This window comes from Mya arenaria, chromosome 5, assembly GCF_026914265.1.
Source record: "Mya arenaria isolate MELC-2E11 chromosome 5, ASM2691426v1".
Classification (NCBI taxonomy): Eukaryota; Metazoa; Mollusca; class Bivalvia; order Myida; family Myidae; genus Mya; species Mya arenaria.
This window is the reverse complement of record NC_069126.1, coordinates 64,874,443-64,981,282: the sequence shown is the minus strand read 5'-3', so window position 1 is coordinate 64,981,282 and position 106,840 is coordinate 64,874,443. Positions and strand designations below refer to the sequence as shown.

The 106,840-nt window shown below is 33.0% G+C and overlaps 6 protein-coding genes and 1 long non-coding RNA gene across 9 annotated transcripts; 5 read left to right on the top strand and 2 right to left on the bottom strand.

Moving 5' to 3' along the window:
- Positions 1-4,183: 4,183 nt before the first annotated feature.
- Positions 4,184-20,515, top strand: LOC128234101 (hemicentin-1-like). Of its 2 annotated transcripts, none has more exons than XM_052948105.1 (8): positions 4,184-4,287; positions 10,231-10,566; positions 11,491-11,832; positions 12,479-12,772; positions 12,873-13,172; positions 13,349-13,630; positions 14,045-14,321; positions 14,631-14,768. In XM_052948105.1, exons 1-7 carry the CDS (start codon positions 4,233-4,235, stop codon positions 14,293-14,295), a joined length of 1,860 nt encoding a protein of 619 aa, XP_052804065.1. In that variant the 5' UTR covers positions 4,184-4,232; the 3' UTR covers positions 14,296-14,321; positions 14,631-14,768. The 2 variants fall into 2 exon arrangements, with proteins under 2 accessions (XP_052804065.1, XP_052804066.1); XM_052948106.1 differs by lacking the exons at positions 4,184-4,287; positions 10,231-10,566; positions 11,491-11,832; ... (1 more) ...; positions 12,873-13,172; positions 13,349-13,630 and adding exons at positions 15,530-15,805; positions 16,141-16,455; positions 17,046-17,204; ... (1 more) ...; positions 19,326-19,384; positions 19,593-20,515 and having other exon boundaries at positions 14,161-14,321; positions 14,631-14,915.
- Positions 20,516-32,038: 11,523 nt separating this feature from the next.
- Positions 32,039-57,825, top strand: LOC128233634 (hemicentin-2-like). Its single transcript, XM_052947401.1, has 14 exons — positions 32,039-32,156; positions 40,825-41,142; positions 41,508-41,846; positions 42,219-42,512; positions 43,114-43,413; positions 43,775-44,056; positions 44,276-44,575; positions 45,239-45,523; positions 53,145-53,429; positions 53,662-53,970; positions 55,259-55,414; positions 56,048-56,093; positions 56,218-56,273; positions 57,489-57,825. The coding sequence occupies exons 1-14, from the start codon at positions 32,096-32,098 to the stop codon at positions 57,593-57,595; spliced, it is 3,138 nt and encodes a 1,045-aa protein (XP_052803361.1). The 5' UTR covers positions 32,039-32,095; the 3' UTR covers positions 57,596-57,825.
- On the bottom strand, positions 51,043-53,235 carry LOC128233635 (uncharacterized). Its single transcript, XR_008260737.1, has 2 exons — positions 52,394-53,235; positions 51,043-51,506 (listed from the first exon to the last, which is right to left on the bottom strand). It is a non-coding gene; the product is annotated as an uncharacterized LOC128233635 (long non-coding RNA).
- A 3,169-nt stretch (positions 57,826-60,994) lies between the features above and the next one.
- Positions 60,995-75,462, top strand: LOC128235884 (neuroglian-like). Its single transcript, XM_052950670.1, has 7 exons — positions 60,995-61,068; positions 67,257-67,583; positions 70,442-70,783; positions 73,144-73,437; positions 73,555-73,854; positions 74,403-74,686; positions 75,418-75,462. Exons 1-7 carry the CDS (start codon positions 61,014-61,016, stop codon positions 75,460-75,462), a joined length of 1,647 nt encoding a protein of 548 aa, XP_052806630.1. The 5' UTR covers positions 60,995-61,013.
- A 37-nt stretch (positions 75,463-75,499) lies between these two features.
- On the top strand, positions 75,500-78,989 carry LOC128236166 (uncharacterized). The gene is made up of 5 exons (XM_052951053.1): positions 75,500-75,693; positions 75,988-76,300; positions 78,278-78,319; positions 78,473-78,531; positions 78,703-78,989. The coding sequence occupies exons 1-4, from the start codon at positions 75,538-75,540 to the stop codon at positions 78,484-78,486; spliced, it is 525 nt and encodes a 174-aa protein (XP_052807013.1). The 5' UTR covers positions 75,500-75,537; the 3' UTR covers positions 78,487-78,531; positions 78,703-78,989.
- A 16,674-nt stretch (positions 78,990-95,663) lies between these two features.
- LOC128233695 (uncharacterized) lies at positions 95,664-100,705 on the top strand. Its single transcript, XM_052947498.1, has 5 exons — positions 95,664-95,777; positions 96,758-97,063; positions 99,571-99,613; positions 99,766-99,821; positions 100,329-100,705. Exons 1-5 carry the CDS (start codon positions 95,729-95,731, stop codon positions 100,478-100,480), a joined length of 606 nt encoding a protein of 201 aa, XP_052803458.1. The 5' UTR covers positions 95,664-95,728; the 3' UTR covers positions 100,481-100,705.
- A 3,244-nt stretch (positions 100,706-103,949) lies between these two features.
- On the bottom strand, positions 103,950-106,550 carry LOC128233466 (uncharacterized). 2 transcript variants are annotated; one of them, XM_052947149.1, is made up of 3 exons: positions 106,007-106,550; positions 105,447-105,584; positions 103,950-104,357 (listed from the first exon to the last, which is right to left on the bottom strand). In XM_052947149.1, the coding sequence occupies exons 1-3, from the start codon at positions 106,155-106,157 to the stop codon at positions 104,143-104,145; spliced, it is 504 nt and encodes a 167-aa protein (XP_052803109.1). In that variant the 5' UTR covers positions 106,158-106,550; the 3' UTR covers positions 103,950-104,142. The 2 variants fall into 2 exon arrangements, with proteins under 2 accessions (XP_052803109.1, XP_052803110.1); XM_052947150.1 differs by having other exon boundaries at positions 106,025-106,550.
- Positions 106,551-106,840: the final 290 nt, after the last annotated feature.

Genomic DNA, 106,840 nt, shown 5'->3' with positions numbered 1-106,840 from the left:
TAAAGCAAATACGTAAACATTTAAATTTATCCTTATCATTTAATATACATAATCACGATAAATATTGATCGTATTATGTTTTCATATGACAAGTGCTGGAATCTGAAATTACTTTCTAATGGATCGAATACACGGTGAGGAATCACGTGACTTCAACGGGGTTCTCACATGTGTCACCACGGTTCAAAACCGATATAAACAAGCATGAAAGTGACAGTGATTCCTAAATAATATTTTTTAGAGGAAAGATAGGAACATATTTCTTAGCCTATAAAAGATCATGATCTTTTCTGCTTCTACACGTATAAAATATTTTAGATTTGCTTGTATTATAACGATGAAATCCTTGGCCAAAAATTCAACTCGACATAATTTTGTAGAACGATGCTACGCTGTGTGCGCCGTGATTTTTTTGTACTTATTTCTTAGTCATTTGTAATAGTTTAGAAATCAGACATGTGTTAATAAGTTAGTTTTGCTCTCATAACACGAATTGTTCGTTAAATGTTATTTTAGTTTTTTTCAATAAATATCGAATTTTCATGAAGTTCTGTTGTTAACGTGAATGTGATATGCGCTGTCGTTAACGTAATTTTCTTCTCATCTAGATAAAGCTGACTATGTTAAGTCGGTACCCTAACAAACTTATCATAACATGCTCAGTTTATTCTATTTTATGGTTTGTATTGCTCTCTCATTTGTGACGAAAATGTATATAACTTAAAACTCTTATTCATAGTATGAATTTACACCAATTTGATCGATTTAAAACTTCCAAATATTCAGTATCCCTCTGCAGTTTCACCAAATGTGTAAGATGGATAAAGTAAATGTATGAAGTAACAGATACACTAAAAATGGAAGGCAAAATTCACTTCAGCCAAACCCGTCTCATGAACGTTCCAAAGTTTAAGAACTTCAACGCCCAAGAAACGACAAATATTAATACGATTAAATAACAAATTCGCCATTCCTAAAGGTTAATCATAAAACTGCCCACGCACCAGTTAAATACCATGCTTCGAAAATGGTCAAAATATCTTTATCCATAAGAAATCAGGAAATAATAAGAACCACTTACAACGAAATTGACTACCATGAAAATGACCTTCTCTCGTAAGATGATAATTTGAATCTGGCATGGCATTTCGTGTAAAAAGGTTCATCCCCAACCCGAGCATAGCGTGTTATTCGGAAACAAGGTTACAACGTTTCCGGTACGGATAAAAAAAAATCCGACCCGAGAGATCGCGCGTAAGCCGATAAAGGCTTGCCGAGTTACCGGCCACGCAGCGTGCCCGAGGGTCGGATTATTCGATCCGGACCGGAAGCACATGATTGATATTTTTTCTTGCACATCTAAAATTTTAAATTTGTGGGAAAATTGTCGTAGAAAACGCTCTTTTGTAGATTTTACCAAAACGTTATGTAGCTATAAGCACGATAAGGATGTCCAGCGTGGCCAAATATGTTAATCTACTTATCTGGGGAGGGGGGGGGGGGGGGAGAAGTAGAGAGAGAGAAAGAGAGGGAGAAATTGATAGCTTTAACGCCATAGAAGAAAATATCACCAACCAGACACTTTAAGTGGAATCACAAGACTCGATAATAAGTTTCATAGTTTATTCAAATGCATAAAGGCCATAGGCTCATGAACATACATCAATAGAATTCATAATATATATAATTAAATGCACTTCTATCAATCGATCGTAGGTCACGATATATATTAATACACGTATACTTTCTTTACTAACAAGGTACTTTCGAAACAAAAATACACATAGACAATAGTCACAATACACATACAATATAATATAACCATAGTGAGGTGACAGTGGTTACAAATATCATTTAAATGAGTTATCTAACATCATTATAAATACAACAGGGACTCTAAATTAAAAAAGTTTTGTGGATAAACATTGCTAATTTGTTTTGAATAGTCTTATTAGTATTTGTAAAAGTTCAACAAATTTGGTTATATTTGGTCTATTTAAAAGTGTTGTTTATGTATGTATTTTCTCCCACCTCAGATAAGTAGATCCAATAATTAAGCAGCTTTAACATATTTAATATCATCACATTTTGAAATCTTTAACAAATAATACAGCACATTTACAATTCCTATAATTAGTAATGTCAAACAACAATGGATAATGATTATATGTATGTAAACAACAACATGCCTTTACTTATGTATCCAAACAGATATCAAAGAAATTGTTATTGCATCCATTACGTCCATAACTAAAAAGGGTTCAATTTTTACATTATAAGTGCGACGTTTTGAATCATTTCACTCGAAGGGTTTGTCTTATATCATGAAAAAAGAAATAAGTAGTTTATAATGACGTCATATACAAACACGTCACATACAAACACAATGGACCCAACCAGCAAAACGTGTATTCATTATTTCTAATATTCAATAGTTTAATGATTAATTGTACATTAAAACGTAGTTCAATCAATTCTTCACTGTTGACTTTCTTTTACCGGGGAATGATATGGAACGGAGTTGGCTGTAGTATATCTTGTCTGCCATTTGAATGTACTCATCACTGCATCAATTGAATTTATCTATCTTTTGTCAACATTTGGTGAAACAAATAACGGTTGACTCCGTCTCCTACAGAAGGACAATGGATAATTTGGACGTACCACCATAACGGCCAACCTAGAACATAAATTTAACATTTTAAATCGATCAAATGGATGGATATATATTCATTTCATAAAAGAAATATCATTTGGAAAAAAGTTTAATGTTGAATGCATTATCGTCAAAGTTAAGAGAGTAGTGCAAACTACTTATTAAATAAATTAAGCATGTTATGAGAAGAATTCACAATAACAACAGCAGATATAAAATTCACGTTAACAACAGCCTTTCTTGAAATGTCGATATTCATTAAAAGAACTAAAATGAATTTTAGAAACAATTCGTTTAATGAATGAAATGAGTAAAATCAACATTTTAACACATGTATGAGTTCTTATATATTACTAATTACTACGAAATGTATACAAAACGAAGACTCACGGCGCACACAGCGTTGCATCGTTCTACAAAATCCCGTCGATTCGAAATTTTGGCCAACGATTTGGTCATCGTTAAAATACAAGTAAATCCAAAATATTTCACACTTGTAGAAGCAGAAAATATAATAGGCTTTTATAGGCTAAGAAATATTTTCCTATATTTTCTCTCAAAAAAGTTATTTAGAAGTAACTGTCATTTTCTTGCTTGTTTACATCGGTTTTGAACCGTGGTGACACATTAGAGAAACCCCGTTGAAGTCACGTGATTCCTCGCCCTGGAATAGCGTATGCTTACCGTGCTGTTTATGTATAATTAAATACTATGTTTCATCATAACAAAGTACACACTTATTTTGATTGTAAACAACTATTATTTGCAAACCAACATGTTTGAGTCAACAACTCATTTTTCGTTTACATGTTCTTTCTTCCTGGAGCACGAGTCTTGTATGTTATATATAAGGTTCCGGTCAACCTTCTGCATTGTTTCGAATTAGCATTACTTGTTATTGGGTTATTTCAAGGAAATGGCTGAGACAGGACTCAGTAGCTCTTGGGCGGTAATTTTATGCTAATTTGAGGATCCGCGCGTCCTTTGGCTGGTCAATCGGAACACGTCGGCCATTTGGCATCGAAAACAAGCTCGGATGTATATTGATTGTATATGTCAGAATTCTTCACGAATACTGAATACTTTTTGAAATTCTAGCTGAATCATGTAGAAAAAATTATGTTAAATAAACATATAATCCTGAAACTTTGCCAATGTTATACAATTCGGTTATTTGATCGATATTTCAAACCGCGTGCATAGTTTTTTATTTTATTTGATGCACGATACATATTTTGGATATATAAGTAATTAAATAAATTATGCTACTTAATTAAATTGGTACACTTAAAACAATCATCATACGATGTATAACTCGCTAGTGTAGACTAACGATTTGTGTGTATGTACATATACGTACATTTTTAATTTGAACAGCAAAAATACTTAAATTGACAGGTCGATAAACGAATGTACTGACAACGTATGCATGCATAACGTTATCAATGAATGCAAGAGGAAGTAAATTAAAAACCGTTAGTGAGCTTAAATGAATGTAAAATATACACAAATCCTCATAAAGTTTTATTTAACCTCCCTTCGCTCTATTAAGACTATCTTTATTAACGTAACTAAAATGTATGTGACAACAGTTACGATTTTGTGTTTCTTGGCATATTTCAGGATTACTGGTGAGTCGATTTATGTGTATATTTCAGGTCGTCATGTTTCGATAGATATTATTCTAATTAAATTGAAAGACTTTCTGATCTCTTTGTTTGTATGATTAATTTATTTTAATACAATTTATGTATAATACAGTCATTGACGTTCTGCATTCAACTGTTAATAACATATCAATATGAAACCTCAGTAATAGTACTTCCTTGTACACGTATCAAAGCTATTTGTGTGTACATTGATGCCTATGATTTAAATGGGGAGATACGGTTTAAGGATTGTAATTTGCGATAAGACTAACAATACGACAAGATGACGTTTCTGGCGTCATCCTGTGTTCAATGGGTCAAGCACTGACAGGAACATAGTTTGTGTAAAGGTAAAATGTTATTTTATAAAACTAGGCTGCATTTTTATGACCGGTTACAAGAATCAATCCGAAGCAGAGAAACTAGAATTTGAATTATACTATTTTGTTTGTGAATATAAACATAAACAATCCATTTGTCTAGAAAATGACATCTGTTTCTTAAATTTGTATGCCAACTAATTCATTCATTAAAGCCGTCATTGTTTTAGCTTAAAATTCACATTTTGCGTTCGACACCAGACTTGTAAATGGGAAACAACTCAAAATATATGTTGGAAAACCTCTCGATTAAATGGAAGCGTTACTGCCCTTCCAATCCACCGAGGATATATAAGTAGGATGGTTAGATATAAAGTTTGCTGATAATGTTTCGATAAGTATTACTCAATGTTTAAAATGAATCCGAAAGAATGGCATGTCTATATTAATAATTGAATTATTACAATATATCGCTCTATTTCAATGAGTTCGTTGGCTTGTCTAAAGTGCTCTGTATTAGGATAAAAAATCTTTTTCATGAAAGTTGTCGTAGTAACCAAGTATAAAATCTAACATAATACAAATAATATATAATAACAATCTAATATATCTTATTATTTATTGTTTTAAATGCATTTCTTTGAAAGTATTGAAGTGTTTAAATCATGGGTCATGTTGACCTATGTTTTGAACATTAAATGTGTATGATATCGTTTCTAAATAAGAAAAGGATATTTGTGTTCTATGTCTTCTGCGTTGCCCATTGCCACTAAACCGGGTTTATGTTTAAACTTTTTGCTACTGAGCATGTTTCTGTAGCTTTTTGCATATATATTAAGTGTAAGATTGAATTTTATTTAACGATTGTCTTAGAGATATAGAGGAAATTTGTTTATTTCAATGTAAGATCGTATTTTATTTTACGAGTGAAATAGAGAAACTTATTTTCACGAGTGGCGAATCAATGGTTTTATAGTTTATTATTCGCTCGTTTTTAGTGAAAAGATTTTACGAACAGTTATTAATGAAGTTTTTTAAGTTAAAAAAAGAAAACACTTTTATTTTAAGCTGGGCCTGAGTACATAACCAACTTCCTACGGCGCCATTTATTAAATGAAAATTTGAAAGGTCGAATGAGTTAGCAAAACAATTGCGTATACCCATTGGATATAAACATTTTTCTTAGTTTTAGAGTGTGTCTTATGATACATGGATATTTAGTCATGTTAATGTCAGAGACCAGTCTGTTTCGCTTGAAGACAGTGTAAACAGATTTGAGAAGAAAGCTCTAAGGCTTATACTATGTCTCAATTCTGTAGGTCATTCACGCTGCTTAGGCTGGTGCGCATGTCGCGGTGACTCGAATAAATATAATCTTATAGTTGTATTGTGAAAACTATGGTATTTAAAAACAAGTTGTTTTAGTCCGTAATCAGTTAGTTAGAAGGAAGAAAGAATAAGTATAGAATAAAAAGAAGGTAAAATGAGAGGGGTGGAACAGGCACTGGTCAGATCGGAATCGGGATAAGGTTTGTTAGAATGTGTACTCAAAAACGTTTAAATTGACGTATTTAATTCTGGACGCTGTCAAAGATAAGTTTGTTCATTTGATATGAGGCTTCCTTCGATCCAAAGACTTACAGTTGGAGAGACAATTGATCAACGGTGGATAACTGACCAATCAGATGATTTCTTTGGACGCTACATAATGGACAGGTGAAGAAATAGTGAAAGGTTTCCTCAATTTCACCGCATTAACAGTTAGGACTGATAACAATAATTTTTGAGAATAGAAGTTCATTAAGATTGCTACAGTGCATACGAAACCTCGCGTGTTTAACACAGGATTTGCGGTCAACTTCAAAGTAGAAGTCAGGAACTTGATTTATGTTCTTATTAAGTTTGTATTTGAAAGAAGGCACGGATGGCGATGAACGAATTTCTTCCGGGAGTGCATTCCATGCGGATATAGTTGATGGCAGAAATGAACTCGTCAACAACTGTGATTTGCATGAAATGCTCCGAATGTTATCTGCATTTCAAAGGTTATACGAAGTAGTATCGCCAACTCTTGTTGGAATCAGTGAAGTTAGATATAGTGGTGCAAGAGAGTGAAACATCTTGTAAAATAGGATTAGTTTATGTTTACGTCGCGTTTCTTTGAGTGGTTCGATTTCAGTTTCGACGTTATAATTGGTTAAAGATACTAGTCGAGTTGCACCCTAAATGATTCTGACCGCCTCATGTTGTACTTTTTCTAAACCATTCTCATCAGCTTGCGTCAGATTATTCCAGACAACATCGGCATATTCCAACAAAGGCCTAATAAATGTGAAATACAGAAACTTAAGCAATTTACGATCAAGAACGTATTTGAATGATCGAATAAAGTGAATTCACTGCCAATATTTATACAAAACGCTACAGAAACAAGCTCAGTAGCAAAAAGTTTAATCATAAACCCGGTTTAGTGGCACTGGGCTAACGCCAAAGACATAGAACACAAAATCACAAACAAGAACATAGAAGAACAGCACAAAACTCCACAAACAGCACAGTGCACACATACTATATATATATATATATATAAATAGGTATGTGTATCAAGCCTTCTGTTTGATCGTGCCAGGAGCAGGTGCTAGAAAGAGTGACGCCCGAATGTTTATGAGTAGTAACTTTGGAAAGTTGGGTATAATTCATGAATATTGAGGGGTGCACTTGCCTATTAGCTTTTCTAGTGAATAGTAACGATTTGGTTTTCGCAGGATTAAATGTAACAAACCATCTGTCAGCCAACATATGAATCTTTTCTAGGTCATCAGTATGTTGTTGCGCGGCAAGCACGGAATCTTCTATATTTAAATACAAGGTTGTATCATCTGCGAATAGTCGTATATTTGATTGTATATCGCAAACAATGTCATTAATGTAGATAAGAAAGAGCAGAGGCCCAAGAATTGAGCCTTGAGGGACTCCAGCTGATATTGTAACCGTATCAGACATAGAACCAGAAAGAACAACACGTTGTTTACATTCGCTGACATAATCGCATAGCCATAACACTAAAGAACCGGTAATGCCACTTTCACGAAGATTATAGATTAAACCGTCATGCCATACTCGATCAAAGACTTTCGAAATATCACAAAATACTGCTCTTACTTCTTCACCTTCATCTAGAGCGAGACAAAAAGAATATTATATCGATACCAGCTGATCGACAGTGGAGTTCTTAGGAACAAAATCAGATTGAAATGGTTTTAGATAGTCGTTTGGATGCAAAACATTGAACATATACTCATGCAAAATTCTTACAAGAATCTTACTGACAACACTTAATAGGGAAAAAAGTATTAAAAAGGTCACGAAGTGGGTTAGAAATTTCAATTGCTACTAACCTCAGCACATAGCTAGCCAGTTGCTGTGTGAATTTTCCGGTCAAGTTCGTATTACTTATTACAACGCCAAACAGTTCAAAATATATTTGAACGATGAAATAACATTCTGTTATGTTCTAACAGTTGTTTTCGTCTGTAGTTTGTTTGGTATGAAACATATGTTCGAATATTTAGCTTTAAGATCAAGTAAACGTTCGAAAAACGGGATAACCATTTTTTTAATAAAAGGTAAGTTGTTAATTTCCAAATATATCTTTATTTTTACTTGTATAACTTTTTTTTTTTAAATTTTAAATATTTTTTGCCAACATTTTCGGGTTCAAAGTGAAGTGTTCTGTTTTCATCAGGGGAAAGTAACTACAATGTATTTTTAAAGTATTTCTGAAAGTTTCTGAAAGTTGATATCTGCTCTTCTTATTTTGCAATGAAAATATTAAATTGATATTTTCACTGTTGTTTCACTGATAAATCTCCATATTTCATCGGAAAGCATGAAAAAAAAAGTTTTCTATGATCTCGAGTAAAATCAAGTACCATCGTAAATTACGATCGAAATAAATAACTTTCTGTTGTTTATGCTTATTTTTGGAGTTATATTTCTATTTCAATTCAATTTTCTAAATAATCCTTCAAAAATTGCTTGCTACGCCACTACCTGTGGGACTTCCCTCACGTAAAATTAATAGTTGATGACGTAGCTGTCATTTTTTTTGTTTCGGGTTTTTGTATAAATACTTCTCGTTAGAGGTTTTTATAACATAATTTTACGCGTTTTTTAGTACAGACATTTAATGAACATTCATCAATGAACATTTATTAATACATATATTTTCCATATAACAGATAGTGCACGATTGTAATCATAATATAAACAGGATATGAATGCATGATCAAATTACTTCGCCGCTATTTACTGAATAAATTTTTTAAAGTTAGAACGTTTTACCCAAACAATTGCGGATTATTGGATTAAAAATATTGTTCTTAGTTTAAGAGTTTCTTTCATGTTTGTGTTCAGATACTGTCAGTGACCAGTCTGATTCGCTTGAAGACGGGTCGTTTTCCAGATAAAGAGTGAAGACAACGCTAGGATGTTGACGAAGTTTTGAACAAGTTTACACATTTCATTGTACTAAAGATAGCCCCCCCCCCCCACAATGTCTTGTTTATTGTTTAAAAACTGCTTATTGTTTTTAAGTCTATTTAGTATTTAAATATATTGCCTGTTAATTTAAGAATTTGTTTTGTTAATTTCGAAATTTAAATATTTCCGCGCCAATAAAAGGTGTTGACCTTAATCAAAGACTTTGTACTCTTTGTGATTATATTTATTATTGTTGACGATTTTCATTTTTTAATTGAGTGGGACCATTTCATTGATGGAAGGAAGAAACTTATTCCAAACTACTATAACAACAGTCCTAAATCTTACAAACTTAATACTCTTTTGAACTGCGAAACTAACTTGTAAAATTGACTTCATTTTGTAACATTATCCTATAACTGTTAAATTTATAATCGTTCTCCAACTACTTGTATACATTTTGTTTTCAATGTATTTTTTATCATAATAAACCTGAAACATGTACCATAATTTGATCTCAGATTAGTATAATCATGTTACACTATACAATTATGTTATTATGATTTAAAAAAAATATCATAAATTGCCATCGACTGTTTCGTTAGTGTTTAAACCAATTGTTATTACATGCATACTGTTTGCATTGGTATGTATAAAAGTTCAAAGAATGTGTTTCATGATATCAAGAGGAATTATCACGTTTTACTCATAGTATTTAAATGAAAAAAAATAACTTCTTTCTTCAAGTTCATCTTTATCATAAAAACAAAATCAGAAATATAGAGAGACGAATGACTCGCTGGAATATTTCAAGTTGAATTATTTACGAAAGTGGAATAGTGTTGTTATATCACACATATGTAAATAATTTAGAAAAAAAGTGATAGTTATTTAAAACCGGAAACAATGTATTGGATGTGATAAATATTACTTTACATTGTATGTTAATCACTTGTAAAGTTTATTTGTCGTTTCATACGTCAAAGAACTATCTAGCTTGACCATTGGTTGAACATCATTGTCAAACTCGAACACCAGTAAGTTAAAGGATATGCCTTCTGATTAATTGTTACAATACAAATTCGTTTTATATCTACTAAATATTTATTTTTATTTTTTTCAGATTGCACGGATATTTCTTTGTCTATCAAACCGCAAGTAACCTTAGAAAACAACTTGGTGTCGTTTAAATGCACCGCAGGATATGATGCAGTCGCACTTGCTATCCAGAGCAAGAAGACATCGGATGAAAAGATAGTATTATCAATTTATTTCAACAGCAGTTGTAGCATTCGTCGTGGTACCATACCTGAATTTACTTATAATTGCACTTGTGAGTATCAAACAAGAATACTGGAATGCTTCATTACAACAATATCAAGAAGGTATAATGGATTTTGGCGGTGTACAGACATTTTCGAACGCAAGTCTAGCACCTTCGTTGAATTGAGAGTGACAGGTGAGTACAAATTACAGTTCTGATAGGCTGATTCCCTTCGAATGTTTTTATTTGTGTCGGAAGCTATAACTATTCAATAACTGAGTACGATTATTATCCAAAACGTCCATACACAAACATATTTCTGTTGCTATTTTGTATGCTTTGGTTGGAAAAAATTAATTCGTATGTTAAGATAAGAATAAAATTGCAACGACTAAATCTAATTAATTGGTATAGTTATACTGAACAGATGAATATTGACCAACAATCATTATACGGCGCTTTTTGATACACAGCAAATGGATAAAGTATAATATCGTTTCAAAGGTTTCCATTACTTCTATTTGCTTTATTCTTTTCCGATGTTTTCTCTTTTTAATACTCAAAAAGATATTGAGATACATTTATTTGAACACTGATGAAATAGAAACAGAAATGCAATTGTCTGAGAATTAACCAGATCATAAGAAGCTCACGGGTAGGAAGAATTTACTAAATCTATTTTTTTTCTTCGCGTTGACATATCTTATCGAACATAAACAATTAAGACGAATGTATTCGATCGTTAGAAGCTTTTTACTAGAAAATGAGATGTACACCATTGCAATTATCCTATGTGTACCAGACTTAATGGGCATAACAATAATGCACAAGTTGAGAGTACATTATTCCCTTTGAAGTTTTGGACTGTGTTGTTTCAAGTATGACCATAGTAATGTATGTACGTTATGATATTACATATGTTCATAGATATTGCCCTTGCTCCGACAGGCATACTCATGATTAAAAAACATTTTTTATTTCTAAAAAAGGGAGCTCAATACAGTTGACATTTTCTTTACACGGATCTCTTCTTTGTTATCTAATATACGGTTATGTTTTCAGTCGATATTTCAATATTTATGTGATCCTTTACACGTATTGTATTATATGTTCTAACAGTACCAATACAAGAAGCGATCATACCATCGGATGTACAAACTGTTTTGACAGTAAACGATACCAAACAGTTAGCGCTGGAATGTGAAGCACCAAACGGGATCCCGTCTGCAAATATCAGTTGGTTCATAGACAACAAAACGCCCAATATTTCAAATGATGACACAGATATTACAGAGTTTTCGTCGGTTACGATCCAGTCTAATAATGACGGAACAACAACTGCTGAAAGCACGCTTTCTTACATTGTCAGTGCATATCAAAATGAAATGGCACTCTACTGCACGGCGAATAACACAGCTTGGGTCAAAATCTTCAGCAGAAGGATTCATCTTAATATTAGATGTAAGTCTCGTTTTAAATGATTAAATGATATACTGTATAATGTTTATACAAAATTGTAATTCAATTATTTTCATAGAATACATACTCGTAGATTAAGATTTGATAAACAAATTGGGTGATTTTAAACAGCTTTTGAATGATAATTGCTTTCTTGTGTCTGAGTGAACTACTTAAATTAGTGTTATGTACTATTTAAAAATATTTTGTAAACATTACTTTTTGTGTCATCGAGATGAGCTTAACTAAAAAATCCACAAACCCCAGATATTTAGTTTTCTTCGAACATTTTATTTTGCATTTACATAACCTTTATTTCTTTGATATTTATAAAGCTATATACAATGTACTCGACCTATTTCAAAAAATCTCTCACGTTTGTTAAAACATGTATGTGATAAAGATAAAACTTTTATGATTAGTTTGTTTACAGTTGACCCCCCCCCCCCCCTAATAATAACAATGATTCCTGAACGAGCGTACAACACCCTATAGTAAGATCAAGAGTTTCAGTTAAAAATATTTAGTGAATGTCACAAATCAAACTTGCAATTACATTAATATTCGAATCCAATTAAAACGGTCATATTTATTTAACACAGCCACCTTACAATACCTACTAAAACATTTTGTTAATTTAATGTTTCAGACAGCCCAGATAAGCATGTTTTCGTTAACAATCAAACACGTAATATAGAGTTCTACTTAATACGAAATTCCAACACAAAACAATCTTTAAAATGCCAAGTAAACGGTGGAAATCCTCTTGCAACTCTGAAGTGGCCTTGCTACGATGGTATTCAATCTGACGAGGATTTGCAATTAGGTGCAATAAGTACTGTCACTTGGATCGCTGCTGATATAACCGACTCAACATGCATCTGTTCTGCATCACATATTCTTGGATGGAAAGATCGACGAGTCGTGTATATACACGTGTATTGTAAGTTAAAATGAATTGATAATAAATGCTTTGTCTATATTTATTACGATCAAACTCAAGAAGAAATGTTATACTATTTATCGCTTTATTCTGCTTTCAGATAAACCAAATCCTCCAACGTGTACACTTGGTAATGCAAATGTGAGCAAAGGCGTTTTAAACATAACTTTAAACTCAAACGTTCGCATTACTTGTAGAAGTGATGGAAACCCGTCTCCTGAAAACTTTGTTTGGATATGGCCTACAGGCTACACATCTGAAGGAAAAACACTTTCATTAAGTCAAGTCCAATCATCACATGATGGGTTATACAAATTAAGTGTTGAGAATATCATGAAGCCTAGCATTGGAGAGATTATCAACGGACGTTCAAATACAACGTTTGACATGAATATACAATGTGAGTAACATATTGTTAGTAATAAATCATATATTTGTTCAGTATTTAAATACTTTTGATTTGCTAAATAATATTTATATTATACGATGACAATTGTTAAAAAGACCGATAGACAGATTAAGTATAATCGAAAAGAAATTTACTTCAGCGTTTGCAAACTGTTTATACATATTTAGATGGTCCTAGGCGTCTACAGTTTTATTTTCGTAAAAGTGGAAAGAACATCACATCAAGGGTCATTTATGTGATAAAAGGCGATGAAACCAGTATTGTTGCCTTTGCTGATGCACGACCGCATCCGACGTACATTTGGTTCAACTTTCAAGTGGGAGAAGAAATCTCACACGAGTTCCATTATGACACGAATATTTATTGCAATGTTTCAAATGTTTTATATCCAACGGGTTTTAATACAATTCGAAAGAGTGTTACAGAAACCTTTCAAATTCAAGTCCTGTGTAAGTATATTTTATCAATATATTTGCTTTGTATATGTCAGTGTAAAATCATATTTATGTCTATAGAAAATATAAACCACTTAACCACTGAAATTAACGATCTTAATTCTCCTTTAGATTCAGTGACAAAATAGTTTTCCGTCTATTATATAACCTTCTTTATCATTCACCTTTATTTAAAATTATATAGTAAAGTACACCAAGTGCGAATGTGAGAATTACAAAGTAAACGATACATTAAATAAATTGACATAGAATTTTGAAAACTATACATAAGCTTTGCCTTTAGATTTTAACTTTTATTTTTTTCCGTTAAGAATTAAAGAGACGTTGTTTTTTTAATAAATTTAAATGTAAGTGTCTGTTTTTGACCTTGATAATAAATATAACGTATTCACTATTGTTTTGTTACAGATCCTCCAGAAGTTCAGATTCTTAGGTTTAATACTTGCAACAGTGTGGTAGAAATTGAAGATTCGATTGTTAGCGTTGTTTTAAATCGACCCTTAAATGTGGCATGTTTTGCAAAAGCAAAGCCGGAACCATCCTATAGATGGAACAACTCACTGGCGAATGAATTGTTAATTGCACATGTGACAAAAAATAACTCGGCAACATACATTTGCTATGCAAGTTACACGATGATTACGTCGTATGGAAAATGAGACATTATTTATCCTCGATGTATTATGTAAGTACAAGTATATCATGATTATTCCTACTGTGCATTGCTAAAATAGAACTTAAAAGTATTTTATTTAAAAAATAATATAATAACATGATCCTAATCCACCGAAGAGTTTAATATTTCTTGCGCAATTACATTGCTTTTTTTAATTTCGATATAAGAATAAATATTTGTATCGACTAAAAAGAACTTAATTCTTGGTTAATTGTTATTATTAACAAATGATGCCTAAACAACTTACTTTAGATTTATTTTTAACTTATGATTTGCTCTTACCAATGTGATTATGTGGTATTGTATATTTCTTTTAAGATCCACCACAAATATCAAATGCTGAAACTAAGTTAGTGGCTATTGAAGGTTCAAACTTCAGTATTTATTGCAATGTGTCGCTAGGAAATCCAAGGGAAACCTTTATAACATGGATAAGTGATTCCGATGCGGAAGTCGAAAAAGCTGGACAGCTAATCAACTTTCTGAATATTTCTCGAACTGACGAAGGAAATTTTGCATGTATTGCAAGAAACAGAATGAAACCAACTGGCTGCGCAGAAGAAGATGGAGTCGACAAACAACAATTTTATGTCGATGTTCAGTGTAAGGCTGTTTTCTTGTAATGCACATATTTCTGAAGCACCTTAAATACTTTGAACGATGATTCGGCTTTAGGCAGACATAAGTTCGACGGTCCGATCATATTTGTGTATTTTTGCACGAACAAATGATAGCGAAAAGTGACGACAAATATGGTTTGTTCTAAATAAAAGTATGTTGCTCACTGAAATTTACAAACACATTCATTTGCTGACTACTGTCGTTATGTAATGGCTATACACGATAAATCCTTTCTTTTATTTATTATGTTCTACCTTTTGTTGATTTTATGTTCATAGAAATATAGAGATCCAACATTTGAACATATGATGCGTCTTAAAATGTATACTACAAACAAGAAACAAAACATTTCTATTGGATTTAATTAAAGCTTATTGTTCTTCACTAAGAAATTATGTTAAAAGGCTTATAGGCAATGTTCAGAATGTGATGGCATTTTATGAAAGTGCAGAGATCACAGAATTCATATACACAGTGTAAACACATAAAGGTAAAGTACCTTTTCTTTCACTAATCTCAATGAAGAAAATAATAGAGTTCATTGCAGTTTAAAACTATTAACGTAAGTTAGCTAAATGTGCTTTTTCATATTTTAGATAAAGCAAGAATACAGAGATTTGCTGCCTTATCTGCTACGGTAAATCATACGGAGGAATTAAGTTTTGTGTGTGATATAGATAGTGACCCACCTGCTAGTGTTAGTATAATGTCTACAAATGGAACGACATTGTATTTTACACGTGGAAATAATCAGCTGCGATATAGAAAGACTAGTTCGTGCTTGGATGACAACGGCAATTTCACGTGTACTTCTGAAAATAAACATAACGGCGGGTCGCCCGAAAGCAGAAATGTTACAGTTGATGTCAGATGTAAGCATTTGTTTTAATAAAATTAACATATTTTTAACAACTTCCAATTTAACAACCGGACAAAGTTAATTACGCGACATTACTATAAACGTTAACAACATTACAAACGGCATAAAACATATAGTAGTAACTTAATTGTTACAATAAAATTAAAAAGATAAAATAAAGGTAATCTAAGGTAAATATTATTTAGAGGAAGAGAGAAGTGAATGCTTTATCATTGGTTATTTTTGAATTGGCAATTAACTACACGAAGACAATGATTTGAAGCTGACACTGTTGCAACAGAGTATAATTAATTTCCAGCAATCACAGAGTGTTTTTTTTATTTATAGGTTCGCCGATATACCCCCGTAATTACTCTCCAGAGACGGTTATCAAATCACAAATTGGAGACCAGACGATACTAAATTTCAGTATATTTTCAAATCCCTTACCCACAAGTGTTATATGGACAAATCTTTCAAACAACATGCAACTTCACGCGAACACAAGTGAATCTGATAGAGTATTTATAGAAACAAGTGATGACATGCTGTCATCCGTGGTTGTCATAAAGTGTATAGAGCCCTGGGACTCTGGAAATTACTCTGTGCGTGTAAAAAACGAATTTGGAAACCTGACCGAAACATTTCACATTGTTTTAGACGGTAAGTGCAATTCACGGTATGTGTATGGATTATTTTAATAATAACATTTTGTTGAGCAAACTGTGAATGGCGTGAATGTATTCTTTAAGTGGATCAATTATCATACAAAAGCCGAATGAGTGAGAACAGTCATGAAAAGGTAGTCCCCCAAATCTAGACGTTTTATCTTTACGTTATTGTAAACATATATATGTTTATGGTTGAGATGAGTTGCGTATTTGCTTTGGTTATTATAATGGAACCATCTGCTTTTACACATTGCGAATGATGTGAATGTATTCTTTAAGAATCGATTAAATTAGAAATATCTATTTATGCCGTACCTCTTCACAACTTCACAACCAACTACAAATAAAATTACACACGTGACAGTGTTTGGTAGATTAGATATTACCAATAAGAGTGCATTTTAGTAGTTGCTTCTTTTCTTTGAATATGACTTAAATGCGGGCGATTTGTGTTCGTTGAAAATTGTCTTTTCGTGGATACAATTATGAACCAAATTACCGTACAAAAGACGAATATGTGACAACGGTTAAACGAACTTTTCATTGCAAAAATGCTCAGTTGCTTAAACATTTATAAAATAGAAACATCACCAACATCTATCAACTCTGCAAACATTGGAGGATCTGGAGGCTCTGCATTAATTGGTGGTTTTGTCAGCACTGCTTTGGTTTTGATAGCTCTCCTAATTGTGACAGTCATATACGTCTACAAGAAACGGCAGAGTTCTAAACCCAACAATGGTGAGTATATTAAATAGTCAAAATGTTTGGTATTGAAACCATGGGAAACCAATGGTTTCATCTAGAGTAGCAAACTGTATTCAATCATTAAATCTAAAATAAGAGCACTCATATTATTTATAAACCCTCTTTTTCCTTCTATGAGAGTTACGCTCACACCCTTTATTAATACGTGTTGATCGGAAGTGGTCTGTTTGTACCTTTATGTTTATGTATATTTAAATTTTGATATACCTACGTATATGGGCAAATAAAAATCGCATGATCTGTCCACGCGTCCGTTCGTACGTCATTCCATCAGGATTTTGTTCGTATCCGTTTTGCACTTTGTCATGAATGGTGCGATTTTGAAAAAAACAACAACAAAAAACTAGCACATTCTTTTAAGCACACAAAGGCGTCGCGTGCGAAACCCTCATCCCTTCTTCGAAGGTCAAGGTCACACTTAGAGTCTAATCATTATGGGATGCTGCTTATATACACAAAGAGTAAAGGCGGTCGTGTCCGTGTTGTAGCGTTCTCATGCACGGTGACGACACAAAAATACGACGTATCTTATGCAAGACCACCGTCCTTACTTTGCGGCAAGATCACTCAGAGATGCTTAATCATAGTGGAAATCTGCATATATTTGTATGTTGTATAATTAACAAACAGTATAGGTGTCGTGTCCGGTATAAAACTTTGTCATGCAAGGTTGGGCTTTCAAATAGCATATGTACGCGGCAAACAACGTAAGTCATGCGCAAGACCTCCATCACTGCGTTGAAGGTAAAGGTCCCACGGTGAGGTAATCATAATGGAATGCTGCATTTACGCAGATACAGTATAGTTGGAGTATTGCCAAATTCTTATATCGATACATGGTGATTATAAAGTGCTGATCATGTGTATGTTATTTGAAGTATTCATCTCAAAATATCAGGAATGTTTAACAACTTATGCATCTTTCTGGAAGATGATAACAATACTACTATTTTCTTTCACTTTTAAACTTTCTGACGTATGATCCTCTTTTCAGGAAATAAGTCTAAGGTTATACGAACACACATACTACTAATAAAACAGTCAGTGGTATGAGTTAAGGTGTCAAAAATTTTACCAAAACAAAAGGAAACATAAGCGATGTTTTAATGATCATAAACATGATATAAACAATGTTTCAGCAATTCAAATTATGACATGTAAAAAGAAGATTATGGTTTTTATATATGGATATTATGAGTATTAGTAGTACAATAATAATAATAATAATAATAATAATAATAATAATAATAATAATAATTATTATTATTATTATTATTATTATTATTATTATTATTATTATTATTATTATTGCGTGGACATTTAATAAATGAATAATGTCCGTGTCATGAAACGTCTCAGCTATCCGTTCTCTGTATGTTATGTCCGTCTTGTTTGCAAGTTATCAGTCCGGGTTTATTCTGTAATTCAATGCACCCAAATATTATTAAGGGTCAATACATAAATATATCAGTTTTATTTTACCAACTTTAATTAGAAAATGGATTTTGAAATATCAAAAAAATATCAACGTAAACAAAAATGTTCTACTATCATTCTATTTATTTATCAATGAAAGAACAAACAAATTAACTTCTTACATCAGCAGTACATATCTTGCGATATGAGAGCATTCTGCTTTTAGAAGCGAAATCATAGCCGGTCAAAATATGCTAAAGAGCTCCTATAAATCAATTGTTTACTCTCATATTTATCAAATTCAGACCATATCATCACTGTTTATTGTAATTGCATGTTTCAAATAATACGTTCTTGCTGACATATTACTAACATTGTTGACTTGTGTAATGGTTGCATTCATTTCCATTGTTCTTTGGTGCATCGTTTCAGATCTTCACGCCAAGAACGACAATTCTCAGCATGATGAAAACGGGTAGGCTTCTGCTGAAATTTTGAACCTGCTAACTTTTAACTCTGCTAACATATAAGTTAACACCTTATTTATATATCTTTATAAATAAGTTTATACCTAATTTATCGGGGGTAAAGTGTACGAGAGAATCATGCAAAATTAGGCTTACAATTGCCTTTGTTTGTTTAAACAATGCTATTCGTCTTGTTATGGATTAATTTCAGGTACGAGGAATTAGCTATAATAGGACGACGGACTGGCGAAAAGGAGTATTCTGAACTTGGTACGCATTGGACAACATTACGTGATTTTATCACTTTTTTGTTCATACAATCTAATCAATTGAAGAGTCCATAATTGTAACAACGTACACACATAATGGTGAAATACGATTAAACAGATTTTTATCAGCATAATCTTTGACTTACTTAAATATATTTCATTAGAATTAGATTTTATCTTAATTTTATTAGCTTTACAAATACTTTCAGATTTCCAAGAGAGAAAAGACAAAACCAATCAGAACAAACCGTCAGCTGGAAACGAAACGTATGAGAACCTTAAACTGGGCACACGATGAAGTAAAACATCATTGCAATGACATAGACATCTGCTGTTTCTATGACGAGTTTTTGCAAATATTTTGTTTGTTTGTTTATATTGATTTTGTGTTCTTAAAACTAAGTTCCACTAGCTTTACTGTGTATTGTTCAATGTATCAATTTCACTTTAATTGTGTGATCACTAAAACACCTAATTTAAACCTCATTATATAACGTGTGCTTCGTCTTCGCTTTTTACTGTTAAAACACCAATCAAACAAGCTACCTTTTGCAGTTTCCTTGCCAGAATGCTTTCCCTGATCACGGCACAAACATGTTTTTCTCCGTCGTTGACAAACATAAATATAAAAAACGTAAGTGATGATCCCTGCAGCGGTTCATGAATTTTTATGTCGATTCACAGACAATAAACCATTGTCATCTATTTGATAAATCTGTTTAATCACACAAGAGAAGGAAAAGCTCTCATACTTATTTACAAATGCATACACTATCCGTGGCGATTAGTGCATATATTTCAGAAATTGCCAAATACACGTTCAATTGACCTCATCTATGATGCCTGGATGCAAACGAGTTGACTTATTTGCTGACACATACCATAACAGAACAATGTCATATAAACATTACCTGCTTTGCTGTAATGTAACATTCTGATAATTTCCATAGATATAATCTACTGTTGGTCAATATCATCCATTATATTATGCCATAAGATGGTATACAAACACATACTCTGGTCATCTACATCAACTAACGAATAACTCTGCTGAGGTCCAAGTTTTCAGCAGACAGATCCATCTTAATATCAGTTGTTACAATAATTTTAACAAATATATTGTAATAAAAAATTGTTCCGTAGAATACATGCTACTCGTATATTTAGATCTCATTAACAAATAGGGTGATTTTTAAACTGTTTTAAATAACTTCCAATTTGTGCTATGTAATATTTATAAGCAATTCAAAAACATTTACTTATTATGTCATCGGGATGTGTTTTGTTTTCTTCGAGGCTGTGCAAATGCTTTTCCGTGCAACAAAACTTAGTTCCATATCAATCTCTATATTGAAACTGGACTTTAACCTCTAAACTTGTCTGACACATACTATTATAATATGCTACACGATGTTTTATTCTCTTACAACTTATCTTACTATATTAATTCTAACCCGAGTTTACGATACATTCTCGTACAATCTTTAGACAGTTCTGGTAAATCATATTTAGGTCGAGCTACTTCTTGCTATCGATAATTTCCGAACGAACTTCACTTCAGGAAGAATTGTATTCTTCTTCATCCTCAAAGTGTAACCGTAACAACCTTAACAAGAACAATATATCACTTCTTCAATTATACTATGAAAGTGAAAATCGTAAAGTGATTGTCATCTATGCACGGCTGCGTGTACACTGTAGTAAGTTAGATATCTCTTCTCCAAATCTGTTGCAATCGGAAATGTGGAAATGTTCTAGGAACCTTACCTCCGGACAGGTTGAGCTGAACAACTCATAAAAGGCCGAATAATGCAATAATATAGACGGCTGAAAACAGTGATAATTTGCAAACGATCGGTAATTTAGAGAGAACGAATTTTAAGATTGGCGGCCACAGGCAAGTGTGTTTCCTTTCGTGTTTGTTCCGGATATTAGCCATTTAGCAGTTTTCAATCTATAAATTGGGTCTACTGGTACGGGGTCCCCATAATGTAGCACTCATAACGAATTACTGTTACCATAACGAATAACTGCTACATATAGGAGTGCAGTGCGTTGAAAATGGACTCTAGTGCAATAACAAGTAATATGCCATCAACCGATATACTTGGCCCATCATTCCACTTGGATCGATACACATTATTTAACTAGCTGATGGTTACCATACCATGACAAGGCTTATAGTGGGGCTCGAACCTTTGACCTTCATAGTCATACGCGGACTCCGTAACAACAAGGCCACTAATGCAGTATTAGTAAAAGTGGTAATGATATCCCATCGATATGGTCACGAGATGAAGGTTAGTTAAGTGTTAATTGCAGATTGAATGTCCCTGTTAGCGATCAGAGCAATGGTAATGACCTAGATGAAATGTCATATCGGCGACCGAGTCGAATGTCTCGGCTAACAAATAACGTAAGTATAACGTTGTTTAAAAGTTGCATCATAATCAGTTTTTTTATAACTTTGTCACAACGTTGTGACAAAGTCAGTGTCTAAATAGTGTTATTACTAATTTGCACTAATTATAATTGAACTTATGAGTAATGGGATAAATAATTCATGCAAGCATATTATAATGATGAAATCCCTAGCAGAAATGTTCCACAGCTGATGTTAGTAGTAATTTCAATGTAAGGATCAATGCAAACAAATCTCTCTACCTAAAGTATTATTAAATAAAGTTCAATGGTCAAGTTTGTATCTTTATTTACAATGGTCAATGTCACCAAAGGTGGCCAATAGGGTCTGGAAGGGCTTTCATAGTAATATTTCCTGTCTGAGTTGTAATAATTTCTTTGTTTATTAGATTTATATCAGACTTAAAACAAGTGTGTGCGAGGATGCGCAGGTGCGTCGCACTTAGCATATGTGCACTCATCCCGAGGCTCAAGTTCATTTATAAGTAAGTAAGTGCTCAATTGAGCTCAATCTGTATCCGAACGTCATCTCCATTGATACGATTTGAATCTACCATCACATAATTGTAGATGCAGGAAGATGCAGATGTAGGAAGGCATAGTAAGAGATCTCTCAAATAAACGATGAAGTATTTAATCTTTTACTTTGTCCCATTCAAGCAGGTTGTGTTCAAACTTCACAAAATTGTAGAGTACCATGGGAGAGAGTGCAGCGTATACAATTTATGTTTTCAATACAAGGTCAATGTTATACTCAGTCGTCGGTAGAGCCTGCCTCGAATTTCATAAAAACGATTCATGTCTTTGGTGTTACTCCAAAAAAAATATTGATCAATTGACACCAAAACTAAATCCGAAGAGACCTTATTAGAAACACTATCAGGCTAGATGTTCATACGGACGATTTCACAAACAGATTGAGATGTAATGATTTTTGTTTACTTGCTTAAACAAAGAGGTTGCCAACTTTCAAGTTTATTTCTCAAAACACATGTCACAAGCAATAAAAGAGCCTAATAACGTTGATCGTATACAGATGAAGGTAATGTTATCATTTTACATCTTGAATATATAGATGAATACTCGTCTCATATGTAAAAAAATAAAAACATTTATATCTGTTACATCTGTAAAATTACAGACCACACCTTAATGAAGTCAAACAAATACGTACATATGGAAATGTATAGTACGTTTCATTCCCTAAATTATATTAATCAACAACATATATCGTTTTTTTCGTTCCATTGCACATGCCATATTTAAATTGTACACATTGCAAATACCCGAATAACGTTGAGCACACAATATAGTCCACACGTGTATAATGTTTAGCAACTATCTAATAACATTTCAAAGTTTTCAATGGCATCAACATAATTGTATTCCTCCCTTATAAATATAGTCACTGTATCCACTAACTTAATATTTTGTTCCATGTTGAAGGTATGAAGATGTCTTCTGTGTCATTGTAAAGGTTAACTGTTTTCTGTGTTCTGGTTCTTGGTAGGGTTTTCCTTGCTCATAGTTGGCTCACCCAAGGCTGATATAACACAATAATGCAAGTTAATTAATGTCAATTCTAAAACACAGTCATACAGACGATCAATACTGAAAGTATATTTGATTATTAAAATACTCTTTTTTTGAAAGATTTGTTTTGATTATATGTTAAATGAACATGTAGATACCACATTTATCATCATGAGTGAAAATCTTTCATCTCAGTGAAAAGTCTCCAAATGAAGACCGGCACTAAACAACAGCAGTGTATTTTATGGTCGTATTTTATGTTTTTAGAATATAATATTTCAATTTATATCTTCAAAGCAAGTATGAGATACTGTGAATAAAAACTATTTATAAGTCAGTATACACCCCTACGTACTGTATAATTGCCCTCGCTAGTACAGAATCCTTTCTAATGTCTAATATGTTGATGTCTATAATCATGGTAAAAATAAACTGTCACTTGTTTTTCGTCTTAGCCTTTTTGATTTTATTATTGTTGGTGTTGTTTGGTTGATTTAAACGTGTAGCTATGATCCGTTTCTTCTACTTGTGTTGGTATAAACATATCGTAAACATATTACAGAGGTTGCTAAACACTAATTGTACTTGTTCGTGTAGCTACCTGGTCATATAAGACGCATTGAACTTGTAATGCCGCAAATATATTGATATTGTAGAACTCCAAACGCTGTCATCAAATAAATGTTCTCGTACAAGAAGTGTTTCGCTACCTCTCTATTTTTTCTGAGTACTTGTAAGGTCGAGAATCGTTAAATCGCTTTGAATGCGCTCTCGCTTCTAACGGCCGGTATCTAATCCTAACTTTATAGCTAAAGGCTGAAAACTTATTATATGCAAAACGAGAGATGGATTTTTTTCTTTCAAAATTTTACACCATAATTTTGTAAACAGGGAACTCATAAATAGTTTTTATTACCCGTTTGAGCTTACGAAGAGCGTTTTGCATTTACTTGAATTTCACATAAACTTATATATAAGGGGACGGAAAGTACTATTATTTGGCAAATAATTTCTGACGTCGGCCGTGTACCAAGTTATCTCTATATAATCAAGAATGGCGGGAAAAACGCATGCAATTGAAACTGACACGTTGTCTTTCATTTCTAGAGCAAAGTCTAAATTAAAATAAGATGCCAAAGAGTTATGATTTATAGTTCAAGTTATGTGTGTGCTGTAGAGATAGAAGACTGAATCCCTTAGCCTATCTTAATCTACTTTATTTTGTGAATACTTAGACATAAAAATGAAACATTCATCCAATGGAGCAAAGAACAAAGAGCGCGTTAGAGAATCGTTTATTTCGATAAAGCTGAGTAATTATTTAAATCTTTGAATTTTAATCGTTCATACAATATATTCTTTTCATGAGTTTAATTATTCATTTTTTTCGACTATACACCACACGCTTTCTATTCATTTTAGTACACAATGACCAAAGGGACGTTAGGACGCTTTACTCATTTGACGTCGCTATGACAACACGGCCATATACAACGCAGTACGCGACTATAATTTTATGAAGTTAGTTTAATATAAACGACAGTGTTCTAAATAACAGCACATTCGTGTTAATTAGATCTACAAGTGCACCCAAGTTTAAAGTACTCCAAATGAAAAAAAAATTACCTTTTAAGGCCACATTGACAGTATTGTTACTCCCATTTATTATATCGACACATTCGTATGAACTACACAAATATGTGGTAAAATTGCCGACCGTCTCCAAGAGGTACTGCCTTTCTGATGACATTACAGTTTGTGGCATAGGTAATATGTCGTCACGTTTATAACAGGCGTTAGTAAGTACGCATGATATAGATAAATATCGCTCTTTCCTATACTGTATGATAGCGTTATCATTATTTTTACACGTTATCGACTGCTTTTCTGTTGTTTTTTTCGAAAAATAATATGTCTCCTCCGGTAATGTTTATACTTGCATTACAAGCTGTCATGCAGCATAGACTTATTTCAGTACGGATAATAATGGCGAAAAAAAAAGAAATAAAGGTATTTTTTTATTTTAAGAAATAACAGTCTGAATGGCAGACATCCGTCATGAGTTAGACTAGCCTTCCCCGAAAATGACGCCAAACATTTTTTCTAGTTAAGGAACTTAACTTTGACCTTTTCCTTTGATTTAATCATCCAAACATCAGTCGGTATGATTTATTGATCATAGCCAATGTGGATACTAATAGTTTAAGCTTTGGAAGTTAATGGTCAAATTTGAAATTGGGATGGCAATGCCGAAGACGCGGAGAACGACGCTGGACAATACATCCATGCTTTGCATGGATGCTTTTATCATAACAAACATGTTTTATTCGTTTATATATTAACTTGCATATCGTGTACAGCTATCACGACGGCGCATATAACCACCATCTGAAAGCAAGATGAAAAATCTGAAAATGATATACCGATATGAAAATGGAAGTATGTTTTAAAAATCGTGGAAGTTGCTTAAATCATTTAAAATGCACTCTTACTACCAAATAAGATTTACCACAATCAATAGTATTGTTTAAATATTCCAAAAGGGATTAATAAATGTCGAAAACAATTGTTCTTATGAAGCATAACGAGTTCAATATGAAAGAAATAAGCAAAAAACACAGTATTTCTACCTTATTAGACGATAGAAGGTCGCAATAAATCTATAAGCATTCACAAATCATTTCATATTTTTTGCGTGTTCAGCTATTAAATACACGGTTGCATTCTTGTTATCAGTAAGTAATATTTTCTATAAATGCATTATTTAGTAACAATGTGTGTATACCACGTGATAAAGTGCGTCATATATGCTACGTCGGAAGGCAACATTTTTCCTAAAATAAAGACTTCAATCAAAGATAACTTTTGTTTTACTACACCATTTTAAATACAACAAAGGGCAGTGTATGCCGCTTACATAGCCCCGCCATCGTGTTATTACAGAAGTTTGATAAGGTTTCATCAAAAACTTCGACAAACCGGTTTCCAAAATAATGTTTTGACAGTGCTCCATCAGACGGCCGTATTGAGAAAAGTGTTTAAATAAACTAAACTTTCAAACAAAATCTGGTTAAAGACCGAAAACGGGGATCCGTAAGCGGCGTAGACTGTGCTGTATTTCATTTAAAATGATGAAGAAATAGTGACGTTATCTCTGTTTTAAGTCTTCATCCGAAGTAAAATATTGCCTTTTGACGTAGCATTTATGACGCAATTCATCACGTGGTATACACACACTGAGTAAGTAGTTAAAGGTTTTCCAGTCAAAATTGATGTTTGTTATACATGTATATTGTATATGTGTATTGATTTTGAACAAGAGTGTCACTTCAGGACATAGGAGGGAATATCAACCGCCGAATATACACCTTTTCGATGCAGGTCATTTGTCATCACCTAAGGTTGATGTCTAGAAAATGACAGAGAGAAGCTTCGTTGTTGTGTTGTTTCATCTCTGTTTGTTCATAGTGTTTAATTGATTATGTTCCGAAAACAGAGAATAAATTAAATGAACTGCGCAGGGATAGAAATGGAATGCGGATAAAGGCCACCTGCGGGACCGTGTGTTTAATAAACGAATGGTTTGGTATATATGTTGCTTAATCATGTTCCTGTATTGCATATTTTGATACCGGGCATTTCCGGTACATTCCCCTTCACCGTTGAATAATGCCGTAAACACTGTTATTATGAATGTAAACTAAAACTCAGAGGTTTTTCACGTAGACAATGAGGACAAAAAAATGTTGATGGTTTAATAAGATTAAGATATCTATGCGTCTTACATCTTCTTTTATTTATTAAGCTACTTTATTTTAACAACTAAATTGCTTCGAGATTGCACATCATGATTGATATATTATACAATATGCGATTTGATTAACGAGTACTTACTTATACATGTATACAATTAATTCATTGAATAAAACCTATATGGCATACATAATGATTTTTTTTTAATATTATAATGTTAATACACAAGTGTTCTATAAATTTCCTTGTACCCGTTTAGTTATTGTTTTTTTTTAATAAAAACAATTAAAGTACCTTAAAGAAATGAAAATCCTTCATTGTGTAAACATTGTTACAGTTAAAAAAGTTTATCGAGTGGTAACGTGATCTATCTTGATTCATTTAACATGGTTAAAGGAAGGTGAAAAATCAGCGTAAAAATTACTCCCTAATTGTGACAAGCTAGCTCGTTGGGGGAATTTAAATGGTGGGGGGCTGTGGGGGGGGGGGGAAGCGGCGAGTAAAAATAATGTATGTCACCTGTGTGCAAACTAGAGAATTAATGATCATATAAAGTGTGTATAAATTACAGAATTAACTGTCGTGTTACGCCTGGTAATTTAACACATATTGCGTACAATCAACATCGCTGACATCCAAGGTTGGCGATAATCAATTTTTTTTAAGTTGAATTTATCCCACTACTAGAACAAGACGTGAACATTATATTTGTCAAAGAAGCAAATGATTTAAATTCAAAGACATATTTATACTTTGTAGACCATTATCTCTGTTAGGTGTCGCGTTCGTGTTCAGGTGCGGAGTACATATCCAAATTTTCTATTATACGAACAACGTTCTTTTGGATTGTTATTGATCTTTGAAGTTAAGTTGTTAAACTAAGAATTTAGCCCGGGTCTGCCTGGTAGATACATATCGTGCATTGGTCTCTAAATGTAGGGCAAATTGAACTGTTTATCATTGCCATCTAATACCTTAAAATCAACTGTCGTCTCTATAATAAATACTGCGATTGTTGTGAATATGGCAATGTTGACAAGAAAATTTTATCAAAATAAATACAATTTTGTGTGTGATGAATGGTCTAGCAAAATAAGGTAAGAGGGTCATGTTATTTTGTTTTGTATTTGATCATTACACACTATCATTCAATACGTAAACAGTTTTTGACCGTAATCGTGTTATACGTGCATTTCGTTTTGAAAAGAAGTACTCCGAGACTGTTCCTAATCATTTTATCAAAAGAAAATGCACATATATATACATGCGCAGGTCTATTATTGCTCTTGTTTAGGATTGGGCGCCTTTACCTCGTTCAGACAATTAACCACAAATATGCAGCTTTGTTTGTTTTATCATATAGAAAGTGAGTCATGTTCACAATCAGTGTAAATATGATAACCTTAGGTTTCTATGTGTGTCTTGCCACGCTAAAAATATATAACGCAACACATGGTTGAATTATTTTTGTTCTAACCTTTCCTTTCTTAACCTTTGATAAGTGTTTGTGCCCACTTCTAAATACTTTTGATAGGACTTAAAATGTATGCAAAATTAGGTGTCAATTCACTCCATTTGAAGTTTTAAAAAGAGATAACAAAATGTTCAGCGTTAGTAGTGTATTATTTAAAAACATATTAAAGCTGAAGACATTATCAGGGAAGTTTAGTATTGAAATGAAATCAAGTAACAAGGTTGTAGTGATTTAAAACGGTGTCAGAAAAATGTGACAGGAATCTATGCTTTAACTGACCATATCAACAATATAAATATCTACACAGAATTAGATCCATACATATTGAAGAATTAACCCAATTGAATGCATGACCCGTTAGGAACTATTTTTAATAGTGTTTAAATATATTATTCAAACTAGTTATGACCCCTTACCATAAACCAGCAATATTCTAGAAAGTGACCAGTGAATACTCTATCGACTGGCCTATATAACTTACATAGTATCTAATTCTGTATAACAATTCGTAGTTGTTATATCAATAACAAATTTGGCAACTGCAGTTACGCGCCAAGATGACAGAGCTCAGTATCTAAACACACCTTTGGTTGTATGGTTTTGGGGAATTGAACGTAAGTTTATCGTAAGCGTCTTGTCCGCTACCTGAAATATCGTTAGTTCAGATTACAAACCGAACTCGAAGTTATGTACACATATCAATTTTATCGATAAACACTTCGTTGAAAGAAGGTTTATTTTTTAAGTTTGGTTGTACTTGTTTATTTAAACAAAATGTTCCATCGGTTGTTCGTGCATAAACTGTCACAGATGTGATCTTCAATTGTCGTATTTCAATGTTGCCCAAAGTAGAGCATGCAGGACCCTGATTGTCAAGTCAACAGGTAGAACAATAAAGACATGTCAGTTATCAATAGTCTGTTTTTGAAACAGAAACCACAGAGATGCTTTCTAGGTGACCTTCTACTCTTGGCCTGTTTTCAGTTAAACAATACGCAGATTATTATTTCACGGCCCGGACAGGGTTTATGGAACCTGCGAAACTCTACCTTATCATGGTGAGCATCCATGGCAAGATCTTTGGAAATCCTATAATGCATGCTCAGACAATGATAATTTAAACCTTGAACTCTAAGCGTGACCTTGATCTTTGAGGTGCTTTCTGAGACTTGTGTACGACACGCCACCACATAATGGTGAACCGTCTTGGCAAGCTATAATGCATGGTCAAGTTAAAACCCGGTCAAGGTTCAGTCCGGTCAGACGGACGTACACACTGACGCACGCACGGATGGACGCACTGACTTACGTACATACACGGAGCAGCGAAAGCGCCACGAAACGCCTCTTGGCGTATTTTTGTCCCGCCATTTTGCGTATATTCGCATAATATAATATAGAGATATACGAAAAACAGGAAAAGAGGGAAAACACAAATTGATCAACGGGCCTTCAGACGAAACAGCAGGAATAAACAAAACAAAAACTTTAACCTTGAGTCAATCAAATAATTGCTTAAAAACCACATCTGAAAAATATCTGCAATCCTTCATAAACATATAAAAAAACGCTATTAGTTAATTATGTTCAAAAACTATTTTAACACAAATAAGAATTAACAAACTACACAATATTTGTTTCCATAATTGATCATAGCTGTATAAGTGGCCGTGATATTTTTGAATGGAGTTGTTCTCGAGCAAGAGTGACAATACGAAAGGAACATTTACCAATAGTTCTCACTCGTTCACCGACACGATACTTTTGAAACATACATTAGTGCGAGATAATTAATTCTATAATAATTGGGATGGAATTTAGTATCATCCTTTCTAGAAAAACAGAGACTGCGTAATGTATAAAGTTTTCAGAAGTATCTTTATGGCTTACGAGGAGGATGTGTGGCAGTCATAATGCAGCCAATAGAAGCGGATGAAATGGCTTATCTTTCTACAATTATATTTCCTGAAAAATAAATATACGAGGGACAATCGTAAAGTTCCCAGACTGTCCTTATACAATTCGTCTTATTATTCAATCGTTTAAATACTCAGTGATATTAAAATACGATACGTTATACTCCGGTTAACACAATCTTACATATTTTGATAGGTATAAATATATATCACGCCTCCAACATGAATGACGCAACGCCATTGGTCCAGGACTGGTCAAGCGATGACCCCATATTGTTCCATGCATTGTCACCAAATTTATATCGTACCAAAATGGCGTCTATTTTCCGATTCCGATGAATAGATGAAACATTTAAACATGTTAACAGGTTGTCGACGTGATATATACGTTACTTCGCTGTCACCCGATATGGTTTCCTTTGCCCCGTATATCCCATATCGGGTCACCTACTAAACCCGTAACTTATAATATAATTTATTATGATAGATGTATTTTCTCTCGATTTTTTTTTAAAATTTGGCGCGTTTATGTTATAATTTTAGACATGACGTCACGACTTATCTGGTCAATACTTCTGGAAAGGTTTAACGTTATATCCATTATAACGATTGAAAAATCGCAAGTTGAGTATCGCTACCCGGCCACAGTTACAATGGAAAAAAAACACCGACGTCATTTCGTACGGAGCAACATGCAGTGATTAAGTTGTGTGCATGTCCAGGTATGACTAATACAGAAACGTTTAAATTCATGTAAAAGAATCCTGCGCATAGGCCGAGGATACGCTAAAGACAATTGACTTCCTTGGATATGAGTGTTTGCAGCATCCTCCACAATCAGTCTAGACCTGGCTCCAACGGATTTCGCGTTGTTCCCTCGGTTAAAGAGTGACCTTCGAGGCCGGAAGTTCGAATCCCGACAGGAACTGGCGAATGCTGCACGGACGCATATCCGGGGATACGACCCGGTGTGGCTCAGAGATGTTTATGATAAGTGGGTAGAGAGACACTGAAAATGTGTCCGTGGGTGCGGCGAATATTTTGAAAAGGCGTAACGTTAAACGCGTTTTATTTGCTATGCAAAGTGTTTTGTGTTCTTCATAGTTATGTGTAATATGGTGATGCTATTTCATTGTATGCTTTTTTTTGTTTCCGTTAAATTTTGCAACACCATTTCCAACACATTTGTCTACCGTACTGTTGTATCATCTAGGTTTTAAAGTAAACAGTACCGATATCATTAACAGAGTCCGGGAACTTTACGACTAACCCTCGTATAAGAAGGCAACACAAATACGTTTCATCTACTGCAAGAGGCATCTAAGATATATGCCATCGACTGTGTTATACATCATGATATTCAATTTACAATTGGATAAAAAAAATCAATGGCGACCTATTTATTATATTCAACAATATATTTACCTGTTACATGTACACAAGTATGCATACCCAACTATCAATGAAAGATCGCGGAAGTAAAGTGTTATTAAGTATCTAGTTTCAGTAGAATGAAATAAGACCGCAAGTATTGATCGTTGAATGTAGAGATATTACTTTAAAGTTTGAGGTTAAAATTCATGATCAATGTGCTGGGAAGTGTGCGTATTACATTATGAAACGGAATATAAAGACGTTAACGTTTTGGTACTTCTTAACATTTCTTAGGACGTATGGTAAGTTGTATTTTAATTAATTATTAGGTACACATTTGACACGGATCTTGATTTTTATGTGTCTGGTTTGATTGCATTTCATTCAAATTATAGCATATTAATTATTTACTTCAATGTTTGGAATTTCTGAACATTTCTACGTTTAACATATTTGAAACTATTAAATAACCGAATCAGCCGTCGGAATTAAAATTTCATATATATGTATAATACATTTTGTCCTATTAAATCGTCTCCCCAGAAGGTTCCACTATTACCAAGAAGACACTGACGGCATTTTTCTAATATAGAATAATAGTTCAATGATTAAGCATACATATAACAATTGTCTAATATATATGGCTGGTGATTTTAATGCTCGAACCAAAAATATTTTAAATTATATACCAAATGACAATCTAAATTATGTATATAATGCAGAGATAGATTATAACTCGGATTACTATAGTATGCATAGAAACAATAAGGATTTTCAACGATACAATGTATTTGGTAAAGCATTAACTAAATTATGTTGCACTTTGGATGTACATATTATAAATGGTAGACTACATAATGATATAGAGGGGAAAATCACATGTTGTGCTAATGAGGGTCGAAGTGTAGTAGATTATCATATAGCTTCATCAGGGTTGTTTCATTACATAAGCTACTTTAATGTTGGTGATATAGATAGCTCTCTCTGATCACTTTCCTATTGTAACTCAACTCTCAATTCCTATGCAAGGCAATAACGGTACTAATAATATACAAGGGGACCGCGAACCTAATATTCAAACGTTTGGTAGTTTTAAATGGAGTGAACGCATAGCAGATAAGTTTCTATCTACTTTTTCTTCTATGATTGATTTACACAGTCGTTCAATTTTAGACTTAGTCGAAATTGATATAGATAGTGCTATTTCTATGTTATTGGATATTTATAAACGAGCGGCGAGTGTCATGCAATGTTAGAAAAGGATATCGCTTAATAAGTCGGATCAACCAAAATGGTGGGACCGAACTTGCAACCAGTTGAAACAAACTAAAACAGTATTATGTGCCATTTTAGGCATACCAATGACGAGTTTGATTTTAATATGTATAAAGAAGCACGGTCATCTTTTAAGAACGTATGTAGAAAGAAAACAATTAGATTATTAAAAACATGCACGTCAGATGTTAATAGATAATAGTAGAAACCCAAAGTTATTTTGGTCAACATTAAAACGATGTACATATAAACAGCCTGAGGCAGTGAGCTCAATTAAGCCTAATGAGTGGTTTGAATATTTTAAATCTTTACTTTTTAAAGACAATCAAGAGTCTGTTGCTGGCTTGGATATTTTTAATACGGCTGAACATATCGAAATTGAAAATTTATTAAACGCACCTATCACAAATGAGGAAATCGAGAAAAGTATAAGGAAATTAAAAGCTGGAAAGGCCCATGGTATTGATGGCATAGGCGCTGAATTCTATAAAAAATACCATAACATTGATAACGCCTATATTGAATATAATATTTAATAAAATCTTTTCATCGGGTGGATTTCCGGACAGTTGGAGTACTAGTCTAATTACATTTATCCATAAGTCGGATGCTAAAAACGACACAGCCAACTATCGTTGTATTTCTTTAACTAATGTTGTATATAAGATATTTTCAAGTATTTTTACAGAAAGAATCATAGAATGAACAGAGCAATACAGTGTTTTAGATGAATCGCAATCTGGTTTTAGGGCATGTTATTCTGTTGTTGATAATTTGTTTACATTACAATGCCTAATACAACAATATTTTGTCAAAACCAGGCGGCATATTTTACGTGTTGTATGTGGATTTTCAAAAGGCCTTTGATTCTTTGGGTCACTACAAACTTTTTACTAATATGATAAACAAAGGAATAAAAGGTCAACTCATAAACGTAATACTATCGATGAATTCTAAACTCAAAGCTCATGTAAAATTAGATAATTCTGGTTGCCCTTTTGATGACGTCATAACAAATAATGACGTAAGTACAAAAAAGTTTATGCTACTGAGGGTTTAAAGTGTAATATTGGGACAAGGCAGGGAGATTTATATTCTCCAATTTTGTTCAATCTTTTTATCAATATATGTCAAAATCTTAAAGATAATTGTAACCGGGGTGTTTTTATCACGGACAATATTCCAGATATACACTGTTTACTGTACGCAGATGATGTGGCAAATTGTGCTGATACTGCTTTAAACCTTCAACGACAATTAAACGCTATTTCTGACTTCTGTAATGAATATGGGATGCAGATTAATATGAAAAAAAAACAACCTTAAATTATTGTATTTAGAAACGGAGGCCCATTACGCCAGTATGAAAATTGGACACTTAATGGTAACATCGTCAGAAATACATCGATGTACAAATATATGGGTTTATTGTTTACTCCAACATTATCTTAGTCTGCAGCTAAATCTAAATTAGCAGCTCAGGCAAGAAAAGCTATTTTTTTTCAATTAAAAACTATCAGTTGTCATTTGGTACGTTTAATCATTATGAATATTTTAAACTTTTTGATACAATGGTCTCCCCGATATTGACATTTGGCTCAGAAATTTGGGGATTCAAGGAATGTAATGAGATTGAAAAAGTACAGTATTCTTTTGTAAATATTTTCTTGGAGTTAAGAGTTATGTAAATAATTGTGTGGCTTTAGGTGAATGTAGTAGATTTAATACCATTTTCACTAATTATGTCTCGAAATGTGTATAATATTGATGCAATATATTACAAATGCCTGAAAATAGATTCCCTAGAAATTCATATATTATGATAAAAAATCTGGATAGTTTAGGTAGACGTACTTGGGCAACTTAATATTATAAAAGAAATATTGTTTACATATAGCTTTGGGTATGCTTGGATTGCCCAGAATGTTGGAGATATAAATATATTTATGAATCATTTTAAAAAGAATTGCTGATTGTTGTAGACAAACAAGGCTTGGTGATGTAAATAATTCCTCACGTTGTGATACTTATAAATGCTTTAAGTCTTTTTTGAATGTTGAAATATACCTCAATATCAGTTTACCGTTTCCTGTACGAAAATCATTGGCTAGATTTAAAACCTCTAGTCATGAACTCCATATTGAAATTGGTCGATTTTTAGTATTGATAGAAATGATCGCTTCTGTATTCATTGTTTATTGGATAGAGACATACTTGTTATTGAAGATGAATATCATGTTGTTTTTTTAAGTGTTCAAGATTTCATGACATCCGGGAAAATGATTTGTTTTCTTGGTATCGTGGAAATACTGACATTGTTTATTTCTATAATATGATGGCATCGGAAAATGCTACCCATATTTAATTCATTGCTCTTTACGTTCATAAACTCGTGTTAGCTGCAGATAACACTTAACTTTTCTAACAAAGAGCCTCAACTCTTATTTAGTAGGTATATACATTTTGTTATATTTGATTTGCATTGTAGCATGTATTATGGGCTGGAGGCCTTTCATTGAATAAACTTTCTTTCGTTCGTTCGTCTCACGTTAAACTGAAGAGATTTATCTAAAAATCGATTTGCGAAGGCGTATTACTTGAATCTGCAACAGTAACAGCTACACATAACTGCACGGACTACGGGAACTTGTCAATCGTAAATGAAACCAATGTTCGGTTTTTTATTTTTAATGTACGAATGCAATTCGAATACCAATGCATTCCAACAATAAATATGAGATTTGTGAACTATTTTACTCTTCATCATTTTTACTAAGTAAATACGTCCATACCATTTATGTATCAATCATTCTAGCGCTTTTTTAATAAAACTGTTGGATTGTTTCACTGTTAAAATTAATTCAAATTGCCACAGTTATATCTAGTGTAGATATATACGGACATAAATGGCAAAATGTAATCGATAGTTGGTAGTCGATTTGATTATTTGGTACGCACTGGCCCCCCGTGAAACTATTCCTCAAATGTGGAATAGTGGTGTTGGCTAGTATGTGTATATATATTATGTTGTATATTATGGATGTTTTATCTCCGTTGTTGACATAACAGTTAAGTTATTTAATAAAGGGATGGGGCAACACACCAATTACAATCATCTTCGTTGTTCGTTTATATTCGTCCGTACATTATCTTTACTAAATTAGCATGTTTTGCTTTTGAATTTAGTTTTTGTTCTAGTTTGTTGTCATTATATTTAGCAATTGTTTGTTGTAATTTTCATTACTCTTGTTCGGTATCGTTGAATGGTTCAAGTATTCCATAGTCCGTATATCACAAGTACATTGTTACACTAATTGGTCAACCGTCAATATCACCTATATTTGTCTTTGCCTGGACTGTTACTTCAATTGAGTGGAAGTATGATAAAAAGTTTAGCGCATAATATACTCATATTCAAGACGGTGTATTTCGTGTACAAGACCCAGGAATGTAAGTCAAAGGCCAGTGTTATACTTTCTCAATGATGGAAGTAAGTGTTCAGCTTCTCAGGATACCTGGCCTTTGTTTGACTTTAAACGCTATTCATTAATATATTAATATTAGTTTAAATTAAACATATTTTATTGGATGACGATACATTTACACAATATATGATGAAGATGACAACAAATAAACAAAAACAGTGCAATGTAACGATTACGAACGTATAAAGGACATGCAAAGGGATTGGGCCACGAGTTTTTCAAACAGTAAAGGCCCTTTCCCAAAACATGACATGAAAAGCAAAAATGATAACGTTATAGCATAAACTATGAAACCAAATGTAATATTTCATACAGTTATGTAATGTTCATATACATAGAAATGAGAGCAATGTGTTATATACCTACGAGAAAAGTGTTTTCTAATTAATAGATTGTGTAATGTAATAAATAATAATAGAAAAAGTAGACATTGAACTAAGTGTAAGAAATAAAATTGGAGAGAGAGATATATCAAGAGAGAAAAAAAGAAAGATGGGAGGTAGAGGTGGAGTGCTCCTTGTGCTTACTGCGAAGAGTGTTTAAGAAGCGATTACTGTACTTTATATAGTGTAGTACGTCCGTAACAATTACAACATTATCATCATTAGAGAGGTAAGAAGATCCGAAAAGTAGTTTGTTAGTGCTCAGAGGATAAAATTGTCTAGTGTTATGAAAAATTCTCTGCCTTTCGACTTTGAATAGTGAGCAGTTAAAGAAATAGTGTTCGGCATTTTTGTTCAGTATTACAGTGACCACATACGGTGAGTCTCTGACGTGACTATTAAACAAGTCGGAATTAAGATCATTGCTGTTATTTCTTATACGTGAATGATAAACCGAACAGCGGCGTTTTCCAAGGACACATACAGATGGAACATCAGGCCCTTTAAACCTTTGCTGTAAATTACGCTTGACAGACGAGAGTGAATGCGAGTGTTTCGTGTCTACATCAAGTTTATTCCACAATGAAATGGCGGAATGAAAATCAAAATATTGTTAAAAATCGTAAACATTGCTTAAACCATTAAGGCCATAGGAGGAATATAATATTAACCGCCATATAAACACATTTTCAATGCCAGTCGTTATTTATGGCCTACGGTATATGTCTAGAAAATGTCAGAAATAAACTTCGTTGTGGTGTTGTTTCATCTTTGTTTTGTAAATATTTCTTAATTGCTAATGTTCCGAAAACAGAGAATAAATTAAATGACTGGTAAACTACGCAGATACGGATGTGACATGCTTACGTTACCCATGATTATGTGAAATCATCCTAAAGACACAGTTAGCTATTGAATGCAGTTTTCTCGAACATTAAACATATATTGGTCTACACAAATCAATGTTATTCAATTTAAGCCAGTGATGTGGTCATTTGAGGCAACTTAGTTCAAAACTACTAGTCGGTGATATATATATATATATATATATATATATATATATATATATATATATATATATATATATATATATATATATATATATATATATATATATATATATATATATATATATATATAAATATATATATATCACATATCTAAGCTCTACGCCTAGTGGAATTAGAAAAAAAAAGGTTTTTACAAGTCATTATATGTTTATTAAGCCTGTGACAAGCTAATGACCTCTAGGATGTCGCAAATTTATAACTCCAGAGGCAAAATATTAGCACACTTGGTACTTAACCACTTGTAAATGCTACGTATCAAATATCTAAGGTCTAAGTGTAATGGTTTTGGGTATGAATATGTAATTTTTTTTCAAATATGTGTGTTTGTAAAACAATTGACTCCTTGGGCGTGGCCAGTTTTGATTCCGGGAAAGCAATATGAATATACTTGGCTTCCTTCCTTTGATTGAATTACTACCTAGCTATAAAAAAAGACAATGATATTATTTCCAATTAAACACCCTAACGTTAAAATATAAATTGCTAAGTACATCATATACCGGTTGCTCAATATTTATTGTTCAATTATTCATCAATTCTTTTATTAAGGCTCTTCCGTATATTGTTGACATGACTGACTGTACTTGTGTTAATAATTGATATTTGGAAATTAGAGTTTCTTAATAACATTCGGATCCTTAACACTCATTTTACAAATATATCAAATATAATAGAAAAAAATGCCCTTTAATCCCGAACGTTTTAATAAACTAAAATATGACCTAAACGTTAAATTAGGGCACACAACGTTCGAATTGAATTATATAACACCCCTTGAGGTAACACAGATCATTGATAAACTTGATATGATTAAATCAACTGTGATATATGAGATTGGCCCTTGAATAATTAAATATGCGATGACTTCATCACACCATGCATTGCGTCTATTATAATTAACAGTATCATGAACGGAATATTTTCAGACTCTTTGAATACTGCACGTGTATTACCATTGTTTAAATTAGGATGTTAAGATGAACCAAGTAACTATCGTCCAAGTTCGATATTGCCAACAAATGTTGCACAGTGCAAACCAAGTTGAGGATTACTTTCATTCTACAAACATTATACACACTAAACAGTCTGATTTAGAAAAAAACAATTCATGTTGCACAGCGTTAACAAGTTTAATAGATGCATGGGTAAAAGATATTGACAGTTGCAAAATCTAAATCCAAGTGTATGGTTATCGGAACTATACATAAAACAAAACAAGTTATTAAATTAAATCTTACATGCGATAAAAAAGCATTTGAAAATGTGACTGCGCAAAAACTACTTGAAATCTATATAGATAATAACCTAAAATGGCGTCCGGAAATAGAAATAGTTTGCAAAACAAACTACTGTAAAATCTCACTTTTGAAACTTCTATTGTTCTACCTCAATGATGAGATGAAACGTTTGTTTTACAATGCATATATCCTTCCAATATTAGATTTTTCTTGTCATATTTGGGGCAAAGGAAACTCCAGTTAATTACATAAAATCCTTGCAAGATAGGGCAAAAAAATCCTAAACGATCATCTTTAAACGGATTGCTACAAGAACTTCAGTGGCTAACGTTTACAGACAGATGTAAATATAACTGTGCAACCCTTGTCTATAATACCCTTAACGGAAAGTCCCCGAGGTATATGTCTGAATTGCTAATCTTTGCAAATAATGAACGCTTTTTGTGGGGCCAGTTAGACTCAATGCCCGGAGGGCAGGAGCAGCCCTCATTGCCAGATTTCAATATAAATACCCTGGATGTGTTAGACATCCAAAACATTTATTGTTACTTTTGTGTGTCTTCACATGTGTCAAAATGCTTACCATTCCATTTTTATTGAACATTTTGCTATTAAATTTATAACATTGAACTTTTATATTTTTCTTGTAAGCATTGTTAACTTAAAAATTACTTTGATTATGTAATGATCTGTCGAATGATGTTTCTCTTATTTATGTAATGTGATTTTTGTTCCGATTTCTTGTCCACTTATGAATTTATTAATTTGATATGTATATATACGTATGGACATAATGTATATGTATGGTTAAACCGTCTATTATCAGTCTTGTTTCCTAAGTCACCATTACTGAGTGTTGATAGTGTTTATATATATATAAAACGTTCAGAGATAATGTTTATATCATTATACTATAAAGAAATAATACCAAAGTTTCAAACATAGTAAATGTTTAATATATACTGTATGAGTCGTGCCCGTCGATGTACAAATGTATAAACAAACGAAATAACGTTACACAAATACATTTGCACTTTCATTATGGCCGGTGATAAATTGAAATTGTTTGCATTTTAAAATGCAATTATTATTTTATAAAATTTGTAGTCTTCAGATCTAATGCCATAATTGCCTTTTTTTAAAGAGAATAACCAACGGTCTTTACTTTTTTACTTATTGTTGATAAAATGCATAAATACATTTGATACAGTTTTGTCGATTAGAAATATGCATATGCATTCATGAGGGTGACTCAGAGACGATCTCGCATACCTAGCAATTATCACTGTTTCGAAATCAATATCTTAATTAAACCTGCGTAAAACACGTAGTGGGACGCTTGTGAATACAAACACTAGTTCACAATACTACTGCTCCGATCATTAGCAATTGTAAATAAATTCAATCACTGCGTTTGTATCTACGTATTGTACACATATTTAAACTCACGAAAACAATGGCCCTAATTTATTTGAATTGTTATCGTTACGATTGCATGTCTTTTTTAATAATTTCACAGCATGTATAGATGTCGTCCTTTCAACGGACCGTGAATTTGCCACAGAAAATTCAACGTTGACATTCAGTTGCTCAACAGCGACACACTATGAAGTAGTCAGTTTCTCAAACAATTCAATTTCCATTGATCAGATACGTTATTATAATGGTGTTTGTGAAACGGCAATTACAAGCGCGTCTTGTTCCTGTGTAAACCTCACGACGTACATGTGTACAACAAACACTCTAACTAGATTGAATAACAATGAGCAATGGCAATGCATAGCAATTCGGAATGGCTTTGGAATTAAAAGCAATCCTGTTTATATCGTTGTGAAAGGTAAACGTTTTTTTTCTTGGCAATTACTTATTGTAATGCTTCTGTTGATGTAGCGAAACTTATCACGATATGTGATTGAACAAAGCATTATCTGTATAAACAGTATTAAACGGTTTGTGGCGAACAGTGGACAGCTAAAATTCGGCATAAAAACCCAAAACCCGCATACAGAGTTAAGTGGTAATAGGGCAGAAGCGGAATTTTTAAAAACGTTTTATAATCGATATAAAGAATACCTTTAGTAAAATAAAATCAAATCATTTTAATATATTGCCTTTTAATAACTAATTTTGTTTGTAACACAAACAATATTAAAGCAAATTTTTACTTACACCATTGTGAGTTTTGACATGTTATTTTGATAGTACCAATTAGATTGGCTACAATAAGCCCTGACTTGCTCGATCCAATGACAATTACCGAAGGTGATACAATGCGGCTCACATGCGAGGCACCACACGGTATACCTGTGGCAAATATCAGCTGGTACATGGACAATAAAACAGATTGCTACTACGGCGATGATTATATCTTAAATTATTCGAATCTTGAGGTTACTGAAAATAGTGACAGAACATACACCACTGAGAGCACCCTAACGTACACTGTAAGCAGGGAAAAACACGGCATAGGGGTGTATTGCAATGCAAGTAATGAAGGGAACCACCAAGTATCGAGCAAAACGATCCGTTTTAACGTAAGATGTAAGTTCGTATACACTTCTTAGATATAACATTGATGTTAGTTTTACTTTTATACAAATGAATTCAATATAAAGGCTGCAAAATGATAGATGCACCTACGCACGGGCGCGAGTTCTGTTTTAATTGCTGTGTGAAATGTGTCATTTTCATCTCAGACGTTGAGTGCTGATATATAATATATAACCATTAAAACGAAAAGTGCTAATTCACGAGGAAAACGTGTTTGTGAATTTCACTGACTCTTCATGTACAAGAGGAGTAACGTGAACGTCTTTTATATTGTCTTGTGCGACGTACAAAATGTACTAATACAGGACGTGTTTCGCAATAAGGGGTGTTTTAGTAAATCTGCATGTCGTACAATAATTTTAGACCTACCAGAGAAGCTCGTTTACATAAATGGTCACCAAAGTTATGGAGCTTTCTACATGATTCGGAATTCGGCCACAAAACAGTATCTGCAGTGTTCTGTTCATGGTGGAAATCCCCTCGCAAACCTGTCATGGTCCTGTTACAATGGCACTCAGACTGACATGAAAACTCCATCCAGTGCTGTCAGCAATGTGTCTTGGTTTGCTGGTGAATGGAATGAATCGACGTGTACCTGCCTCGCCTCTCACGTTCTTGGGTGGTCTCAGTTGCATGCAGTGTCCGTTCACGTCCTGTGTAAGTTATCACATAAACTATTTCATGACTGTCTAAATAAATCACCGGTCTGTACTATTTACTATTTGAACGGTCAATAGTTCGATAACTGGTCAACAGGTCGAATTTTATTGTGAATATATATTCATTTTGTGCATAGGATTTTCTTTCAATTTGGTTTATTTATTAAATAACTTATTAGAAAAAATTATACAAAATGAGTACGACCGGAAAAAACTATTCTGGTTATTATACATTATTGAAAAAGCAAGTTCGATGTTAGCCGGCTCGTACATCACATCATATATGAAACAGGTGTATATTATATTTGCCTAGTAAAATAGTCAATCGGAAATAATAACAGTACCGGTACACTTTAAGTCGAAGGATGGCACATTCATGATCGAATATTATTGCGAATACTGTAAAAATATATAGTGTCTTGTAACCAAGCACTTATTGAATTCATTGATCGTCAATATTGAAAACTATTGCAGTAACAAAAACAGTGAACTATTGCCAAAGGCCGATACGCAAGCCATTCTATACGCGTATATAATTGCACTGATTAAAGACGTTTATTGTAAATAGTATTATGGCAAATATGATGTGTTTGTTTCAGTTCAACCGACTCTAATAAAATGCAAGGTCGGTACAGAAACACTGTCCCCGGGTATTCTAAACGTCACAATATTTTCAAATGTTACATTAACTTGCGAAAGCCTCGGCAATCCTAAACCAAACAATTTCACCTGGATATGGCCAACAAATAATATATCTACAGGACAACTGCTATCGTTCAGAAATATTCAACGTTGGATTCAAGGAAGTTACACCTTGTTGGTCGAAAATGTTATGAGCCCGAGCATTGGACCGACCGTCAAGGGATATGCTAATGCATCATTTGACATGCATGTTCAATGTAAGTACGTACAGTTTGTGTGTATAATGTATATGAGTGTATGCTGTGCTAAAAATCTTTATATCTTTTAAAACAACCTTTCCATGTTTTTCTTTCCGAAGAACAATATACGTAGTGTTAAGTCTATCAAAATTGTGTCATAATATTTCTTAGACCAAATTGTTCATTCAAACTCCTTGTATTTACTTATACAACCGTATAAATTAAGTGCTTTTGAGTCATCCTATCATATGTTGACCAACATGACAAATTCACTGTTTGTTCCATTTAGGAGAGCAGCCTTTAATCGAAACCCCAAAGGACAGCACACTTTGAGGTCGTGTATTGCCTTTTCACACATATTTTCAATTTCTGTATACAGATCACCCAGTCAAACCTCACTTCAAATATGAAACAAATAACATGATTATAACATCGAACAGCATTTCGGTAATAAGGAATGAAGAAATAAGCATTGCCTGTATTACTGACGGAAATCCGCCACCAACTTACACTTGGTCAACAGGACATGCGGGGAAAATACTCACTACAGCTTTCACCAGTGATACATACGTATCATGTGAAGTTTCCAATACATTATACCCTAGTGGTTACCAAAGTAATCAAGCTACGGACGATTCAAGTATCAAAATAAACGTTTTATGTACGTATGGAATTATACATCTTTTCAACACAATTGTGTTCAATTCTACAAAAACTATGTTTTTGTTTTTAAATGCTAATAAAGGTTAATTGCAGAATACCACTATTTCCTTCACTACGAGGTTATGTTTCCGTTACTGCTGAATAAGTCTCTATAACGTTATTTGTTGTTGGGTTTTCATCATTATAATGAGTTACTTATCCATGGTTTTGTATTCAGATCCGCCAGGTACTCCTGTTTTATCGATTTATTCAACGTGCATAAAAAACTCTACGTTAGAACAAAATGTTCTTCGAGTATTAGAACTTGATCGAGTGAGAGTGGAATGCATTGCGGCCGGAAATCCGGAGCCCACTTGCCAATGGACCAATCATTCACAATCGTGTACACTTGATATTACAAAAGCCTCTAAAGATGACACAGGAACTTATGTTTGCCTAGCTTCCAACACAATGAACACATCATACGGAAGTACAGTTGTGGGACGAAATATTTCATCGTTTTATCTTGATATACTGTGTCAGTATACTTTTCTGTGGTTGTTCACATTAGTATCGTGCAGAATAAATAATGATGAATTAAATGAATTTCTGATAACTACTTTGGAAATAACGTCCGTTTATTTACAATTAAGCATGGTAATAATTACGAACCGTCATTCACAAAATACGCATGATTGCACTGATCTGAATTATTTAATCGAGATACAGTAAACAATAAGAAATTTAGACTGTTTAGAATGTTGAGTATGGGGTAATTGTTTGTTAAAATGAGACAGTCTTAAATAAATTATTCGTTTCATTTTATGCTGCACAAAAAGTGATTTAAAACACAATTAAGTGTTCAATATGAAATTGACATGTCTGTCACAGAGATTGTTCGCAAAATGGGCCTCAATTTGAAAATCAAAAATGTGATATTGAAATTTATTTAAAAAAACAACCTTCATTTTCATCCAATTCACTTGCAGTTATGCAATCATTAATTATTTAGCTAAATAAAGTTTCAATTTTCGCGGGTGTTAAAAGGTTCATTCATAGTCAATGAAACAGAAACTTTAGATGTCGTTGTGCTTCCGAAAGTTCTACAGTATATTAAATTGGTTTAATTCATCAACGGGGTTCTGCTTAAAGAGTATTGAAGAGTATTTGTGAATAAAATTGTAATTTCTTCATTTTTCAGATCCCCCAAAAATAACAAACCGTATTGCATCTGTTGAGGTCCTTGAGGGTTTTAACTTCAGTTTCACTTGTGAAGCAGAGCCGGGAAATTCAAAAGAAACATCTTATTATTGGACAAGAAAACAACTGCCTGGAATAAATACATTTGATCAATACCTCATCATACAGAATATTTCTCGAGCTGATGAAGGCATATATACATGTCTTGCACAAAATGTAATGAAACCGACTGGATGTACGGCAATTGACGGAAGCGATGTGAAAAATGTTACTATCGATGTCCAATGTATGTATTTCGGTTTAACTTTAACTTGTAACATACCAACATATGATTGAATGCTTAGATGATATAGAAATAAGGGCTTTGCAGAAAAAATGGACAAAAATATTCCAAAATACAGACATAATGATCCTTGAGCCTCTTGTCTATATATAAATCATAGCCCCTAAACACAACGCCATTTGGATTTGATATTAAGATCACCGTTTTGTCGTTCATCAACAAACACAATTGATTTGTAAAGTGAAGTATCTGTTGGTATCTGAGAAAACGTTATACTGCTGCATGATCCTGATTTTTGGATGTGTTCCATAGAAAAAATTATTTTACTATGATCTCGAACAATTTATTGCTTTGGCTAAGTATTTATAGATTTATAAATATTTTGTTCCCGAGTTTTAATGATTTGATAATTCGGAAAACATATATGTATGTAACTTACTGTTTAATATATGCTGATGATATTGTATTGTTAAAAATCTAGTAGAAAAGGACTAAAAGTTATCTTAATTCATATGCATTATACTAATACACCGAATAAGAACGATCGGCTGTATCTGTGGTTTTATAATATTCCGGGTACTTCATTTCTGCAACGCAAGTAGCGCTGTGATTGAATTGCTGAGTGATATTCGACTCAACACTTGAACAAGTAAATCAGGTCGTTTTTGGTGAAGAAATTTCTGGAAACGAATGCGATAAAAAATCTGACACTTGTTATCATATAATGCACAATTCGTTTTAACTCGTCCAGAAAAATGGCTCACTAACATATTTCCTGAACTCATTGCATAACATTGTTTATTATATTACGACTTATGACGGCTCATAAATTTTGTTCAGTATATATATACTGAACTAAATTTATAAACAAAATTTATAAACGTCTATTTTATAAAAATTACTTTATGAATCGACTTGAAATTTGAAATTGCATCGTTATGTCTAGTACCCTATCGATTTCTATAAAATAAATAACACTCTTCTGTCGAGGCTAACTATGTGAGACAATAGCTGAGATTTACTTTTTTTGCACGACAATCGAGGGTTATGAATTTAACGCTAAGTTATTTTTTAATGAAATACACTCATGTTGAATTTCCAACACGAAAAACAGACAAAACGGTTAGAATGACCATAGAAGAGCAGGCAAGGGCCGTCGGCATAATTGATGTAGGTTCCCCGATTCGGCAGGTATGACCAATTTTGTATATTAATAAATACGTTCCGATAATATGTGGGAAATGATATTGAAATAGAACTGTATTTACCAATGACGCATTATTATCACATTAGTTTAGGTTGCGCGGCTTCTCAATAGGCGTCTTTCGAGTACCCGGCAGCTGTGGGTGAAATCTAGAAGAACCTGAAGTTTTGCTGACATGCGCCAAAGATTGATACCTCCGTGCCGTCGGTTTTCGCGCCTGTCGACCACGTAAGCTTCCTGTCCAAACTGTAAGGCACAGAGCAGCACGGTTAACATGGGCGAGACGGAATCTACTTTTAACTAAAGCTGACTGGTTTAATGTCGTTTTTGTGGATGAAACACAATTGAAGCTCCGTGGTCAGACAGGCGCGTGCGCATTTACCGATGAAGGAAAGAGCGAGGGTAGTGCTGTTTTTTTTCACGCATATCAGTTCGACGATGGTTCCGTGAAGGTCTGGGCAGGAATTTCAATGCACACTAAACCACAAATTGTGCCTATCCATAGTAATTCAAATGCATTAGAGTATCAAAAGGACATTATTCAACCTGTATTGATACAGCACATTCAAGCTAAACGAGACATGGTGTTATTGCCTTGTCATGTTGCACGGTGATCTCAGAACATGCTGGCAACAAATTACATTCGTGTTATATATTTTCCTGCCAAAACCCCAGATCTGAATCAAAAAGAAAATGTGTGGGCTTGCTAAAAAGGAAAGTTCGGGCTTTGCCCCAGCAACACAGTGTCGACGAACTCAGATGTGATATTCTTCGGATATAGGACATTATTCCACATAATAACATCGACAGATTTGTGGTTTCAATGAGGTCAATGTACCATGTAGTAATTGCTGCAAATGGTGGAAAAGCTACTAAAGTTCACACTTTCTTCCGATCGACTCTGTGTGACCTTTAATTTTATGAGTGACTTACTTTAACATTGACATTTCAAATGAATTAATTATTCTTATATTTTCTTTTATAAAATTGTTTGCAATAAAATGCGTAAATCATGTGTATTAAACACGTTTGATATTTTATTACAATCTAATACATAAATAAAATACCTAGTGTTATATATAACAAAAGTTCTAAACGTCCAATAGGGGTTTATAATAAATTATATTTGTTATAATGTTTTGTTGTATAATTTTGTTTAAGGGTCACATTTATTCATAAGTATCTTTAACTCTAAAATATGCTTTGTGTTTTAATTATATGTAATACCTTAAAGATATATGATTATATAAAAGTAACAGAACTTTCTTACTGATAACTTTATCAGACATATATAAATAGTTATAGGTAATCAAGAATATATTATATTTCACATATCATATACCAAATGACCAATGATTGGACAAACTGTTAATTTCTTCTTTTGAATATTCAAATGATAACCTGTTGTCTAGATGTTTTAGATATTCTAGTTCACTAAATATAAGCAGCTCATGTTATTCTGATGTTAAAAATTGTTAAAATGATTTAGGATTTAACTACCTACGGGATAATATGTCAGTCACTAAATCACAGTTGTCATAAGTTATTGAAAGATTATCTGATCAGCACATGCAGAAATGTTATGCGACATTAAATGATTCGTCTAAACTTTGTACTTAAGGATATAAAAACAAGATTATGTTATAAAAAATATCTCGATAGTGTCACTTATGATGACCATAGAGTATCTCTTAGTAGATTGCGATGCTCAGCACACAAGTAAACTATAGAAGAAACCAGATTGAGAAACATACCAAGATAATATAGAAAATGTATATATTGCAATATGAATATGATCGAAGATAAACATCATTTTATTCGTGTATGTCCATTTTATAAAGATATTAGACAAATGTGCTTACCACGAACTTATTGCCATTGCCCACCCAAGAAAAAACTATGTAATTTTTAAGTTCTGAAAAATGCAGCATTCTCGACTTTCCAATAGACCATAATCCTTTGCGGCATGGTGACTTCCGGTTTATTTCCGGGTTATGACGAAGTACAATAACAGCGATAAATACGGACAAATTGTCATTCCAGGTTTGTTATAATTTATTTATTTTTATTAGATTTGTCATTTTAATGAGTTTATATTACATTATTGTGATATTATTTGAATGTCATGAGCTATAAATCGCTTGACTGTTTACTTGGACAGTTAGTTCTGGTGGGTGGGGTAGATGGTTCAGAAAAGACTGCAGTTACTATTCTTATTGGAGTATTATAAACAACAAATTCTCATCTATTCTAAAACATTTGTTTTGAAAATTAACACAAATAATACATTAGTCTGTTTTACTATCTGACAGTCATAATCTAATGAGGAATCTGTATGTACATTACCAGGTATAACTAATAGTCTTATGAATGAACATAAATAAATCATCATCAATATAAATTATGATATTTATACTGCTGTGTGTATTTTATTACTATGTAATAAACATTTTACATAGAGTAATTATGTCATGCTGTCACCTGTGTAGTCTCCTGAATGATTTGTTATTTTCAAATATTATGATGGCCACCGGACTAGTCGCATACCCCCAGGCCTGGAATTAAATCGGTTTCCAGATTGTCTTAAAACCCATTCATAAATAAGTCGGAGAGTAACTTACTTTTTTATAAAAATATGCTTTTTATGTTCCATTCCTTTCTTTACAGATATGATTCAAATATGCTGATGTTACCTTCTGAGATCATTACTTTCAATGAAGAACATCACTACAATTGGTTGGGCTGCTAGATTGGTAGCAACGTGATGGACAGCTAGTACCTGACATGCTATTGTTGGTTTGGCATCTATTGCTTAATGGGCCGCTATATTGGATGGACCATACGTGTTGGTTGAACAATTATAAATGGTTGGACTGGAAGTGTTGGTTGGACCACCAGTGTTGTTTGGACTGCTTGTTGGACAGAATGTGTGATAGACAACTAGTGTTATTTGAATCACTGTTGGGTCATATTGGTTTGATTCCCATTGCTAGTACTTGTTGGATCTCTTTTGTTGGTTGAACTGTTGTTTTTTTACTGCTGTTATTGATATTCATACATGTATAATATGTTAAGTGCTTAGTATTCAACACTTATTATTATTATTGTTATCATAAGAAATAGTATTATTCAAAAATCATATAAATATATAAAATTAAATATTTTTTTATGTCCTTGTACTTTAGTTATGTTTTACATTTACAATGTGCATCATAATGTTTTATTATATGAACAACTCTTTTTATAGATATTTAAATAAACATTAATTCTGTACAACCATTTTTTGTTTCTTTTGCTACAATTTGTATGATAGTGTCAGACATTTTCTACAGAAATGATAAATTTGTCATAAAAAAAAAACACAGCAAAAAAATCAGAGCTCATGGTAACTTCTTTAAATGCTGATTTTCATCAAAATGAATAAGTTGAATTGCATCATTGAATGTATGATTCTTCATTAAATTTGATGAGATCTCCTGCCAATTGACCTTTAGGGACATGCACCTTTAAAACTGCAATCTTACAGATTAACCGATTTTGATATCATTGCCTTCAATTCAGTCAGTCATATAAGATGATTCACAAAATAACAGATCTCAGTTGTTTGAAACACTGTCAAAAGACTCCATTTTCTTAAAGCGTTAGAAACGCTTTTTAACCATAAATATATCCATTTTCAAACAAAGATACGTACAAATGTTATCTGATCTTCTATCAGCAATCTTTTATCACTGGTTTTCAGACTTTTTTTGTCAAAACGGTCAAGATAATTCTGTAAAAATGTTTTATGATCTTCCATCAGCAATCTTATATCACTGGTTTTCAGACATTTTTTGTCAAAATGGTCAGTCTGAGAATGCAGCTTTAAACTTGAGCACTGTATTTACAATGATGAACAATTTTAGTTATGAAAATTAAAATACATAGGAGCAGGTGTATTGAATCATTCAAGTCTTGAAATATTATGTATGATCTTGCTGGACATGAGCCTATTGTTTCTGGAAATTTGCATGTGTACCAAGTTTCATTTAAATCTCAAGGCTGTTTGAATTTGGGCCAAGAAAATATTCGGCCTACAGTACTGCGCTAACGACACCTAGGCTTATTGACTATAACAATACTAAAGTAACATGATAGGAAAAAGCTCGAAGCAAGGGCTGCCAGAAAAAGCACGGTGTTCCTACAAACTAAGCTAACCGGGTGGCTAGTTATTGCCCACAAACGTTGACTCGATTTTATGTCTTTTTAATATTAACCATGGGAGTTTACACAGTCATTGGAATAAAAAGATCATAGACAATCATATTAATAACAACGGTATTTTTTACAATTTAATAATAACATTAAACATGATATAATTCAAAAACAATAAATTGTCCTTGGTATGCAATAATCCCTTTAAAGGTTCATTTGCCAAGGGTTCAAAAACCAAATCTTGCTTCTTTTTGAAAAATCTCTTGTTGGACTGTTATCGGCTATAGTGTTGTTTCACATCCTGTGTCATAATTTTAAGTTCTACATGTCTACTTTTTGTACCAAACATTTAAATTTATGTCACTTGTGTGCATTTCTTTAGTCCTTGCAGTCAGGGAAAGTTTTCATTCATATTGACACACTTAATTTATTTTATCTCTGTTCTTGAACCGATTCCGTCTCTTGTGTTTTGCACAAATTTTTCTTGTAAAACCACTGATATAGCAGGTGCTATCAGATCAATGGTATCAACTGCCTACTCCTGTTGAGCATCAACTTGGCGGAATCAAACATCCAGAATGGACATCTCTGAAATAAAATAAATAGTTTTATCATCATCCAACTTAGCCAGAAAATATAAAAATACAAAAAGACTCTTAACTGTTAAAGCTGCACTCTCACAGATATACCGTTTTGACAACTTTTTTTATTTGTTGTCTTGGAAAGAGGCAATTTCTGCGTAAATATCTGCAAACCAGTGATATAAGCCTGCTGACAAAAAAATCAGATCACCGATTTTCATATCTCCATTTAAAAATTATTATTTTATGGCTAATTTTAAAAGCGTTTCTAACGGTTTAAGAAAAATGCATTAAAAATTATTTTATTTACTTAAAAATGAAAATCTGCGATCCAATGTTTTGTCAGCAGTCTTATATCACTGGTTTTCTTGCACGTTTGCATAAATTGGCAGTCGAAGACAAAAAAACAACAGTTGTCAAAATGTTTAATATGTGAGAGTGCAGCTTTAATATCAGTCAGATATTTAAATAGTTACAATTTACTAGTACAATATTAATAAGCTGTTATTTTAAGACCTGCATATTTGTTTACATACAGCACAGCAGTCAGTATTTAAATGCCCTTCTTAATCACATTTAAGCTTCATTTACTTGACTGTTTTGAAGTTGCAGATTTTAACAATTTCACACTAATTGCAACATATCATTCATTTAATTTAATAACAAACTCAACAAACCACAATTGAATGCATACTTTATAACAACCAATATGTATTTGAAGTCTTTGAGAACTACTATGAAAGTCTTTACCATAATATTTGTTATTTTACCCCACCCACTTAAATGTGTATTGAAGTTGGGTATAAACGTCAAAAACTTCATTGACATTTACAAAAAGCGGTAGATATTTATAGAAGAATGTATAACCTGATGTTCCTAACATGTTTTACTCACCTATCGATCTATTTTGCCAAGTATGCTCTTCCTTTCACTCGTATCGATAACTAGGAAATTGAATGCGGAAATAAACCGGAAGTCACCTTTGTCGCAAAGCATTATGGGCTTCTGGAATAAGGCGAATTGTTAAGGAAACTGGCTAAATTTGTTTATATTGCCACTGAAAAGTGCAAATATGCTTTAATTTAATTTAATTATTGCCTATTATTATTTGAATAGCTATATTTATATTCGTTCTTGAATTTATGCTCTTTTCATACAACATTGATGTCAATACTGTTTTATATGCATTTGGCTACGAAAATGTTAATGTTTATGCCTAATAAAAATTCTGTTCTGTTCTGTTCTTCTTCTTTTAAGGAAACATATCTCTAAAAAACGCTCAAGTAAAAATAATTATCAATTGGTTTTATTTAAAGAATGAATTTAGCTATTTTTCTAGCCAATGACAAGTAATCTCGAAATGCCTTTAGGACATTTTGTTAATGACCAGTGTGCATTGCATTTATTTTGTAAACTTTGGCCATTATTATTACAATAAGCACATTACTTTTACAGAATTGCTATCGCAAATGTCCGTGAATATAATTCTGTTAAAAATCGTAGCTGTTTCATTTTCTTTGTTGATTCTTGTGATCTTAACATCGTTAGAGTTGTTTATTACTCATAGTTTGTAAAACTTTGCAAATACTACTGAAAACAGTGATTGAAATTGATACTAATTAATAAAACGTTTGTTTTTTTGTAGATAAGGCTTCAATCCTAACGTTTACTGCTATGAATACTACGAATACTACAGTTCACCATGGGGATGAAGTAAGGTTTGTGTGTGAAGTAGACAGTGACCCACCTGCTGATATCAGGATATTATCAAAAAATGGATCGATTTTAAAGATTATTAATGGCAATAATCTGTTAACTTATACAAAGAACAGTTCATGCTTAGAGGACATTGGTCTGTTTATATGTATATCAGCAAACAAGCATAACCGTGGACAACCCGACAAAAGAAACGTCTCAGTAGATGTTAAATGTAAGTGCTCATTAGCATTGAATCAGAATAACTACTTTTTAGAATGAGTAAAATATGTTAATTTAACTGAAAATAATATTTTTTTCATCAAAAACTTTAAAACGACTGTATATTACGCGTATGTCTACCAATCAGAAAATGTTCAGTTTTTCGTTCTGACCATGTCAGCCTGATAACGACTTGTCGTCTGTTTTAATTCTCCTGAACTGTTTCATTGGCATTATATTTACAGGTTCACCTTTATATCGACCAAATTACTTTCAAAATTCAACTTTCAAAACTAGACCGGGAACAAAGATAGAACTTCATTTCAGTGTATTTTCGAACCCTCCACCAACCCAGTTTATATGGACAAACATTTCAAACAGTATGCAACTTCCGATTGACACAACATCTGACAGAGTTATTATCAACACTTCAGATGACATGTCATCTTCTCTCATTATAACAAGCGCGGAACCCTGGGACTCCGGCAATTACTCTGTAAGGGTTGAAAACGAAATTGGCAGCATGGTCGAAAGGTTTCACATTGTTGTAGACAGTAAGTGACATGTATGTATTTTTGCATTTCTGATTGCATAATTTCATCGACATGAGCGAAATATACAAAAATATTTTTGAGCGTATTATATTAAAAATCTGAAAATACCGTTACTCAAAACCTTCTTTTAATTGTGAATATCACTTCAACTGTACGTCTAAATATGCTAACAGAAGGTTTCAAAACAACTTATGCGTAATCATATTTTATAATCATGTATCTTACAGTCAAATCAAATACACACATTTCCATTAAGCATATTGTGAGAATTAAGCTAGCATGAACACAATACTTCTAAATCAGTCCAATAATATCAATATACATCAAGGACCAACTTCCTGTATTTGGCATTCAAGTAACAAGATATCAAAGCAAGTTTTGCGATGTGTTATTTGTAATGCAGAAAATGTAATCTACTGTGAGTATAACTACCTACATGTCGGATACTCCGATAAAAGGTACAGAGAATGTGTAAGTGTATGCCACTTTGTTCTTAACAAAGCATGCTTGAACTTAGGCGAAATATGGCATATGATTAAGAAGAAACATGGCAGAAAACATACTTCCGCGAAAGAGGCAACTTTTCTTTGTGATTTTAAGCGAGTGGGGCAATTTAAGATAACTCTCGTTCTTCTTCAAAAGCGTTACATACAGAAACTTATCAAATGCTCATATCTGAAATAACAAACGATTTGAATATGCGCATTGACCATTTAGAGCATTGCACCTTAACGGTATACGGTCACCATAGGGTGTTTCTAGAGACGGATATAGTACATATTGTTATGTTAACTTACAGGATAGGATTTAGACGGACACAATATCGTACAACTTTTAAAACAAGAAAGGTCATATAAAGGATAACACCATACTAAACTTGGTAAAAATGTAAATGATTCTATTAATACTTATAAATGTACATCTTTGTGAATAACAATGATCCACGTTTTAAAGAAACAACAACATTCATTATCATTTTAATTAGCTCGTTTTATTTTTCATCTTCCAAAAGCCTTGGCGTTGTAGGCATTGCCACCGACTTGGTGGTCATATTTCAAACAGTTCAGGTTGCACATAGGGTAGTATAGACATTATTATCATGCTTAACATGACCCCTGGAAAAAATGCCATATAGTCGTATGAAAACGATCTTCATACAATCCTTCTTTTAAAACTACAAAGTATACGAGTTTTATCGTTATATATTGCATCAATATCTTAAATCTACACCGGAATGTTTGCAAACGATGACTGTTCTTAATTGTTCACCATTTAAATATGTGTCTAGGTAACCCTGAGCCTGACGGTGAAACCTATACGTCACCCACTTCTGACAATGGTACTGGATCAGTGGTAGGAGGTACAGTCGGGGCTGTGAGCTTTGTGGTAGCTGTAGCAATTCTTATTGCTATTTTCTTCTATAAAAAACGGCAATGTCATCACGGTGAGTATACTACAAGAAAAAGACCTAGATTTAATGTTGACTATCATTAGCTAGAATTTCTCTCTATGTTCAGAATCAGGGCCTGGCACCGTTCATGGGTTTCGACAAATTGTTCCAATTTTAAATATCTACGTACAAATAATGCTTTAACATAAAGTAGAGAAAGCTAGATATAAATCGTGTATCAGATATAGCATCTCACGTATGTACAACGTATCATTTACTCATTATTGTGTCATTAAAAAGTTTTGAAATACGAAAAATTATCCAGTTGAGTAAGGTCCTTGTAGATTGCTAAGTCAAATATATTGATCACACTATCTTGGACACGCTACCCGAAGATTCATTGCATTGACATTATTTAACTATTGTGCAATGTTTCCGATTATTTGTCGCCTTGTCTTGTTTTCAATGCCATTTTAAAATCGTCAAGTCTAGAACAAGAATCGTTGTTCGAGATGTCCAACGCGGTGTCTAACAATCATACGTACATGGAGGGATCTAAATAAACAATTCTGGACAATCTTGATATGTACTAAAAGACGAATGACTATGCTTAGTTACTTTAATAAAATACATAATATTAAAGTGATTCTTCTGATTATTTTGCAATTGTCGGGTTCTGAATTCCAGACGGTGACCGACGAAGAGATGGAAGTGCCTTGAAAGATGATACCCGGTATATCTTAACGTTCTGTAACTTTGTAATGATCGCAGTAGTGCATTACAATGATCTGCAATACAATAGTATACACTCTAACATGGATTTCTCCAATACTCAACGGATATATTGTTTATTTCAGATACGAAGATCTTACAATGGCTTACACAAGAACGCCTACCGATTATTCTGACCTTGGTATTTATGAATGTCTTTCCTCCCTGGTATTATGATTCCATATCAAGGTGTTGCCATGATTGGAAAGAAAAAATGTTATTGTTACTTTTATATGTACATGTAGTCAACGTTAACAAAACAAAGAAAAGCTCAATATACAGTTATTTACATTTTTATTGTTTCACTTGAATGTCTTAGCGTCATGGAATAGTTAAAATGTAACACCCAAAATAGGACTTTATTTTTACATATGATAAAGTAAACAGGTTCGGATTTAAACCTTTGCAAAAAAAGCAGCAAATACCGAGTGAAAATGGCAAATCAGGAATGGATTCGTACAAATCAAGAAGATCACCTGATATAAAGAGATTAAACAAAAATTAATTCATTGCAATTTCTTTCATTTTTGTCAACTATCTGAGTCCTAGTCACAAGTCTTAGACCTTTGTTACAAAGTTTATGATGTCTTTTCTATGCATGGTCTGTCTTTTTTGTACAAGGTTTTGACTTTACATGTTATTGTATTTAGTGCACATTAAAAGTGGTAAAACAGGCGCATTTGTATATGGTTAGTCATATTTGTACATGTAATTTCGGAGAAAGTCGACGCTTCGTTTAGAATAAAAAAAGGTATTTTATGCTCTTTCGAAATCATTAAACATGTTTAATATCACTAAACCCCATGTAAGGAGGATGTGTTATACAATGTCTTGCAACAAAACTACTATATTAACTATTTATATGTTGTTAATGCTTCCGAATGCTTCAAGAATATATAAAACACTATGATGTATCTAGATAAATCGACGAATCATTCAATACTCACTTACCAGTATAGTTATGTTTAAGCCTGCGATTGTGATCATTTGAAGGCGCACAATGCACCAATGTGTCTCGGTTTCATTATGACTGATCACTGATGTCAATAACAAACGTAAATTGCGACTGATATCCCTTCGTAGCAGGCTGAAGCGATTTCCGTCATACTAAACGGTTTCGATTGATGTTACTGCTTTGTGATTAGTCTATACGCCATTGAGAACTTCATTTTGTTGTGTATATGGTTAATACGCTATGACTACTGTCTCTGTAGTGTTCTTGGAAATATTGAATATTGAAACTGTATTACACCAAACAAATTAAGAAATTACCTTTCCAAACTTTTAAATATCATGTAGTATTCAATTGAGTATCATCTTCAATGAAGCGTTACTAATTAGTGATGTATATTTTCAGACTTCCGATGTAGAACCGGAATTACTACAATGCAAACTAAAACTAAGGAGAGCGATGTATACGAAAACTTAAAACTGACACCAACCAAAAGTAGTGCGTTGACATAAACGTTAAAATTGGAAAAGTACATCTCTGTCGTTTTGATTTTTGATGTTGTGTGCCACTTATATTGTGAATGGTTGGATCTTGGTTAGATTGCTATCCAAACTGCCTGTGTTTTAAAAAGTGAATATTCAATTCAATTTGGAATTGGTTCCCTTTATAATTACGTCCTCATAATAAATGTAATATTTATTCTTATAAACATCAGTTATTTAGAAGTATATGGTATTTTCAAACAAATACGCTGCATTATAGTTGTGGTTGTATCATCGTTGATATAAATTTTATCGAGATAGCTTAGAGTTTAGATCTATTTATAAAAGAGTATCGGAATACGTTGAATATTCAACTTTGAAATAGAGGTCGGGTTATTCTACTGACCCTCGAGAAGCCTACTTTGAAATGAATTATGAACACAAAACAACGCATTTCAAGTGTCTCTACACTGGCCCAAGATATGCTACAACACGTAAGAATACAAAATTTAAAAGTTTCATATCATAACATCTTACCTGTAAGGAAGATGTGCCTAGAGGTTTTCTCGGACCCATATCTCCGGGTATTTTCAACAATTAATCTTATCGCAAACTACAATCTCAAACTTTACCTTATCAGTTAAATTATCTGGTAGAAAAAAACGTGAGTATCTTAAATAATTGCGATTATTACAACGAATGCGGTTTGAATTACCTTAAAGAATCAACACATTGATACCGAAAAATGCCGTTTCCAATTTTTGGCTTGGTCAGATACTTAGAAGAGTGAAGTAGACCGGAAAACATTAACATGGTGTGGTAGAGCACACGCATTATTACCTTCCATCACAAATGTAAATCACTATCCTGGACAATTTTCTTCACTCGAAAAAAACAACAACGTTCAATATGGCACATTAAACGGCACGAAACCCGAACTCTTGATGAGTCTGTTACTCGTGTTCGTGAAGTACCAATTTCTATGTGTAGTACACATTCTCAATAACCAACTACATGCTGTGAAAACTCGCTAACATCGTAATATTTTGACAAGAAACCGATACCGTCTAATACTCACAAAAGTGGTGCAGGCGTATTTTCCAGTAGCAGTTGTTGTAGTGGACACTTTTTTTTCAAACCAAACAGGTTGTCAGCGCGAAGGGAAAAATGTCCTGGAATGGAACTCGAGAGACAACAAAGACTATACCGTACAAAAACACGCAAGTAGTAGTAGTAGTAGTATTTGTAGTATTGGTAGTTGTAGTAGAAGTAGTGGTAGTAGTGGTTAGTAGTGGTATTAGTAGTAGTAGTTGTAGTAGAAGAAGTAGTAGTAGTAGTAGTAGAAGTAGTAGTAGCAGTAGTAGTAGTAGTAGTAGTAGTAGTAGTAGTAGTAGTAGTGGTAGTGGTGGTGGTGGTGGTGGTGGTGGTGGTGGTGGTGGTGGTAGTGGTAGTAGTTGTAGTAGCAGTAGCAGTAGCAGTAGCAGCAGCAGCAGCAGCAGAAGTAGTAGTAGTAGTAGTAGTAGTAGTAGTAGTAGTAGTAGCAGTAGCAGTAGCAGTAGTAGTAGTAGTAGTAGTAGTAGCAGTAGCAGTAGCAGTAGCAGTAGTAGTAGTAGTACTCAGTAAATATTTCGCATCCATTGATCTAGTTTCCTTTTTTTTAAGAAATTCATTCAATTAATGTGAGTTCATTTTGCAACATTTGCAAGTATACGCGAACCTATTTTAACTACATTCAACTAAGTGAAGCTTTTATCCTTGTCACACTGTCACGATATTTTGCCGGACTTTCACGATGTCCGTAGGTAATTATTATCTTCACTCATCATCAACACTTGTACGAGTCTCATTCCATACATCACGCGCAAGTACGTATGTAATTGTATACGAAATGGTGGGAGTAACAGCATATTGGTACGATTGTATTGGACTTTTGTACAAGAATCGCGATTCTGTACGATATAGCAGCAATGTACTTGAGGCGTTGTACGATAAAAAAACGAGAAGTCTAAGATTTTATTAGCGTTTTTCAACAACAATTTTTGACTTAACAGCTTATTACCATATTACACAAATATAAATCACATACACACGCACACGCACACACGCACGCACGCACACACGCACACACACACACACTAACGCGCGTGCGCGCACGCAGAGACACACCATGTCATCCATATTACCCATTGATTCGTGTTTCAGACCAATTTAGCGAGTAAATAGAAATGTGAATGGTATGGCTCCGGGCGGCACCTGGACAAATATCCTTGTAATAATTGATATACTAGTTAACCATTGGCCTCTTTCCTGTTGTCCACTGGTTTGACATAGACCTAGGGTGGCCGACTCTTTGCCCGATTCCTATGTAGCCAGCCTAAAATGCAAGGTAATTCATCTGTGCCATCACCGGATAGGCATAGACTGCAACGTGCATATGGCGATGTTGTCCCCTTGCTCGCTTGCAAGAGCATTTCCCTAACATATATGCAAAAGTGCAACAAAATGAGTCAAATAGGCATTGGTTTGCCGTGATCGTGCCTGTATCCCGCATAGCCAGCCTAAGAAAAAAGGTTGTTTACATAAACCATCTCTTTGGTGTAGGCTACCACGTGATATAGGTTTCTCTGATTACCTTGCTCGTTTTCACGAGCACTAGATTAATATATACGTTGGCAGTAATCGTTTGCACTGGTTCAAATTACCTTATGTGTTAAATGATATGTGTTTAAAAATCCATGATGATGATGACATCCGCATTTCATAACATTAACAAACACAAATATTGACGCTTATTGGTCTAGAGATACCTTAACTTGAGATTAAATTTAAAGCTAAGTATCAAGTTTGTTTGTTGTTGTTAATACGACAAGCCGATGGCGTGATCAGGACTTATTATGCAGCTTTTCGAGCGTCTGTCTTTTAAACCTTTATCGAAAATGCATTTTTTCATCCAGTTGTAGATCACCTTAGTACTGAATAATTATTCAAATAATAGCTGAATCATTCGGACAAACCAAATATTAAATGAAAACGAACAAACCTTGAAACTTTGCTAATATAAGTCCTTGAAGTTATGTGTGCGATATTTTAAACGCAAACATATTATTTAACACGTTTTTAATGTACGCTATTTCCGCCTGATGTGTTATTAAATAAATCATGTTACTATTCAAGCTTGGCATAATTATAACTGCCATCAATTAACTCGCCAGAATAGACTTGTAAGGTTTTTATGCATATATACGTAGTTTAAGTATTAAATCGTAGAACAAACACTATTTAAATTGACAGGCCTATAAACGATTTTACTGACATCGTAAACATACATAACCGATAAAAATGAATGCAGGAGGAAGTTAATTTCAATTCTTTAGTGAGTTTAAATCACTGTCAAATGTACACAAAACATCACAAGGTTATATAGACAAAGTTTATTTACAAAATAAAAATGTATGTAACACCAGTTACGATTTTGTGTGTCTTGGCATATTTCAGGATTACTGGTGAGTCGATTTTTGTGTATATTTTAGTTATTCGGTGTTCGATAAATAAAACACTTTTTTTGCTGTGAATTTTTCCTATTTAAATCGAATGTCCTGATCTCAATGTTGAGATGCTCAACTAAATTAAATACAGTGCACTCAATTTATCTAAACAAGAATATCAACAAGATAATTCGAACCTTAGTAAAAGCTGTTCGTTGTAATCATTTCAAAGCTAATAGGTTAATTGTGCGTATATTGATTCCTATGATTTGTTTCAAAACACCATATATTTGAGAGAGAAAAAAAGAGATTCATTTCCATATTACTGCACCTGTGGCAATCCCAAACGGTGCATATTGTAGCACAATGCCCCTAACGAAACATAACATTGATGCTGCCTGGTCCTGACTCAGAGCATATTCATTACGCGGACCAGCTCGACGTATGTTTAACATTAGTTTCATGTATGGGTGAACAGTATTTCCCTTTCGCTTTTCCGAAAACCTGGACTACATATTGGTTCCTTGCATGTCAAGTTTTCGGGGTCAAAATAGTGTTTATAGAATATGTATCTTTTCATAACAAATTACTGGCTGTAAAAGTGCGAATAAATGCCGCACTTTACTTGAAAATACGAAATACTTGTTTATACATAAATCTGAATCCTTCTTTTTAGAATATGCAGCACCTGCTTTAAGTGGAAACATACACTTATTACTCAGAGAGGTTGAACGCAATTTTGGAGAAAATATCCGCACAAGAGCATTCTATTTTCCATGTTTCGCTTGGTTATAAACATTTATATAAAGCTAACCATATAAGTACAAATAAACAAATGAAACGAAAACATGTATTTAATGGCTCATTCCAAGGTTAAAACAAACAATATTTTTTTTAGTTTAAAAGTATTGTCATCTGTTTTTATTATTATTAAAGTCTAATATGAAAACTAAGACAATGTGACTTATTTGACTTAATTTAACAAAAAAAATAAAAAAGCTTTGATTTATGTGAAGATCTAATTATTAGCCTTTAAAAATGTTTTGTTTTTTTAATATATATCTTCATGGCCAGATATTCCCCAGTTTAAAAGTGCCAAAATATAGCTTATATTGTAATATGTTTTGATCATGTTCGTTGAAGACACAGATAAAATGACGACTTCATTGGATTGTTCAGATTACGTGATGTCCACCTTACAATTTGATTGGATAGTGCATCAGGTAAAAATAGATTGGCTGTAAGACCGTGAAACAAATAAATTATATGAAACAGTTTACTTAACCACACCAATGAACAAGAAAAACTGTGATACAAAGTATCACAGCGGGCCCACAAACAGAACTACCATGTAAATATTTTGAAGTTAGTGCTGGCTGATGTCGAGTCAAGGCTATGAAGGAATAAAAAGAGACCTATTTTGGTAAAACATAAGTCTATGCACAACTACAGTTTATATTAAACACTTCTTCCAGGTTTCAGTACAACTATAAGTTTTACAGGGGACAACGTTTTGTGACAGACAGACAGCATTAAATCAATATGTTTCTTGCTTACTCGGGAAAAGACATAAATAAGGCAAACCAAAGTTACAGTTCTTGCACAAGCACAGCTGTAACAATACTTTTTTTTTATTTTGGTACCCATTTTTATATTCAGTAACAATTCTCGGGACATTTAGTTACTTATATTGAAAATAAGTTTCAATAACATATTAGTTAAATCACTATGTAAATTGACACTAACTTTACAATGCATCAGAGTCAGGTTTTCATATATGTTACATTGGTCAGCTGAGGAATTGGTCAGTAACTTATCAATACGGCAGTATCGAGTTTCCCTAAAGCATACATTGGTCAGCTAAGAAATTGGTCATTAAATTCTGAATGAGGCAGTAATTGGTCATCAATATACACTGGACCATGAAATGTAATGACCATACAATAATTCAACACCCCGAGGGGCTTTGTGCGAAATGTGACAACACGCCTTTGAGGCTTAATGGACTATACATGTTAATAAACAAATAATAAATAAAAATGAAAAGATTACACTTATTTCGCCATTAATGATTCATGCTTTATTTTTTACATCATATGAACATTTCTTTAGCAACAGTTTGCCTTGTTTTCCTCAAAACAACTTCGAAAATACAACAGATTAAAGAGAAATCTATTTTTATTTAAAATGATCAATAATGGATTGGCAAACAACATTCCTTTGATCGTTCTTAGATGTAGTGCAGATAGTTTTCCACAAGTTGTGAGGCTAACATTTAAAGCTACATTTACAATTAAAATAATTGGTTCAAACAATTGTAAATGAAACATCTAAAAAAGTAATTTAATCCGTGATATATTCTCATCTTTTCACCAAACCAGCAAAAAAAATAAAATTACTCAATTCATTTCAATGAACTGCCATTTTCAAAAAAAATACACAAACATCCGTCTTTACGTACACTTTAAGGAGTATTTAAAATAAATTAAACAAAATAAGTCTTAAAAAAATCTTTAATTTCAAATATGTTTTTTCCATCTTTGTCTATATGGTCAGCAACTCTACTCTATTTCTATATCGTCAGCTTACTCGTCAGCACTTTAGTACGTGCCCAGAAATGTTCCGAAAACAAACGTACGAAAGACAACTCTGTAAAAAAATAGACTGTGTCTAGATTATTAATGTCAAAAGTAACACCGTTTATTTAATGACGAGACAACCATTGTGGTAAGAACGACAACTCATGTATTCAAGGGAAAAATTGACTGTGTCTTCATTTTCAGCTCAAAAGTACTTGATTGTTTTAGGAAAAAGAGACGCATATGTTCAACCAAGTTCTTAAGTCTCCATAAACCTTTTACTCACCACGTATTAAACATAGCGGGCCGCTGCAGCGGCCCGCAATAAACTTCCTAGCAAGCTACATACACACTTTTAAGTACAATATATAATTCATGTTTAATACCAGGCTCAGTTAAGACTGTCATATCCCTAGCTAGAAAGTAGTCATCAAACGACCAGGAAATGTTTGATAATCGGCATTTATTTAAAGTCGTAAAACTATATACATCAGTTGTATAATCATGATACAGGTTGATGATTCAACCGGCAGCAAAAAAACACTCAAATAATGACTTAAACATGAAAATGCATTAAATAAGATTTTTTTTTTTATCATCAATCTATATCGTAGGCATTTTTGATTTATGTTTCTTATATATTTGCTATGATACCATATGTATCCACGTTTTATGTCTTTAACAATTTATTAATATAGATTAATTATCAGCAACATTTTAACTTTTGATTTCACCGCGTATCTAAATATATCACCTTATAATTCTGCAGACAGTTTCCTGTAACACTGTACCAAGGGACCCACATACAATTACATGTACGTCTGTCTACTCATACAGAATAATAAAGAAAAACATACAAAAGTTAAGTTTAAATAAGCTTCATTCTCAAGGCACGTATACCAAAAGTCTCTTCAAAATGCTGTTCAAGGAAAACATCAATATTGTTTGCTTCCTTTTGATTGTGACTGGTCGCCGGTCAGACGCAGTTGTTATTTACGCCTGTCAAGGGAAAGACCTGTGCTTAAAAGTTGCTACTATTCACGATATATATAGGGTACAATTAGCGTCTGTTATAGTATAAATGAAGAGACAACCGCAACATCTGAATCTGCCATTATTGACCGCCCCGATAGCTCAGTTGAAGAGGTTGTAGGGGTTCGTTCACCTGAGGAAGGTCGGGGGTTCAAACCCGGACGCTTCACCCGAAAGAACTGAACTCCTTGTTACTGTGCAAATCATTCTCATTCTTATTTATATAACATCATCGTGTTGGTGTACCCGAATGTATCAGTTAGTACATAATTTCAGAGGTCGTAACTTTATTCAGATGTAAAGACACGGTATAGTCCTACGCATTTATACCAGAGGCCTACTGAGTTTCAGTAATGGCTTATCAGTTAGTTAATCAAATAGAGAATTTTTTTAATGATTGTTATAATGGGGTATTGTATCGACTCAAATTTTCCTTATTAGTTAACTTGTATTTCACAAATAATTATTGCTTAAACTTTACATTGTATGGTTAGTTAGGGAACAATACAGAAAAACTCAACTAACTCAAAAGTCGATGTCACTAAATGGTTTGTGGAATGCTGTTTACATGCAAACAAAGTATAAGTTGCCGGGTCCCGGCTGCCCCGGCTCCTATTATCTGGTTTTAACCCTACCTCAAAGCTAAAGGCCGTTCTTAGAGGTCAATTATTTTGCAATTTAGTATCTAATAGGATTCGTGCACATACTGTAATTTTGTCATGTTTGACGGGATACTCAAATATTGCACAATTTAGCACAGTAATGTAATATGTGGCGTACACCCTTGAAGTTCAAGTTCACACTGAATGTTTTGTATGCATATAGAGAACATAAATGAATAAACTCTGAGCTTTACTGACATATTAACCTGAGTGTGTTTAACCGTAACTATAATTTTCAAGTGGAATAATAAAGACCCAATATTAGCATTATGGTCAAAATAGTGTTGTCAAACTTCATTAATTAAGTAGGTTAAATAATTCGAAACATATATCTGAAATTCCATTGAAATACATGATGTATATGTTTAGACAATGACTTAAAGATGTTTACATACAAAACCTTAACCAAGTTGTGTTTAGTCGACGCCTACGCAAACGCCGACAACAGGGTGAGTTGTATAGTTCTCCTTATCATTCGTATAGTCGAGCTAAAATGCAATACATAAATGTTTGTGAAAATTGACAATGCTGTTTTTTGACGTTCATTTAATACTGAATGACCAAGGATTTTTTTCTGACAGTTCATTTGCACAAAGCATTAATACTTGACTTACTTGAACTGTTGAAGTACTTAATTTAAATGCGTCGGTTGAAATATAATTTCTCATATTAAATCACAGCATTAATGCACATACTTATGTTTATATTAAATTTTCATTATGAGTTAAAGTGAAAACAACCTATTTTTTATTTAATCTCATCATAAAAAAGTATTGTTACTTTCATCTTATATCACAATTTTATAATGTGTTGAGATTATTATATCTATTAAACCATAGTGAAGATCTCAGCCTACGTTATTTCTAGAAATGTTTCTTTTTTCAAAGCTAAGTACTGTATATGATCTTGAAAATAGTTAGGATCATTAAACATTCAAAGGTGATGCTATAATCCGTATCATAAAATCAGCCAATAATATTACAATTAAATGTCCATCACTGGCCACAACAAAGGTTACTTTGCGGGAAATCTGAGATCTGGTATAAATGCGTAGGACTGAGAAGCATATGCTATACATGTGTAGTCCATGCAACAAAAAAACAAGCAAAGAGGCATTACAAAGCACCAAATCATCACACTCGTCGTAATGTAAAAGTACTCTATCAAATGCTGGAAAAGTTTCAGTACGCGCATTTTTACACTATGCTAGGTCTCCACTAAGTTAGCATTTTTTTTGACTACTAATATTCAATTAAATAAAGCTTTCACAATCACAAAATGAGACTACTTATGACAGTTATGAAGAAAATATGGAATTAAAGATGTAAAACTTGTTAGTATAAAGCGTATGAATATGATCCAGACGGCTCAAACAGATATGCATCTGAGTGATGAAAATGGGAGGTGATTATTTAATTCACCTTCCAAAAATTAAATTCAACTAAAATTTACCACTCTCATGTCCGAGCACTTTAATTTTTCATTTCGCTGAATTCAATTATTCAACATATGATCGGTTTAACAGGGCATGATGGATTGAAGGTTTCAAAAGATAACATGAATATGAAGCTGGAAATCTGAAGCTGTTCCACGTTCAATCTAAATCTGATAATACACAGTCTACCATTTGTTGTATAACATTTCTTTTTTCCTTTCTTTAACGCAAAATTGATCAGAAATTAAACAATTATGTTCGATTGTGTTTTTGAATGATACATATACATTTAATAAGTCTTATTTTTAAATAATGTGGCAATTACGTACAACTTGTATTACACTGATGTTTATTTGATTGTAACGTTTAAAATGTTTCAATCTAAATTTGCCATTGGTTCAACATTAAGGGCAAACTCTAACACTAGTTAATTAAAGCATGGTCTTTGTTTTTGAATTATTAAGTTAATATATTAAAAAATGGTATTTACTTTTTCAGACTGTGTAGACATCACCATTTCTGTCAAACCGCAAGTAATCTTTGAAAACAACTCGGTTTTGATTCAATGTGGCGCAGGATATGATGCAAACAGTCTTGTGTTGGTAAGGGGGCCTCCACATAATAAAAGAATACTATATTCCTATTTTACTGGCAGCGGTTGTACTTTGAACTATGAAAAATTGTTAGATCAGTGCACTTGTGATAATCAAAACAAAAACATTGAGTGCATCATTGCAACGATATCGAGAAGAGAAACCGGATTGTGGCAGTGTACAGACTTGTTTGGACGCATGAATAGTACTCTTGTTGAATTGATAGTGAAAGGTGGGTGGATACTTTCATTCTTGATATTCCTTTCCATGATTGTATTTATATCGGAAATTATATGGTTTTGTTAATTTTAGTTAATTCGGAAAGTTCATGCACAAATATCATTAATTTTTATGTTGCTATTGCTTTAGAAATTTCTGTCATTACAATATTGATTATAACGCAAAGTTCTGGACAAACACTCGCTGTACTGAGCTATTTGCTTTAATCATGATATTAGATGACGTTGATGGAGTTCATGTTATTATTTCTTCTATTTGCTTTCATTCTTGTCACATTATAAGTTCACTTATGAACTGTGTTGTGTATTGTGACTTTTGCTATGTGTTCATTTGTTTAGGCTAAATACGAATATTCTAATGGACAATGCAATGATTTTATTTGAGCAAGGATATTAACTTACTATGCTTCCTTGTTGACAATGCATTTCAGGAATTCGACCTATAAAGAAGATAGTTCTCTTTAAGCTCTATTAACTTAGAATCGGACGTAAACGACATATCTTCCAGTCTATGAAGATAAACAAAACTTGCTAATTATATTATTTTCAGTATTTTTCGACTATTTCTTATCTTGTTCGCAATACTCTTTCAAATGAATATAACACGAGTTTACCAGACATCTAGAATTCATATAGTTGTAGGGCGGATAAAGTGTTTCGATTTATACTTAAACAATTTAACAAATGACATTAGTCGTTTTAGTTATTGTCTTTATACAAACGCCTTATCGTCGATCATCATAATCTTTAACAAACAACATTTTTAAACTTTTCTTTAAAAATGGGGAATTATAACTTTAAAAGTGTGTAAACATTTGTTTTGTGTGCTAAAACTATATTAGCGCAGGAGTGCACGCAAGAATCGCTTGTGCCTTTCGTGAATTTGCATCTATATTTTCTGGCTTGCGATTAATCCTTATATCGACCTGATATCAAGGTCGTAGGTGCACATTCTCATGTTGAGTGAGGGTCTGTCTCACGTTACAAACGAAATCGACTAAAACATAGAAAGTAAATGAAAAAAGCACACTATTTTTGATATATCAGCCTTAATGAGCACGAAGAGGTCAGTTTGAGCTTTTTCCATTGCACACAGTCCGTCCGTCGGTCGTCAACATTTGATTCAAACGGTATCGCCTCCTAAACCACCTTGCCAATTAAGATGAAACTTAGGTGTTCCCTTTCAAAAATTTATCCAAACAAGTGAATTCCATGCAGAAATCTGGTTGCCATGGTAACCAAATGGAAAAACTTCAAAAATCTTTTTGGCCTAGAGCTGGGATATTTTAGATAGTTGGTGTGTTAAATAGTCTATTGGTTCACTAAAAAGTTTGTTTAAATTAGGCCCTGGAGCCAAAACTGGTCCCGCACTGGCGGTCACGATTATTATATACTTATATAAAAAGTCTTTGAAAATCTTCCTTCATCAAATGTGTTCAATTTAATCCCCATGGAACGAAACCCCTGGGCTTCAAAAGTTGCCTTTTGTCTTACAGAATAACTTTTTTGATAATCTTCTAGTCTCTAACCGCTTTGCCAAGATTCTTTATAGTTTGTTTGAAGCATGGTAAATGGTCCTTTATCCAGCTCAAATCGTACCCATGTGGTCAAAACTAGCCTCGCCCCGGGGTCACAAGTATTTTCAAGACGTATAACATCATAATTTGGTCCAACACCATCTTTTTGTTTATTTTATTCCCTGCGTACAAAACTGGTCACGCCCTGGGGTTCACTAGGGTTAATAAGTTACCTACAGACTGCTATAGGGAAATCCTCTTTTCTAAAACTAAACGGCACGGCCCAGACCTGTACATTTGTTATGTAGCATCATATGAGTGCCCTCTACAAAGTGTGTTAAATAAATGTCCCTGGGGTAAAAAGCTGGCTCCAACCCTTTTAACCTATTTTCTTATATTTTAAAACTACAACAATGAAAGTTGGACCTTGCATTAAAATCCAATTTAATCCTTGAATGACATTGTCTGTGACATATTGATTCTGTGTCTAAAATTTCAGCAATGAAAGTTGAACCATGTGCACAGTTTCGAAGTCAAATATCAATGTTGTGCCTCATTGGCTTATTTCTAAAGCTACAGTAATGAACTTTGGACCCTGTGTAAAGTTTTGAAAATAAATATTAATGCTATTCTTGGATGACCTATAGTGTGCCCTCTCAAAATACTCTCTTGTTTTCAAAGGTACAGCAGTATGAGTTGGACTATGCGTACATTCTTTTATATATAAATCCAATATCAATGTTGTGATTGGATGACTTTAACCACTGCAACATTTGACACTACTCGATCAAAGTTGAATCCTTAGTTGCATTGGCATCAACCAATTAACTTCTTAATACTCATAAAAAGACAAGTTTTTAAAACTTTCACTCAGGCGAGCTATTTATGACTATCATGATCCTCTTGTATAAATTTGTGTATGTACGTCAATTTGTCACGGAATCTTTATGTAGGTTAACAGCCCTGTTAACTGACAAATTGACCTCATATGCTATTTTTCCAATATTCATATACCCATAATATATCGCACCAGTAGTTATTTTAATATGCCATTATTATTATTATTATATTAGAGTTATGGACTGTGATGTTTTAATTTTGAATATAGCCATATATGGTGTACATGATATTAATTAATGTTTGAATAACGCCATCGCCATTGGTCTTTCAGTCATGCGCATAATTCATAATTGGTTTTAGTTTTTTTTTTTAAAAAGGGCTTTATGCAGGCGACATTTTCAATTTTATTTCGTAAAATAATGCAATATTATATTTTCAATCGATATTTGAATACTACCTTGATCAGTGAAATGTATTATGTTTGTTCTATTAAGTACCCATACAAGGAGCGATCATACCATCGGATGTACAAAATGTTGTGACAATAGACGATACCAAACAGGTAACGCTGAAATGTAAAGCACCCAATGGGTTTCCGTCTGCAAATATCAGTTGGTTTGTGGACAACAAAATGCCCAGTCAGTCAAATGATGATACCGATATTACAAAGTTTTCGGCGGTCACGATTCGGTCTAACGATGATGGAACAACAACTGCTGAAAGCAGGGTTTCCTTTAACGCAAGTGCAGAACATAATGGAATGCTACTGTACTGCACAGCAAATAACACTGCTGAGGCTAAATTCTTCAGCAGACGGATTCATCTTAATATCATATGTAAGTTTTATTTATACTTATGCACGGAAGCGGTTGCATTCAACATAACACGATTGTATTACAAGTCATATTAAATAAATACATACAATTAGGTTTAAATTTTAAAACATATGCTTGGATGATATTTTTAAAAGTTTTACTTTATTCTTGAGTCAATCACTAAAATTACTTTACTGTGAGTTTTAAAACTACTTATACGTTTTCAATGTATCTAAATTTACATATTGTATGATCGACATGAACTTAACTCCTAAATCAACACGAGCATTATAAAACAGATTAAGGACAAACTATTTATTTTTCTTCAATTCACATTACCTTTATTATTTGTATTTATTTAGCTTTAAACTCGACACATTTTGGAAAACTCTTTCATCTGTTAAAATTTGGATGTTATTTTCCGTGTATAGTGCGCTACAATTGATTTTTGATTCATGAATTATATTCGAATGCTTTCCCTCTATATATAACTTAAAACTTACGATTGGGCTTTGTTATCAACGATCACATAACAAATTGTCGTAACTAAAGAAACTAAAATTTAAAATAACCCAAAAACATCAAAAAATCAAAATTAGCATTACCATTTGGTGTTATTTGCATATAATAAATATTGGGTCAAATCGAAAATTAAAATTAAATTATTTTTCAAAAACTGACCAATGATGCCCTTAGTAGAGGACTTGATAGTATTACTCAAAAAGTTTGAGACGAAAAAAACGACCGTACAGAAGGTACGATGGTATCATTATACCTCCCAATAAATATGCAAATTGATTTGTTTGATAAGCTAATTAAACCAATACTTCTTTATGGATGTGAAATATGGGGATTTGGAAATTTGGAGTTATTGGAAAAAGTACAACAATACTTGAAGCACCTTTTATGCCTTCGATCCTCAGCCCCAAACGCAATGGTGTATGGTGAGACTGGTGTATTTCCTATACGAATTGCCATAGAAACACGAATAGTTAAATATTGAGCACACCTAGTACAACCATCGAAAAAATAATTGTCTACAAAACTTTACTATGCGATGTATTGTCTTTATGATAATCTTCAAAATAAGTCAAACTAAATTAATCTGGATAAATTATATTTAAACTATGTTAATTAAAACAGGAATGTATGGAGTTTGGTTATTACATACATTTACTAACTGTAGATGGTTAACACTCTCAGTATCACAAAAGTTAAAAGATTTGTTTATTACTGACTAGTACAGAACATTTAACACATCCACACGCTTCCAATTTTATAATAAATTAAAACGAAAGTTTGAAATGGAAAAATATCTTTAAAACACCTATGACATAAATACAAAAAGTTATGCAAAATTACGAATGAGAAATCACAAATTATCATGTGAAACTGGTCGATGGAGTTATGTCCCATACGAGAATAGAAAATGCACGCGTTGCAATAGAAGGATAGGTGACGAATACCACTATATAATAGAATGTCCTGATTTTGTAAATCTAAGAAAAACGTTAATAAAACCTGTATTTTATGTTACACTAAGTTATGTTAACTTCCTAAACCTCTTTACAATTATGAATGAAAATGATTTTAGGAAACTATCAATATTTGTTAAACACATTTTAAAATCGTTTACCACTTCGTTTTAAACACTGTTCATTATGTAACCGTATATCACTTGTTTATTCCGCGTATTGAAGTGAAGATAATTGGCATAATATTGATTGTTCTGTTTTAAAATGATTACACTTGGCATAATTTTGATTCTGATTTTTGATAATTGTAATTTTATTTGTAATTTGAAACCCAATGTATCATTTCTTTCAGACAACTTTGTATACTTTGTTTCCATATATGTTTTCACTATGTGCCTGCATAAAGCCTCGTTATACATAGCACTTATAATATCCTTATGTTTGTAACTCTGTTTTTATTTAGTGTATGAATAAGTTTTGAAACTTTGTACGATTACAATAATTCTACATTATGTTTCATTGAGGAATTTGAGTAGTAGGAGAAAGTCACGTCCCATTTAAAACATTCATTTGGCAACAAGTCATCTGTTTGTTCCCTTGTTTTGTTTAATTATTTTGTTGCCCTGTATGCATGTATTGAAAAGCACAAAAATGAACAACTTCACATCCACGCTGACAATAATTCAGAGCCAATGTCAACAGTTTCATTATTTTGACAATGATAAATTACCTGCAATAATTACTGCATTTGTCATACTGTCTAAGGCTTAGTTGGTGTATTTAAAATATGACTACCTCTATCTAATTATCTCGTATACATTATACGTTCATATTCGAATAAAAGTTAATTATTAATTGACAATTTTTTTTCTATACAACTAACAATTTGTTCATTCACTATTTCAGACAACCCGGATAAACGTGTTTTCGTAAACAATCAAACAAATAATACAGACTACTACTTGATACGAAATTCCAACACAAGGCAATCTCTACGATGCGAAGTAAACGGTGGAAATCCTCTTGCAACTCTGAAATGGTCTTGCTACGATGGTATTCAAAGCGACGAGAATTCACAGTCCAGTGCTATAAGTACCGTCAATTGGATCGCTGCTAATCTAAGCGACTCAGCATGCATCTGCTCTGCATCGCATATTCTTGGATGGACGGATCGGCGATTCGTGAATATGCACGTGTATTGTAAGTTGAAAAGTATGAATTATGAAAAGTATGATAAATTGCTTTCATTTAATCATTAACTTGTATTTATTACTCAAGAAAAAGGGCTGAACTTTGTCTTCCTTTTTCTGCTTTCAGATGAACCCAATCCTCCAACGTGTACACTTGGTAGTGCAAATGTGAGCAAAGGCGTTTTAAACGTGACTTTAAACTCAAACGTTAGTATTACTTGTAAAAGTGAAGGAAACCCGACTCCTGAAAAGTTTACTTGGACGTGGCCTACAAGTCATCCATCTGAAGGAAACACCCTGTCATTGAATAAAATTCAAATATCACATGATGGGTTATACATGTTTAGTGTTGAGAATATCATGAAGCCTAGCATTGGACAGGTCGTCAACGGACGTTCAAATACTACGTTTGACGTGAACATTCAATGTGAGTTACAAGTTATAAGTAAAATATCATACCTTATTGTTAAATTGTTTTGTTTTTATCTGCTAAAAAAGAGATTTATCAGTGAGAAAAATAAAATGTTTCACTCTTTCAAAAAGTGAAAATATAAACTTGATAATTTTCAATGTTTTGAATGTTTAGCCCATTCTTACGTCAAGATCAAACAATAGCGCGACAGGGCTTTGACACAATGTCAGCGACGTTATTTCCAAAGCATATTTTTTCTTTCAAGGATTGGCTAGAAAAAAATCAAATGTCATTTTATTGCAGATTTTAGAAAAGCGCGCCAAATTGTATACCAAATGAACGTCATTTTTATTCAGTGTATCATCGCAAAATACTTCACCGCATGAACACCAAACGAAAATATATCACGTTACGCCACTGGTGAGATAAAGTATTTGGTGCTCACTCGGTGAATTATATTGCGATCTTACAATGACACAAACAACTATCCTCTATATCTTACATACAATAATTACTCTTTCAAACATGATTATGCTAATGTCGTATTGTATTTTTACTTTCAGACCCACCAACTATTACGAATGCCGAAAGTAATCTAGTGGCTATCGAAGGTACAAACTTTAGTATAAATTGCAAAGTGTCTCTAGGAAACCCAAAGGAAACGTTTGTTGCATGGAAAAGGGAGTCAAATGTAACAGCCGAAAATGTTGGACAGCTGATCATCTTTCTGAACATATCTCGAACTGACGAAGGCAACTTTACATGTGTTGCAAGAAATAGAATGACATCGACTGGCAGTGCAGAAAAAGATGGCGTCGACAACAACACTTTTATGTCGATGTTCAGTGTAAGACCGTTTTTTTTGTAATTTAGTTATGCAGTTCCTCGACTATTGGTAGTGACGATTCTACCTTATGCAGACATTATATCGATATTCTGACTAGCATATACTATGTTTGTATTTGCACGAATAAAGTAGAACATTCAGGTCAATTTAAATCTCAATTAAGCATCTTGGTAAACTTAACTAAACTTGATAGCGAAAAGTGTCGACCGACATGGTTTGTTCTTAAGTATGTCCTCGTCCCTGTGTAATGTCTAAATACTAGGTGAAAATATCCCGCTTCGAAATATTGATGCCGACAGGATGAAATATTGCTGCAGGCAGGACTTCATGTTATGGTATTAGCATGTAGGCCATGTTTTAAAATGTGACATTACAAGTATTGAGTAAATTATTAATTTATTGATTTAATGGCAGGGGACATACAACTGTTACATAGAATGTTTATACATATCATGAGAGTCGTTTTAGGATGTTCGGAATGCGTATGAACATGATTTCAACGCACATTGTAGTTTAATATTCCAATTACTTCGTTCTTAATTACGTCGTGATTGTGTGCGTTATGTGCATGCTACAATTTGATTGTGATCCCGGTTTTTTACAGTAAATTCTTTGCTTGTGAGTAAATGTCATATATGTTGAAAATGTTTTATAGAAATAAATATTTTCAATGTGTAATGAAATAAGTACCTTTCAATATAAATCAGCTACTTGTTTTTTTTATATTTTAGATAAAGCAAAAATACAGCGATTTGTTGCCTTACCTGCTACGATGAAACATACAGAGGAATTAAGCTTTGAGTGTGAAATAGACAGTGACCCGCCCGCTAATGTCAGTATAGTGTCTCCAAATGGCACAGCATTGCATTCTACACGTGGAGGCAATCAGCTGCGATATAGAAAGATCAGTTCATGCTTGGAGGACATCGGCAATTTCACGTGTATTTCTGAAAATAAGCATAACGCCGGATTGCCCGAGAGCAGAAATCTTACAGTTGATGTCGGGTGTAAGCAATTGTTTTAATAAATTGTATCAAATACTAATTCTAACAAATACACAGAAAAGCATACTAATTCGGTAATTAAGTTTATTTAAATTTCGTATGTTATTTACACGACATTACGTACGAAAACGTAAACAAAACTAGTTAACGACATAAGACAAATAAAAGTCGATAAATATTAAATTTAAGGATTATAAATATAGTTCATGTACGATCAATATTTGTGAGGAACTCAAAATATCAAACGTCATCTTGGGGTCTTACTGTTGCGACAGAGCGATTTGTAAATCTTGACAGGTTCGCCGAGATACCGACCTAATTACCTACCAGAGACGGTTGTCAAATCAACAGTTGGAAAACAGACGACGCTTTATTTCAGTATATTTTCAAATCCTTCCCAAACGTGTAATATGGACAAATCTTTCAAACAACATGCAACTTCCTATTAACACAAATGAATCGGATAGAGTTTGTATTACAACAAGTGATGACATGCTGTCATCCGTGGTTGTTATCAAAAGTACAGAGCCATGGGACTTTGGGAATTACTCTGTGCGTGTAGAAAACGAAATTGGAAGCAAGACTGAAACGTTAAGCATTGTTTCAGACGGTAAGTGAACTTCACGGTATCAATATGTGCATGGATAAATTCATATCAGCATGTTGTTTAACAAATTGTGAATGGCGTGAATGTATCCTAAAAAATGATTTTTTAGTGTATATAATTATCATACGAAGGACGAATGCTTGCCAACAATCATTAAAATGTATTTCCACAAAACCTGACGTTTTATCGTAACCCTAAGGTAAAAATATGTTTATGGTTAAGATGAACGGATATCCAGGTTTGGAATGAAGAGAATATTCAGGAAAAAATACTAAATACATCAAACACATATATTTATAAATAGCTTTGAATGATTCTGCAATTCCATTACGATACTAAACCAGTTGTTTGAAATACAATAAAGTAATTAAAATGTATGCCATTATGGTAAGTGTAAGTGCTTAACAGGTTCGCTTGAAATCTTGCGTTCACCACATACAGATTTATTTGCAACACTTTCAAAAGCTTGTCGGTTGCCATGCAAACTAGTCACTGCAAAAATGCTAACACTTTCATTTTAATTATAACATAGAAACACCAGCACCAGCGGAAACTTCGTAAACTACCAACTCTGCCTTAATTGGAGGTTCCGTCAGTGCTACTATGGCTTTAATAGCTCTACTAATTGTAGCATATGTCTATATAAAACGACAGACACTTAAAGCGAATAATGGTAAGTAAACTAACTAATCAATTTCTTTCGAACTAAATGATTGCAAATATGTGTTATCTAAGTTTAGCAAGTTGATACCGTCAACAATTTAACTTTAGATCATATATAATATTAAAGAGATTGTTTACTCCTTCAAAAAGGGTGAAAAAGGCAGTGAACCCATATTTTTATTAAATAAGTTGATGTATGTTGGATTTGTCTATGTTTTTGTACGTTATATGTGTCTCGATTAGTGTATGTTTATGCTATCAATAACTATTAGGTACGTAAGTTTGCATAACGGAGGCTAACTCTCTTGTCATACCTTGCTTGTACATTAAGAAACTGTTCAATGACACTAAATTATTAGCTGTGAACAATTAGTATAGTTAGTATAGTTATTTCTTGCACAAGAAGGGAATAGCTTGTAAATGTGAGGGATGTCACGCCGTATGCATCCATGTATCCGTTATTTGTAGATTCGAACTTTCAGGAATAAAAAACAAACTAAATTCATCTGGTGGAGAAGGTAAACATACTCATATCATTCTACTTCTAAACAAAGTCTAAGTCTAAACATTTCCCTAAGAACCCTCGTAGTAACTATCTTTGCTTATCAAGAAATAATAGTCTAATGCAACGCTAAAACACATCCCTATGAAAGAAATAATACGCTTTAAATTTCACAACTACCACACATATTTACCATAACATGATAGTTACAATATATGATGTAACTTTTCTAATTGCGGATATAGAAAAAATGTTGAAATTATCATTTTACGAACAAAGATGAGAAATCAATGTGTTTATAGCTATCATAAATGTCCAAATATGTATAGCAATAAGATTGAATTATTACATATAAATAAAAAAAATGTAAATTTTATGATAATTTACTTATTTCAAAAATATAAAACATATCCGTGTCCTTGATCGTCGGAGCTATCCATTCTCTCTATGTTGTTTTATTTCGTGCTGCTTTCAAGTTGTTCGTCCCGTTCATCCTGTGATTGTACGCACATGCGAATTCACATGCAGGGACGTAATGTCATTTAAGTTTGATTTTGCTTGCTTTTATCATTTATAAGACGGATGTGATTAGTAAATTTAACGTATCAACGAAAAAATGAACTTATTTATTTGCATTATATTGACATATAAAGGCAAGAATATACATACTTTATTTAAAAGATATTAACATATTTCGTTATTGTATACTGATTTTGTGTATAAACAAATAATGCGTCCTGGTTGACATATCTAGACCATTGTTGTTTTGTGTCATATTGCACTCATTCTAATTATACTTTGTCACATCGTTTCAGATCTTCACGTCAAGAACGACAATACACAGCATTATGAAAACGGTTAGGCTTCAGTTGCAATTTCTGAACGTGCTTACCTTTCACTCTGCTCTGGGGTAAATTATAAGACAAAATCACAACTTTATGTGAAATAAGGTTTAGACATTTGTCTTTGTTGATTTAAACAAAGCTAACGCGTGTTGTCAATTATTTCAGGTACGAAGAATTAACAACATTAGAACGACACACGGGCGAAAAGGCGTATTCTGATCTTGGTACGTACAGCATTACGTGATTTATTTACTTGTTTGTGCATGCAATCTAATTAATGCTATAATCCAAAACAACTTCAAACACACAGTTTCAAATATGATTTTTTTGACTTCCTTCAATACATTTTATTTAAGAATGAGATTTAGTTTCCTAGCTTTACAATTATTCTTCAGATTTTCAACAGAGAAAGGACAAAAACAATCAGAAAAAAATGTCAGCTGAAGGCGAAACGTATGTAAACCTTAAACTGGACACAGGACGAATTCAAATATCTTCAACGTGACCCAGAGGTTTACTGTTTCTATGACGATTGCAAACATGATTTTTGTTGTTGTTTTTACTTGGATGTTGTGCTCTATAAACTAAGTATGTATTGTACAATATATCAGTATCACTCTGATAACACATTGACTCAGCCTTCTCAATGTCAGACAAATGATTGACTGATTGACTCAACCTTCTAAATGTTAGATAGGAGCTTGACTCAATGTCCGAAAGAAGCTTGATTCAACCTACCTTATGCTATACAGAAAATTTGCTCATCCTCATAAATGACGAATTGAACTCAATAATCAATCAAGTATTAATTTTTATTTGATACCAACAGTCTAAATTTCTGAAGAAGTTTATCGTTTTAATGCCAAACAGTTTGTGGTTACTCTTTGACTGAATACTGAAAATGACTTTCTAAACGGAGACTTTACTAATTAATGGGTGTAATGGCATACAACTATTTAGACTAGTGCCAATTGCCAATTAATAACACTGGGCGTTTTCATATACATTAAAAGTCCGATGTTCACCCATTCGATTCAACAATAAGATTGATATATTCCTCAAGGTTTGCGCTTTTTATACCCTTGGTCCACTAGAAACTAATAACACCATTTCATTTAAAACGATCACATTTCCATAATAAATTTAACCCAAGGGCTGCTATATTGAATAAGCTTTACTGTATATCTTACACATGAAAATGTTTTTGCTATATCATTAAATTAATACTGATAAACACGTTTAATTTATAAAAAATATATTTCACAAAGGTCGAAAGGAGAAAGAAAAATTAAGAATTGATTGTAAAAATGATCGATCATTGCGTAGTCTTTACTTCTGGTTTAAACATAAGATGAGCCTTAATCATAACAACATTGTACGTGTAGTATTATTCTTTAATTGATTTAACTTAACACGGTGTAAAATTAATACAAAACATGATAAACATAAAACTTGTATGCCTTTATTTGAATGTATAAACTTTATACCAACTTTGCCTATTTGTACATATCCACGCCACACAAACAATTGATGTACAAATATAGGATGAGGTAGCGAGTATCTTACATAAAGTAATGTTATGGCTAGGCAAGTTATATACCACACTTTTAAAACCCCACTTTCGGCCTTGTCGAATACATTATCTTATTTATATGCAGGAATAAAAATAATAATGCTGAATTAGGCCTATTCAACACTTAATGAAAATTAGCTTTGTTCTAAAGTATGATCAAAGACCTCGACACAGCAAACAAAACATTATGTGCAAGTTAAAATCAGTTAGTTAGTGGTTGGAGCTTTTGTTATAAGATTTAAAAAATAACAACATGTATTAGATTAAAGACTTTCTGAAAACATAGTCTCCAACATTAAATAGGTAAGAGTATCCATTTAATTCATGCAAAAATCAAATTATTTAAACGTATGGCTATTAACAATCATTTTTCACACACATTTCAATACTTACAGTAAAAAACTAATTGCAGAAGCCTTTTCGTGGTAATTTACATGACTCAACGACGTCGATAAATAAAAATATTTTTTTTATTTATTGTTAATTTTTTACTATAGAAAATGAGACTTTCATTTTAAAAGGTACTTGGTCCGTCTTATCCTAAGAATACTAAACCGTATAGAAAAGTATATAACTTAAGTTAAACATGCCTTATCTACAAAGAAAGAACTCTTTACTGCCTAAATCAAACGGTGTCTTCTGCGACCAATGAAATTGTTCATTTCGAAATGATTATTATTACTAACCGTTTATAAGAGCATGCAAATGTATTTTGAAATTATTTCTTAAATTTAAGCTGGCAATGGAACGTGCTAAAATAGTACACTATCTTTGCGTTAACTTTAGTGTTTAAATCAGAAATCTAACACAAATCTGTGCGGGACTTGATATATCCGTATTTGTGGGTACGATTTGTTTGTGTACTCAATATCTTAATTTTGCTATAATGCAATTTAATAAAATAAGCCAATATACACTTTTTCGGGTATTCGGATGCTTTTAGGAGATGAAATAAAGCTCTACATGTTCATGAAACCTTCATTGTTAGCAGTTATTGTCAGTGCTCAATTTTTCGAAATATATTGAACATAAAAGGTTTTAACATATATTTGTATTATTTCAATTAACCAAATTTCTTGCTTAAACTTAAAAAAATTAACAAAAACATAGTTTCTCAGGATGATCTTCGAACTTACGTCCTTTAAAATTCTCAAACTGTCTTTTACATTTTATACCAAAACAAAGCAGTGAGCTTACCTTGGATCTCCTATACTGGACCTAAGAATGTTGAGAAATGGGGTCAAGCATACTTATGAGTATAACTTTACCATCATTGAGCGTTGATACGATCGAAGTCCAGCTTCCTTAGATCCGTAATGAGTTTGACCAGCAATCGCAATGTCATCACCTCCTTATATCATACCAGTACAGCATTCACCATCTTGTTTAAACATCGATTAACGCAAAGGAACATCCTCCTATGTGACACCTAACGGTTGAATGGAACATGCCAGAAGTATGTATACCAAAAATATCACCGTTACCAGCAATAAACGTCTTCTCAACTTCAATGTCAACCTAAGAAGACAAACCTTAATATCATATCTCAAAATACGTGTCTCAATTGCCAAGAAATTGATCACTTAGGTAAAATATAGACAAATGTTGAAGCATCCCATATCAAGAGTTCACACAACCGATATCAAATGCAATTGGATGCTTGAAAACAATATTAAGTTATATGTAAATTTGGAATTAATTTCTTAATAACTGATAGCAGATTTTTGCTACGTAATGATGTATCTGCAAGGTGGTATGACGTTTAGGTGCAAGGATAAGCTTCGATAGTATAACCACAGGGTGCCTCTCCTTATTTTGTGTTATTTTTGGGGGCTTTCGAACACAGTCGAAATGAATTACCCATAAAAGTGTTTATCAAATATTTGCATAAGAAATGCACAGGTTATAGAGCGGGCAAAATGAATTAGGTAATATTTTGTCGATTCAGTTATCTCTAAAGCTAATCATGCAGTCTGACTGGTGACATACATAATATCAGCTATTTTGCCAATACTCATTGATACAAAGAATATTTGGGATAGTATTGGATATGATATGCGGATAGTTTTGGATATGATATGCTTAAGTGTGAGAGTAGAAAGTGTCACTATGGTCAAAGTTTGGCAAATCAAGCAAAAAATCTCTGGAGTTAATATGGCGCTCTGGCGGTTGATAAAAATGCGAAACGAAACTTAAACCAAGTTACGAAATACACAGACGACGTATTTATTGGTACACATTTGAAATGACTGTTCACTACCTTATACGTTTTACGATCTGTTTTATATTGACATGGCTTGTTAAATTGTTCAATTTGAAATATTTCACTAATTAAATGCATTTGGAAACTGCAAACGTCTTCAAAATCCAAACTTTAACTAAGCAAAACATATCTAAGAAACTAATGTTTAATTTGCATTTTCCTGATGCATAGCAACTGTTTTATTGAAATTAAGGATATCGATAACCATGTAATTTAACAAAAATGTTTTGTTTGATTATTTTCATAATGTCTTTGCCGAACCTATTCATGAATTTTCAACAGACAAACATAAAGTTTCCACTATGGCTATGTAGTAGCAACCATGACCTAATCATTGAAACTTGAAAATGCTCACATATCAAACGTATGTAAAACATTCTGTCAAATGATATACGCCAGTGCAAACATTTTGAAACGTTGAAATTTTAAAGGGCTAATACATTGAAGGAAGTACAATTATACTGACAGATAAAAGACGGCACTTCTGCAGACACTCCTTAACCATTGAAACGTTTAAGTGCTTATAAATTAAAAGTAAGTGAAACTATTCCGATCAAAGGCACAACTTCAAGTTCAATATACTTAAGCCATTCGATATATTTGGATGTAGTTATGCCACTTACATAGTTCCTCATTTGTATTGCTCCCCGGAAGATATCGGAGAAGTATAATGTCGCCGTTTCGTCCGTGCGTGCGTCCGTCCGTGAGTCATTCCTTCAGTCTTCAGTCAATATTCGCGTCCTGGATATTACTCAGCTACTGCCGACTTGTATTCAATCAAACTTTATGGAAAGTCTAAGCTTACAAAGGGAAATAAATATATCGTTAATCAGCACGTCCCGGACTGATGATATTACCATAGTTATGGCACTTTCAATAGATGTATATTATAACATCGGTCCATTCCGTCCTGGGTTTTTCAGCAACTCACTTGTTGAAGTAAATTGGATGTTTCACTAACGATAGGAGCATTATATTTGCCCGTTTCGGCTCGAAAATAACTAGAACGTGTATGGGCCGTTTCTCAGCAATACCAGTTCTAATTCAATGAAACTTTATGTGAACCTTTCCTGACCAGAGGAGATGCGCATATTATCAGCAAGTTCCTATCTGTTGATTTTGAAAAGAGTTATGACACGTTAAATGTCTATATGGAATGATATAGGACTAGTCGAAATGTTCTGTTTTAAATAACATTCAATTCTTTTCCACTCGACGGTGGATGTCAAAACCAAATCACAAACACTGGTTTACCCGGCCTTGCTGCACAATACAGTTAAGGTAACATGAAGGGTAATAGATAAGATTGTGGCATGTTTAAAGCATTCCGTTTACATCGTTATTTACATTCAAACCGTGCATTTCTAAAGTAGCATACTTATAAGATAATTTACACAGCACTCGTAGAGTGATTTAATACCTTGTAATCAATTTGGCTGCCAATCAAGTGAGTTAATATATCAACGGAATTGGACTGTTTTTTGAAACAACGCAATACCAAATCAACTGAAGGACTTATCAAATAAAAAGGCAAATTGTACGCATTGTTAAAGTTAATGTGTAACGTATATTTGGCCAGATGGTGCACTGACATTGTTTCAAATCTGCCTGTACAAATAATTTGACATAACATCGAATTTTATACACATTCAATTAACTCATACAAAAAGCACACTAAAACACAAAAATTATATTACTCCTACATATAACATTAGTGATGTAGGGGTATCGACATGCCGTATTATTATGTTCGTTACATTAAAGAACCCAAAGTTATCTAGTATATCTTGTCAGAATAATAAAAAATATGTTAATTTAATGTGTGAAGCCATTTTGACATCGTGTAGTATGCATATCAACTTCCTTACTCATATCTTAAAGGTATCTACTGGTGACGTGTGAGGGGTTTGCCTTTTACATACTGCTGTTATTGCTATACAATATTCTTCAGAGACATTTGTAGAAAACGTTACTAATAGCTTCATCTGTTTTATTGTGTTGTTATTCAATAAAACCCACTTAATAATTATTCGATTTATTTATAACTTAATTTCAGGCATGACCATTCTGCAAAATACTTTATCAAAACCTACTCGCAAGTACTTTGATTAAAAAAACAGTGCATGAACGTGGAGTTAACTGATGCATATATTTTATGGAATATGCAACGATCAGTATTGATCAATGTTTATTTACATCTCAATCCTCATAATACTATTAGATTTCAATGTTTTCATGTTTAATTAATAGACTCACATATCCCAGTGACCACAATATAATTAATTGATTGAGCGTTTAATTATCACTTTTTTAGACAAATTATTACCGCTGGGCATATCGCTGTGGTTTATAATGTATTTAACTGAAACATTTGCATTAGTTGCTATATAATAATTTCTACAACTTTCAGATTGTCGCCATATCACGACTGTCTTAATAAGGCTGATAATGTTCCATGGTAAGTCTTAATTTCACTATGGACTGTGTGGATAAAGAGAGGTAGACGCTTATCCTTTTGCAAATTTTAATGTCCCCAAAGGTCGACCTTCAGTAGCATCTAAACAGACTGTGTATGCATTTATTAAACAACAACAGATAAACAATGAATGCAAAATATAGTTTTAACTTTTGCTAATGAACTTCAACTGTAGAAGATTATAATAATTCGTTGTAAGCATTGAAAACGTTCAAGTGGAATAACAAACACTGTGTGTGATATTACTAAGAAAGCGGATTTCCGTTTTGTTTATGACCAGTATGCTAAAGGTAATTAATTAGCAAATTGTGTATCGCGTTATTTCGTATTTTTGCAGATAATCGAACAAGTTGTTTGCTGACTATCATCTTGGCTTACTTAGAAGGTAATATTGCGTGTTTATCCAACTGTGAATTCCTGTACACATGACAAACTACCAATATGTATGAGTATCTCAGACATGTATATGTATTCTAAATTTAGTACTGTATTGTTTAATGTCTACTTTCATTGTTTCCCCAGGATATTTTAAAATGAATTTTGTTTTTAGAATGATCTTATATTTTTCTATTCTTTTGCATCTTAAAATAAAAATAATTCTTAAGGAATATGAGGGAAAGTTCTTGAGGATTTTCGTAGTATGTTCTCGATTATTCGTACTTGGTATATATATATATATGTGTTCTGGATCATTATTATTATGTTAATAAGGGCATACTTATATGACTTTGAACAGAGGGTCTTTAAAATGTTCTGTAAAATAGGCCACCAGTATTTATTCTGTGAGAATGACATCTCAACTTTTGTGGGAATTATTCCGAAAGTGTTGTTGCGTATAAAAAGTGCGCATATTGTGTGTTCAAAATTTTATTTTGATTTAGTTATGTTGACATTAAAAATACCAGGAGCAGTAAAGATATGTTGTGACCTTGGACATATTTTTATTCTTGGTATTTGTTTAACTTATTTGACTTTTCTTTAATAACTGTTAGTAAAGTAATGTTATTGTTGTAAAGTTTGTTGCTGACTTTACTTTAATTGTTGCATTTGGTGGTCGTAACAGATGTGGGATGGGAAAGTTCTTATGCATTTTATTTTCATATTACTGTCAATTGTAATAATATTGAAACTAGCAGCAAACAGTCATGTCATTCGACTCCAGGAATAATTTAATTTGGCTAGGACCACTGATTTACTCAATCTTGCCAAGGTTTAAGTGCGTACGTGATAGTTATGTTGTGAATGAAATGTAAGTATCAAAAATACAGTTTGAAATTAATGATTGACTATATTTAAAACTTTGTAAATGGAAATGAGATTTAAAATTCTTAAAAGAACACTTAACAAGAAAAATATTGCTGAATGATTTTTTTTAAACTTCGAAGTAACATGACGGAAGATAAAAAATTTTTGGTATAGACTGGTTTTAATGAATTAAGAAGAAACACGCTTAGAGGCTTTGAAATAAGATCTGAAGCAGACTAGATAGAAAATGACGAGAATGCTACCTTATAGTTTTGCAATTTAGAAATAAAATATTGCTGATAAACATTTTTTGAATGAAAAGAGTGTTCTTTTATATATGACCAGGATGGAATTTTGAAGGGGTCTTATGAATTTATGAAAATCTTTACAACGACAGGGAATCTGTTGATTCTGATCTGGAAGAGAAACTAGACAATTGTGTTAATAATTTAATAAACAAACAGAAATGATAAGTATCATGTACTCTCAAACATATGAAAAAAATATAAAAGACCAGAATATTATGGATTTATTTTACTATATTAAAACTGAACAAAATAGTTTGGAAAATATCAGCAAATTTGTTGTAAGAGTTATAAACCATGATTTTGAGCAATTTAAGTTATCATCCGATAAACGCAACATCACCGTATACCAATATATATCTGGAAATTGATTATCTTGTTATTATTTGTATTTTGTCAGCAAGTAACTTAAAAATAAATCAACATTTCACAAAGTGTTCCTTTATGATGTGTTAAATGTTTTGTTGTCATTTGTGTTTCAATTTTACACTTAAAAGTGATTGATCTTTTCCCGCGTTATTGTGACATTTGATAAATTGTTTCTGGTTACGGTGGGGTGTTTATTTTGACATAATGAGTTAGAATGATTACTGTAAGGTTTTCTTAAATGAAATAAAATATTTGTTTAACAATTCCTAAATGAAATAATGTACTATTTGTGTAAAGAAATATAATTGTGATAGATATATACAGTTGGCGTATAATATTCGCAATTGGTCTGGTCAAAGTACGCATGGAGTCCTTCGGAATCCACACACTTTAACCACCCAAACTGCGTTCATACCTCGATAATGACAGCAATCCCACAATTCATTTCTTAATCATTTGCAGTAAGAGAGTCTATACGGGAGTCTCTTGTTGTTCAGCCCTTTTGACTTGGGTTTTAGTCATTCTATTCAGCGACAATTACGTTCTGATAGAGAAGTTCCTGTAAGATGAAACAGTTATTGTTTTTCAGTATGTAATCTACATAAGAAACAAGTTGTCAAAGGCACGTGAGTTTTCACGGTCGAATCTTTTATTTATGATGAGAATGCTAAGAAAGGAGTTTTAAACCTGGAAGTACTGTCCTTGCTCTTTTGTCTATACTTTGAGACCGTTACACTCTAGAAATGTTCTTACATACACTGTTTACAAAAAAGGCAGATCTCTTAATGATGATGAAAACACTCCTGAAAGGCGTTGAAAACACATTTTTCATGTTCAATAAGTAAAATGATACATATACAGAGTAAGCTCTGACAATGAACTAGTGTCAGTTGCCACAGGAAACATGTATCATTGAATCGGAATATGGGCACTTATTTCCCGACTGGAATAAAATCCAATAAGAATGATTGCTTTGAAACAACAACACATTAAAGACGTAGTAAATGTTCCGCTGAATAATAACCTAATTGATCTATGTTATAGCAATTGCAGTTCGTAATAGTTAAAATGGAACATACAGAATGTACACACCGTACCGCAAAGTGGGTTATATGACTTAAATGGCCTGATTTCCAAAACTGAACACTTGATGATGCAGAGACAAAGTGGGAAAAGCGAAATAATTATTTGACTAAACTAGATGTTCTCACAAGACTCTTGCAAGTTTCACCGAGCAAATGTGATATCAGCCTTTGTAACACATCATGCCTTATACCAGTATAAGGCTATTACATTTAGGATAAAACATTTGGCAGCTACAATCTCAGTGGCTTGTAAATATAGATATCTCTGGTCGTGATGGTCGTGACCGCTACGTCGTTGACATTATACAACTGTGTGATTATTAGGGCATATTGTGTGACAAAGTAAGTTTAACCCTATAGATGTAAAAGATATCTACAAGATTTACAAATGTCAAAATGCTTTTGATATATTGAAAGCCCTTCTCAAGAGTACATCAGGCCTTAATATCATGAAATACTTAGGTCGAAACTAAATCTGCATCTCAACGCAATTTATCACAAAAAAAGCATCGACTTATTGGAAGCCTTCGATAGGTTTCCATTCTAAACACCTATTATTACGACAATTAAGTAGATTAAACTATTTCTGTCAAGATTTCATAGAAAAATAAATTTTGAGCAGAAATTGTACTTGGGTCCTAATTATTACTAGAGTTTTGACTCAAGTATATTTTGATCTAAAGAAAATATTTTTTAATTTACTTTTAACAAATAATGTTAATAACATAACGCATAATGAAACATTTATTTATAATAATCAACAATGTTCTGTTTTGTATAGAATTTTGCGAATATATGTTTTTTATAGAATTTAAATGAAAGGTCGTGAATATTTTTGAAATATGTTCTGAAACTTTCTTATTTGGCTTATAATTTGGCTTATAAGGGTAACGCTGTTTGATCATAGAAGATCGAGTACTTTTAATGTTTCTATAAAGGTTTCACCAATGCTACAATATTTCTAATTATTCTGTCAGGATTATATTTCAACCTTTCAGGGAATTATGCTTAAAGTGTTATTGGATATAAAACGTGCTCATATAGTGTGTTCAGTATTGTATGTGGATTTAAATCTGCCGACATTAAAAATACCACGATCAGTGAAAATAGGTTGTGATATTTTGGACTTCTGTCATTATTGCCTGTTCTACATTTACAAGTATAGCATTTCTTTATATTTGGAAAAAATGTATTGCTTTTTGTTTTCTTAAATGTTGCTGGTTTCTGTTGAGCTAAATGATCCTTTCAGTTTCTATTTTGGTTTATATATTATTGTTGTGTTATCCATCGGAGCGACGAAGTACACACAGAAAATGACAGTGGTGCATACAGAATTTGTCGCAAACATTTTTTGTTGATTTGTCATTTAAGCAACGTTTGCTTACGATATATGTCCGTATAATGTATATTTTATCTTTTAAATGATTTGTTCTAATTAAAATAAAACATAGGCATATATTTAATGTAATATCCTTTTCTCGGTCTGTATTTAAGCTTGTTCCACAGCGGTTACAATATTAGCGTTTAAGGGTAAGGTTAGGGTAGTCATTAAATGCCGAGTATACACTGTTTTAAACTTCAATCGAACTCAGCCTAACGATCAAGTTTCCATCACTCCAACAAGGTATTTAACCATGTTGTGTTTGGAGTGGTTTAAAAAGCAGAAAATTATGTCTAAAGGTAAAGGTAAAGGTCAGAAAAGGCAAATCCGAAATTAAAAAAATGCACAACTTTAATGCAGCATACTAAAGATCTAAGTTGGTTTCGTAAATATTAATATTCTACCTCTTTAGTAGTATTATACATGTGACATGGGGGCGTGACAGACGGACGAATCAATATCATCTCAACTATTTAGAGAACCACCCGTAAAACGGTGTGAGAAATTAGGTTGTAATCGAGCCAGTATTTTTCTGACAAGACTTTTAGAGTTTCCACTTTAAATATAAAGAGAAAAACGGGCACTGGCCATCGCCACAGTGTTTTGGCAAAACTAAATTATTTGAACAATATTGTTCAGTTGTCAACCAAGGCACTTACGTGTTAAAAGAAAGCGATTAACATTTGGCGGAGGAATTGATTGATTTTTGTTTCGAAAAAGAAAAAAAACGCATTTTAATGGAACAGCCATGCCAGTGCGTATATTCCTCATTTGTGAATACGCGTCATTAAGTCCACACACTTCAACTGTTGTTCCCATTGGCTGATAGAAAACGAGCTATGGAAATGAAGACTTTTGTCATCAGATATATCCGTTTATATAGAATATATGTCCGTTATTCATGCATGTATTGTACTCAGAAGTTTATTACGTTAACATTTATAATATAAAACTCATGTTTACGTCTTTTGTTATATATTTTATAGTCAACATCAGATTGTTTTATGTTAGTAATTTATATATTGTAATAAGATTGTTCCAGTGTAAATACGATAGTCAAAATTGATCTACTTTTGATGATTTGCAGTGGTACTGTTTCGGTTCATCATTTTTATGATTGCAATCTAAATACTTTTGTTAATCATGTATGTGTTTAACTAAAAACTCATAAATTGTATTATGTTCTGTTCGGCGAAACTATGTCACTGTTGCCATTTAATGTAATGTTTGGATAAATCTTTACCAATCAATAAATGTTTCGGTTTACTTGTTTAGCCAGATCAAAGAATTAACTAATTTCTGTTCACCAAGTTCTATTGTTTTCGATTAAAGCTGCACGTTGACTGATTCGTTGTTTGGACAATATACTTTTGCCAAAGAATAAACTTATTTATGAATAAATATCTGGAAGGAAGTAGTGGTATCAGCAGCAGCAGCAGCAGCAGCAGCAGCAGCAGCAGCAGCAGCAGCAGCAGCAGCAGCAGCAGCAGAAGAAGAAGAAGAAAAAGAAGAAGAAGTAGTAGTAGTAGTAGTAGTAGTAGTAGTGGTAGTGGTAGTGGTAGTGGTGGTGGTGGTGGTGGTGGTGGTGGTTGCAGTGGCAGTGGTAATGGTAGTGGTATAAGTAGTAGTAGTGGTTTCGGTAGAAGTACGGAATGGTAGTGGTTGTGGGAGTAGTTCGTAGTGGTAGTGGTTTCAGTGGTGGTTGTGGTAGTAGTTCGTAGTGGTAGTGTTAGTGGTACTGGTAGTAGTACGTAGTGATGGTGGTGTCAGTAGTGGTTGTAGTAGTAGTGGTTTTGGTAGCGGTAGTGGTAGTGGTACGTAGTAGTGTTACGTAGTAGTAGAAGCAGTAGTAGGAGCAATGGCAGTGGTAGTAATAGTAGTGGTGGTGGTAGTGGTTTCGGTAGTTGTTGCGGTAGTAGTACGTAGTAGTAGAAGCAGTAGCAGTAGGAGTTGCAGTGGTAGTGGTAGTGGTTTCGGTAGTGGTTGTGGTAGAAGTGCGTAGCGGTAGTGTTTCGGTAGTGGTTTTGGTAGTGGTTGTGGTGGAAGTACGTAGTGGTAGTGTGTTGGTAGTGGTTTCGGTAGGAGTTGTGGTAGTAGTACGTAGAGAAAGTGGTAGTGGTAGAGGTAGTGGGAGTGGTAGAGTTAGTGGTTTCGGTAGTAGTTGTGGTAGTTGTACGTAGTGGTAGTGGTTTCAGTAGTGGTTTCGGTATCGGTTGTTGTAGTTGTACGTCTTGGTAGTGGTAGTGGATTCGGTAGTGGTTGTAGTAATAGTATGTAGCGGAAGTGGTAGTGGTAGTTGTGGTAGTGGCCCGGTAGTGGTTGTGGTAGTAGTATGTAGTGGTAGTAGTAGTGGTGTTAGTGACTTCGGTATTGGTTTTATTGTAGTACGTAGTGGAAGTGGCAGTGGTAGTGGTAGAGGAAGTAGTTGTAGCAGTAGCAGTGTCAGTTGTAGTTTCAGTGGTAGTCGTAGTGGTAGTGGTGGTAGAAGTAGTGGTTTCGGTAGTGGTTGTGTAAGTATTACGTAGTGGTAGTGGAAGTTGTAGTAGCAGCAGTAGCAGGAGCAGTAGCAGTGGAAGTGGCAGTGGTAGTCGTAGAAGTAGTGGTGGTATTGGTAGTGGTTTCGGAAGTGGTTGAAGTAGTAGTACCTAATAGTAGTAGCAGTAGCAGTGGCAGTGGCAGTGACAGTAGCAGTGGCAGTGGCATTATAAGTGGTAGTGCTGGTAGTGGTTTCGGTAGTGGTCGCGGTAGTAATACGTAGTTGAAGTGGTAGTAGTAGTAGTAGTAGCAGTAGCAGTAGCCGTGGAAGTGGCAGTAGTAGTCGTATGAGTTGTGGTAGTTGTATTGGTTTCGGTAGTGGTTGTTGATGTAGTAGTAGTAGTAGTAGTAGTAGTAGTAGTAGTAGTAGTAGTAGTAGTAACAGTAGCAGTGGCAGTGACAGTGCTAGTGGTAGTAATAGTAGTAGTGGTGGTGGTAATGGTTTCGGTAGTGGTTGTGCTAGAAATACGTAGTGGTAGTGGTACTGGTGGTTTTGGTTGTGGTTGTGGTAGTAGTACTTAGTGGCAGTGGTAGTGGAGCTAGCGGCTTCGGTAGTGGTTGTGGTAGTAGTACGTAGAGGTAGTTGTAGTGGTAGTGGTCGAAGTGGCTTCGGTAGTGGTTGTGCTAGTAATATGTAAAGGTACTGGAAGTGGTTTCGTTAGTGGTTGTGGTAGTAGTACGTAGAGGTAGTGGTTGTGTTAGTGGTCGTAGTGGCTTCTGTAGTGGTTGTGGTAGTAGTACGTAGTGTAGTGGTGGTAACGGTTTCGGTAGTGGTTGTGGTAGAGGTATGTAGAGGTAGTGGTAGTGGTTTCGGTAGTGGTGTGGTAGTAGTACGCAGAGGTAGTGTTAGTGGTCGTAGTGGCTTCTGTAGTGGTTGTGGTAGTAGTACGTAGTGTAGTGGTGGTAACGGTTTCGGTAGTGGTTGTGGTAGAGGTATGTAGAGGTAGTCGTAGTGGTTTCGTTAGTGGTTGTAGTTGTAGTACGTAGAGGTTGTCTAAGTGTTAGAGGACGTAGTGGCTTCGGTAGTGGCTGTAGTAGTAGTATATAGTGGTAGTGGTATTGTAAGTGGTCGTAGTTGCTTCGGTAGTGATTGGGGTAGAAGTATGTAGAGGTAGTGGAAGTGGTTTCGTTAGTGGTTGCGGTAGTAGTACGAAGAGATAGTGGTAGTGTTAGTGGTCGTAGTGGGTTCGGTAGTGGTTGTGGTAGTAGTTCGTAGTGGTAGTGGTAGTGGTCGTAGTGGCTTCGGAGTGGTTGTGGTACAAGTATGTAGAGGTAGTGGTTGTGGTAGTAGTACGTAGAGGTAGTGGTAGTGTTAGTGGGCGTAGTGGCTTCTGTAGTGGTTGTGGTAGTAGTTCGTAGTGGTAGTGGTAGTGTTAGTGGTCGTAGTGGCGTTGGTAGTAGTTGTGGTAGTAGTTTGTAGTGGTAGTGTTAGTGGTCGTAGTGTCTTCGGTAGTGGTTGTGGTAGTAGTATGTAGTGCTTGTGGTTGTGTTAGTGGCCGTAGTGGCTTCGGTAGTGGTTGTTGTAGTTGTATGTAGAGTTAGTGGTAGTGGTTTCGTTAGTGGTTGTGGTAGTAGTACGTAGAGGTAGTGGTAGTGAAAGTGGTCAAAGTGGCTTCGGTAGTAGTTGTGGTAGTAGTATGTAGTAGTAGTGGTAGTGTTAGTGGTCGTAGTGGCTTCGGAGTGGTTGTGGTAGTAGAACGTAGAGGTAGTGGTAGTAGTACGTTGAGGTAGTGGTAGATTTAGTGGTTTCGGTAGTGGTTGTGGTAGTAGTTCGTAGTGGTAGTGGTATTGGTAGTTGAACTGAATGAAGCAGCAGCAGTGCGTAAAAAATACAAACTGACAAATAGTCAACTACACATCCGGACTTTTTTAGAAAAAAAATGATAAGTATCATAACCTTAGTTTTAGCTCGGAACGTTAACATTTAACACAAATCAGGGTCATTGTGCGAAATAACACTCCCGATTCATTTTATTTTCTCGCGTATTTTAACGTCTATTGCGAAAGTCAAAATGATCGGTATACACAGTTTGCCTCTGTTTTCCAAGTAAAAGATGCGTTGGACCATTTTCATCCCATGTCGAAAAGTTATTGAATATTTACTTTTACGTAACGTCTTTTATAAATCACCGGTCAATCGTTTCTGCTATATAACCGGTAGTTCGGTAGGCGGTCTATTATTCCAACTATTTATGTTGGTCAACCAGTTGCCTTTGGTATATGTTGTATATTCTTTCATTTTGCAATATTAAATAACGCATCTATCGGAGAAAAAATAACAGTTATAATTTCGAAAAACTCAGTCACATATTCTACAACATATAGACTTTTTAAAATAAATTTGTGCACTTAAAATTTACATGGCTAGTTTGTTTGTTTTATAACAGATTTTGTTTCATTTTTGTGTTGAATTTAATTTCGTTTCATTTACCACGCCAGTAGTTTGACTGTGAAGCTCCGCATTCTTGTTACCGTTTTGATATATAGGATTTAATGTTAAAACAAAAACTAAGAAAACATTTTTGACAAGGCTCTGACTACTTGCTTGTTATATTATCCTTTAATCACTACTTAAAAGGACTTTACACCAGATTGGCACCAAAATTATTTTTTTCTGTAACGAATCTCGCAACAATTATTCAATGAAATGTTTTACTCTTTGATACCATAATTGTAAATAAAATACTAAAATGTAAAAAAAACGTGTCAGAGACCGGGTTCGAACCGCTGTCGCCAAAATTGCAGTGCAGTGTTGTATCCACTGTGCTACGAAAGCTTACCCTAAACATTTGGAATATTTAAGCTATATACCTAACTTGGTAATATCACGTGATAACATCGACTAGCCAATCACGCATAAGGAATGAATTCTACTCGGTATACATACCTTGTAATCTTTTTTAATGGAAAAATTCGAAAAAAAAACTGCGAAAACCTAAATTAATTGTAATGTATGTGGTACTTCAGTCAGTAAGTTTCAATGCATTGTACACATCGATACCAAGTTTTTGTCATTTTTCAACATTTTTTTTTCCTTTTTTTTTGCTATTTCATCATGCGGAGTACAGCCCCTTTAACCACTTTTGGACATAACATTTTGATTGGAAGCGTTTATCTTCAGGTGCCCAATGTACAAGTAAGCCTGTCATTGCATTATGCCATTGTTAAGAACTATAAACGTTTGATGCTTTCCAACCGCTTAAAATATCGGTATCTTTTGAACAGTTTCTTTAAGCTCGATTGTTTCACGAAAGCTGTAAGAATCACGCTCGAGTCCATTTCATGTTCAGACACTCGTACTGATATCCATAATTGAGAGGCCATGATAAGATACCCCTGGCGGGGAACGAACCCACAACCTCTTATCAGTATCAGTTAACGTGGGCTTTAGGGCTAACATAAAGTTATTTTAAAGCCAGAATGAACTTACAAAAATAAATTACCAATATTCCTCAATCTTGAATCAACATGAAAGCTTCGAAATATATATTGATGTGATATTAGTCCAAAATGAGAAGGAGTTTATATAATTTCCGTCTTGTGGAAAAACAGATATTGCGAATATCATCATCATCATCATCATCATCATCATCATCATCATCATTATCCTCCTCTTCCTCCTAATCATCATAATAATAATAATCATCATCATCATCATCATCATCATCATCATCATCATCATCATCATCATTATTATTATTATTATTATTATTATTATTATTATTATTATTATTATTATTATTATGCAGCCAATAGGCAAATGTAGAAATGAGAAATATATCCGCAACTATTTTTCTTGCCGAATAAATCTATGAAGAGGCTTAACAAATACGTCTTATCCACTGTATGGGACATGTATTTCATGTACTGTGTTGTACAAGGCGATTTTCAATTTAAGTGAATCTTTATCAATAGCGACAGTGTTTATTCTTCATAGAAAACAATACATTTCCCTGTGGCGTGATACGGTAAAACTAGTTACAGATATGTATACCTGTATAGCGTCACAAATATGCATACCCGATAATAGTGAATTAGTGAGGAAGTAAAATGTCTACTGTTTGTTTAAATCAAATGCCATTAGGCCTGCATTTATGAACTTCAAATAGATATATCAACTTAAACGTTCAGGTATAATATCCCTGTTCAACGTGCTAGGAAGTATGTTTATTACATTATAAAACGAGACATGAGGACATTTATGCGTTTGTGCTTCTTGACACTTCTCAAGACATATGGTTAGTCGTATTTGAATTTTACGGTAAACAATTGGTTAGAATGAATCATGTTTTCATGGTTTTTCATCATTTGCATTTATTCCAGTAATAATATATTCACCATTTACTTAAATCATTTGAAATATCTGAACGCTTCAGACTTAAACATATGTGTAACTATCAAAGTACCGAATCCGCCTTTAAAATGAGAATTATTTAATATAGTTATTCCAATTAAATAGGCCTTTGAACTACTTAAGTGATTTATCTAGATAATTTGAGAATAGGTGTAACTTGAAGCTTAACCTGGTAACAATTACGTGTAATTGCGAGCTCATGGTGAATGGATCATAGTTTGAATATAATAATAATTTGTTTTGAAACATTTTTACGCTATATAGACTACCTTTGGTTAGCAATTTCTATTTTATATGATCTTTCTCTCATCAAGGAAAGCCATGGAATAGTCCAGGTGCCAAAATATGTTCCACTATTCGATACCCTAATTAGGAGCTTCTAACTTATAATTATGACTAACTCTCTCCCGATTACGAATGTCTATCTCCTTAGTAGGATTTACTCTCTCCAATGCACGACTAACTATCTCCTAAAGAGGTGAAACTAATTCATTATCATGACTTACTAATCCTCATAAGGAGATACCCATTGTTTTGCTTAGTGACTTGCATATTCGCATTTATACTATTTTGTTATTTTTTTGTCGTCTAGTATTAGCATAAATCATAAAAAGTATCATTATAAGATTATATATATGTTTCATAATGAGCGGAATGACCCATGATAAAACACACGGATTTTAATTGATCTAGGCGTTGTTTGTATGTATTATAGCATATTTTGTCGAGCATGATTTTAATGATGATATGAACGTTGTAAACTTAAACGCTGCTCAGCAAACTGTGGTATATGCATAATATAGGAAAACGAGGTGAGATACTAAAGCTGATTTACACTAAACTATGCATTTCTTATATTTACAGCAGCACAAATTCACATGTCTGCCAATGTGTTTGTGAACGAAAACGATTCTGTACCAGTCACCTGTAATACCACAGAACCTGCATTTATTGTAGAATTTTACATCGGCAACGTGCAATATGCGACAATATTTCCAAAGAGCGATTGTAAAGTCCTCTATGCTAATGTAACCTGCATATGCGAAAGCATTACAGTTATAACTTGCATGACATTGATCCTGAAAAGAAACGACCATGGAAACAATGTAACATTTCTTGCTCAATATGGAAGTAGGAGCGTTATATCGTCCGTCGTTATACACGTGATAGGTATGTTTTGTCTGATTTTTTTTATTTGATTTTTTAGCCAATTACAAGACAATATTATCACACATAGTTAGTGGCCAGATTTTCAAAATGTCTTGATAAAAACAACATTATAGCATTATAGCAAGATAGCATGCCCTAGTAATTACTACGTTCCAAGAAATATACGAGAGACCACACCATCATTATGAGGAAAATTAGGGTATAGAGAGTAAACATTTAAAAAGGCTCAGTATACTTAGTGAGAAAAGAAAGTAAAGCTTTTTTATGATTGTTTTGTTTTCATGGAATATTTTAGTCTATGAGCGGTTTATTTTTATTTGAGGTTATGACATCATTAAAAAAAGATGGGACAACGCATAGGGCACGATGGTATTTTCATGTATTTATTTTATTAACTTCCTTTGTCTTTTTCAAATCCGAATGAAAAATCTTCCAAACAAAACAAATGGAACGATTATTTTGCTCAGCGTCACCATGTATCAATTTATTCGTATTCGAAATAATAATGATGCTCAATGTAATACAGCAATAACTACCACCTTCAAAATTTTCATTTAAAATAATTTCGAAATAACAAAACTGTATTTAGTCTGGGTTCCAAGGTTGAAAAATAAGGAAATGTATTGCATCCCTCAGCTAAACAAACTATTTGTATATCATTTTGAAGTTTTAAATTTGTAGATTATGAAAGTGAGTTTGGCCACTTGGTGGCTCTAACGAAAAGGAAATATGCAAGATTGCCACCATTAATGACCATTAATGGCTATTTCAGTAAAAGTACTGTTCAAACATGGCTATTTTCATAAAACAACTAAGAAGGAATATTTCCGTAGTTATTACTTCTCTCGTTATATTCATTTCAGGTCATTTCACACTTAAGTATGAACAAAATAAATCAAAATTTGATTAATCCTCATAACTATTCTTCTTTTATAATTTGTTTATGTTTAGTTTGTGAAACAAAATGTGGCAGGTTTTTAAAGTGTATGTTCTTTCACTTAAAATAAATTTTGGTTATAACTCTTTTTTTTTGAAAACGCCAAGTTCATACTAAACCAGCATGCCAAAGGTGATCGCACGATCACTTTCCTGTAATAGTCTTATGGCAAACTATGCTAGTGTTACACTAAAAGGTTTATCTACATGCATTGTACATGCATGGCATGTATTTAATTCATACAAATCTGTCCACATATTAATCTTAACTCTCTCATGTTAAGTTCAAGCTCAATAATGGAAATTTCAAAGTCATGATTTGAAAAATACCCCTAAAATGTTTTTTTTCCTGTTTACTTTTTATCAATCTCAAATAACAGATAGGATGCGTCGAAAAGCGTTGACAGAATTGTACATTATGTTCTCTCATTTAGAACAATGCTTTAAGGTACATTTTGTTTTTCAAACGCCAATGCGAAGGTTTTATACCATTTCAGCGTGCCAGTTTATGGTGATCGCACGATTGCTATTGTTGTACGAGACTTATTGCAAATTGTGCTGGTGTTAAAATAAAAAAGTATGTATATCCTAATGCATGGCATGTATCTATTCATAATGTGCTGTATATTGACATATTTACTGATCTCTTCAATGTCACTGTCAGTTCAAGGTCAAAATACACTAAAACAGAAACAGTTGAGATTGTTTTCTGTTTTCGTTTTTTTAACAATGTATTTTTTTATCACTGTTCAGTTACTTTAAGTTAACACATCCATCATTAGGATGTAAATATATATTACGATATTAACATCGAGATTATTTCTAAGTTTAACTGATAATGATTAACTACCATAATGACGCTACATCTATGTCATAATATATTAAAGAGTGGTAATAAAACAAAATTTAACTATGATTATATAGCAACTTTATTTGTTAAATAGCATATTACCGATATCAAAAAAGCGCAAGGTGAAAACTTTAAGACTATTCAAACTTAAAATTTCGTAGCTTTAAATTTAAATTTTACCAATAGCTTTTTTGATTTATTGATTTAAGGACGACTTGCCTTAAGTGTTGTTTTTTTTAAATATGTCATGGAAACAACTATTTATGTGCCAGTAACTATTAACCAAGACCTCAAAACCTTGAAGATGTTTATTATTTTACCATGAAACTTAGTACTATGAATATACGTGCAGTATATCCTATCACTCAGGTTTATCAATTGAAATGTAATGTTTTTCTACGTTGTCATTAATGTTGACATTAGTGATTGATTATTCTTGAAAATTGAACACTTAAACCATTACTGTGAAGCACTGGCTCTGTGGCACTTTTCATCATATGATTTAACAGTTGCAATAAGACCGAGACTGATGTTTTCAAAAAAGGTCTTCTTGAATTCTTTTTCTGTTTTTTATTCATCTTACACATATTTATGATATACACTTAAAGAATTGTTCACAACACAAACTGCTAAAAGGTTCTCAATACAGCATATTTAATCCTTTATCTCTCAACATAAGCTATTTGTTAAGCCACCTATCGTGTTAGTTACTATATTTCAGACATGAATCAATCCAACAGCAATGTTTCACAAGAGCATGCACGGTAATGTATAATTTAAATTATACAGCCTTGTCTTTTTATCATTTTTATGTGTTGAAATTGTATTTATCCTTTACAAATTTGACTGCAAGGGTCTTCATTAATAGCGTTTTGGGCTCAGACCATTAAATAGATCTTACATACATATATTTTAGATACGAAGACCTAAACATGTTGAGGTGCACACCAAATGGCGAATATACAGCTTTGGGTAGGTATAGATAAAGGTATAGATAATTATAACAGTTCGAAAATATGCATGAAACTGGAACCATGCATCTTAATATGGTTTCATTCGTATTACAGAAACATGACTCGTATTATGAACTTTGTTTGTGGATTGTTTAAATGGGATATTTTTTTGCATAAGATATGTATTATAAAATGTTGTCGCTTGCCATTCAGCCAATGAGCACTTAACATGTCTGCAGTTTCTTTTATTGGCCTACGTGAAATATTCGATTCTTTTATATGGCAATTACGCTATACTCAATGTTTCATTAATAAATATAAGTCATATCGAGTTAATATATAATAATCACATTGTCACTCCCTTGGAATGAATTGGTTCAATTGGTAAAAATATATATAATATGAATAAAAATCTTTACTTAAATGCAGCAAAAAATGGTAAACATAAACAGTCATTCAAATTAATATGAAATTATTCGAGTATACAGTGCCCCCTATATAAATATAATTATGATTTATATTACAGGGTTCAACACAAAAGACAACATCAAAGAAAGGACTTCTTCATCTGAAAACAATCAATATGAAAATCTGACACTTAACTCGACGAAAAGAAATGAACAGGAGTTAGCTCTCTATACAATTGACGTAAATACCGAGAATAATACCAGTGCATGACTAATTACTGATCAAATGCAATTGTATTGTTTATTTATAAAATTCCTGTTCTTGTTTGTGTCTGTATAGTCGTTTGGCTTTTAATTAGTTTTAAAATATGATGACAAAGTTTACGAGTATTGGTTACGGTGGTGAGAACTTTCTTTGACCATCATTTTCAATGAACATTCACTTTTTGCATGTATTTTGAGGTTGATGAAAATGTAAGCATTATTATCATCATACCTTTTTCTGTTATACAATTGTAATATTTTACTTAATATTATAAAGCAAAATAATTAAATTTTATTGAAACGATTTTAAAGTAAAAATCAAATGAAATTTCCGATTAGATAAAATGTCGTGTTGTTTCTAATCAAAATGTCTAATTATATACAAGAATTGATAATAATGTATATAAGATTTGATTTGGCATAAGAAAATTTCATTGAAATAAACAAAATACAAAAAAACTGATAGTAACTGTGATATTTATTGGTCATATATAGTATATAATAGAAATTAATAAAACGATGGTCCTTCTAAAAACTCAAGAGACAGCTACAATCAATAAACTTAATCGCTTTATCGTTTCCCTATTATGTACAAAATTGTGTTCTGCCCTTGTTATAAGTTAAATGCACGGTTGAATCATGTATCAAAAAGCATTTCTAGTATGATATATCTTCTCCGAAAACATGTTTTAATACAATGAATCATGTACAATGTACCTTACTTTAGAAAATAAACACGCTGTTTAAGCATTTGAATTTCTTCATCAATCTGGAAATGAAAGATTCAGATTGAAACATATTTATGAAGTAACGTAAACATATTGGTTCTTGTTACATGATAAGTTTAATTTACATTATTTATCACGTGACATAATCACTTTTAATCAATTAATTGCATATTAAGCATATAAATGAAAGAGAAAATTAAAAACATATGCATGATTAATAACAATACCAAAAGAAGTTGGACTGCTGCGTTCTTCATCCAACAAGGAACAATTTAAATCCATTTCTATTATTGCACTACATTGTTAACAATATAAGAAGGTATAACAAATGTTTCATGAATAAATTTACACAACCGTAGGGGAACATTTGTATTAACTGTTTGTAAAATTTCAATGAATTTGACAACACTTGGCTTTACATAGTAGGTTTTCGAAAGATACAGTTTCCGAATATTTTCATATGCTTTACAAATACAGACAAAATGATGCTCATCTTCCAAATCACCAGAACCACATATTAAACAATTATCAAAATTTATTATATCATTGCCTATCGGCCAGTTTCAATACGTAAAGGGTGTGAAGATAACTTTAATTTTGTAAAAGCAATGCAGTATGCTTTCGGTACATTGTCCAAATAAACATAAAATTCAAATATATGTTTTAACTCTATATACATGAATAAAACAGGGCTAATCTGTACAGAGTTAAACCATGTTTGTTTGAACTGGTCTATCAATCTTTGTTAATAATACATGGAAGTAGTTTACATTCAAGCTATTTGGGTTATACCAATTATCATTGAAACCTGCATTTTCTAATAAAGTCTTTTCACTTGATTGTTTTAACTCTCTATACATGAATAAAACAGGGCTAATCTGTACAGAGTTAAACCATGTTTGTTTGAACTGGTCTATCAATCTTTGTTTTTATAATACATGGAAGTATTTTACATTCAAGCCATTTGGGTTATACCAATTATCATTGAAACCTGCATTATCTAATAAAGTCTTTACACTTGATGCCCAATTACTTTTACCTCTTGCCACATCAACCAACATACTTTCATATAAACGCTGAACAATAGTATTATTACTTTCTGATATTTTACACCAAAACTTGATAATTCTAACATATCTATTAATATACAATGGGTATCTACCTAGCTCGCCATACACAGCAGCTGTACAAGTTGAGGTTTAAACATGAAATATTGTTTTACAGAATTTCAAATGTATACGTTCTATTTCCTCATTTTTGTACTAAAACCCCATAACTTACATCCATAATTTAATATTGAAACAAAAAAAAAGAATCGTATAATTGACAAATAGTACTTGGCTTAAGTAAAAAAGGTTTGACATTCACTTACAGAGCATTTAATGCCTTTAGACCTTTACCAGCTAAAGTGCTTTGATTTTGTATGAAACTTCCGGTGTAATTGAATACAGTGCCTCAGTAATTAAAATTATCTACAACTTCTAAAGGTTTATCTCCATATAGCCAGTTCTCAGTAACATTGCCTCTTTTTCAAAATGATTTTAGAAAAGCAACTTACAAGAGTAATACCCCGATAATTATTCACATCACTAGGGTCATTTTCCTTAAAAAGTAGATCGGAAATAACCGGTAACCAAAATACCCTTTAAAATAATATCAACTGAATGGGAAGCCAAAATATCACTCGATGCAATAAAATATTCATTAATCAGCTTGTCACCTGAAAAGGCTTTATTTTTCTTTAATTGTTCTGCGATGGTCTCAATTTCCGGTACAGTAATTGGAAACTCTAATTCTTCAAAATAGCAATCATTGTCATCAAAGTTATGGCTATTACAAAAATCTTCAGTATAAACATAATCTGCGTTACCCATATTATCTTTCAAATTAGAAAAATATTATATATAAAATTGTTCAACAGAAATATCATTATTAATAGACTTCTTTTTACTAAAAAGGTTCTAAAAGTATTTTGGCTATTGATGCCGAAGACGTTCAATACTTCTCATTTTATTTAGTAAACCATGTACTTACTTATGTTTTGGGTTATTACCGTCCCCCTTTCTAAGTCCCATTTCGAAATGTTTTGGTCAGAAAATCAAATCCCTTCCGCAATCACAATTCTAAATTCGTGATTACTCCTGTTTAATTCATTGTACAGTTCAGAAAGAAGACACAAGTTTGAACTGTTATAACTTTCTTGTCATTGCATCATTTTCTACGACGTATTCAGATTTATGAAGGTACAAATTGGACCAAAATATTATAATGTTCATTAAGAAGTAAAATGGTAAATTAAACATTAATGCCATCTTTACGTAGAAAACAGGAATGCACTGGATTTCAAATGGTCGTATATTTCCAATGATGTTAATTTCTCTATAAAAGGGTCAGAATGTATTGTAAAAACGTATAATTTACAAAGCATATATTTTCCCTTTTTTCAAAACAAATGTCATTTCAACTCTTCTAGTTTGTCCTGATGTATAGTTTCAAAGTTTATCATACTCTTTCCAAAAGCAAGCCAACCGTCCGGTGTTATGATAATACTTTTAATATTGCATCAATCACTTATGATACCATTTAAAGTGTTGTGTTTTATCTTCCCTGAAAATGTCAATTATTATCTGCTTTAAAAATGTGAACATGTAAAAAGGACGATGATGATGATGATGATGATGATGATGATGATGATAATGATGATGCAAAAATATTAATGAACAATAAATCACTTTCAATCTTTTAATGGCGACTAAAATTTCTTCAAGACTGCCACATTATTGACCAATATACTTTACTGAATACTGTTTTATACCGCCTTTAAGCATAGTTTCACGAATAATATGTCAAAAAACAGAAAACAGTCTTTTAAATGTTATTTTGTCTGTAACATAGTCATACATTTCCAGTAATATTTAAACGCTATGATCATATGTATATTTTACATATGTGTTTCTAGTGGATTGAGTGAAGCATGAACGAGATTAGCTGGCGGCAGTTCCCTCTTAGACAAGATAAATACAAAAGCATATGTAATGGCAATGCCCCACGCAAGAATACAGGCACGTATACAAAACGAAGAGCCATTGCCGCCGCGTAATCCCAAATGTGACGTCGCCTCAGAAAATATTAAGTACCCAGCCAGCATGAAAATACCTGAAAAATAAGTACACCATTTAAGATGTGAATGCTCGTAAATACTCAGTTTTGTATTAGACATGTACTTTTCAATATACAGTTTTCAAGGAAAACCTGCTTTTACAAAACTACTGTGTAATGATTGTATATTTGTAAAATATGATAATTTATACCAAGCTGTGACATCTGCGATATGTCTGCATTTATCGTAATTTTGTTAACATACTAATTCCTTGTGCGCGGTAGGTATTAGCCCATAGCCAGCATGTTTTATTGGAGAAAGATTCAATGAAAGACATGCATGTTCTAGTATATGTTTAGCACTACTAAATCACTTAACGTTTCACACACCATTCTCATTTTATACAGCCATTGGTTATGACGTTAGATGTTTTGAAGTAAGATTCATAAAGGGGCGGATCACGGATTCGACGTTAGAGTGTGCGTAACTTAGGGTCGTAACCTTTTGACTTGCACCCATTCTAAAGTATAGACATAAAGTAATGTTTAAAGTGTTGACATGGGGGCTGGGGTACAATTTTTTATCCGAAATGGTGCATTTTTCATATTACCTTTTGCCCCCCCCCCCCCCCCTGGATCCGCTGTTGTGTTAGACAGCCATGCATATATCATGTCCTTATTTCACTATCCGTTTAACACTACATTGCAAATAAAATGTCAATACAACATTGATTGGAAGCATTTATTTTCACTTTTTCATGTACAATCAAGCTTGCCATATCATCTAATCATTTGTAAGAACGTTAGATGTTAATGCTTTATTACCCCATATAATTCTGGTATCATTTGATAGAAGGTTACTTGCTAATTAATACTGCGTAAAATTAATGACCAAAACACAGTATAAAGTTACTGTAGTTTGTGTTTTTGTTCTTTCTTTCAACTGAATATGCTATGAAATTTACCATTTTCAACCAAAGCCTGTTTGTAATGTTTGTTACTTTATATGTTTGTATATTCCTTCATTCATATCAAACGCTATCCGATGGTGCGCAAGTAAGATGAGGTCACCGGATAATAAAATCCCTATAGTAATACATGGAGTGCCTTGATGTAAATGCTATAAACCGTCAAGATCGTTGCTACCTGAGACGACAGCCAGGCCAATGGTTATGAAGAGGAACACTTTGATGTTTTTCTTGACGAAGATACTTGCCGTCACGGTGGTACCGATCGTAGCAAACAGGCCCAGAAACATCATGGCTCGGGTGGGCTTTACCCAACCTGCCAGTAAACGAAGACTCTTAATGAAGTTACATGTACTCGCTTTTGGACGTTTAATGAGTTCCATTGAAAGAGTTTTGCTTGAATGGAGTCATTTATCAAGTAAACCGCTCATGTTCGGACATTTAAGAAATGTGGATAACTTAATGTAATATGTTCCTGTTAAACATTTTAGAAATGAATGTATATTCTGAAAAATAAACTTTTTATTGGCTTTTAGGTAAAGCGGTTCGTTCAGATATAGAAACTGAGAATCGATTTTGTTTAGTGATAACCAGAATTTCTTCAAATATTTCTATTATAAAATAATAAAGTGACGAGATATTGTAGCATTTTTTTTTTAAACGAACTTCTATTTGATTAGTCTCTTTTAAATGGATGTTTATGCTTAGCAAAAATTTAATAAACTTTCATCTGCTTACCTGGCATATCTGACCAACCTGTCCAAAGTCCTACCCTGGGGAAGGGTGAATGATCGATCCAGTCGTCCAAAATGAGAGCAAGATAACAAAACAGCACATTAATACACGCTTCTCCTACACCAACAATACCTAGAAACCACTTTAATTCCATGTATAAAACAAATAACGGTAAAATCCAAATGAGATACGATACACCGTTCAAGTGCCGGAAGTGTGTGTAGTACTCGTAATCTTACAGGAAGCTTAATAGTTGCACCATAATTGAGTTGCTGTTAGTTTGTTGATTTGCTAGATTTTCCGCCATATGGTTTAAATTTTAAAACGTGAATGTCGAAAGCAAATTACGACAAAGTTTCAATTTAAGTTAGTGACATTTTATATTCAGTTTTAATATGGTTTGTAAGGAAAGCTTTAAATGATTTTTATAAATTATTTATTTAGTTTTAATATGGTTTGTAAAGAAAGTAAGTTTTAAATGAAATAAAGTTTATTTTTAAAGCATTAAGAATGTATCAATATCACCCATTACAAAGCAATAAATGCATGGTCCTAACAACTTTCATTCGAATGTCAACCTGCTTAAAATATCTAGGAAATAACTAGGAAGTTATCCATTAGATTCCTGCTGCCTGATTTCACTTTATGATAAACACACGGATACCTGCCTTATGAAAACAATGGAGGAACTTAAAGAAACCTGAGACATTATATTTATAGTTTATTTTCATAAGGGGGAACAACTGAATTTAGTATAAGTGTCAATTTTAGGACAGATTGTTGGCCTTAGTACGCTATGCAGTGCCTTTGGATCAAGATTTGTCCTACTTTAGTTCT

Bases quoted from the DNA above. Each gene is read 5' to 3' on its own strand.
- LOC128234101 (XM_052948105.1), top strand. From the start codon at position 4,233: ATGTATGTGACAACAGTTACGATTTTGTGTTTCTTGGCATATTTCAGG. The intron at 13,173-13,348 runs GTGAGTAACATA...ATACATATTTAG, and splicing joins GTTTGACATGAATATACAAT to ATGGTCCTAGGCGTCTACAG. The intron at 13,631-14,044 runs GTAAGTATATTT...GTTTTGTTACAG, and splicing joins CTTTCAAATTCAAGTCCTGT to ATCCTCCAGAAGTTCAGATT.
- LOC128233634 (XM_052947401.1), top strand. From the start codon at position 32,096: ATGAAACGGAATATAAAGACGTTAACGTTTTGGTACTTCTTAACATTT. The intron at 32,157-40,824 runs GTAAGTTGTATT...ATAATTTCACAG, and splicing joins AACATTTCTTAGGACGTATG to CATGTATAGATGTCGTCCTT. The intron at 44,576-45,238 runs GTCAGTATACTT...TTCATTTTTCAG, and splicing joins GTTTTATCTTGATATACTGT to ATCCCCCAAAAATAACAAAC.
- LOC128235884 (XM_052950670.1), top strand. From the start codon at position 61,014: ATGTATGTAACACCAGTTACGATTTTGTGTGTCTTGGCATATTTCAGG. The intron at 70,784-73,143 runs GTAAGTTTTATT...TCACTATTTCAG, and splicing joins GATTCATCTTAATATCATAT to ACAACCCGGATAAACGTGTT. The intron at 74,687-75,417 runs GTAAGACCGTTT...TTTATATTTTAG, and splicing joins CTTTTATGTCGATGTTCAGT to ATAAAGCAAAAATACAGCGA.
- LOC128236166 (XM_052951053.1), top strand. From the start codon at position 75,538: ATGGCACAGCATTGCATTCTACACGTGGAGGCAATCAGCTGCGATATA. The intron at 75,694-75,987 runs GTAAGCAATTGT...AAATCTTGACAG, and splicing joins TCTTACAGTTGATGTCGGGT to GTTCGCCGAGATACCGACCT. The intron at 76,301-78,277 runs GTAAGTGAACTT...ACATCGTTTCAG, and splicing joins GTTAAGCATTGTTTCAGACG to ATCTTCACGTCAAGAACGAC.
- LOC128233695 (XM_052947498.1), top strand. From the start codon at position 95,729: ATGAGGACATTTATGCGTTTGTGCTTCTTGACACTTCTCAAGACATAT. The intron at 99,614-99,765 runs GTAATGTATAAT...CATATATTTTAG, and splicing joins GTTTCACAAGAGCATGCACG to ATACGAAGACCTAAACATGT. The intron at 99,822-100,328 runs GTAGGTATAGAT...TTTATATTACAG, and splicing joins TGGCGAATATACAGCTTTGG to GGTTCAACACAAAAGACAAC.
- LOC128233466 (XM_052947149.1), bottom strand. From the start codon at position 106,157: ATGGAATTAAAGTGGTTTCTAGGTATTGTTGGTGTAGGAGAAGCGTGT. The intron at 105,585-106,006 runs GTAAGCAGATGA...GTTTACTGGCAG, and splicing joins AGGTTGGTCAGATATGCCAG to GTTGGGTAAAGCCCACCCGA. The intron at 104,358-105,446 runs GTAGCAACGATC...CTTATTTTTCAG, and splicing joins TGGCCTGGCTGTCGTCTCAG to GTATTTTCATGCTGGCTGGG.